The sequence below is a fragment of the Tenrec ecaudatus genome, chromosome 17 (genome assembly GCF_050624435.1).
Source record: "Tenrec ecaudatus isolate mTenEca1 chromosome 17, mTenEca1.hap1, whole genome shotgun sequence".
NCBI lineage: Eukaryota > Metazoa > Chordata > Mammalia > Afrosoricida > Tenrecidae > Tenrec > Tenrec ecaudatus.
The window spans coordinates 28,931,603-29,075,781 of record NC_134546.1 but is presented as its reverse complement, the minus strand read 5'-3'; the positions used below and the strand labels follow the sequence as shown (position 1 = coordinate 29,075,781).

The window sequence follows — 144,179 nt, the reverse complement described above, 5'->3', positions numbered from 1 at the left end:
TCAATAAACTCCATCTCTGGTTGCTCATACTTGAATTCTTGTGCTAACAGAGCATTGACCACCACGTTAGAGTAAATTGAATTGTTTATATCTGTCTCTCCAGTCAGGCTGTACAATTCTTGTGGCCAAGAGCCAAGTTTCATTCATCTTTGTATGCCCAGTGTCTAAGCACACAGTCACTGCCCAAGAAAGCATTATGCAACAACCTCCAAGAGGCATGGGACAGTCTTTCTCTGGGCCCCATCATACCTCTGTGCATACCTCCATCACATAGCATCCCGAAATAAACGTATGAATTCATGAGGTTTGCTTCCCACTGAAGTATAAGACAGTAGATTCTACCTCCGCGTATGTTGTCATTCTGCAGAGACTATGTATTGTCAACATTATATCCCTCCTGACTAGTGCAGTGCCTGGTAGGTAACTTTGAGGACCTCAGCAGATGTTCATGGAAAGATCATCTGTTGAGAAATTTCCACCCTTCATTTTCAGTGTAGATTGGAGCCCTACAGTCATCCCCTAGGTCACAAGTGCCCTTCATCCTACGGACACTTTTTCTCCAAAGGGCTCCCAACAGGTCCCAGCTCCTGCAGCTCCTTCATCTGACAGTAACTAAAAAGGATCCGAATGCACTGCTGGGACACACAAATCAATACCATTACCCAGAGAGCCAAGACCGGTTATTTACAATAGCAGCAGTTGCTACGCAACTATCCTGGAAGGCTCACGTTGAAAGACTCAGTGTTAAGGCAGTGATTTTTCCCACCTGGAAAGGATTATAATTTCCCAGGGGGAAAATATATATATTATTAAGCAGTTGTTCAGTCTTCTTATAAATGGGAATTTAGCCACATCAGAAAAATATACCTTTTCAGGTTTCCTGGCTATACATGTAAGCATCTTTATCAATAACAAACAACAAAACTTCACTGCCATCTAGTCAATTCTGACTCATAGAGACCCTATAGGACAGATGTATATATTTGGCTACTGAAACCCAAACATTTCAAATATATTTAACTATATAACATGAAGGCCAAAAAAATTCCAGAAATACAAAATGCCTGCATTCCTTCTTCAGAAGGAGCTTTAAAAAAAACAAATGTCCATCTTTTCATGGGAAAATCCATTTTTTTAAATTGAACCGTTCAAGAAAGAAAAGGTGAAAGAAGGAAAGAACATCCATGTCCAGCCGGACAGGAGCTATGGCGGCCCTTCAGACATTTCCACATAGAAACATGCGTGCATGGGCTGAACAAGAAGCTTTGTGGTTTCATATATACGTATATGGACCGTGGTGACATGGTGAGTTAGTAGCGGCTTTGAACTGCTAACCTGAAGGTCAGTGGTCTGAACCCTCATGTACTCCTCTGGAGAAAGAGGAGGCTGTCTGCTCCTGTAAAGATGTAAGCTCTTAGCAACCCAAAAGGGCACTTCGACTGTCCTCCAGGGCCAATATGAATCAGAGTTGACTCAATGGTGGTGAGTGGCTGGGGAAACGTAGTCAGTTACTCATGGGAAATATATTCAACTTGGATATGTTGTGGGAAAACCTCCACCGCACCATGGATGTCTTTCCAAGTCACTGCAGAGAGAGCGACAGCACCATTTCGCAAGATATCATAATATACCGTGGTTTAAATGCGTCATCATGTCTTTCATTGTCTTCCTGTTGTATTCATGTTCACGCTTATAAGCATTCTTTGAAAACCCATCTAGTTATCTCAGTAAGATTCATTTATGCGTTGGTTCAGAGATTAGCCACTAAAATTGAAAGTCCTTAGGTTTCAGATCATTTCAACCGAACATAAAGCGTGCAACTCAAAAAAAGCTGTCTTTTGAATCAACACGCAGATAGCCAAAGCTGAAAAGCATTTTAAACACTTGTGAGTTATAATCCAAGATTCTGATAGACACATTATGGGAGCGTAATTTTTAACAGTGCCTCCCACTTTCTGATATTTAACAATCCACGGGGTCCCACGTTGTCCTTTGCCAGACAGTCGGCGCTTCCTGAATGGGTGCTTCCTGCGTCTCGTAGCTGTGGCGGATCCTCCGCTCTTGCCTGTTGTCTGCCTGGTGTCAAAAGCTGCCTTGACAGCCCTCAGCTACTGTTTGCTCTGAGGACTACCTGAGACCTGAAACTGAATTCGTGAACATGAAAGGTGGATGTCAAAACAAAACAGAATTCAATGTGGAATCTATGGATAAGTTACTTAATAACAGACAGGATTATTTAGATTTCAATTTCTCCATTGTTGAAAAATCACTGAAAGATAGTTTCCCTGCTTTCAACCTGATGGTGTTCTTCAAAGCCAACTTACCACTCTCCTGCCAGAGTAATCTTCCTAAATATTCAACATTGATTATCTCAGATTCTGTTCAGAACATTAAGGGTTTTCACAGTAATAAAATCTCAGTTCCTACGAATGACATTCAAAAGCCTCCAATCTACCCCCGGCCCTCCTCTAACCACCATCTCAACGCCCCCTCTCTCAGCCTCTCCTCAACTGCTTGCAGTTCTGTCCGCACAGCACATTTCTCTTCCAGGCCTTTGCCCACACGGCCCCCACTGCCCTGTTCTTTCCACCTTCAAGTTCATTTTAACTCACCCAAATATCTACCCAATCCTCAATGTTTCTTTACTGCGTGTTCTCTTTAAATACTTTCCCCATTCCCATTGGTCAAAAGAGAATCTCTTCGGGGAACTAGAAATACCCAAAGTAAACAAAATTGGGTAGCAGGAATCCAGGTCTATACTTGCTATCGACACCTAAAAGTTCACTCTATTAGAGATAATAGTCAGCACTTTGTTGTATTTAAAGAGATACAACAGAAATGCCGAAATGAAAAAGTCCTTTAAGACTAAGAGGTTTGCATCCTCTTCGTTCCTGTCTCATGGAAACACCCAAGGGTGCCTGGATGAGGGACTGAAAGAGAAGGGCAGAACTTTTTTTCATCACCTTCCCGGGAAGACCAAGAATTTCCTGGGCCCTTCCCTCCTGTTCTCTGTCTCTCTCGGTGTCTCTCTGTCTCTCACTCTCACATGCTCTCTTACTCTCTCTCTATCTCTATCCTCAATCTCTCTGTCCCTCTCTGTCTCTGTCTGCCAGTCTCTCTCTCACACACACACACAAACACACACACACACACACACACACACACACACATGCCTCAATCCAAGCTCAAATTCTGGTAACGAGATACAACTTTTACATTTTTTCTAAGGAGCAGTCACCAGGTTCTTAATTTAACTTTCAGAACCTTCAGTCGGTTGGTGGACTATCTTAAAACGTGTCGGTTGCTGCCGAGTCTGCTATGGACACGTGGTGATTTCCGATCACTAGGCCTCTCTTCCTAGATGACATTAGTCTGGAAGCTCCACAGAAAGCCATGAGGCATCATAGCAACATGCAAGCCTCCACTGACAGCCAAGTGGTGGCTACACATTGGCGGAGAATCAAACCCTGGACTCGAGTGAAAAGCAAAAATTCTACCCTGATCCCTCAAGGTGAATCCATTACCATTTGAAATGCCAAAGCCCAGTGTAATAACCCAAAAGGTCAGAAAGGAGAAAAACTAATACTCCCAGGTCGAAAACCCAAGTCCTCTCCTGGCTCTGCCACAAACTTGCTTTATGATAAGCATACTTTCTTCGTGTTCCGTTCCTCCTCTGTTCCATGGGGGTGAACGATATGCTGGGCCACGGGGCGGGTGTAGGACTCAGCTGGGCTGTACTATCTGACTGTCCTTTTCCTAATTATGAGAATGTAAGATGTTATCTTGGACACAAGCAGATCTTCTCTCTTAACACCCCCTGGTGCCTCAGACACGGGAGAGATCAAGCAGGGATAACGCAGAGAGAAAGTGGGGGGGATTGGCTCAAGGCACATAGCTGGATGGAGCAAGGAAGCATGAGCTGCCCGGCCGCTAGAATTGGTTCCCGGTCATGTTATTCTATGCCTTTAAACTCCCACACACACCCCATCCTCCGCCAAGATACATAAACCTCTTTGAATTACACTCCTTCTCTTACAGGAGCAATTGACTACAGTTGGATGTGATTTTCTTTTGTTTGTTTTAATTTATGGATGACCAGGAATGCTGCCTCCCTTTTTTTATTTTTTATTTTTTTAAAACACCCCCCACTCTTCCATCAAGAGGTCCTCTTCTGGGGTGTTAGTTTTCTGGTAAGTTTTTTGATAGGAATAGTTGTGGTTAGAGGCTGCTCCAGAGCACAACCCCAGGCCCTCGGGCTCACTAGGGACATTCCCCATGTCTCAGACTAATGCAGTAAATCACGGGCTTAGAGACGGGTGGGTAGGGGTGCGAGGGGGGAGGAGACTGGGGAGCCACTCAGCTGGCTTTAGGAAGGAGAGCTTCATGGGTCTCGTTCCAGGAGCACAGCCCCATAAAGAGAAGAGCTTGAGGAACACAAGAGGGAAGAAACCGAGACCCATAAACACTCTTATCTCCAAGCCAGCACCTGTTATTTTGCAAGCACTGGAGCAGGGTCAGGAGAAAACCAAGGTCACTCAAAGAATACTCAGGAAACTATCTGGGTTTACCGATTCACCCGTAACGTCCCCAGAAATGACTTCTTCCACATCCTATCTCCCAAGCAGCTCACTTTTGTTGAACGTGAGCCCCTGCTGTTTGGTTCCTCACCATCCAATCAGCCCTCAACTCATGGCCACTCCAGGCACCCTGTTCTCATGGGCTGATCTCTTGGGGGGATTGAGACCTTTTGTCCAAGTCTGTCTTGGTCCGAATACTTCACTGAGACCTGTTCAGTATCCAAGCAACACACAAGCCCCCCCAGACAGGTAGGTAGTGGTTTCACATGAGATGGATGCATTGACTGGAAATCGAAGCCGGGTCTCCCCCATGAGAGATAAGGATTCCATCGCAGAATCAACATACTTGAAGTGCAAAGAGAGCATCTCGATTCTAAAGCACACAATGGTCACGCATTTGCTTTTTCTTAACTTCAGTATCCGTCAAGGACTTCTAGGGCTAGCGGTTTTAAGAGTCGTTGCTAGGTGGTGTACTCTAGAATCGAAAGAAAGGAAGCCCTAGAATTACAGAAAAGCAGGAAGCCCCTTTCAGAAAGTCGCATATTGAGCGTGCTAAAGGCTCTGAGAATTCCTGAACTGTAGAAAGGCATTTTATCTAAAAACACAGCATTTCCCTAAGATAGTTACAAAATCCTTTTTTGGACCCTGCTTAAAACCAATTAGTATTCTGCTGAACCCCTGGACCCCGCAAAGACAAAAGGCTATCGTTGGCCCTTGAGCTTCAACTTGGTCCAAAGAGAAAGGGCGTTTTACCTCCAAAGTCACTCTTCTCAAGCTTTCCTTCCTCACGAGAGCAAAACCAATATTGATGTGAACCCCGGGCGCTGGTTCAGGAACAAGGGTTAGTTACTCTGAGTTCTTCTCTCTGCCTCCCCACAACTCCCACCCTCCACCACCTCTTGGCTCCCCTCAGCTGCAGAACCACAGCAAAGGCAAGCCTGCGGAGCCCACGTGGCAGAGAGCAAAGCAATTAAAATGGAGACCAGCCAAAGCAATCTGTGAAGCAGATGATAATGTCGAGTATACATGCAACGCATTTTTATGCGGTTCTTAAATGGAAAGTAAGATTTCTGTTCATAATTTTTAACAAATGGACTTCGTGGAATAAGCAAGTTTCAAGATGAGGAGGCAGGCGCTGTATACATGGAACTGCAGTTGTAATGAGAGCGGGTATCCCAAGGAAACTGTGCCAGGCAATTTGAAGACCCAAGCTGAGGGCGACTTTCAGTCCACCCGTGGAAAATTGCCCACAATATATTGTTGAGTGCAAAAGCAAGTTGCAAACCAGTATAGACAGAGTGATTCATTTTTGCAAATGCCGTAGGCTCCACGCTTAGTAAAAGAATAAGTATGCATCAAAAAGAGACCGAGGGAGTTTATTTATCCTACATAGAGGACTGAGAGAGCTGGCGCGGAATGGACGAACTAAACGTGGCTCCTCGCTCTCTTGTGCTTCTCTTCTTGGTCGCACTATTCTCTAAGACAAAGTGTACTTTGGCAATAAAAATTAGATCTTATAAATATTCTAATCTACAACCCATTGGATCTGTGAGGATCCGCCCAAACATGAAGCACTTAGCTTCTCTCCTGGAGAAGAAGGGCCATGGTGCCACATGGTGTGAACAAGGAGTAACCAAGGGAGAGAGAGCACTCTCCAAGGCACTTAGCTGAGGCACACGGTAGGCAAAAGCAGACAAGATGACAGCAGGAAGTCGTGACACGAAATATTCGGGAACATGCCGTACATCCCAAGCTAGACCAGCCAGTTAAAGTACAAAAGGGATACAAATGTGGTTCTAAATCTCGGGTCTTCAGCAACCCCCACTGCACCATCACCCACAACGCACAATCCGCTTCTTTTTAAAACTCCTTTCCCTAACTAGCCGAGAGTATTTTTTCCTGGGCTGTGACCCAAATGTTCACCAATTGATGGGTCCTTAGATTGAGTCTTCTGGGATTCATAAAGACAGCGATGAGCGTGCCTCCCAGACGACCCTGCCCCTCCCTGTATTCCGCTTCCCAGACCTGTTGGCCAGGATGGATCCACCGCCCTCCAGCCATTTTCTCCTCAAGAGTGACTAAATCAAACCAAACCCATTGGCACTGAGTGATTCTGACTCCTAACAATCATCCAGAGTAGAATCACTGCCATACCTTTCTCCCATGAAGCGGTTGGCAAGGGTGGGGGGATTCAAACCACTGGCCTTTTGGTTAGCAGCTTAGAGATCAATGACAGCAGCACCAGGATTGCTCCAAGAGCAATCAGTCTACTTGACGCCACCAAGCTCAGCTACTCATCCCCCCTCCATGCACTTGGGAAACAATTTGTCCCACAGACTCATAGAGAAAGGGTTCTGCAGGAGGCTATTGGGTCTCTGATTCTCCCTGTCCCACAGCCCACTTGAGAACCAGAGAAGGCAGAGTGGATAGACCCCCCTATATCATAACAAAGTGCTGATTTATCAAATGAATTTACAGAGTGGTCCAGAATCATCACATTAAAAACCACTTCCTGGTAAAGCAATGTCTTGTTTCTCTAATCTCTCCATTGTTTGCATGGAAGTATGACAGAGAAGAACTACTGGAAGAAATAATGGTGTTATCATTCGAAGCCAGTCCCTGTGGGGAAAACATAGTACAATGCCAAGAGCATGGCAAACAGCAAAAAGCAATGCCTATAGAAAGACAAATATAGTGCTTTTATAATCAATGGATAATTGACTCCTGATCATTTAATTCCTTAAAAAAAACTAGAATGTGATGAAGTAGCAATCAATTAAAGTGGTATCAATTGAGCCCAAGGAAAGATCATCATGTATTTGCAAAATTCTCCTGGAGCACACATATTTTTCACACTGCCAGATGTAGACCAAAAAGACAAATGAAGGAACACTTGTTGGCTGGAAGATTACATGAATAGACTCGTGTGTGTGTGTGTGTGTGTGTGTGTTTGTCAGTGTTTTTACATGAATATGTAAAGTTCTTACATGAATATGTAAAGAGTTTGTCTTTACCAAATGAGTTGGTTGAGATAAATGTGATTTGAGTGGGCATCTGTCAATGTTACTGTAAGTAAAATCAAAACAAAAATTTTTAAACTAAAAAACAGCAGGCCCACCTTCTGTTCCAGAAAGCCAGAGACTCTTCTTCCATCTAGACTTTCTCTCCAGGCCAGTCTAAAGATTCAGCTGATTCTGTTCCCTGGAGAGAAGGTAGAGGAGATTATATCCGGGAGTGTGCTCCTTGTTGTCGTGTCTCTTACAGATTTTAGACCACTTTTAAGTAAATTAGTAGCAAATTTTCACTAGAAAAATCTTTCAGGAATCCAAAAGGAAGCACCAACATCATTGGGAGATGATGACAGTGACCATTAGTTGTAGCTTAAATGTAAGCACAGGTTTTAATACAGACATCACTTAATCGATCATATGTATTTCCCCACACTTAGATACATTCTTAGAAAATATGCTTTTTAATAATAACATATGGTTTTTGGATGTCTAACAATGAATGGATACTTCTCTGTTGTTGAATATTTAGGATGTGTACAGTGCTCCTTCCATTTATCTGTCAGTTTGTCAGACTGTTTTTTCTACTATGCATATAAAAATGTGTTAAATATAATGCATATAGAGTTTTCTCTGGATCTGGGATGATTCTCTTAGAAATGATTATATCAACTTTAACTTTACTAAAATGATCTCATTTAATTGCCAAAAGTAAAATTATTGAGTCAAATTAAATTTTTTAATTTTCTTTCCTTTGCCTATAGTATTTTTAAGTCAAACAACATAGAATAAGTAGAAAAATGTTCCTTTCTTTTAGCCTAACCTTATTCACAGCCCTTGATCACTAATCAATCATATTTGGGAACCCATTCTATTACTTTCCCTTTTCTTTGATTTGTTAAAATTTATTTTTGTTTCCCCCATTTATCTGATCTTACTGAGTTTCCCACTCATCTCTGTAAAGGAATGTCCACAGAAAAGACTTGGATACAAGCAGATGTGAACACATGGACCCAACTTGCCTGGAAAAGTAAAAGAAATGCATGGGCTCATAAAACGGAAACATTCAGAGGTCAGATGAGCTTCAGGTATAGCATGACCTAGCAGCTCAATAGTGATACCAAAGACTGTCTCCTGTGGTGTCAGTTTCCTCCTAAGGTGGGAATGGGGAAGTGTTTTTTCTGCCACGGGCCATTTGGATATGTAGAACATTATTCAAGGGCCATACAGAGTTACCAACTTAAAACTTAGCCTACTGTATTTGGTCCAACATTTCATTAACTCACCCCTAATGGGATAGCTAAGGAGACTTGGTGGCATCGTGGTAACTCATTGAGCTGCTAATCACAAGGTCCCCGGCTCAAGACTACCCAGCCCCTCTTGAAGAGAAAGGCGAGGCAGGACTTTCTGCCCCTGTAAAGAGGTACAGTCTTGAAAACCCACAGCAGCCGCTCTCCCCTGTCGTGTAGCGTCACTGTGAGTAAGAATCAACTCCAGGACAGTGGATTTTTCTTTGTTTTTAATGTGATGGCTGGAACTACTTCCAGCAGGAAAGGAGTATCTTTTCAAAAAGTCTTTTAAAGTTTTTTAATGAAGATTTTATTGTGAATTCGGTGGGGGTGGTTACATTTCACACCATCAACTTTGCACTGAATAGTTCAAGCCACTCATCAACCCTACCCCCACATTCTATTCCAAACCCTTCCCTTGTTTTCCCTTCTCCCTGCTATGGAACACCACCCTCCCTTTCACCTAAGGCAATATCTGTCAGCCTTCCCGTCCCTGCTTCTTCTTCCCTCTCCCTCACTTGGGGACCTCCAATGTCTGTTCCCATGGGTATGCAAGTCTTTGTCCTGTCAATCTTTTTGAAAATTTCAGGAATGTTTCTTTCCCGAAGGCCCCAAATGAATGTCTCTTCACAGTTCATTAAAAATAAATTGGGTCATATGAGTCAATCACTGTGGTAAAATGGATGGAATCGGCTCATTTGGTTTAAACCAAAAAGGGCACACTCCTGGAACTGAGGCTGGTTGGGGGCATAGGTGTGCATGCTGTGGAGGACGGGCCACTGGTGAAGATGGATTTGAACAGAAATCAAGGTTTCTTACCAAAAAAGGAGCCCATCCTGAGCCTTGCTCACTTTTACTATTTCTCTTAAAACCTTGATACACAATGAGAACAACTTTAGATTAATTAGCCTGGTGGAGACGGCAAAAGGGCATATGGAGAAAAGAAAAAGTCATTCCCACTGAAGTCACCCTTGATCAGCTAACCTCCAATCGACCTTCTAACTAATAAACGTTGTCCAAATAAACCCAGCTAAGATAAACCTAAATGAAAACAACTGCCCAGCTCGGCTTAACCTAAATTCAATGCACAATAATGAGCTAAGTAAGTGGTTCTTTTAAGCCACATCAAAAAAAAAAAAAAAGAAAGAAAGAGAAGAAGGAGGAAAAAGCTAAAATAGCAAATATCTACCACAGTCATAATAGTACTAAGACCTGTCCTAAACAGACCCTCCAGAGGAATTAGCACATTTGAATTACACAGCTAAGAATCTAGTCTACCATGTTAGTCCAGGTATACTAGAGAAACAAATCCATAGAAACTCATGTGTATAAGAGAGAGTTATATATAACGGGTAATTGTACATTAAGAAAGCATCCCAACCCAGCCAAGTCCAAGCCCATAAGTCCGATACTAGCCCATATGTCCTATACCAATCTATAAAGTCCTCTTCAGACTCATGAAAAACTTGCAATGATGCCGAATGCAGCACAATCACAGACTGGTGGGTAGAAAGTCTTTGGATCCAGTGGTGTTGTAAGCATCTCAGCACTGGCAGGGGTCTCTACATGGTTTCTCGAGCTTCAGAGGTGTGGTTGCATCAGGGTAGGTCCATGTGGCTTCTCCATCTCAGGGCACTAGTGCAGTTCCATGTGTCTTGTCAGCTGCAATGTCTCCCTTGTCAAAGCATCTCCAACTAAGGGAGTCTAGACTGAGGATTGTCTCCAGGAACCAAGAAGGAAATCCCAGAGTTTTCCCAGAATCCTCAGGGGAAGGCCATGCCCACACAGAGGCCTCATTGGTTATATCTTGATTGACAGGCCAGACTCTACCCCTTCACCCATAATCCTCTCAAATTGACACCAGATTATGCAACTACCACGGTAGTGATAACTTGTCTATTGCAAAACATTTTTCACTTTCAAACCCTTTTTACAGTATATTGTCCATTATCTCAAAGTCTCCCTCCTCCACCCTCCACCCCCACTTAGAAATTTTCACAAATTTATTTTCTGATTCTCATAATTTATATAATATTTTAAGGTGATATATTTCATTGAGATCAATATGCTATGAAAGTTATACTAATTATATATCCATCTTTAATCATTATAGTAAATCAAGGAGAGTAACCAGTTTTCATTATTTTATAAGGGACATAAGAGGCCTAATTTCTTTTTACACATTAGTATATAACATAAACATGACTTCTCAATAAGGAAATGATGAAGGACTTACATTGTGTTTGTATCAGGACCCAAGTAGTTACAAACTACAGACTACATTTAAATATGTGTTCTGATTTTAAAAACAAACAAAATTGCTATTGTTACCCAATGTGTAACTTCTTATATGTTGCTATTTTAGGAAAATTAAATACCCTACTGTTATGATTTTTGTGTCACCTTTTCAACAGAAAAGAGAAGGTTTTAAAATGTTGTTTGGAACATTTCTCTGCAAGGAGTCCATTGTAGGGTCCCTAACACTCATTCCCAGTGGATGAAAAGCTACTTGGTTACAATCATCAACCTACTTTCTCTCTTTTAACATTCGAGTGTTAAAGTCATGTTTAAGTTTTGGGGTTTTTTTTATCACAATAATAGAAGGAAAGATGGTGGTGTGTGAGTGTAACAAACTGCCTGTTAGTTCTAAATAGAACTTCATAATCTCATTGCAGAATACAGAACTGAAGCTCAGAAGCAAAAAAGCCCACATGGAAGAAGCACACCAGCCTGTGTGATCATGAGGTGCCCATGGGATCAGGTTTCAGGAATCTAAGACCCAGAACAAAATCATACCCAATGTGAATGGGGCGGGTGGGGGGGGGTGGTCAATGGAGTGGAGGCCCAATGCCCATCTGTAGCCAACTGGTTATCCCCTCACAGAAGGGTCACAGGGAAGAGATGAGACAGTCAGGGTGCAGTATAGCACCGATGAAACACACAACTGTCCTCTAGTTCTTTGGTGCTTCTTTCTCCCCCACGATCATGATCTCAATTCTACCTTACAAATTGGATTAGAGCAGGACATGCACACTGCTACAGATAAGAACCTGCAACACAGAGAATCCAGGATAGATAAACCCCTCACGGCCAACAAGGAGAGTAGAAATGCCAGGAGGATTAGAGGAGGGTGGGGAGAAAGATTTGATCACAAGGACCAACCTAGAACCCCCTCCCTGGGGGACAAATAACAGAAAAGTGGGTGAGGGGTGGCAGAGGAAGATGTTAGATATGGAAATAATAATCTATAAATTATCAAGAGTTCATGAGGGAAGGATGGGAGGGAAGAGAGGAGGAAGAAATGGGGAGTTGATATCAGGGGCTCAAGTGGGAAGAGAATGCTTTGAAAATGATGATGGCAGCATCTATGCAAATGTGCTTGACACACTTGATGAATGTATGGATTGTGATAAGAGATGTAAGAGCCCCTAATAAAAGTATTAAAACAAAAATGGCACCGAATTGTTAAAGGACTCGCATATAAGCATAAGCTTTCACTATGCTTTAGGGTTGGGAATTAGGTTTCTCTCAAAAACCGAGAAGGGCAGTGTTTCTCTTTTATTCTATGGAAGTGTTTGGGTTACTATTCCCATGAATGCTCAATAGAAATCATCAGTGAAACCATCTGGACTTTGAGTTTTTGTTTGTTTTTTGACATAAAGGTTTTAAAAATAATCAATCAATTGTGATGATTAGATTGAGAGCTGGTCAGATTTCCAGTTTCATCTTACATCAATTTTAGTAAGTTTTGGGTTTTTTTTAGAAACTTGTGTATTCATCAACATTTTCTAATTTGGGGTATGATTTTCTTCACAATATTCTCCTTTCCTTTAAGAATCTGGATGATCTATAATAATAATAATCTCTCTTTCCACCCAATATTGAGGATTTAGGTTCTTTTCCTTATCAGTTTAATTCAGGACTTATACTTTCCAAAGAATATGCTTTGCACATTGTTAATTTTCTCTTTCATGTGTTTCCGTTTCATCAATAGTTGCTCTTGTTTTGATTTCTTGTTTTGATTTTCTTCCTTCCACTTACTTGGGGTTTACTTTGTTCTTCATTTTTAGTGTCTTGAGGTGAAACGTAGGGTCACTCCTTTTTCTTTTTCTATATAAAATTTTTTAATGAAAATAATAATAATTTATAGTTTTTCAAGGGTTCATGAAAATGGAAGGTGGGGGAGGGAAAAAAGAGAAGCAAAAATGTTTTGAAAATGTTGATGGCAACATATGTTCAAATGTGCTTGATACAATTGATGTATGGATTGTTATAAGAGCTGTAAGAGACCCCACTAAAATGATTTTTTTTAAAGAATTTAAAGCTACAAATTTTCCTAAAAGCCTATAGGGTTCTTTTGATTCTTTATATTTTGATTATCATTCATTTAAAAAGATACTCTGTTTCCTCTGTAACTCTTGTTTCTTGTGTTACATGTGGCCATGTTTTAAAATGTGTTCCTTAAGTCCCAAATATTTGGCAGCCAATAAATATCATAATGTTACTGGTTAATATGTATCTTAATGTTATTGGCTTCTAATTAATTTCATATGGACAGAGGATGTATTCTGTACTATTTCTGTACTGTAAATTAATGAAGGCTTGTTCTATGGCTGAACATAAATCTATATTGGAGAATGTGCCATATGCACTAAACTGAATGTATTTTGCAATTGCCTCTTAAGGAATCCCATAATTATTAATTAGCTCAAGGCACTAGATATTATGTCTTGACTCATTTTTTAATCTAGCTGTCCTATCAATTCCTGAGAGACTTAATAAAATCATCTACTATGATTATGAAATTACTTCTCCCTATAATTATGTCAATTTTTACTTCATACATATTGAGGCTCTGTCTTTTAAGTACATATATGAAGGGGTACCTAAAAGAAACAGAATTTTATTTCCAAGCTAAATTTTAGAAAAAAAAAAATTTTTTACAAAACAGCCTCATCACCTTCAAAGTATTCCCCATTACACTTACTACTTTTGTCAAATCTGCAATTCTATTCTTGGAAACATTTTTCAAACTCATCTGTTGGGATGGTTGACAGCACCTCCCTCATTGTTTTTCTTCACCTCTTCTACATCATCAAATCACTGTCCTTTCATGTCCTTCTGCATTTGAAGAATCAAAAAGAAGGTGCATGGAGCAAGGTCAGGTGAGTCAGGTGCATGCAGCAAGAGAGGCGTGCTGTTTTCAGACCAAAACTGGCACACTGAGATGGCTGCATGAACAGGTGCATTATCATAGTGCCAAAACCAGTCCCCCATCTGCCACAAATCAGGCCTTTTTTACCCACATTATTATGCAATCTTTTAAGAACCTCTAAATAGAATGCTTGATTAACAGTCTGGCCTGGTTCGTTGGGGGTACCCCCTCATATACTTATGTGTATATCTTCCTGATAACATTCCATTTCTTTCTTTCCTTCTTCCTCTCTTTATTGGCTTCTTTATTTTCACTTCTGATAGTGCTCATTTTGATGAGTCATTTGACTGATATTAAAAGCCATCAGGGGCAGATTACTCAGTAAGCAAGGTCTTGTACTGATTTACTACTCTGTAAACTGTTCACTATATATTAACAAATAAGGACAAGTATGTCATGCTTGCTCACCTTCCTTACTGGGCACTTAGTCCCTGTCAGAGGCTGTACTTTATTCTGTAGGAAGGTGCTGTGGGGCTGGTGAGAGGTCTTGTGTTAGTTCGGGTAGACTAGAGGAACAAATCCAGAGACACTCAGGTATGTTAGAGAGAACTTTATATCAAAGAGCAATTGTACATTAAGAAACCCTCTCAGCCCAGTCCAGATCAAGTCCATAAGTCCGATATTGCCCCATATGTTGTAAATACTAGACCATAGATTCCTCTTTAGACTCACACAGCCATGAAAACATGCTGAATGCAGAAAGATCACAGATTAGTAGGTTAAAAGTCTTGCGGATCCAGTGGTGGTGGAAGCATCTCAGCACTGGCATGGGTGACTCCGCCAGTTCCAGGGCTCTGGCTGTATCAGTGTAGCTCCATGTGGCTTGTCTGCAGGAAGATGAGTCTCCCGCCTCCAGGGAGAAATACAGGAGTTGCCAGAATCCTCAGGAGAAGGCCATGCCCACACAGAGGTCTCACTGGCTATCGCCTGATTGACAGGCTAGGCTCCACCCCTTCACAAGTTGACAAGAGATTATATAACTGCCACAGACAGACACCAGCCAGAATCTGTGATGTGGTAAAAAGCAGAATCTTTGATGAGATATAAAAAAAAAAAGAATAGTGAAGTTGCTCACTACATAGTAGTAAGTAACCAAAGCAACCCCGTGTTTACCTTCCATATTGGGTAATCTGACACTGATAGCTATTCTGATTTTTATAAACTTACTGTTTTTATGACAAATCTCACATCTGCTTACTTTCAAGAGACCTGTTTCTTTGTTGTTTAAACATAACTCTCATAGACTTAACTAGTAACCCATCTGAAAATCTCTGGCTCTTAATTGGACTGTTTAGTCCATTACTAAAGGGCCCTAGTTGCCCAATGGTATCTAGCAATTCAAGCCCATCCAGCAGACCCTCAGACTTGGCTACCTGCTTCCATGAAGGTCACAGCCCAGAAACCCCTATGGAGCAGTTCTACCCTGTCACATGGGGTCACTCAGACAAAAATCCACTTGACAGCACCCAACAACCCATCACCACGACCAGAAATGCAAACTCAGCTATGGCGATTACCTCAAAGACACAAAGCTGGGTGCTCAGAGATGCTGGCAACGATGCCAACTGTAAATCTCCACACTGACAGCCACCACAAAGACAAACATGTGAAAGTGGACAGTGAGGAAACTGAATAAGGGTGATTTAAAAGGACTTAAAACAGAACGTTCGAAACCTCAAGTGAACTTGACACAAACCAGCTGTGAGCTCTCTGTTGTCATGGCTCTATCAGGCTGATGGGTTTATGAGGTTCAGGACCCTTTCACTATTTAAATATTTTTGCTTTACAACTGATTGGTAAAAGTGAGGAATAAATTCCTCATGAAAATTCTATGAGCTAGAAATCCTACAGAGACCAATAAAATTATCAAAAGCCCACTTTTAGTTCTGAACCTCAGCTATATAAAACAATAAATCAAGCACAATTCTTCTTTTCCTGATAACACTCTGTCAGAGAAGTCAGAACTTAATTAATGGCTCACACGTTTAGGGCTTCTGTTAACAATGTGATCCAATTATTTTTCTGTTGAAAAGTTCTTCAAAATGGATGGCTAATCCCATAAAAACAAAAATGTCCAATTCACTTTCTGGGTAATATGCAGATTTTTTAAAATAAATTGTTCCCTAAGAAATGAATGAGTTAAACAAGAACGTTGGTAGATTTCTTATTCTCAGTCGGGGAAAAGGTTTCTATTCGGGTTGGAAAGCCCCAGTTCAAGACCTATGTCTTTGCTGGACTCTCCTTGAGAGCCTCTATCTCCTCCTTCATTGGACTTTTCCAACACTGTGTGTTACTCCACTTCTTTTGATGCTTCCTACACATTTGTCTATGGATCCCAGCTGCTTGCATGTCGCTTTAAGATACAATTGGCAAATGAACTGATCAAACTAAGGGAAACTATGACACCCCCAAAAGGCAAGGCCAATTTGATCTCAGATTTCACCATGAAATCTACATACACGGGTGAATGCAAAGTGTTGTTACAAAATATTATTGCGTTTTGAAACCTTTTTAAAACAAATCTATCAAGATATGAGGTTATTGTTTCTTGACTTTCCCCCATGTAGGTCTATACACTTCTGAAGGCAGTGCTTCCTAAAGAATTCTACAACCTTCTATTTTGCACCACGTCGATTTAGGCCTCCTTGGGGCACTCAAATTATGTGACCTGAAATGTTCTTTGGCCTGGGAGCACAAAAAAGGCATCTGAACGTGCAAAATCAAGGCTGAAAAGTAAGTTTTCCCAAAGAGTTCCTCCTAGGACCTTTGCTACCATCAAAGACTAGCGAATGGGCAAAAAGCCCTTGTTGCAAGTATATGGGCCTTTTTCTCCCTAAAGCAAATTTCAAGGCTCTTAAAACTTCCTATGATTTTCCTGGGTCCTTCAAGAAAATCTATGAAGATTACCTGTTGCTGTTGTTGTTGTTGATTTGGGGTACTTCCAGCTGGTTCCAATTCATAGGCCCTGTACACACAGAATGAAACACTGCCTGGTCCTGCACCCCCATCCCCACAATCTTTCCTGGGTTTCAGTACATCAGTGCACCACTATCAGTCCATCTTGTTGAGGGTTTTCCTCTTGTTCTCTGACACTCTACTTTGCCAACCGTCTACAGAGCATTCATTCTGACTTTACTTTCTTGAATACAAATGTGTTCCTTATTCTGGCAGTCCATAGTATATTCAGTACCACAATTCACCAACACTGTAACTCAAATGCACGGACTCCATGGCCTTGAGTAGTCATGATCCACCGTGCACATACATATGAGATGACTGGAAATGCCATGGCTTGGGTCAGGCCCACCTTTGTCCTCAAGTGGCATTTTTGCTTGTTAACATGTTAATGAGGTCTTTTGCAGTAGATTTGATCAACGCAATACGTCACTTGATTTCTTAACTGCTATTTCCATGAGTTTTGATTGTGGATCCAAGCCAAATGAAATTCTTGAAAACTTCAGACTTTTCTCTGTTTATGATGATTTTCTTTATTGTGAGGATTTTTGTTTTTTTATGTTGAGGTATAATCCATTTTGAAGACGGGTAGTCTTTTACCTCCATCAGTCATGTTTCAACTCCTATTCACTTTCAGTAAGCAAGGTTGTGTCACGGGCATATCTTATGCACGTTGTAAGTGAGTCTCTCTCTGATCTTGATGCTGTGTTCTTCGTCATGTAGCCCAGTTCTTGGATTGATTGTTCAGCTTGCAAATTGAATAAGTATGGTGAAAAGATATAACATCTTCCCTGCTTGTAAATCACATGGCGTCTACTTGCTTGTTCTCCTTGAGTGTCTACCACCTGAGCTACAGACAGGCTCCACTTAAGCACAATTAAGTGTTCCAGAATTTTTCTTGGAACCCTGGTGCTGTAGCTGTTTAAAGCTGGGCTGTGGGCTGCATGGTTGGCAGTTAGAAACCACCAGCAGCTCCTTAGGGGAAAGACAGGGCTTTCTACTCCTGAAAACAGTTACAGGCTCAGAAACCCCCAAGAGATCGCTATGAATCAGCAATGACTTGATGGCAGGGAGTTTGATTTCGGTTTGGGGTTGTTTTAAATCATTTTTATTAGTTACAACGCTATGCATAATGTGTTACGATCCACATAGTTGAATAATGCCTTTGCATAATCAGTAAGACCCAAGTAAATACCTTTCTCATTGTCTCTGCTTCCAGCCAAGAGCCAGCTGATGTCAGTAATGATATTCCTCATTCTGTGTTCTCTTCAGAATCCAGCTTATTTAATTGCTGGGAGGTCACTCTCAATGTACTTCTGCTACCATTTTTTTAATTATCTTCAGCAAAATTTGCTTATATGTAATATTACTGATATTACAGTTTGAAATTCCCCAAAACAGTCATTCTACCCTTCTGAGCTGACCTGTCTGCCTTGAATTTAACTGGCCCAGTAGGGCCCTCAGAAGCCACTATTTTGATTTACCTTTTTCATTTTTCAAGGCACCCAAACAAAACTAAGGCAAATCTGAGAAAACGTATCTTCAGTTGATCACACAGACATGTGTAAACATTTTTTTGTTTCAAATGCATGTATGAATATTTTTTAGTTACTCTCATAGCTAAAAATGCTTATTGCAATTTGCCTAGCATAACACTTGGTAATAGCTGAAGTTGTCTGCATAAAGCAAGGTGAATTTCTCAGCAGGTCTTCGGCCCAAGAGAAATAGAGCTCTAGTTTTAATGGCCAGTGCCAGTTACCGAGAGAGACTATCTCCAATGAGCAAATGTCAAGGTAAGATACCCAGAAAGATATGCCTCTCCGCAATTCAACTACCTTTCCTCGAAGTCCATGCCACCAAACAGCTTTCATTTGTGTTCTTTGTGTTCTTGTGTTCCTGAATGAACCCAACCACACTTATTGCTGACTGGGAGGAGGGGAGAGGGCACAAGACAACAGTTAAAATCAGGCATGGGTCACCCAATGAGCAAAGGAAGCACACGCTTCGGACAGGAACAACGTAGCAGCACAAGATGACCAAACCAGCAACCCATAGACCCAGGCAAGCAGACAGGAGAAGGGAATGCTGCATCGGGAGAGAGCTGACAGGACACTGAGGAAAATTTATTCCAGCCCAAGGGCCCGCGAACGAGCCCGCCAGAAATAAAGTTCACTCAGGGCCACCATGTTCTCTGCAGGCCAGATTCTTAAAGTGATGAGGGAGTCCCCTCTGTCCACATCTATCTCCTGCAGCTCTCCCCTTTACAACTGAAACTCCCGATATGGCCGGTCTTGGGAGCAGACTATTTCTTTCTATTAAACGAGAAGTGGGGTGGACCATCGGGTCTAACGCTGTCTAAAATGAAATAGTTTGTTAAAAATACCTGTTTTCTGATCATTACAGTTTTATGACATATTTTATTCATTTCTGGTTCTATTACTCATTTGTATTATACTCATACTTACAAATATCTTTATAATTACTATAAATGTATTTAAAAACCAGCATAAAATTAAAATGAGAGGTACTTAAAGCAAAATTAGTACAAGTCATTTTTTTGTTGTGGGAAATCAATGGGATTCTCCATTAGTTGTTGAAACAACTAAGTTCACTGACTTATTTTCTTTATTGTAGAATGTATGGAATACTATTTTTGTAAAAATAAAATGTGGTGGTGGTGGTGGTTCGTGTTAGCTGCTATCAAGTCAGGTCTGAGTCAGTGACTCTGTACCACAGAATAAAACATTCCGTGGCAGTACCAGCTTCACACTTTGCTGTGATCGAACCCATTGCTGAGCCAGTCTGTCAGCCCATCTTATTGAGGATCTTCTTCTGTCACCGACACTCCTCTTTACCAGACAGAATGTCCTTCCTTATGCCCACAGTAAGTGAGGCAAAGTCTTACCATCTTTGCATCTAAAGAGCATGTTGACTCTTTCTTCCAAGAGAGATCCTATTTCTGGCAATTCATGGTTCACTTAATATAATGTGGGACATAGTCACAATCTTATACCCCACATCCACTAACAATTATATAATTCAATTCATCACATTGTGTTAAAAGGGCATCTGCCATTTTTGCATTCAGTCACTAATGTTTTCAATCAATCACTAATATCATAGTCACATTCTCAAGGAAACATCATGGATAGCTAATGCACATACATCTGCATATATTTACCTCACATAGCCCATTACCTCAATCTCATGGCCATCGAGTCTGTTTTTGACTCATAGCAACCCTATAGAAAAGACTAGAATGGCCCCTGTGAATGTCCAAGACTGTGGCTCTGTATGGAAGTAGAGAGCCTCATCTTTCTCCCAAGGAACAACTCCTGTGTTTGATGCACTGACCTTGTGGTTAGCAGCCCAACACATAACCACAAGGGCTTCTTTCGTATCCCATCAGAACAGGTGAATAACCAGGGGAGGAGGCACCACATACCTTAACCTAGGGCTTTCTCTTGCCTGACTCTGGCCTTTATCGGGATATTTCATCAGTGGTTCGGCATGAGAATCTACCAGTCCAAATGGATACCCATCCGCAGAAACTAGTCAATGCCAGCTAAAGACCAGAGTACAGCTGAAACTTTACTGATTTCCACTGAGTTCATCATGCATCATGTACCCAATACTATGCTGTCTTTTATAGAAATTTTCAAAAGCCAGCCTATTTAGAGCTCCATGTCACAGACCTTATGGCTCACATCACATGGAAAACACCTGTATCACTATCATAATTATTCTTTCTCCACCCTGCCCTGGGCCCTCACACACTACAACTCACACATAAGTACTATGTGTACATACCACATAACATCACACATACTACAACTCACACGTATCACACACACCGTATACATACCAGACATCACATGTGCCACGTGTACCTATAACCACGTCCATACCACAGATGCACACACACCCTTCCACTCCTACGGCCAGGTAAAAGGATCTTATCTTCAGGAGCAGCTCACTCTCCTCTCACGTAATGTGGTTCGACTTGAAATCGCCCCTAAGGCCCTAACTCTGGCATCCTGTGCCGAAGTCGCTTCTTTCAAGCTGATGGTAAATCAAGACATGCTCTTATTCCTGTGAAAAGAGTAGAAGGAGCCCTCTCTTTTGCGTGGAGGCAAAAGAAAGTCCCAGAACTCTGCTCTGGCCTCTTCTCTCAATGTACTCTCACCTGTCAGTGAGCTCATTCAGGCTCTTGAATGTCCATACCATCCACCACTGGGAAAGGGCAATTTAGCTCTAGCTCAGACATCTCCCCTACTTTATAGGTCTTAAGTTGAACTTAAAAGCCTGCCCCTACCCATTCTTTCCCCATCTCAGCTAAGAGCGATTCTTTCCCTTCCTGTAGCTCAGATGCAAGATTCTTCTCTTTCTCTAAAACCTTGCCTTCTTCCTCTCATGACATCCTGTTGGCTCTACTTTCAAAATATACCCAACATCCAACTACTTGTCCACCTCCACTGCTAGCTAGCTGGTCCAAACCACCATCTTCTGTCACCTGGGTCGGAGGATATATGGAGACATAATAGCCTCGCATTTTAATACTTTGTTTAATAAAGGTTCCTATTATTTTATAGATTACTTTTAAAAACAAAATCTTAGAAACATGTTGAAATCCCCTCTGTCTAAAATAAACCCGTGTGTTCATGAACTTGGACCCTCGCAGCTCTGCTTTGTTTACTTGCTGTTTCTGCTATTTATCTGTGTACTTGTTATTGCTTGCTCGCTTTCCGTTCAGGCACACACTAGAATCGGGCTCCATTATCGCTGACATTTTTGTTCCTCGTTACATCTCCAGGACTTAGAACTGTGCCCATCACATAGTAGGTCCATAGCATTGTTGTTGGCAGCTGTCATCAACCTGAGGTTGACTCATGACAATCTTATGTACAAACAGAACAAAATGTTGCCCCAGTCCGGTGTCATCCACGCCATGACCAAAACGTTCAAGTCCCTCCCGGTGGCTACTGTGCCGATCCCTCTCCCCAGGGTCTCCTCTGTCCTCGTTGGCCCTCCTCCTAACCAGACATGATGGCTTCCTCTAGCAAGCGATCACTTCCAGTGATTTGTCCACAGCAAGTGACTGCAACCATGTTCTCAAGGACCCCTTGGCGTTTTAGCGGTCCCTTTGCTGAAATGGACTGCCAAGCCTTTCCTCCTAAAACGGTCTTCATTGAGAAGCTCTGCCCAAACTGGTCGGCCTTGGGAAACCCCGCTAGCATTTGAGATTTCCGTATCAGAGTTTCTAGCATCTTTGCAATCATCACAATAAGATCAAATAACCAATGGGTAGGACATTCTAATATTTTGCTAAATGCTTGAATGAATGAATGAATTCCTTGACCCAAGCAGTGTGCTTTCTTCCAATGTAGATGAGGAAAGGGTTGAGTCGGGAACCATGTAGTTACCCTGCCTGATCTATGCAAAGGCATACTTTTGCTTGAATGTCCATATGATCTCCAGCTGGGTGCATTGTTAGTGCCTGTACCGAGCTGGCCTGCCCAATTGGTGGTCCCTGCCATCTCTCAATGAAAGGTTACATGTGCACACCAAATCTCTGAAGTGCAGTGCTCCTTAAAGCTCTATGGGTGGATGGGAATTCATTCAGATCTCAGTTAAAAGGCACCAGGAAGGAGTCAAGCCCAGCTCTTTGGGAATTCTCTGGCTGAGTGAGCCACGTCGGGCTGGCTTCCTGAAGGCTCAGCCTGTTGTCATTACATCTGGCACAGAGCAGGGACTCTGGAGCTAGTTACTTGAAGTTGAATCCATCAGTGATTGAGTAGCTTCCTTCTCAATGTCTCTCAGAAGCCAGAGGCAGCCAAGAATGTGGTGTGAGCTCCGCATGATGCTGGGCACGTGAGTGGTTTGGTTGCACGCAGCTTTGATTCCCTCATCTGGACCATCTTCACATGGTGGGTACAAACCTCGGGGGATAAGCTGGAGGGGATGACTTAGCCACTGAGGTCCAAAGTGCCTCCAGGTTGTGAGTTCTCTAGAATCAGAGGTGGTGCGATCTGGATGTGATTTGTGGACTAAACAGACCACTTCAAGTTAATGTATTCACATAAGGCAGCCTTTGCGCAGGGACTCTATCTGGTCTCCCATCTCTTCGCCAGCACTAGTCTGGTGCCTTCTATGTCATGTTGCTCAGTAAATGCGTTGCACTACCCTACCCTACTCTGCCAGCCCCACATGTATGTCCGTTGGTTATGCTGTGGTAGCTGATGTGACACCGGTATTTCAAATAGCAGCAGGGTCACCTAAAGTGAGCAGGTTCCAAGTGAGCTTCCAGAGTTCGAGCGGACAAAGAAGCAGGAATAGGCTGTCCACCTCCGAGGGATCAGCCATCACAAACCCTCCGGACAGCACGCGAATTGTGTCAGGTCCTGAAAACCGACCTCGCCTTGGGAAAGCCGGTTGCACAAGACCTCTTTAAAGTGTTAACAAGTAAGGGCGTGACTTTGAGGGTTAGGTGTGCCTGAACTAAGGCACAGTGTTTTCAATGGCCTCGTGTGCATGGGGAAGTTGGATGTTGAATGAATAAGATCGAAGACAAATTGCTGCCTTTGAACTATGGTGTTGGCGAAGAATACGTAAAGTACAGTGGGCTGCCAACAGCATAAACAACTCTGTCTTGGGAAAAATGCAACCCCCATGCTCCTTCGGGGCAAGAATGAGACAAGAATGAGGGGCAGCGAGAAAAGGGGAAAGCCCTGGACAAGATGGATTGACACGGTGGCTGCAACAATGGGCTCAGACATAGGAGCCATGGGGAGGATGGCGCAGGACCGGGTGGTATTTTGTTCTGTGGTCCACTAGGTTGCCAAGACTAGGAGCCAACTCAACAGCGTCTAGTCACCATGACAACAACATTCTGCTGCCCATCGTCTCTCAGCAGGATTCCTGCTCTCACTTTGGAAGGAGGAAAGGCGCACATCTACATTTTCTTGGCCCTTATCATTCCAAAATTCTCAGCAAGCATCCATTACTTTTGTGTTGGGGACACTGAAACTTCAGGAATAAACTGATGGCCTTCTATGCAGGAGAGCTGGGGTTAATTCCTTATTAAGATCTCTCATCTGCAGTCACCACCCCCTATGTCAGTCGAGGCTTGAGCGTTGCCATGATGGGCAACAGGTTTCAGGAAAACTTCTAGACGAAGGCAAACCGAGAATAAAGGTCTGATCATCTACATCTGAAAACGGGTCAATGAACACCCTGTGGGTCCCAGTGATCCAATCTCTGACTGGTCGTGGGGATGGTGCAGGACCAAGGGGGATTCATTCCGTCATGCCTTGGGGCCGTCAGAGGCAGGGACGGTTTCCAGGATAGCTTACGACAATCATTTTGTGGGAAGAACAATCTGAAATCATACCACTCTCTTTTCCTCATAAAGGTCCTTCTCTGACAGTATAGCTCACCTTCTGGGTTTCTCTCCCTTATAGCAAGCAAATGTCAACAGACAACTGACATTATCGGTGCAGTCAGGCCACATGTTGTGTCACAAAAACTAATTGGGTGTATTGCCACTGAGCTGACACTGACTCTTGACACCCCCCACATGTGCAAATTAGAACTCCGCTCCATAGAGTTTTCAAGGCTCTGAGCTTTCAGAAGCAGATTGCCAGGCCTATATTCTGAGGTGCAAGGATGAGTTTGAACTACCAATCTGTCAGCTAGTGGTCAACCTGAACTATTGCACCACTCTGAAACTAACTAGAGAATCAAGATATTAAAAGTGACTTCCATACAGTTTGTCCTTCTCGTGAGAGTTTTGAAATACTACTTCTAAAACAAGAAATGATTCAGAGAGTTATTCTTGGGGGAGCAAAGTACAATGTTTAAGATCCACTCTGAGCATGAACCATCTTGTTTTCAAACACGGACGCTTCAGAAGTTGTGTCATCCGAGACAAGCTACCTTGCCTCCCTAAGCCTCAGCATCTTCAGTCCAGAAATGGAAATAAGAAGTGTCCATCAAATGGGTTTCTATAAAGAATAAATGCCTGTAAAAGGGATACTTAGCACAATGAGTCAGTGCTGAATAATGATGGCCATTAGTGCCATTACTGTTATTCATCAGAGTTTCTCACAACTGCCTATTAATCTTCCCCTGCTGTCCAAAGTCCACGGAAGGTCACCCAAGTTCCCTTCTTGGGACCATGCCCCTTCCCGACTTTGCCCCCACTTTCCTTTTTACTGAGGACATTCTTACTTGCAAATTGTAAATAAGTAACTTTTCACTCTTGCCATAAAAGGCAGATTCTGTTCGCTCTCTCTTCAGTGTATTCTGAAATTTCCCTCCTTCTTCGTTTTATTCTCGAGGGGCCCCTGGTCAGCACTAGCACTAGGGCTATTTTCTCAGCTCCCCAACATTCTCTCACCTCTTTTTTTTTTGCGGGGAGCCCATTTTTTCCCATGGAACACCCTACTTACCCTCTTAGCTGTCCTTTGATTTAAGGATCCTGCCCTGCTCCATGATTAATGCCTTTGCTTCACCCCTTTCCTCCCTGCACAGGGCCGTCTCCACTCTCAGAGCGATCTCCTCCCACCTTCTAAATGGGTTGGGTCCTCACGTGCACCTTATACACAGGACTTCCATGGTCTAACTGACAAGAGTACCATTACCCTTCTCAGCACCTGCGTTCTAGTTCAGCCTGGTTCCTGGGCACTGTGTGTGTGTGTGCATGTGTGTGTGCGTGTGTGTGTGATTCACCAAATTTCCAAGGCTGAATTCTCAGAAGTAGATCACTAGGCCTTTGGGTTATCAGACAAGCGCATTAACCATTGGTGCCACCCAAGGACTCTACCTCTCCCAGCTCGCAGGACGATTCTTTTCCCTACCCTTTGGTAGCGGGAGTCAACCTGCCTAGGCTTGCTTTTGCACACACCTTACACGGGGCAGAATCCTCATGGGAGGGCAGTAGGCGCTACTGCACTCGCCTTGCCCTGAGCCAGGTTCACCCTGACCGCTTACCATCTTCCCAGTCTTCCTCAAGCCAGAAGGAAATGCATGTCCAAAGCCTTTGGCCCCTGCCTTCCTTTTCGTCCCTGACACGCTCCCCTACTAATTAGCTTAACTAATTAGTTAGTGAGGGAACATCTGCAGAACACTCTAGGCATGAAGGCAGGGCCCATCAGTATGAGGCAGCAGAGGTGTGGTTGGCATCAGAAGGTGGCATTCTGATCTTCCCCCATTTCCCTGTCATTCATGCCTATTAACACCTCAGAGCCTGTCCTGGAGCACAGCTGTAACCCTGGCAACAGCCTCTCCCCTTGGCAGCACTGCCATTCAGTTTTGTGCCCAACTCCAAGGAAAGGGGAACCCCAGGACGTGTGGGAGTCACAGTGCAAGGAAGCTGGTATTTGGGGCATGCGCATGGCTTTATTAAAGACGGTCACATCCAATTTGCTGACTCTGCATCTCAGGACAACAGCCCATTCAGCCACATCAATATGAATCCGTTTGACTGGATGCAATCAAATATGTATATGGATTATTCAACCCAATAGCTGCATTTTCTTTATTGACGTGACACCAGGGATGAATTTTTCACTCTTCAAGCTGTTGTTTTGAACAAATGGAGTCAGAAACTAAGCTGCCATTTTGCGTTTCCACTTTATAGAAGCTGGGGTATGGAAAAAAAAATCTTTGGGCACAATTTTTAAGTGGTATTTCCAAATCACTCAAGGGATTTTCCATTTCCTGGCACGTTGTACGGCCTTTCAGATTTGTGTTTAACTGAATTCTCACCCTATCTTGCACAGCACAGAATTTATAAGCCTCAGTGGAGAGTTTGGTACCAATTTGATCATTTAGTGCACTCTGGAATGCCCCAGGCAAGGTCGTTAATGTGTCTCCACTACAAGCGACATCTCTAAATAGCCACCTCCGTTTTGTGGGCTCCCACCGGGCTCGGGGCGTGCCCCACAGCCTGCCCCTGGCATAAGAAGACAATTAGCCCATTATATTTGCACCCAGAGCAAGCAAGCAGCCAGCTCTGTGCTCAAAAAGAATGAGGCCCATATTGAAACCACTGGGACAATTTATTTGTACCTTAAGAGGTTTTAAGCCAAACAAACAAGCCCCAGCGAGTTATAAATGGTCAGCGTCGTGCAATTAAACCCAAGTCTGAAAGCGGTGGGTTGTTTCTGTTTAGAAGCTCCATGGGTCATACCACGTCGGTGGCCTGGTGAAGAATGCCTCTCTGTGCAAGGACGGCAGCCCAGGAGAGGGGAGGACCCACTTCCCAACACCCTTCTCTAAATTGTGCGTTCAAAGATCTGTGGCATTGTCGTGTTCGAAACGTCAGTTTGAAACATCCACATCTTTACAAAAATAAAATGATATAATCAATGAGATTTTTAGAACTTCTGAACTCTCTTCATTACAGTTGCTAATCTTCAGGAGAGGACCCTGTTGCTCAGAGTATTCATGCACCAATTTAGCTGGCTCTATTTGAATCCCTGGCATGCTGGTCGTATTGGGCTGCTAACCACTAGGTCAACAGTTCGAATCCAACAGCCATTCCACAGGAGAACAGTGAGGCTTTCTACTCCCAGAAAGGGTTTCTGTTGCAAACTCACGGGAACAGTTCTACTTTGCCCTATAGGGTTGTTCTGAGTTGGAATTGACTCAATGGCAGTGAGTTTGGTGTTGTGGTTAGTATTAGAATCCAGCTTAGCTATCAGTTCCCAGTCCTAGATAGAGTTGTCAATAAGGATACATATTAAAACTTAATTTAATTTGAAAACTGCTGCTGTGGTAGCCTGGATACATTCAGAGGAACAAATCCACAGAAACTCATGTATAAGAGAGAGTTTTATATAAAGGTTAAGTGTGCCTCAAGAAAACAACCCAATCCAGTGCTACCCAAGCCCACAAGTCCAACATTAACCCATGTCTGATACCAATCCACAAAGTCCTCCTCCATCTCACAAAACACACACTATGATGCCGACTGCAGGAGGAAAGCCAAGTCAGTGAATGTGTAAGCATCTCAGCGCTGGCAGGGGTCTCCACACGGCTGCTCCAGCACCCAGGGCTGCATCAGAGTAGGTCCGTGTGGCTTCTTCTCAGGGGTGTCTTGCAGGAAGTGAGCCTTGCCAGCTGAAGCAGGGAACTGGCGAAGACAGCAGCATCCTGGTCCGACTATCAGAAAGCAAGAGACCTGAGAACTAGTAAGGCGAGGTTCACCGAGCCATTTATCCCTCTGCCCTTCAATTAACCCCACATGTGTTTATTGACCAGGTTGGCACAATAAACTAACTACTTTAGTATTGGAATCCAGCTTAGCTATACGTTCCCAGTCCTAGATAGAGTTGTCAATAAGGATACAGATTAAAATTTAATTTAATTTTTAAACTACTGCCTTCAAGCCAACTCTAGCACATAGCAATCCTACGTAAGGTCTCCAAGACTGTAAATCTGTATGGAGGCAGATAGCCTCGTCTTCTTCCTGAAGAGCAGCAGGTGGATTTGAATTGAGCTACAGCTCATGGGTAGCAGCCCAATGCCTAATCTCTAGTACCATCAGGGATTCCTATAGATAGAGACAGAAATACAGAGAGAAGTATACACATATGAATAGAGATGTATTGGGCCTAGATCCCAAGGAGATATCACAGCTTTTGGCTGTGACTAGAGCATACAATCTATTAGAGGGGAAAATAAAGGGAAGAAGGTTAGAGCCTGTGTTTCCATTCAGACTGTTTGTAGCTTTCTTTGGGGGAGAAGTCCTGGGAAAGCACCACTAGACACACACACACACACACACACACACATCTTCTCCTCTACATCTTAGTGCCCTTATTTCATCCTCACTGCATTAAAGACATGGGATCCCTGGGTAATGCAAACAGTTAAACTCTGTGCTACCAACCAAAAGGTTGGCTGTTCAAGTCCACACAGAGGCACCTTGAAAGAAAGACTTGGCAACCTGCTTCCAAGAAACCAATAATTAAAGCCCAATGGGGCGCAGTTCTGCTCTGACACACATGGGCTTCCCATGAGTCAGGGTCAGCTGGGCGGCATTTGGGTTGATATTTAGGTTAGTGGTGAAGGAAGGGGGAGCCTAGAGGTAGTGTCTTATGCACCCTAGAGGAGGCTGTCATGGCCAGGCACACTTTGAAGTCTGTGAGGTCCAGCCTCATGACCGAAAGGGTCTGGGAGAGAGGCTATGCTATTGAGGGAAAATAAATAGACAAAGCATCCAAGAGTCCACTCCCCAGGAGTCAGGAAGGAGAAAGAGAGAGAGCGTGTCCTCCAACAGCCTTATACAGTCTTAGTGCATGCAGGCCCTGTCAATCACACACGTGACAAGTTAGGCAGTGTTTAACCCTAGATGTCCCTGAGCTCGCTGCAGGAGTAACCCAGGACCAGTACTGGGGGCAGGCAGTGGGGAGTCGACTGCTCTTTGAGCAGGAAGAACAATAGGTAGTCTTCGGCATAGTGAGCAGGCCTGTGCTGGTGACCGGCATCTTTAAGTAGCACCGTTATGGGGGGGGGGCCGGGGGGGATAGTGTGGGGCTGGTTTTTAGAATGGAGACTGTGACTAGGAGTCATCTCTAACTCACACATGTGAAGGCCTTCCTCCGCCAGAGTCAGCCTTCCAGACTCAATGATACGTAGAGAGAATTTGGCTGCATACACGCTTTTCCCGGTCCTCAGTTTCCCACAGAAGTCCTGGGTCACTGTGAGAGCGAGTTGTTCAAACAAAGGTGGTTCTCTGTCACGACAGCAATACAGGAATGGTGAAAATAAACACAAAGGTTGCCTGAGTGACAGCCATGAGACGCTCCCTTGAAGACAGGCAGCGAGGGTATAGAAGCCTAAATAGAAAGAAAACGCATCCCCATCCCGAGAGAAGATGGTAAGGTGGTTCAGTTTATATGGCAACACTGCCACGGATTCAGCTAAGCACGAGTGACAGAAAGGACCCACAGTTCCCTCGAAGCCCTGCCCCTCTCGGAAGGAACTGCTGGTGCCCATGGTTGGCAGAGCGCTGTAGCCAGTTCCAAGCCAGAACACCGCAGAGACTGCCAGAGAGCTCTTATTCCAGCTGCCCAGCCACCTTCAGCTTGTCTTACCCAGCACCCCAAACATGGGCAATTTCCATTGGTCTCATGACCCAACCCAACCGGGAAACAAAGTGGCCCCAGCCACAGGTCCTAGTTTTAGTTTTCCGTGACATGCAGGAGATTCTGCAATCCTTGGCACTCGGTGCCCCCAATGAATCCTCTTTCTCCTCTATGGCCCTTCTGCAGATACTGAGCCTGTAGCATCAGGAAGGAATGTTCGGGTCCAGGCGAAGGAACACCACATCCTGGGTTCTTCTCTAACCAGCTGGGACCTAGGGCGAGTCCTTTAATCTACCAGATACAGCATGACAATAATAACCAGAAGGCAGAATCGTAAACAGATTAAGCTCTGAGGTCCGAGATCTTGAATTTAAATACCTCAGACTAGGTAATGAAGCTTGGTATTTCCATGGTGTAATTTTAACTTTCCATGCAGTTCTATGTCTGGCCAAACTGTCACCAGTCAATGGACTTCGAGAAAGCAAGCCCTGCCCATCTGTTTCCGAAATGCTGCCAATCAAAACTCTATGGGACTCAACGGTCCAATCTGCAATGGAGCATGGGCATGGCACCAGGACCAGATGAATGTTTTGTTCTGTTGTGCCTGAATCAGGGGCTCACTATAGCAATGAACAAAAAAAAATAGGAAAGTCACCTGACTTACTTAGGTTCCTGCTCCTTCTGTACTTCCACGTCTGCATCTATATGTTCCCTTTTGCAAATAAGGAAGCAGAAGTGTGTCCATGAATGGAGACAGTCTGCATAGAAGTCAACTGTGAGTGTAAGCGAGTAGCACGGGGCTTGCTACAAAGTAAGACGCCAGTCAATGTGAACCCATCAAATCGTCCACCATCATCACCCTCAACAGGGCAGTGAAGCCACATCCATGAAACCTCCTGAAAGAAAACCTGCACCTGCTCCTCCCTTACCAGATGAGGTTTCCAATGACCAGGTTGTTCTGTGCAAATCACTGTGAAAATCACTTCCCAACATGGGAAATGACCGCGTCAGATCACAAAACGCAAGATGACGACATCATTACACAGATGCCAAAATTGCATCATTGTCTAACTGCCAAATCACCAAGAATCATGGCCCAAGCAATCTGACATATAAGATTCCCGCTCAGCGCCAGCATCACTCCTACTTCTCTCACCTCTCCGCATTTGGTACTGCCTGATAGACGGTGGGATTGTACGAAGTAGTTGGATAGTGGATTCTCATGCTGCTTGTCCATGTACGATGTCAGATAATGCGATGATGCATGCGGGGTAGATGTATGTTGTCCTTATCCCAGGCAGCAGTCTGCTCTGACATTTCCTTTACTCCACTCCAGTAGAGAGCACTAAGGGTAAGCCATCTTTTCCCACTTATGGGCGCTAATGGAATCTGAGAGACTCCCACTCTGCCCTGGAGCCTCTAATGGATTTCGAACAAAAGCAACTCCCGCTATGCTCAGATAAGTAGGGAACAAAAATCACTAGCCCCTCTTTCTAGCTTCCTTGAATCTTGGGCATCTCCTAGTGGTGATCGCTAAAAACAACTCTGAAAGTTCATCCTTCAGACACAGAGTAAGGGAGAAACTGGGACCATCATTCAGATTTCAAGGACCAGGTCTGGGTCCAACACACCATGATGCTTAGCTGTTAGTTAACAGCCCTTTTATCCCTAAAAGGGCAGCAGTGGAATTCAAGAGTACCTTCTGAATACAAAACCTTCTGAATACAACAGCCCAGCATCACATTGTTTGTGAAGCCCACGTATGTGAGACTAAGGATGTTCCTTAGCAAACTCGTGCCCCTTGGCGGTCCACATCTAGCCCATCCCTTGCTCTGGCAATCACTGACAGAACAATATCTTCCCCATCTCCAGAAGATTCTCTTACCTTTTAAATGTGTGTCCTATGAGAAACAATGAGGAAATTGGTGATAGAATGGTTACCTTCTGTTCAGGAGATCCTGGTTTCAGGGAACCCAAGTTTTGCCCTCTCTTCAGGCTTGGCCTTCCCAGAAGGTGTAAGGACCCTTCCCTCTTAGCTTCTCTAAACATTTCTAGGAGTCCTGCTTTCCCTTTCTCCAGGCCTCACCGCTTCTGATAGCCTCAGTCTTTCAAGTCTCATCTTCCCCCAATTTGTAACGATCTAGTCGATAAAATAGGAGGAGGATTCTTCAGTGAAATGCTGTTGGAGGACAAATACCCCCAAATCTCTTTCTTAACGCCAAAATTCTGAGCTTTTAAAAGTGAAAGCCAATAGTTGAACCTTACTTCTTCAATGTTGCTCTTTCCCTGAAGCAATAGATGTCTCCCACTAAATCAGTGGTTCTCAACCTTCCCAATGCCATGATTCTTTATAATACAGTTCCTCGTGTGGTGGTGACCCCCCAACCATAAAATTGTTTTCGTTACTACTTCATCACTGTAATTTTGCTACTGTGATGAATCGGTGACCCTGTGAAAGGGTTGTTCGACCCACAAAGGGGTGGAAACCCACAGGTGAGAACCGCTGCACTAAATGGATAAAAAAAAACACACGTATATCAAATCAAGTATCAATATACATAAAAAAAACCTAAGAGAGAGGATGAATGCTCAGGCATAGAATAGATGAAAGAAACTATGTAATTATAGAATATAATTGTCATCTTCCAGTTTCTTCCAATTGCCAGCTGAGGGCTCTTTTTAGGTCCCCTAAGTTAAAGTCTGTAAGATAATATTTAAACAGATAAGATCAGTTGATATATTGATTGTTATGAGTGCCCCCAACAAAATGATTTATTAATAAATAAACAGATAATATCTCACCATGACTTCACCACCTCTTGGTTCAGCTTCGTCTTCTGAGGGTTTTTAAAATCATTTTATTAGGGGCTCATGCAACTCTTATCATAATCCATACATACATCACTTGTGTAAAGTACATTTGTACATTCACTGTCCTCATCATTCTCAAAACATTTCCTCTCCACCTAAGCCCCTGGCATTAGCTCCTCATTTTTCCCCACCCTCCCTGCTCCTCCCTCCCTCATGAGCACTTGATAATATATAAATTATTATTTTGTCATCTCTTGCACCGTCTGACATCTCCCCTTACCCACTTTTCTGTTGTCCATCCCCCAGGGAGGAGGTCACATGTAGATCCTTGCAATCGATTCCCACTTTCCAACCACCCTCTCTCTACCCGCCCAGTATCGCCACTGACACTACTGGTCCTGAAGGGATCATCTGCCCTGGACTCCTTGTGTTTCTGGTTCCTATCTGTAGCAGTGTACACCCTCTGGTCTAGCCAGATTTGTAAGGTAGAATTGGGATCATGATAGTGGGGGAGGAGGAAACATTTAGGCACTAGAGGGAAGTTGTATGTTTCATTGTTGCTACATCAAACCCTGACTGGCTCATCTCCTCCCTAAGACCCTTTAGTAAGGGGATGTCCAGTGGCCTACAAGTGGGCTTTGGGTCTCCACTCCGTATTCCCCCCTCATTCTCAATGATATGACTTTTTTATTCTGATGATGCCTGATACCTGACCCCTTCGACACCTCGTGATCACACAGGCTGGTGTGCTTCTTCCATGTGGGCTTTGTTGCTTCTTGGCTAGATGGCCACTTGTTTACCTTCAAGCCTTTAAGACCCAGATGCTATATCTTTTGATAGCTGGGCACCATCAGCTTTCTTCGCTACATTTACTTATTCACCCACTCTGTCTTCAGCGATTGTGTTCTGACAGTCTTTTATCACTCCCAGCCTCACCCCCCACCATAACATCCACAACCACTCCATGGGTGGGAAAATGATAGAGCTATCTGCTCCCATAAACATTTACAGCTCAGTGACCCTGTGTACAGGTCGATGAGTTGGAATCAACTCAATGGCAGTGGGTTGGATTTCTGGCTTATGACCTTAACCCTGAAAAGTCAACTACACAGAATCGGCCAGTCATTCCACTCTTCACTGTGAACTTCCACCTTTTTGTGTGGTTGAAGATGCTGCTCCATTGCCCTGAAATGGTCTACTGTCTCTATCTCCATGTTAGTTCTGCCACCACTTGGAAAGCTACACTTTGCTCCCTTCTTGAATCTTGCACAAATGTATTTTCTTATGCCTTGCTGGGCTCTGTAGGCAGAATAAGGCCCCACCGCCCACATACACCACCATCTGACTGTGAGAGTACTGCAAGAATAAAGGCTATGTCTGGGTCCCTTTTTCTCCAGTGTCTACAACACTAAGATAAGAATAGCCATTGCATAAGCTTTATTCTATTGGGAAGTATCTGGGAAGGGCAGGTGGTTAGTGTGCTGGGCTACTAAACAAAAGGTAGAAGGTTCAAATCCTTCTAAAGGTGCCTGGGAAGAAAGGGCTGGAGCTCTACATCCAAAATGTTCTTTCATTTAAAAGCCTATTGAACACAGCTCCTCACATACAGTCGCCATGAGTCAAGGTCACCTTGACTGAGGGGCCACTGGTTTCACTCAGAGAAAGCAGGCTGCAGCACCGCACGTCTCAGGAGCCTCCTTCGCCCATGATGAGCAGGAGCATGCACTCTGTGCTGCAGTGAACACCAGTGAAGTCCAATAGCATTCTATCCTGAGCAGAGCTCTTTAAACTGGGTCATGACATGGGCTTTTAAGATGCCTGTAAGGCACAAGAACCTGATTAAAACCCCTAACACCGCTGACTCTCACGTACACATTTGCTCCACTCATTACACTTTTATAGATGCCATTGGAAAAATATATCAACAGAGACTCATGAGGATCTCAGTTGAAATGATACTGATAAAAAATAGGACTGAAGCAAGTCGGTGGGTGTTTAGTCCCCTTGGAAACTAGGTCAGTTAGTCGCTAAAGGATATGGAGGGGAAAGAAACCAAGAACGAGTCTGGCTTGGTTGAGACGCTTGCCTCTCGCAGTGCCATGTGTGTGCAAGCCAATAGCATGGTCCCCATAAGGACAAAACAGCCATATCCTTGCCTGCCAGATGGCCAGGAAGGATTCCAAACAAAGAAAGCACCAGGCGGAAGGGCGCTCAGCCCAGCTACCCTGACTAAGAGCCTGGAGGACACTTCTGAGAAAGTCGGGACTGGACAAAGCAATTTCTCCGGTAGAAACACTTAGCTTCCTTCCAAAATTTACCTAGCTTCAAGGCACCTGATGCCAATCACCCTTCCTCAAGTCCATCTGCTGGGTGGCAAACATAATCAAATCCCATTTACATTAAAAACAAAGCGAAGCAATATGCCTTAACCATGCTCTGTCATCAAGCCGCTGTGTTATTATTGTTATGTGATTGTTGCATAATAAGTTGGCTCCAACTCACAATGACCTTATATTGAATGGGATGAGACAGCACCCTATCCTGTCCCATCTACATGGTTATTGTTATGTTTGCGTCCATTGTTTCAACTATGAAGTCACTCGAGATCGTTGAGAGTGTCTCTTGCTTTTGCTGGCCCTTTCCGGCATCAAACCTAATGCCCCTGTCTAGCAACTGGTCTTTCTCTGCGCCATGCCCAAAGTACCCAGCCTACGTGTCCCCGTCCTCTCTTCTGAGGAGTAGTTTGGTCACATTTCTTATAGGACTAATTTGTTTCTGCTTTGGGCAGTCCATGATATTTTCAATATTCTTGATCTACACCACAATTCAATGGCTTCAATCATTTTTTGTCTATCATTTTCCCTTGTCTACCCTTTTTTGCATGTGCTGCCTGACTCTACTTCCTCACTACTACTCGGGCCTGAGATCTATGTAAATATTTTTTCTCAAGAGTGGCATTCTAAATATTTAGGAACTGAAATGGCACTTGGCAGAAGAAAGAATATACCCAAAACACTAGGCTTCAAGCAACCTCACGGCCCCGATGTGGGTATGTGAGGTGGCTCCAGTAGCCCCAACACACCCATTCACCTCCCACCCCCTACAAATGAAACTGTCTTGGTAGTATATGATTAATCAGCAACATACACCCAATTTCTTATTCTTGTGAGGAATAGTATAAGATGCTGGCAAATTCTCATTTCCCTAATTTCATACAATGTTTGTATAGATCTTGCAAGTTTAAGTTCGCACTCAGAATGTCAAAGAACCCATTCTCATTGTCCTCCGGTTCACTTCTGTTAAAGATTGGCTTGTGCCATCCCAAAATGTATGTTGAAATCCTAACATGACCTTTTTGGAAATAGGGTCTTAGTAGATGTGACCAGTGGGTAGGTCCATTAGGTAGGTCCTAATCAATCAGAGTGGCATATTATAAAATTGGCGCAGAGGAAAGCAGAAGAGAGACAGCTATGTGGCTGTTGATCCTTCAGGGAGAACAATCCTCTGCTAACATTCTGAATGCAGAATTCTAGCTTCCAGAACTTTGGGGTGATAAAAGTCTGCTCTTATAAGTCATCCAATTTGTACTTTTTAAAAAAATAAGAAATGATAACTGTTGTGTTAAAATATCCCCCTTTCACAACCCTGAGATCCAGGGCCTGTACTTGCTTGCTCATCTCTCACCTCCTAAGGAACTTCAGGCCACTCGGCAGCCATCTTGAATTTTCACATACCTTAGACCACACAGGAGCCTTGGTGGTGTCGTGATTACAACTTGAGCTGAGATCCACATGGTCAGCAGTTTGAAACCACCAGCAGTTCCTCGGGAGAAAGATGGGGCTTTCTAACTCCCTTAAACAGTCTTGGAAACGCACAGCGGAGTCCCCAGAAATCAGCATTGACTCCACGGCAGTGAGGTGGTTGTTGTTGTTTAGAACACATGCCCTGCTGATGTACTCTTAAGCACTGAGTTGTTGCTTTCTGCAGCAGAAAGATGTAGCAGAGTGCTCTCACAAAGATCACAATCTTGGAAACCAGAATCGACCATTCCACTCTGTCCTGGTTGGTCCCTATGAGGTGAGATAATCAAGTTTCGTTTAAGTCTCACATTTTTTTCTCCCCAATTTTGGTTCTTCTTCCTTTTGTGATGGCTTCTTCTTCCTAATATTTTATTGTGTGACCTCCTCTATCCCTGTACAAACCTCTCCAGTCTCCCCTGGACCCTCTCTTCCCCACCTAGAACTCGATGACAGCATCCCTCCTTTTTATTTTGATAACAAAGATAAAAGACCATTTTCTTAATTCAAGTATGAATTGTCAACATTTCTCTGTTAACCTCTTAGGAATATGTTTCACCCCACACTTGGATATGTGATTGAGAGAGCAAGTCTGAACAAGTCAAGATGCTGTGATTCTGCAAGAGATGGCCTGGCTAAGATCTATACATGATTTTGTTCCATTTTGTTTTTTTTCCAACATTCCCACCACATTAACCCTCCAAACCAAAACCAAACTCACTGCCACAGTGTCAATTCCCACTCGAAGCGACCCTATAGGACAGGATAGAACTGCCCCCTGTGGGTTTGTAAGACAGTAATTCTTTATGGGATTAGGAAGCCGCATCACACTCCCATGGAGTGACTGGTGGTTTCAAACTATTGATCTTATGGGTAGTAGCCCAACTGCTAACCGACTATGCTGTCAAGGAACCTATACTATATCTGCTCCTCACTAATTGACTCCCTTATTATTCCACATTTTGCCATTGCAACAATGGTGAAATAAATCAACTATCTGGCTATGTTACATGTTAATAATATACAGCTGGCCAGAATGAACCCAGAGGTGTAAGCTGAGAGTAACACTGAAGATGAAGGGTAAGATGATACGTCAACTTGGCTGCCCCTTGAGTGGTACAGCAGTCAGGTAATGGTGTGGCTCCCCTCCCTTTCGTGATCTAATGTGGTCATCCTCCATTTTTGCATCACAACCTGATCTTTAGAGCATACTCATGTTGATAAGAAATGCATTTACACATATTCTGGATTAGACACATTTTTTTAAAACTTTGAAAATGTTAAGTAGTAAAAGTTTGCCTATTACTGGATATAAATGCTTGGGAGTTAGACAAACTGTGTCCAGAGAAGAAGGGTTAGTGATGCGCGTTGAGAGTACTTAGGAATGTACATATGTATACACAAGTAGGTTCACAAGACTTTCGTATGCCACACAAATCCTAAGCAACAGTGTTTCTGTACATGCTTCTGGGTTGAAAATCAGTCTCCCCCAAGGCCTTAGGTTACCAACTTGCTTAATGAGAGATCACATGCTGCAGTGAAGTCTGTACTTCAGCTCCCATTTAGTGGGTGCTTGCTAAATACTTTACAGACATTATCTCATTCAACTTCTCAGGATCATGGTTTCCTCATCTATGATCTGTGATTCTCGGAACTCTCTCACAGTGTAGTCATCAAGATCAAGTAACCCATCTGTAGTCAAATAACTTTGGTTCCAATGAGTCATAAATAACAAAACAACAAGCAATAATGTTTGTGTCCTGAATAAGGTGAGACATCCTGAACTTCCAAGAGATGATATCCTCAAAGAAAGGACAATAGACAAGTCACAAAGAGGAAACTGTCAAGGTTTACATCATGAGAAAATAATTATCTCCTCTGAGAATGTATAGGCACAAGCTGATCTTCAGGTGGGTCAGAAACAGGAATTTACAGCATAGATTCAGCCAAAACACCACCTCAGTGTTAGTCTGGGTAGACTAGAGAAACAAATTCATAGACACTCATATGTATATAAGAAAGAACTTTATACAAAGAGTAATTGTATATTAAGAACACACCCAGCTCAGTCCAGATCAAGTCCATAAGTCTGATCATAGCCCATATGTCTGATACCAATCAATAAAGTCCTCTTCAGACTCATGAAACACATGCAATGATGCTGTATGCAGGAAGATCACAGGCCAGTGGGTGGGAAGTCTTGTGGACCCAGTGGCATTGTAAGCATCTCAACACTGCCAAGGGTCTCCATGTGGGTCCTCCAGCTCACGGCTCTAGTGTGGTTCCATGTGTCTTGTCAGCTGCAATGTCTCCCAGGGAGTGAGTCTGTGTCCCATCTTCAGTGAGCTATTTATCTCCTTAGTGCCTCCAAATGAGGTCATCAAGCTGCAACCTGATTGGCAGACTAAACTCTATTGCTTCACTCTTAAGTCTCAAATTAACAAGAGATTCTGTAATTACCACAACCTCCAAGTTGAAAAGTTCATTTCAAGCAGTCCCAGACTGGTAGTCTCACTAGTCATCTTAATAAAACTGGATGCAAATCCTCCCTGAAGGAAGGCAGCATGGCCTAACTCAAGAAACTCTCACAGGAAACATTCCCAGAAATATGTGCTCCTGCTTGAGATTTCAATTTCAAATTTCAATTGTTTGATTTTCTAAGCTTCATTGTCCTTTCAAATTTATTCATTCCCTTATACATATTTAACAAAATATATACTCTATACCAAATCATTGTAATATTTATTCCATTGACTCAATTACACTGGCTTATTCCCTTGGTTTCCTTTTTCACTATGTTTTTGCTAAAAATATCACACACAAAATTAATAGCAAACAGGAAAACAAGCCAAGAAGATCGAGAATCAATAGAATAGTAGACTGCCGAATCATGCACAGAATAAATGTAAATACTGAAATGATCTAATATAGAATATAAGCCTTATTACATATGTTTAAACCAAACTCAGGGCCATTGAGTCAGTTTTGACCCTACAGGGCAGGGTAGAACTGATTTGTGGATTATCCAGAGTAAAACTCTTTAGAGAAGCAGAAAGCCTCATCTTTCTCCCCCAGAGCAGTTGGTAGTTTTGAACTGCTGACATCACTGTTAGCAGCCCAGCGCATAACCCTTTCTCCACCAGGGCTTCCAAATATGTTCAAGGAAATTATCAAACGTGAAAGCATGATGAAAGCTGTAGTTTTTATGTGCCATTGAGTCAGTTTCAACTCATAACGACCCACAATGCACAACACAACCAAGCACTGCCCAGTGCTGTGCCGGTCTCACAATTGTCCAGTGCTTGAGCCCATCGTTGAGCCTCTGTGTCAATGCGTCTCATTAAGAGTTTCCATCCTTTTCACGGTCCCTCTACTTTACAAAACATGATTTCCCTCTCCACGGATTGGTCTCTCCTGATAACATGTCCAAAGTATGTGAGGTCACGTCTCCCTCTTTTTGCTTCTAAGGAGAATGTATTCATGTGGCCGTACTTCTCCCAAGACAGGTTTGTTTGCTCTTTTGACAGTCCATGACAGTCTCAATATTCTTCACCATGTCTCAAATACATCTATTTTTCTCCAGTCTCCCTTATTCAATGTCCAACTTCACAAGCCTAAGAGGCGATTGAAAACAGGATGGCTTGGGTCAGGCATACCTTAGTCCTCAACATAACATCCTTGCTTCTCAAAACCTTACAGAGGTCTTGTGTAGCAGATGTACTTAATACAATGCATCATTTTACTTCTTGAATGAAGCTTCCATAAGCATTTATTGTGGATCCAAGCAAGATGAAAATCTTAAAAACATCAATCATTTCTCCATCTATCATGATGTTGCTTTGTGTTTTCTTTACAATGAGTTGTAATCCATACTGAAGGCTGCAATCCTTGATATTTGAGGTGTTTTAAATTCTCCTCCCTTTCATGATGAAGGCTAGGAAATAAAGATATGTGTAATTAAAAATAGAATGATCCTGGTTAGAAATTTACATACATTTAAATATAAGTACACCAAGTTAAAGGTAAACTAAAGATCTGTCATAAGAGCTTACCCACAGTTGATCATAAGGAGACAAAGACATATAAAATGTCAGAAAATAAGAGATAGAGCTCATACTTCCCAATTTCAAAATTTACTATAAAACTGCAATAGTCAAGATTACTGGCATAAACCAGACAAGGATGCCCTTTATCACCACCTGTCTTCAATATTGTGCTGAAAGTCTTAATCAGAGCTATTAAACAGCAAAAGGAATCAAATGTTAAAATAGTGAAAGAAAATTAAAACACTCCCCATTTTCAGATGATATGATTCTCCTAAAGACTTGACAAGAAAATTTGGGTTATAATTCAAAAATTCAACAATGTGGCAGAGTACAAGATTAACATAATAAAAATCAATCCAATTCCTGTACACTAACAAAGAAAGCTCTGAAAAGGAAATAAAAATAATACCATTTAAAAGAGCCATCCAAAATATGAAGTATTTAGGGATAACTCTAACCAGAAAAACAAAAAGACTTATATAATGAAATCTACAAAATGCAACAACGATAAGCCAAAAAAGAGATACATATGCATATACCATGTTCATGGATAGAAAGGTGTAACATTGTAAAAGTATCAATGCTATCCGAAGCAATCTGTAAACATAATACAGTACCAATCCAGATCCCAGCATAATTCTTTAAAGAGACTGAAAAATTAATTGCCAAGTTTATATGGAAGAGAAAGGGACCTAAGCAATGAACTACATAAAAAGAAAAAGAATATAGGAGACCTCTCACTTCTTGACCTCAAAACCCATTATAACAACCACAGTTAAAACAGCCTGGTACTGGCACAGCAATAGATAAGTAGGTCAATGGAACAGAACAGAGAACCTAGAAATAAATCCATCCACCTACAAACAGCTGATTTGGGAGGGAAGGGCTAAAATACATTAAATGGGGGGAAAATAGTCTCTTCAACAAAAAGTGTTGACAAAATTGAATTCCCATTAGCAGAAGAATAAAACAAGACGCAAAGTCACTCTGTATATAAAATGAACTCAAAACAGATTAAAAACCTAAATAACTAGAATACTAGTAAATACTAGAACTATAAAGACAATCAATGAAAATATGGAAACAAACTTAAGGGTGTAATAGAAGGTGTAACAGTATCAAATGTAATGAAGAACATATGTGCAGACAAAATAAATGACTAGATCTCTGAAAAATAAGACACTATGTACATCAAAAGACTTTACCAAAAGAGTAAACAGAGACCCACAAACCAGGGTAAATTTTTTTGACAATCATATACCAAACAAGGACTGATCTCTAAAATCTGTAACAAATTTCAGTCCACCAACAAGAAAAGTATTAATAATACAGATTTTAAAATGGGCACAAGACATGAACAGACAGTTCAACAAAGAAAACATTCAGGCAGTCAACAAACATGAAAAAATGCTTCTGATCAGCAGCTATTCGAGAGATGGAAGGCAAAACAATGAAATCTCATCTCACATTAGCATTGATGGCAAAGTTTTAAAATTATAATAACAGAAAATAACATGTGCTGGAGGTGGTGCAGAGAGATTAGAACACTCCTTCACTGCTAATGGGTCTACAAAAATGTACAACCACTGTGGAAAGTGGTATGGTACTTCCTCAAGCAATTGTTAATAGAAATATCATATGACCTAGCAATCCTTCTACTGGATACCAACCCTAAGTAAATAAAACAAATAAAAATCATAACATGTGTTAGACAGGGTTCTCTAGAGAAACAAAACCAGGACACTAATAATTTTGTATATATTTATATAGATAGATAAATAGATAACATAAGAAATAAACAGTTAACTAATTTATAAAGCAGTACAAATGGCTCAGTGCAACTCACTTCCATGAGACAGCTATGAGACATGGGCAGTCCTTCAAATCTTGAGGGCCACCAGGTAGTCCTCTGTGGAGAAATTCAGGCTATCTGGCCACAGGCAGCAAACAGCAAGTCAGGTCACCAACAGTCAGCCAGATGGCAGGGTCCAACGGTCCTCAGCTCAAGAGATGTACCTTCCAGTAACGTGGCGAAGCAGGTGTTGAAGGAACCTCAAGTTACAGCGACACAGGCCACAGGTAGGTGTCCCACAGATAGTGTAGCTTGCAAATGGAGGCACAGAACGAGCAAGGCAGCCGCACACTCGTCCGATGATCAAAGAGTGAGAGAGAGAGGCGAGGCTCACCAAGTTATTTATCTCTCCACCCTTCAACCAATCTCACACGTGTTCATTGGTCGTGTTGGCACAACAAACATACCTATCACACAGCAGGGGTACATATAGGCACACTCATGTTCATTACAGCACTATTCACAAAAGCAAAACTATGGAAAGAATCTAAATGTCTATTGGTGGAAGAATGGATAAATAAACTTTATTACGTACACCCAATGAGCTGAAATACATGAAATAGAGAAATGATAGTCTCCTGAAAAAGTGGTGTTGGCAAAATTGAATTAAATAAAAGGTGTTTCATGGTGATAATAAGAAAGGGGTTGTTTTCATTAATTGGGATAAGACAGGGACTTGGCCTAGAAGAAAGCAATGAGATTATTGTAAATGGCTGAAATGGAGGATGAAATTAAAGTTACAAAAAGGATTCAGGTGTCAGCCATGTTAGCGGTTTCAATAATTAGGTCTTTTGAGTAAAATCCAGTGAGGAAAGTTATACATTATAAGTGCTGATGTTGTGAATGGAAGTACTTTGTACAGGCCCCCATTATACAAATATCTGCTCGTAGTTACTCCTTTGGATGAGTGAGTCAGAGCTTATAAATAGCTTTAAAGAATGCATGAGTAACATGGGGAGGACAGAGAAATGTAATTGATTAATTCTAGGTGTTACTATCATGAAGCCCAGCTGATAGAGGTTGAGAATGCTGCAATGTTGTAGACACCCTTTTGTGTAAGAGCATAGATGGCAATTAATAGCATGGTGGTAGTACCCAAGCATTGCTAAAGGTTTCAATTATTGCGTTGTTTTCATAGGGAAGCACCCGCTATTACTCTAGTGCTTGAGCAAAGTAAAACTGATACCGGAGTAGGGCCTTCTGCAGTTGATAACAATCCAGGGTGCTGGACAAATTGGGTAGATTTACCTGTGGTGGCCAATATAAAGCCTAGGCGAGGTAGTGTGTTATTGTGTAAATTTGTTTTTGGAGTTCTCAAGAGGTAGGATATATAAGGAATCATGCAATAGTGACTACAAAACCAATGTTGCCCATATGGAGGCAGAGGACAGCTTGTTCCACTGCTGTATTGGCATCTGTGGGATCATATCAGCAACCACTAAGTAAGAAAGAGATCATTGTTATAGCTTCTCATCTGATACTTAGAATGAATTAATTATTATCCTGAATAGGAATAAAGGAAGACAATTAAAGAGTCCATTAATTTGAGGTCTGAGTGCATATCCCATAGGGAGGACTCAATAATAGACCATGTGACACATAATGTTTCTGGGATGAAACTTAATGAGACGTAATCTTGCTTGGTGCTAGAAGAGAGCTTTAGGATTTGAATGGTAAACCAATATCAACCTGAATTTTTGTAGTTGTCAGGTGCCATCAATTTGGTTCTGACTCATAGCCACCCCATGCACAACAGATCGAAACACCACCTGGTCCTGCACCATCCTCACAATGATGTTCAAATCCATTGTTGAAACCACTGTGTCTTCCTTTTTGCACTGCCATTGTACTTTACCAAGCATGATGTCCTTTTCCAGAGACTGGTCTCTGCTGATAACATGTTCCAAGTATGTGAAGCACAGTCTCACCTTCCTTGCTCCTAAGGAGCATTCTGGCTGTACTGCTTCCAAGATAGATCTGTTTGTTCCCTTGGAAGTCCCTGGAAAAGGACATCATGCTTGCTAAAGTAGAGGGGCAGTGAAAAAGAGGAAGACCCTCACGGGGATGAATTGACCCATGGGCTACAACAATGGACTCAGAATAGGAGCAATTGTGCAGATGGCAGAGGACCAGGCAGTGTTTCATACTGTTGCTATGCATCAGGACCAACTTGAATACGTCAAACAAACACTCCAAAAGATGAAAAAAGAAATAACAGCTTCAACAATCATAGTGGTGACTTCAATACGCCCCTCTCTGAAAAACATAGATCACAGGGAAAGAAACTCAACAAGAACGCTAGAGATCTAAACAGTACAATTTGAAAATTTGCCCTGATAGATATTTACAGAGCTTTTCATCCAAATACAAAAAATTCACATTCCTATCAACTCCACATGGCACATATTCGAAGATAGACCACAAGCTCAGGGATAAGGCAAATGGACATAAATTTAAGCACATTGATATCATACAGACCTCTCTCTCTGACCACTGTGCCATAAAGGCTGGAAATCAAGAAAAGGAAGATGAAGAAAACAAGAGCAAACAATTGGAGGATGAATAACTCTCTGCTGCAAAAGGTGTGCGTACTGGACAGATCAGAGATGAAGTGAGGAAATTTCTATAAACCAACAAGAATGAGCAAACAATGTACCAAAACTTAAGGGATGCAGCAAAGGCAGTTATCAGAGGAAGTTTCATAGCAATATATGCACACCAGAGAAAGGAAGAGAGACTCATGATTGATACGCTGGCACAAATTTTACAACAATTAGAGCAGAGTCAGCAGGACAATCCTACTAATAGCAAAAGGAAAGAAATAATAAGAATCAGGGCTGAGATTCAGGAGAGGGAAAATAAAACTATGGAAAAAGTAATGCTGCTAAAAGTTGGTTCTTTGAAAGGATAAACAGAATCGACAGACCCCGGGCAAACCTAACCAAAGAAAAGAGGGGACACATTTCAATAGCAAGAAAAAGGGATGAAAGAGGGGACATTGCAACAGACCCTAATGAAGTCAAAAGGCTAATTACAGAGTACTATAAAAGATTGTACTCCAATGACTTCAACCATTTGGAAAACATGGATAAATTCTTGGAAAAACAATCCCTCCTTAGACTATCCTCAATGGATGTCAAGAATCTCAACAGACCCATAGCAATAGAAGGAATAGACAAGGTTATCAAGGGATTACCAACAAAAATCACCTGGACCAGATGGCTTCATTGGAGAATTTTACCAAGCATTTAGGGAAGAATTAACACCAATCCTGCACAAACTCTTCCAGAACATAGAAAAAGACAGCAAACTCCCGAGCTACTTCTATGAAGCTAGTATAACTCTGATACCAAAACCGGGCAAGGATCCCACAAGAATCGAGAACTACAGACCAATATTCCTAATGAACAGCGATGCAAAAAACCTTAACAAAATACTAGCCAACAGAATACAAAAGTATATAAAACAAATAATTCACCATGACCAAATGGAATTCATACCAGGGATGCAGGGATGGTTCAACATACAAAAAACCATGAGTATTATTCATCACATTAACATGAAAAACTATAAGAACCACATGATAATATCAATAGATGCAGAAAAAGCATTCGACAACATCCAACACCAATTCCTGTTTAAGACACTTGAGAAGATAGGAATGGAAGGAAAATTCTTCAAGACAATACAAGCTATATATAAAAAACCAACAGCCAATGTGGTAGTCCATGGAGAAAAGACTAACACAATCCCACTGAAAAAGGGGACCAGACAAGGATGCCCCTTGGCCCCACTCTTATTTAATATTGTGCTGGAGGTTTTAGCGAGCAGCATAAGGCCAAGAAGAGACATCAAAAGTATTTGTCTGGGGAAGGAAGAGGTGAAACTATCATATTTGCAGATGATATATATGGAAAATCCCAAAAGTTCCACAAGGAGAGAACTAGAAACAATAGAGGAGTTTGGCAGAGTGACAGGATACAAGATCAACAAACAGGAGTCCACCAGACTGTTATACACATTGGCTAAGACCACAGAAAAGGAGCTCAAAAAGGTGGTACCCTTCACAATAGCCAAATACAAATGGAAATATCTAGGGATATACCTGACTAAAAGCACAAAAGATCTATATGGGGAAAACTACAGAACACTGTTACAAGAAACCAAGAGCGACCTCAACAAATGGAGGAATATCCCATGCTCATAAATTGGAAGACTCAATATAATCAAGATGTGAGTTCTGCCAAAGGTACTACTATATAAGTTTAATGCAATCCTGATACAATTACCCTCATCTTTCTTCAAAAAAATGGAAAAACTGATTACCAACTTCATATGGAGAGGGAAGAAGCCCAGAATTAGCTGAGAACTCCTCAAGAAGAAGGACACCGTGGGAGGGCTTGCTTTACCTGACTTTGGCACATACTATACAGCCATAGATCTCAAAACTGCATGGTATTGGTACAATGACAGATACTCAGACCAATGGAAAAGAACTGAAAACCCAGAAATAAAGGCATCAGCATACAGATAGCTGATCTTTGATACGGGTCCCAAAAATATCAAATGGGAAGCAGATGCCATCTTTAACAAGTAGTGCTGGAAAAAATGTATATTAACATGCAGAAAAATGAAGCAAGACCCTTATTTCACTCCATGCACAAGAATAAACTCAAGGTGGATCACAGACCTTGAAGTTAACCCCCAAACTATTAGGGCCATCAATGAGGGCATTGGGACCAACTTGAGAACTTTGGCACAGGGAATACATAGGCTATCAGAAATAGGGAAGGACACAAACCCAGAGGAGGCACAAATCGACAAATGGGATATACTGATGATAAAACACCTGTGTACACTGAAAGAATTCACCAAGAGAGTAATAAGAGTCTACGGACTGGGACAACATCTTTAGCAATGACACAGCAGACAAAGGCCTTATTACTAAAATCTACAACACTTTGCTGGCTTCCAAAAAGAAAAAAACGAATTGCCCACTTGAGAGGTGCAAAGGGCCTGAACAGAAGTTTCACAGGGGCAGAAATCTGAATGGCCAACAAACATATGAGAAAATGTTCCCGATCTTTAGCCATAAGAGAAATGCAAGTTAAATCAACAAGAGGTACCACCTGACACCCTCAAAGGTAGCCCAGTTCAAAAAATCAGAAAGCAACAAGTGTTGGAGGGGCTGTTGGGGGACAAGAACTCTCAACCACTGCTGGTGGACCTGTAAGTATGTACAGTCACTATGGAAATCGATCTGGAGATATCTAAAACAAATGGAAATAGAGTTACCATACGACCCAGCAATCCCCCTACCGGGCATATAGCCAGAAGAGGCAAGAACCAAACCAAGGCCAGACATCTGTGCTCCAATGTTCGTTGCAGCACAGTTCACAATTGCAAGGAGTTGAAAACAACCTAAATTTCCATCAACTGACGATTGGATTAAAAAGCTGTGGTATATACATACAATTGAGTACTATGCATCGCTAAAAAGCAGCGATTCATGTATGAACCACATCACTGCATGAGACAAACTGGAGGAAATCATGCTAAACAAAGTAAGTCAGACACAAAAGGATAAGTACTACATGAGTCCGCTGAGGGAAAGAGGGACCAGACTTCAACCCATTGCTTCAAGATGTGAATGCAACATGTCAGCGTGGACTAGGGAACCAGTGAAGAGGTCAGAGGGGCCGGCCCCAATCCCAACTACTATGTGGACACCTGCCCCTCCCCTCAGAAGAATTTATTTCAAAGGATGGCATTGAATCTGCAGCTCTGGGAGAGGGGACATATCTGATTGGAGCACACAGGAGAAGATGAAGTGGGAGGAGGAGAGAGTGGAGCACATCCTGGCCCACCAGGCCTTGAGGATGATGTTCCCAATTAGAGAAGCCAATCCACAGAGAGGATCACATGACCGGCCCCACTATGAGACACAATGTCCCTCACTGACCCATAGCCCTACAGAGGACCATATCAGAGACACAGTGTGGGAATTGTGCCCAATCAGATCCCGCCATACTGAGGCAAAACACTAAGGGGGTGTAAAAGAACAGCAAGGGAACAGAGTGGAGAGGTCTCCAGGGAATGCTTAAGGTAGACTTTGGGGCCAGGGCATGGTGCCCTAACAGACTGGACTGGAAAACACTCATAAAGGCCAACAAACAAACAGTCCTTGAGATAACTACAAGCTTTTCTCTTTTGTGTTGTTTTTTTGCTTTTTGTCATTGGTTTGTTGTTTTGTTGTATATTGTTGCTTGGATTTGCTCTGTCTTGTTTTTGTGCATGTTATTATCTCTGCAGGTCTGTCTAAATAAGATAGGCTGGATGAACAATCTGGAGGAGAAAGCAACGGAACCGACAGTTCCGGAGGAAAATGGGAGAGGAGAAGGTGGCGGGAAAGGTAGTGGTATTAACCAATCCAGGGACACGGGAACAACAAGTGATCCAAATCAGTGGTGAGGAGGGTGTAGGAGGCCTGGTAGGGCATGATCAAGGGTAATATAACCAAGAGGAATTACTGAATCTAAAATGAAAACTGAGCATGATAGTGGGACAAGAGGAAAGTCAAAGGAAATAGAGGACAGAGCTAGGAGGCAAAAGGCATTTATACAGGTCTAAATAAAGATATGTATATAGGCAAATATATTTATACATGAGGATGGGGAAAGAGATCTATGTGCATATATTTATAGGCTTAGTAGTAAGGTAGCAGAAGGGCATTGGGCTTCCCCTTAAGTACTCCCTCAATGCAAGAATACTTTCTTCTATTAAATTGGCATTCTATGATGCTCACCTTCCCGACACAACTGCTGAAGACAAAGTGGGTGAATAAGCAAATATGGTGAAGAAAGCTGATGGTGCCCAGCTATCAAAAGATATAGCATCTGGGGTATTAAAGGCTTGAAGGTTAACAAGCATCCATCTAGCTCAGAAGCAACAAAACCCACATGGAAGAAGCACACCAGCCTGTGTGATCATGAGGTGTCAAAGGGATCAGGTATCAGGCATCATCAGAACAAAAAATCTTATCATAGTGAATGAAGTAGGGAGTGTGGTGTGGAGACCCAAAGCCCATTTGTAGGCCACTGGACATCCCCTTACAGAAGGGTCTCAGGGAGGAGAGGAGCCAGTCAGGGTGCACTGTAGCAACGATGCAACATACAACTTTCCTCTTGTTACTAAATCCTTCCTCCTCCCCCACTATCATGATCCCAAATCTCCCTTGTAAGTCTGGCTAGACCAGAGAATGTACACTGGTACAGATAGAAACTGGAGATGCAGGGAATCCAGTGCAGAAGATCCCTTCAGGATCAGTGGTGTGAGTGACAATACTGGGAGGATAGAGAGACAGTGGATTAAAAAGGGGGAACCCCGATTACAAAAATCTACATGTGACCTCCTCCCTGGGGGACGAACAACAGAAAAGTGGGTGAAGGGAGATGTTGGACAGGGCAAGATTGACAAAATAATAATTTATAAATTATCAAGCGCTCATGAGGGAGGGGGGAAATGAGGAGCTAATGCCAGGGCCTTAGGTGGAGAGCAAACGTTTTGAGAATGATGAGGGCAATGAATGTACAGATGTGTTTTACACAATTGATGTATGTATGGATTGTGATGAGTTGTATGAGGCCCTAAAATTGATTTTTTTTAAACCAAAAACATACAACTCTCTAGTTCTTTAATGCTTCCTCCCCACCCCCACTATCATGACCCCAATTCTACCTTACAAATATGGCTAGACGAGAGCATGTAAACTGGTACATATCAGAGCTCGCAACACAAGGAATTCAGGACAGATAAACCCCCTCAGAGCCAATAATGAGAGCAGCGATACCAGGAGGGAAAGAGGAAGGTGGGGGAGAAAGGAAGAGCCAATCACAATGATCAACATACACCACCACCACCACCACGGGAACGTACAACAGAAAAGAGGGTGAAGGAAGACAGCAGTCAATATAAGACATGAAAATAATAATAATAATTTGTAAATTATCAAGCGTTCATGAGGGAGGGAGAGTGGGAAAGGTAAGAGAAAAAAATAGGAGCTGATACCAAGAGCTCAAGTAGAAAGCAAATGTTCTGAAAATGATGGTGGCAACAAATGTACAAATGTGCTTGACACTATGGATGGATGGATGGATTGTGATAAGAGCGTTCAGAGCCCCCAATAAAATGATTTTTCTAAAGAAACAAAAATGGATATTCTAAAATATTTTTCAAATCATAAAATATAAGAGCCACGTGACTATTTAGTTATGACGTATCGTTGGTTGCTAAAAAGCTAATATAAATCTGTAAAATATGTAATTCTGCTTAATAATATGGCTCTTCTTTTGTTATGTTAATGATATCTACATGGTGGATCCTAAACTTTTCTGACATATAAAAAGACTAGAATAGACATATAAGACATATCCAGGAAAGATAGACAGCATGTGAGGACTCATAATCTGCCATTGAAGAATCACCAGCAGACACCAAAAACTAAGATAGGGAGCCACAGACCTTAATTTGGAATTTTAGCCTCCAAAACTGTGCAAACAAAAGTTTCTGTACTTTCAAGCCATTCGCTTGTGGAATTTTGTTATGTCCGCCCTAGGTAACTAAGACATCTCTTTTATGTTACATCTCTATTCCTCCTTAGACTGAACTCTGCCTTTTGTATCAACTACAAATCTGAGTCAGTCAGGCATGTAGATTACTGAACCTCCCTAACCCAGAAAATCATAAGCTTCTCCCCATTTCCTAATCTCATTGGAGGACCAAAAAATTTACAATTTTTTTGTCCATGTAAACTGCTTTCTATAACAATTTCTTATTTCTCTCCCCTTTGGATTATATAAAGCATATTTATAAAGAACACAAAATATATAGCCGGCAGTACCATGGTATCCTAGCAACAGAAAGTGAGTTGCGGTTCGTATAATTCAGGAAGCTGTCAGTAAAACCTTGGTGGGGCTTATCTATGTTACCATGGCCACAAGAGCCACAGAAAAAGACAACCATACAAGGAGCAGTCAACGTGAGAGGACAGTCCCCTCTCTTAACCTTATGTCCCCTGTACGAGGCACTAGTTAGAGCTTGGTTAAGCAGAAATGTTCAATGTGGCTCAGTAATTAAACTCCTGGGTATCTACCCAAGAGAAATGAAAATGTGTCTACACAAAGACTTGTAGATTCATAAAAGTAAAAAATTAGACTCAATGCAAGCACCCAACAGCTGATAAATGGATAAAAGCGATGTGTCTCGTATGGCAGCCAACTAAAAAGGAGAGGGAAGGGGCAAAAGAGAGAGAGCGAGGGAGGCGGGGGGAGCGGGAAAACAGGGCACTAACACCCCACCCCCCCGCCCAAGGGGAGAGTGTTGCTTATATCTCCATAGGAGAGTGAGAAAGGGACCAGACGTCAACCCGGTGCACCAAGGCATGAATGTAACATAGAGGCACGAAGCAGGGAACCAATAGAGAGGCCTGTGGGGCGACCCCCAATTCCATCTACGTGGACAACCCACCCCAGAGGAATGTACTTCAGCAGACAACACTGAAGCTGCAGCTCAGGAAGAGCCAAACTTCTGATCAGGAGCAAATGAAAAGAAAAGGAGAGAGAGTGGAACACATCTGGCCCACTAAGCCCTGAGGACAATATTCCAGCTCAGAGCAGCCAATGCACAGAGAGCACCACAGGGCTGGCCCCACCCGGAGACACGATAGTCTCGCTGACCCACGAGACAGCACTGGGGACACAGTGCAGGAGATGTGACCAAAGTCCCTGAGGAATGCCAAAGATGGACTCTGGGGCCAGGGTGTGGCACCCCAGCAGACTCGACTGGAAAACACTCATAAAGGTCAACGGACAGACCTAGAATTATTTGAGGACTTTTCTTTTTTTGCTGTTGGATTTTAATTGTTTTTTTGTTTGCTTGTTTTGTTTTAGTTATTGTTGTTTTTCCTGTTATGTTTTGCTTTGCTTTGTTTTTGCACATATTATTGTCTCTGTGTGTCTATCTGGACAAGATAGGGGGATGAACAATACGAAGAGAAAAACAGTGGGACTGACTGTTCCAGGGGTACAAGGAGAGAAGGAGGTGGGGGAAGGGAAGGGGAATGCCAACAAACCCAGGGACAAGGGAAGAACAAGTGATCTAAAATCGATGGGGAGGAGGGCACAGGATGCTTGGGCGTGCTTGATCAAGGGCAATGTAACCGAAAGGAATTACTGAAACCCGAATGAAGGCTGAACATGATAGTGGGACAAGAGAAAATTAAAAGAAAATAGAGGAAATAACTGGGAGTCAAAGGACATATATACAGGTGTAAATACAGGCATGTATTTATGTCAATACATTTGTATATAATGATAGGGGAATAGATCTATTTGCATATTATTTATTTATAAAGTATTACAGCAGCAGATGGGCATTGGGCCTCCACTCAAGCACTCCCTCAATGCAAGAACACTTTGTTCTAATAACCGAGCACTCCGTGATGCTTACCTTCCCTGACACAATTGCTGAAGGCAAAATGGATGCATAAGCAAATGTAGTGAAGAAAGCTGATGGTGCCCGGCTATCAAACGAGATAGCATCGGCTCTCTGCTCCTCCTCGTGTGACAGACAGCCACCTCTCCCGTTCCCGTGCAGTCCCAGCCTCATCCCCGAGACACGATGGTGAAGGTCGGAGTGAACGTATTAGGCCGCATTGGGCGCCTGGTCACCAGGGCTTCTTTCACTTCTGGCAAAGTGGAGATTGTTGCCATCAATGACCCCTTCATTGATCTGAACGACATGGTCTCCATGTTCCAGTATGATTCCACCCACGGCAAGTTCAACGGCGCCGTCAAGGCTGAGAATGGGAAGCTTGTCGTCAATGGGAAGGCCATCTCCATCTTCCAGGAGCGAGATCCCGCCAACATCAAGTGGGGCGAGGCCGGTGCCGAGTATGTCGTGGAGTCCACTGGTGTCTTCACCACCATGGAGAAGGCCGGTGCTCACCTGAAGGGTGGTGCCAAAAGGGTGATCATCTCTGCCCCTTCTGCCGATGCCCCCATGTTTGTGATGGGCGTGAACCATGAGAAGTACGACAACTCCCTCAAGATGGTCAGCAATGCCTCCTGCACCACCAACTGCTTAGCCCCCCTGGCCAAGGTCATCCATGACAATTTTGGCATCGTGGAAGGACTCATGACCACAGTCCACGCCATCACTGCCACCCAAAAGACCGTGGATGGCCCCTCTGGGAAACTCTGGCGTGATGGCCGTGGGGCTGCCCAGAACATCATCCCTGCATCTACTGGCGCAGCCAAGGCTGTGGGCAAGGTTATCCTGGAGCTGAATGGGAAACTGACTGGCATGGCCTTCCGTGTCCCCACCCCCAATGTGTCCGTCGTGGATCTCACCTGCCGTCTGGAGAAAGCTGCCAAGTACGATGACATCAAGAAGGCGGTGAAGCAGGCGGACGATGGTCCCCTAAAGGGCATCCTGGGCTACACCGAGGACCAGGTTGTCTCCAGTGACTTCAACAGTGACTCCCACTCTTCCACCTTTGATGCTGGGGCTGGCATTGCCCTCAACGACCACTTTGTCAAGCTCATTTCCTGGTATGACGATGAATTTGGCTACAGCAACAGGGTGGTGGACCTCATGGTCCACATGGCCTCCAAGGAGTAAGAGCCTCCTGGACCAGCAGCCCAGCAACAGCACTGGACGAAGAGAGACCCTCAGCTGCTGGGGAGTCTTTGCCCCCAATTCAATCCCCCAACATACTGAGAATATAACATCGGAACCCCCTGAAGGAAGGGGAGGGGCTTAGAGAGCCCGACCTTGTTATGCACCATCAATAAAGTACACTGTACCTAAAAAAAAAAAAAAAAGAAAGAGATAGCATCTGGGGTCTTAAAGGCTTGAAGATAAACAAGTGGCCATGTAGCTCAGAAGCAAAAAAGCTCACATGGAAGAAACACACCAGCCTGTGTGATCATGAGGTGTCAGTAGGATCAGGTTTCAGGCATCAAAGACCCAGAACAACAACAACAAAATCATATCAATGTGAATAAGGAGAAGGGCAGAATGGAGACCCAAAGCCCATCAGTAGACAATTGAACCTCAAGAACATATACTGAGAGGAGAAACTAGCCATTAAAGGCAACATATTTTATGCTTATATTTCTATAAAACATCTCCCTCCCCCCCCAAAAAAAACAACCTTGGGAGAGAGAAAACATAAGTTGTCTCAGTTTGGGGGATAAATAATGATTGAAAACAAACAGGCACAAGTGATTCCTTCAGGATAAGCGTATTCTAAAACTAGTGAAACCACGGCACATTTAATTTTTTTATTTAATCATTTTATTGGGGGATCATATAATTCTTATCACAATCCATACATCCATCCATTGTTAGCTGCCACCTAGCCAATGCCAGCTGCTGGCGACTCCACATGTGCGGGCTAGGAGCAAGTGCTCCATGGGGCTTCCAATGCCCTGACCCTGCAGAAGCAGGTCTCCAGGCTGGTCTGATGTGAAGTGAGGGGTTTGACATGTGACATGAAGATTCAGACCTCCCAAAGTCAACCCAGCTTTCCAGTCATGACTTCTGATCAACTCATGAAAGCACACAAATGATGTGTCCCTTAAGGGCAATCTCCTGCGGGGGTTGGGGGTTGGAGGGTGAGGGGGGGAAGCTAGTTTAAATGCAAATTCCAAAGTCCCAGGTTCAGATATTCAGGTCCAATTGGAAAGGGCAAAACACCAACAAATCTCACTGCCACGGAGTAGATTCCAACTCAAAGCAACCCTAGGACAGGGTAGAGGTGTGCCTGTGGGTTTCTGTGGGTTTCTCATCTTCCTCCTGCGGAGAGGTGGTTTCAAAACACTGACCTTGTGATCAGCATCCAACACGTAACCCGCTACGCCACCAGGTCTCTGAGCAGGCCGAGGGCGCATAGGAAATGGTTATGCAGTCAGAAACACACTCGGGTTTGAATGCCACCTTTGCCCAGTAACTAGTCATGGCACCTCAGGCAAGTGAGCATCTGAGAGACTCGTTTTCCTTATCTAGAAAATAGTGCTCGTGATAATCCACAGTGGTGAATTTTGAGTTACTAAATGCAAAAAGAATGCATACACAAGAAAACTAGCTATTTTACGTATTTTCAAGGATGATTATCTGAGTTTCCGAAAAACCATAAATATCAAACTCACAGCCATCAAGTTGCTTGTGGCTCCTAGTGACCATGTAGGACCATGTGGAACTGCTCCTGTGGGTTCTGAAACTGCAAATATTTGCAGAAATAGAAAGCCTCTTCTTTCTCCCTCAGAGTAACCAGTGGTTTTGAACTGCTGACTCTGATTGACAGCCCAATTCACAACCCACTAATTTACCACCAGGCTCCTCTTGTGTTTCCTAGAGAGTCTGAAAGGATGGAGTTTTGCCAACAGTCCAAATTGGGTATTTTTTCCCCCCTCAAAATCAGGTCAGCAGCAAGTATGTTACTGCGTTGGATGAAATCAAAGCTGGCTGAGTAGGCAAAATAGCCAGACTGCAGCCCTCTGGCCATTGTGACTTGAGTTCCATAGGAGACATTTTAATATTTGGACAGCAAATGCATTCTATCCCTGCTGATGCTGTTGGTATCCCAAGCTTGCCAGACACAACCTCAGAGAAAACCTTGAGGCAAACGTGACACCTACTGGCGACCGGCGGCCTCTGCAAAGGCATTGTTCACCGGTTGCTTAGCAACCACCAAATGGGATTAACCCTTACATTTGCGACTTCAGCCCCAAGGAAATCAGAGATACCAACAAAGGGTCATGTGCAAAAGTTTGAATGAAGTTTTATTTCTAAAAGTGGAAAATTAGAAAGACTTACCCCACTGTGGGAAATGAGCTCAGTACATTTTGATAGCGCCATATTATAATGGACTATCAAAACTCCCAAACAAGCCCACCTCCATCTAACAGATTCCAATGCATAGGAGAATAGTGACCAGGCAGCCATGAAAATCTTTGTTTCACATCATTCCAATAACAGGGAGAAATGTATAGGAATAAATCTGGAATCAAATGTGCAAAGCAGTGGTCATGTCAGGTTAGCAGTGTTATGAAATGAATGGTGGATCCTAAAAATATATGTTGTCAACCCTAACTTCACTGCCTGCCGTTACAACTCCATTGGGGAATGGGTTGCCTTTATTGGGTTAAAGAAACAGGATGACTGGAGGGTGTGTTATCAGTAAATCTCTTACAAAATTTCGAAGGAGCTGAGTAAGTAAACCTAAATGAGAGAAGATGGTGCCAAGCCACACAGATCTTCCAGGAACCAGGAAGCAGAGGCTAAGGAGACAAGGACCTTCCTTCCCTCAGAGCCCAGAGAGAGAAAGCCTTCCCCCAGAGCAGACGGTCTCAACCTTCCTCATGCCGCGACCCTTTCATACAGTTCCTCATGTTGTGGTGACCCCCAACCACAACAGTATTTTTGTTGATACTTCATAACTGTCATTTTGCTACTGTAAAGGAATTGGACACCCCCTGTGAAAGGGTTGTTTGACACCCCCCAAAAGGGGTCGCGACCCACAGGTTGAGAACCGCTGAGAGTGAATGCCCTGAATTCTGTTTTTTAGTCACCTAAACTGTGAGAAAACAAATCTCTGTTCAGCAAAGGCACCCACTAGTGATATTTTTGGTCAGCAGCAAATAACTAAATAACTGAAACAGGGGCTATCGTGTTTTCTTCTTCATATTTTTCTCTATTTTCCAAATTATCAGGTGGGGGGCATGTGTTACCTTAATGATTAGAAAGCAGAGGAAACTTTGTAAAAGATTTTCTTAAAGAGATTTTCAGTGACCCTTTAAGAAAGAAGAGGCGATCCCAAACAGATGCAGCTGGCTTAGTGGCTGTGCTCATGCTCCGGGTGAGCCTGAGAATCGGCTCTCAGGAACTGTGATTAGAGGCTAATGGGAAACAATGCGGGGAACATCCTGATGACGTCAGTGGCTTAGACATTGGGATGTTCAGGACAGAGGAACAAAGGACTGACGAGGCTATGTCATTGTCTGCGAAGCAGAAAGGTTTGTGTGCTGGTTTTCCTTTCCCATTATCTTCAGACTCTCTTTGTCATTATCTCTAAAGCATTTTCTTTTGTAAACAAACATGATTCAAAGGTCTGATCTCACTGGGTAAGACGGTACAACTACGTCTCCCCAATGCATCTGACTGATGCACCTCTTGTTTCTCCCACATAAGACAAGGCCCTGGCTTTCTCACATGCCAAGAGAAACCACCTGGCTTCTCTAGTCCTGTCTCTTCTCATTGGTAAAACAAAAAGAGCCACCCAGGGTTGTCAGCTTCCAAGAGAGAAGATGCTCTGTAAACGAACAGCATGCGCAGGCGGAGTTGCCAGTGTGGTTTACTGACTGACTGACTACTATGTGATCAACATTTCACCAGGCGTGAGTATGGCCCCATTTTCCACATGAGAAAACACCCGGGTGTACAGCTGCCCAAAGCCAGGATTTGAACTCAGATCTATCTGGCCCATGTTATACTACCGCATCGAATGCTAGAGCTCCTGGGGTCAGTTACCACAACCTGTGTGACTTAGAGCTGCGGAGGTGTATCCTTTCATAGTCTGGAGGCTGGAGTCCGGATTCACGATGGAAATGGAGCTGTGCTCTCTCTGAAGGTGCAGCATCTGGCAGACTGTTGGCTTGTGATGGCAAACACCACTCTCTGCCTCCTCATGACTGTCTCCCCTCTGTGTCTGTGTCTGTGTTTGAGTCTCTTGTCCTCTTCATACAAGGCCACCAGTCATACCGAATTGGTCATAATGGATTGGCTTGTCCTATTCCAAGATTGCCACATACAAATTAGTTATTGCTTCAATAGCCCAATAATGTCCAAATAATGTCACATTCACAGGTACCAAATGTTAGAATTTCAACCTAGGTTTTGGGGGAGGGACACAAATCAACCCATAACAAGACACATGAGATCTTTAGGTTGAATACCTGTAGTTTGCAAAGGAAGATGCCAATCAAGAGCCAGAGAGAGGAAAGACTTGCAGTTGCAACCAACAAGAAAGACTTCTCTTCACAAAACACTAACATCTTCTACACCACCTGCTGCCAGCCACTGTGGTTCCCTAACACCCAAACTGCGGAGTGGACTAGGCTTTTGGTTCTCATTTACCACCACTTCCCTATTGTTGTTAAGCAGAAAATTTGGAGCCCATCCTGTTACTCAGTGATGACATGACGCTTTCTACACTGGGCAAACCCTTGACCTGAGGGAGAAAGTAAGCTTCCACTTACACACTCAAGTTTTCACCCCCCACCCAGCCAAGGTGAAGGGATGGACGAGAGGAGAGAAGCCAGGGGTAGGAGGATCGAGAGTCACTGAGTTACTTTATTATGCCAACCTGGCCAATAAACACATGTGGGGTTAATTTAAGGGTGGAGGGATAAAGCCCTAGGTGAGCCTCACCTTTCTAGTTCTCAGATCTCTTGCTTTGGGATGGCCGGACCAGGGTGCAGCTGTCTTAGCCAGTTCTCTGCTTCAGCTGGCAAGGCTCACTTCTTGTGCAACATCCTCAAAGAGAAGCTACATGGACCTACCCCGATGCAGCCCTGGGTGCTGGAGCAGTCATGTAGAGACCCCTGCCAGTGCTGAGATGCTTACACGTTCACTGGTTTGGCTTTTCTCCTGCAGTCAGCATCACAGTGTGTGTTTTATAAGATGGAGGAGGCCTTTTTGGATTGGTGTCGGACATATGGGTTAATGTTGAACTTGTGGGCTTGAGCAGCACTGGGTTGGGATGTTTTCTTGTGCACTTAACCTTTATTAAAACTCTCTCTTACACATGAGCTTCTGTGGATTTGTTTCTCTAACGTGCCTAGACTAACAAGTCACCAACCCAACTGAAACTTAGATGTAGGATTCTCCTACAGTATACCATCCAAACTAGGGCTGGTGAGAATAAAACGAAATTCTACTCATAAGTCAAGCAGTCCTGTATTGAAGTGGAAGCAGAAACTAGCAAGGGACGAAGGTACAAACACTAAAGACAAAGAAATCTTAGACGTTTTAGAGGGGAAAGGTTGAACAATAAGTGATTAAATAAATGTTTCTCAAAATAGTCAGTTTAAAAAAAACTGAAGTCAGAAGGTCTGAGACTAGATAGAAGATGAAAGTGGGTCGGGGCATCTGTGGGGTTGTAGCCCTGGAATAGCCGGACAATGCTGCCTGCGCCCACACGGCGGGCATCGAAGCAGCTGTGGTGCATGAGATGACTAAGAACAGTCTGAAAGTCCGTGAGCACAGCGAGCACACGTGGGCACAGACTTCACCTTCTCGTTGACTCTCGCGACGCTTCTCATGCAACTCCGACTCTAGGCACCTGAACCTTTCCCCTGAAACTTTTCACTTTCCTTCCATTGTTCACATGTGAGAGAGAGAGAAAAGCAAGGAAAACATAATTATCCATATTTTAATACTAGGCTCTTTGGATGTAACCTCCCAATAACCAAGGCTGGGGGTCTCTTCATTGCGTAGTGTTGTTAGAACAGAGATGGTGGGTGCTTTAACAAACAGAAATGTATTCTCTCACCACTTAAGGAAGCTCTAAGTTCAAATGCAGGGGCCAGCTCTGGGGGAAGGCTTTTTTCTCTCTGTTGGCTTTGGAAGAAGGTCCTTGCTTGGCATTATGCGTCCTCATGTCTTCTTGCGAGCTTCTTTTTAATCTCTTTTATATCTCAAAAGTGAATGACTAAAAAGACACCCTACACGCATTGCCTTATTAACATTAACAAAGACAATCCAATCCCAAAAAGAATTATAATGACCAGCATAGTAGCTGGCATTTAAGACCCACAGTTTGGGGAGACTGGGATGTAAGGTCTAGATGGTACACCTCTACATAGGTATCTAGGTACTAGAATAACAGTTTTCTTCCAGTCTACTTGGTTTATTACCAGTGGCCATCCAAAAGGCAACTAACATGACCATTCTGGCCTACTATTTTAGTTTAATTTCCAACTCAGATCTCTCTAGTATTTCCCCATCAAACAAATGGCCACAACTGAAGCTCTGTTCTCTGGAGACACAGCTGCCTCCCTTTCCTTTCACTGCCTTGTAAACTCTCCCTGATGCTATTGTTCCTCGTTCAAACTTTCATTCAACACGCCTACCAACAGAGTGAAACAAAGACCCCTACTTTCATGTTTTAAAAGGGAAAGGCGGACAATAAAGAAGAAAACATTAAATAAGTAAATGGCAGAGTATGCTTAGAACCTGCAAAAAAAAATCAAAAGTAGAACGGAGAAGAAGAGAAAAGCAGCATTAACATTTTTAACAAGAGGGGCCTGGAGACTTCATGTGAAAGTTATGTTTCAGGCAGAATTGGGGGATGGTGAGAACATAAGCCATGAAGATGTCTGGGGGATGAGTAGTCCCGGGTGTCCTGCAGCTGTGGGAGCACAGTACCATGGGGAAGATGCTCTATTTAGCCTGGGAAACAGGCTCAGGGATCCACAGCATCCTATAACTTTGAGACGCTGATCAGACCGTCTCATATCCTTGTGGACCACATGCAGAAGTTGGCCCAAGAAATAAACAAGGTCTAGGAATCAAATTCTAAGGCTCTGAAGACACAGAAATAATTTCAAAGCTTCAACTCTACACATTAGCTTATACACTGACTCGTAGTTGAAATTCCACCATTTTGAGAGTTTAATCTCCCTGTTATTTTTTTTAATCTCCTGATTAAAAATATTTTTTGATAAACGGTGCTATTCATCACCCACAGCTGAAACTGACAGCGAGGAATGGAAAAAGACAGAGAAATAAGACATGAGGCTAAGGTGGAGAAAGCCCCTTTACCCCATTTCACCTCCCAGTAGAAAAAAAAAGTGGTCTAGACAGAGAGGCAGGAAATAAAACTCACCTGGAGTTTCCCCTGCTGACAGATGTGGGGGACATCAGAGGGATGAGTTAGAAACTGGAAGAACCTATGCAAATTTTCTTGGCCCTCGCTTTGCTGCCATAGAGGAAGCAGCCTAAACCAAAAGGCGCTGTGGTGCAAAGAAGTCAAAAGCCAAGCTGAGGGTCTGATGGCAAGTTTGTAACTCAAAGCCTAAAGGAGCCTCAACCCTCCTCCTGCATCCTCTTGTCTCCTCAGCCCACTTCTTCTGGCCTTTGGCTACCCACTCAAGTCACTCAGTCACGGACGTGTTTGCCATCAAGCCAATTCCAACTCAGAACAGAACAGACCTGCTCCTGTGCATTTCTGAGGCTGTACATTCTCATCTTTCTCTCTCAGAGCAGTTGGTGGGTTCAAACCTCTGACCTTGTGGCGAGCGGTCCAACTCGTAAGCCACTCCGCTACCCAGGCTCCCTCCCAAGTTTGCAGTTTACTTTTCTCCCACAATTTGCCTGGGCACGAAAAATAATCAGTACTATAAGTCGTTCTTAGACTTTATTTAATTTCACCTATGTTTCCTCTATTTTCTGGGCTTTCTTACAAGACCTCCTTTGGAAGAGAACAGGGGACGGCAGCAAGAGGCAGAACTATGGAGTTCTCTGGTCCACTGAACCTTGTTGCTGTTCTGTTTTTATGTCAGCCACTTCTGTGAAGGTCATACTCTCAGAACTTGCTGGAAACAGAAGCCCAGATCAATCACCAGCCAATACCCCTGAGCCTCCCTTCGGCAGCTCTTGGGAAAGAACTCACTTCTAATGAGTAGCTGACAACTCATCATAGCCCAGTAGGACAGGGTAGAAATGACCCTGTGAGTTTCTGAGACAGTAACTTTTTACATGAGTAGAAAGCCCCATCTTTCTCCCATGGACAAACCGGTGGTTTTAAACAGCTGGCCTGTGGATGCCAGCCCAAGGTGGAACCAAAACGCCACCAGGGCAGACACAAATGGCTCTTGGTCCTGGGTCTTGAGCCTTGATCAATTGCTGCGTCTCCTTCCCAGGTTCCTAACTTCAGCCCTGTGGGTAGATTGGATCTCAGAGTCTGCCTAACCTTGCCAGCTTTGTCTGACTAACCAGAGCTTGAATTCAGAATCCCTTTCTTTTATTCCGCGTTCTACAGCCCTTGTAGAGGTCCTTCGCCCTTGCAGTGCTCGTCTGAGACCTCCGAACCTGGATTTGAAATGGAGACCTAGGCACTGAGCTGAGAATCCCAAAAGCCTGACTTGAAGTCCCAAACCAGGAGCCGGGGTGACGTAGTGGGTTACATGTTGGCCTGCTAACCACAAGGTCAGTAGTTCACACTCACCAGGTCCTCCATGGATTAAAAAAAAAAAATGAGGTTTCTGCTCCCATAAAAATGTAAAAAAAGAAAAGAGGAAAAAAAATGATTAGGGCAAAGACTGTACGGATGTGCTTTATACAAATGATGTATGTATATGTATGAACTGTGATAAGAATTGTATGAGCCCCAATAAATTGTTTAAAAAAATAAAAAAAATTTTTTTTAATGCACAGCCTTGGAAACCCAGCAGGGTAGTTCTGCTCCGTCCATGAAGGTTGTAAGGAGAAATATAGTCAATGGCAATGAGGATTGTTGTTTGTTTGTTGTATCAATTTTTTAAAATAAACTTTAAAACTCTCACTGCCATAGAAGGTCTAACTGCCCCTGTCAGTTTCCAAGATTACAACTCTTCACAGAAGTAAGAAGCCTTATCTTTTCCCAAGTATGAGACCAGTCACTGGAAATACAGCAGTAAAAGAAACAAAGGCCCGACTTGTCTGAAAGGGCTCCTATTGGAGGGAACAGGCGGGGAGCAAAAACAGCAGCAGCAACGAAAACCTATTTAAAAAGAGACAGAGGACCGATTGGCTAAGATGCTTGGGTTCCCCAGAAAACAAAACAAAAGGCCAGGTTTCACGAATGCTTTGTGATCTAAAGAATACTTTCAGGGAACCAAAGTGAGTGGGAAGTGAGTTGAGGAGGGCGGAAACCAAATACAAGGGCTGAGTGGCCCCCTTGGCCACAAATACAGATGGTTTCTCGTCTCCTCCAGAGACATCATATGGAATTAGGGCACATCTGCAAAAAGGGGACAATCTATCTTTGGGCTCTTCTTATCTCCTAGATTTCTTCATTGAAGTTCACGCCATGGGGCAAAAACACGCATGTATTTCTGGGTTGTGTCATATGTCTGTCCCCTCCAGGCAGCTTCTAGGGGATGCAGAACCTTGATGAGTCCAGCCTGGTCAGATCTGAGTGTCGGGGCTGCTGCAACCTCCACCAACGTCAATGCTGTGAAAGGTGCGACTCTCATCCCGGAGGGAAAATAGACCATTCATGGGTCTTAGAGGAGGAGGCAGAATAAGCTGTTGCTAGGGCCCATGTTGGTGGGAAGCAAGCCAAATGGCCAAGATACAGGAAACAGCATAAATGGATGCCGAGAATGCCTTTTCAATAAGGTATTACTTGAGCCAAGATCCAGAGGAAATTGGAGTACTAACAATACAAAGAACTGGGATAAAGTCACCCCAGGCAGGGACAACAGCAACTAGAAAGGCTTTATGTCAAGAACATACTTGACATGTGTGTGAAAAGCTAAAGGTTTGTGTGACCTGGGTGAAATGAGTGACGTAGAGAGGAGTGGGAGAGGGCATCCAAGAGATGAAGGGGCCACATCCTTGCCCCTCTGGTGATTCTGCTGCTTTCTGTTCTGAGGGAAATCAGAGGTCATGGGAGAGTGGAGCAGAGCAGTAATGTGACCAGACTTTGAGTGCCTGTGTGTAGGACACACTGACATGAGCCAGAATGGCATCCCCTGGGACACCAGGGGAAGCTGATGGCAGCTAGATGGTGGCAGCAGTCCTTTAAGTGGACCTAGTTCAGGATAAATTCAGGACAAATATAATGTTCTAGTATCTTGAATGGAGAAGAGTCGGCAATTCATTGTTTATTAAGAATCGTTTCATTTCAAAAATCGTTCGCTTGTTTCTTGTTTTATTGAGACAGGGAGATGATTACAAGAGTGCATGAAAGTATGAGCTGAATTTTGCATGCCTGAATTTGTGATGCTTTTGCAATGTCTTACTAGAATGGCCTGGAGTTAGAATCCAGATTGGGATTGAAAGTAGAGATTCAGAAGTTGCCTGCATTTACTCTTAGAGTCGTGGGACTGAATGAGTAAATACGCTGACTCCTGGGGGGGAAGGATTGTAAGGATACTTACGTGTAGCTGAATAAGTGGTCCAAGAATTAAGTTCTAAAATATTCCACGCTGAGGAAGTCAGAAAGACAAATAGAAACAACAAAAGAAGCGGGAGGAGATATTGCCACCGAGAAAAGGTGGCAATCCAGAAGCCAAGGAATGATCAATCACCGGAGTCACTGAATCACAGGGTCTGAGTAAGAGACGCCCTGAGAATTAAATCAGGGTTCCAAGCCCTGCTCTGCAGAGCCCTGGGTTTCAGGAAAGTGCAGAGGGATCCCTGCGCAGTGGTGGACAGCGAGTTTATTGAAGGTTTGCATAAGGTTTAGCCAACAAGGTGTGGGCTTCTCTCCCAGCTTCAACAAGATTTGCTTCCCTTTTGTCTTTGGGGTTCGGTGTGAGATTTCCTTTGAAGCAGTGGTGGTCTGAGAACTGCTGGCAGACATTCTGCAGATGGGAAGGGTTCCAGGGAATGCATGGGGTAACTCCGTAGTCTAAAGCTTGGGGGTGAGTTAAAGGAATAGATGATTTCTAAGGTCTTTTTCATCTTTAAAGCACTTGAATTCTTGTCTTTTGGTTACAGTCTTAGAAAAACAAACTCCATTCAGATTCCACTACTGCTCGGTTCTGCTAATGGCCATCTTCGAGACATGTCGTGGCTAGTGTGATGTTGTCAGGTGCTATTGATAGTGCTATTCCAACTGAGAGTGCTATTACGGACAACAGAACAAACAATAGCCAGACCTGCACCATCCTTACAATTGTTATATCAATCCATCTTGTTGACAGATTTCCTCTTTTTCCTTGACCAGTCCTTTTCCAGGAACTGGTCTCTCCTGATCACATGTCCAAAGCACACGAGGCAACTCTCGGCATCTCGATTAAATGGAGCATTCTGGTCGAAATTCTTCTAAGACAGATTTATTTGTTCTTCTAGGTATCCTGGTACTATCAATATTCTTCACCAACACCATAATTCAAGTGCATTCCTTCTTCCTTGGTCCTTGTTATTCATTTTTAAATTTTCACATGTGTACGAACTATGGACAAAGTCATGGCTTGGGTCTGGAGTACCTTAGTCTTCAAAATGACATCATTGTTTTGGAACACTTGAAGGAGCTCTTGCGCAGCAGATTTGCCCAAAGTAATACATGGCTTGATTTCTTCATTGCTGCATTAATTGTAGATCCAAGCAGAATTAAATCCTTGACCACATCAATGTGTCTCCATTTATTGGGATGTGGTCTACTGGTCGGAATTGTGAGGATGTTTATTTCTTTACATGGAGCTGCAGTCCACCCTGAAGGCTGCAGTCTCTAATTTTCATCACCAAGTACTCAAGTCTTGTCCCTTTCAGCAGGCAAGATTTTGCTGTCTGCACATCATCGATTGTTGATTGACATTCCTTAGACGCTCATGCTGTGTTCTTCGTGCAGTCCGGCATCTTGGATTATTTGTGTCACGTGCAGATTGAATGAGTATGGTGAAATGACAGAACTCGGACACACAGTGTTCTGGGACTCTCATTGTTAGCCAGAATTCCTACAGTCAAATGCCTCTATGTAGTCAGTAAAATGCAAACATTTGTACATTCGTTCTGGTATGACTTCCTTGCAGCCAAGATCCATCTGACATCAGCAATGTTGTCTCTCATTCCATGTCTGCTTATGTATCTGGCTTGCGCTTCTGGCCATTCCCCATCCATGCACTGCTTCAGTGCTTCTGAATTATCTTCAGTAAAGGTTTACTTCGATGTGATATTAGTAATGTTGCTCTATAATTTCCACATTCTATTGGAGCACCTTTCTTTGGAATGGACCCAAACATGGACTTCTTCCATTCCGTTTCAATTTTCATGATTTGCAGTTTTCCTAGATTCATAATTTGTTCACTTTACATTCGGGTTATTAATGGATGTTTGCAGCTGTTTCTTATCTTGAATCACAACCCATCAGCAAATGAAGGTTCGGAAAGCTGTACCCCAGCAAGGTCATTCAGGTAAACTCTGCTTTGAGGAGGCCACTTCCCCACACATATTTTTAGTGCCTTCCAACCTGAGGGACTCATCTTCCTGCAGTGTATCCGACAATATTTCCTGGTGTTCATTAGTTTTTCTGTGACTAATCCCCCAGAGGTGGACAGCCTATCCCTTAATCCTACTCTGTTCTTAGTCTGGAAGCTCCGCTGAAACCTGTTAATCAAGGGCAATCCTGATGGTATAAGAAATACTGGTGACATGACTTCCATCATCACAACACCAAGCAAGCCAATCCAATAGAGAAACTGACAAATGAGTGGTGGACGTCTTGGCAAGCCTTCATAAAATGGCTTGATAGCATTCTGAGAAACTCATGAAGCAAACATTACCAAAGAGCTGTCTTAGCAGGAGTGGATTCATAGAGGCAATAACTGGTGCAATCCTTTATCAGGAAGATGGGGGTGGGGTGGGAGTTGAGAGCGATCCGTGGAAACAGGGGGCGGTACTTAGAGCTGATTGTGATGATGTATATACAACCCTTTTAGAAGCTACTAGAATCCATCCTAACACAAGAAGGGAGAAGTTAGCCAATGTCAGAGCTGAACCAGAGACGAGAAGAGCAAAGGGAGAAAAAGAAAAAGGTTCTGTGTTAACTGAGACTGAAGTCATTGACATAAAGTTAAAAGAAAATTTATTTTTGGTTAAGTACATTTGGATTAGGTTTCCTGTCACTTGCAACAACAAGAACAAATCTCAGTGCTCCGACCTCTTTAGAGCTTAATATTTTGACCTTTAAAATGAGGATGTTGAAAATGTCAGTGTTTCTCAGTGGGCACACCATTGGTATCGGGGACAATACTTTATTATTGTGAAAACTGTCCTGAATATTCAGGTTGGTCTTTACCCATTAAATACCAGAAGCACCCCTCAGACATTTTGACAAACAAACACCTGCTACCATGCCAACACACACTCAATGTGTCCTAGGTGGGTGAGAACAGTAAGAGAGAAATCCTGTAAGGCCCCATCTAATCAAGCTGAGAGCAACCATGTGGTATACCAGAAACTAAGTTCCCTAGAGTCATTTTAGCATCAACCGAGACTAATTTAATCTCTATGTTCAGTTACTTTTAAATGTTGTTGTTGGGTGCAGTCAAGATGGTTCTGACTCATAGCAACCCACGCCCGGTCCGGCACCAGCCTTATAGTTGTTCTTAGGCTTTTGCCCCTGTTGCAGCCACTGTATCAGTCCATCTTGTCAAGAGTCTTCCTCTTTTTCATTGGTCTTCTGCTTTACCAAGCATGGTGTCCTATTCCAGGGACTGGTCTCTCCTGATAGCCTGTCCAAACATGAGAGATTACGTATTTCCATTCTCGATGCTAAGCAGCATTCTAGCTCCACGTCTTCCAGATTTATTTGTTCTTTTGGTAGACTATGGTACTTTCAATATTCTTCAGCACGAACATAATTCAGATGCACTGGCTCTCCTTCAGTCTCTTTACTCAATGTCCAATTTTCAGATACATAAGGGGTGATTGAAAATACCAGGGCTTGGGTCAGGTGCAGCTCTGTCCTTAAAATGATATCTCTGCTCTTCAATACTTTAAAGAGATCTTGTGCAGCAGATTTAGCCAATGCAACGTGTTGTTTGATTTCTTAACTGCTGCTTCCATGAGCATTGATTGTTGATCCATGAAGAGGAGATCCTTGACCACTGTCAATCTCTTCTCCCTTCATTCTGATGTCACCCAGTGGTCTGTTGTGAGAATGTAGGTTTTCTTCACATTAAGTTGTAATCCACGTGGAAAGCTGTGGTCCTTTAGCTTCAAGTCCTCACTTTCATCAAGCAAGGTTGTGTCATCTACCTATTACAGGTTTCTAATGATCCTTCCTCCCATTTTTAAAATGAGACAGTTATTGAGCATATTTATGAAAGGGTTATTGTGAAAAATTACTTGACATAAGCTACTTCTATCATTACCTAAAATAAATCCCTAACGTCCCCAAGAGAAACATCCTTAACCCTGCTTAATACATAAAAGTATATCATTTGCTCCCCAAAGAGATTAAACTTGAACTTGTGGGTGACCTTTCATACTCTGAACCAATCTAGCAATAAGGATGAAAATAATTGATAAAGCCTTCTCTAGTCATCATTTTTCTAGAACTTGTTAGTTGATCATCTCCAGCAAGAGCAGTTAGCTTTGGTGGGGATGGAGGGGATACCTTTTTTCAAAGAAGCAAATTTTATTAGTACCCCACGTTACAACAGGACTGACTAGCGAACAAGTCTAGTTGCTGGCTGGAAGTCAGCTGGCTTATTCAAGCCCTTCAGTCAAATCATTGACTACACAGCCTTCTTTGTCTGCCACAACCACAAAAATTAAATCTGTGAGTGCCAGGGACCTACTGGGTCCCATCTATACAGATGTAATAAAATAAAGGGTTTGGTGTTGCTTATCAATTTGTCAGTTTTTAAATTGGCTTCTCTTTCTGTTAGACGTTGGTAATCTTTATGAATCTGTTCTGTTTTCCTTGAAGCTATTTTATGTTCTCTTTCTTGGACATTTTGAGCTCCTAAATATTCATTCTCACAAATGGTCTAAAGGCTCCACTGGCATGTTAGAACATCAAGAGAGCAGGCTCTGTTCCATGTGTTGCCTTTGAAATCTGAGCACAACCGAATGACTTCACATTGCGTGAGCATGCCAACCAACTTCACACGGAGGGACACGGCCACAACACAGATCCTTCTTTCAAACCCAGTTCTTCAAAACCACTGTGAATGCTGCTGCTGGGTGCATCACCAGGAGCCTGAGGCCAATGTCCACATTTAGGAACACTTGAGAGGCAATCGTGACCACGCGACAGGCTCGGTTAGCTAGCAAGTTATCCTCTCGGCCTCTCCCCTTCTGTGAAACGTTCCACAATCATAGCTGCCCCTCGTGTGGCTGTTTGAAAAGTGGGCCTCATAAAAATGTGCCACAGGAACCAGAAAAATGAGACAGAAAGGGGAAGTCAGGGGAGACTGTTAACTCAAACCACTTCAAAATGCCTTTGAGAAGTTCAGACTACGTAGGTAGTGGCCCTGAAACTAAGCGAAACCTCAAACTTTCATAGACATTCATCTTGGAAGCCGAGAGTTGGTGGAGAGGCCCACATGAAAACACAGGGCCACGCCTTCATAAACACCCAACCCCAAACCAAACTCATTGCCATCCAATCAGTGCCACTCACAGCGGCGCTATAGGGCAGGGTAGAACTGCCCCTGTGAGTTTCCCAGATTGTGGGGTGGAAAGACCCGTGGTTCCTCTGCAGTCACCAGGGGTCCACCCTCCATGACTAGAAATGTAAATCCCCCAGCCCCTCCATTCCCTATGGTAGCATAGTTTTCAAAGACTTCATCTTTCCATGGTGTTCTTCCTTACCTTTGATTTCATTTAGTCCTCACGCCTTCACTGCTCAGAATCATGTCTTGTAAAACACAACACAAACTGGGGTTGGATTGACAGCAGAATACACTGTCACACACACACACACACCCCATCACGTGTCCATTTGCATAGCAGCAGAGGGCAACCATCCCCAGTCTTGGTCTGTCCTTCCCGTGAAGCAGTCACCTGCACAGGGGCCCAGTGGATGGACTGAGTGAATGCTCCCTCTTCACATGGTTCTCTGACAGAAGTGCCATGGAGGACACCATGTAAAGCTGGCCCCTGGGCTGCTTGTTCATAGGACCACTGCTTCACCATTGAAAACCTATCTCGGTGTGGGAGGGACCTGCCCTCTCCCTTCCCACCACAACCCTCTAGCTACAGAAACAAACCCATGATTTTTTTTCGATGCCAAGGTTATGAATATCTTTTATGAAGATTTTCATTTGAACTTCTTTCTCTTGAGGCAGAAGGATAGCCGCATGGATTGTGCGGTTGACAGAAACAGACCAAACACACAAATGGTTCTCGTTGGGACCGTGAAGTGCTCCGCACGGCACACGGAACAGCTCTAAATGCACTGGAAGGCTCGTGAAGGACTGCCTGGGCAGCTATAATTCTTAAAAGGTAATGTTTCTGACTGGCATGGATTATACATGTTTCTGAGATTCATATCACGGTTAGTAACTTATAATGTCTCCCTTCAATACTTTGAAATGCCCACGATTGCTTTCCCCATATGAGCACACACGCTTACTGAAGAGAATTTCAGGATGAGCTACTTAGGGGGAAGGAAACCTTCATTGACTTGAGCTGCGCTTGTTTTATTTCTCCTTTTTATCCTTTTTCAACGTATCCTCCAACCTCCTCCTCTAAAAATAGTTCAACGAAAACCAACTCAAAAGATTATAGGCAATGTCCTATTAATTTCACTCTGTCTCAAAAAGGAAATTATTATTTAGCCTTATAATTATCCATGCACTGCTGCTGCCAACTTATGTTTAGGCTCCCAATTAAAATGGATTGTTTTAACATCATCACTTAAACCATTTCTCTTTTGGTGCTAAAATGAAATAAAATAAATGTTTCCCTAAATCCCTTTCCAATGTTTCTTCTCTTCCAAAAAATTAATCAGGAAAGTCCAGCAGTCCCTCTTAATCCTGCTTTAGGGCTTAGATCTTTTAGCACTTGGTACCACTTGTGAATTATTATGCTCATGCTAATGCGAGAAAATAGCCTTTACTCTTCTTGTGAACTATTATGCATGCAAATGAGTGCATCTAACGATGTCACGTGAAGGAGGTCAAAGATGATTGAAGAATGCTCACCCAGGAGCTGGGTCTTAAAAGCTTGCAAACGGCTGTCTGAGATGCACTGATTGCCCTGTGCCCATATGAAACAAAGACTCAGGGGAAAAATCAATGACTCAGGAGACAACTAGTCCAAGAGTCTCATGGACGACACAGCCTCTATCTGCTACCTGGAGGCCAGAAGGGCTAGACGGTGCTGCCTGCCTGCCTACCCTACAGACTGCTTGGATTAGGGTCACAGTAATAGGTCTTGGATGGAGTGGGAGAAACACAATGGGTTACAACCAAAAAAAAAAAAAAACAATTTTTTTGAAAGCTGTGTATTTAAATTTTTTTTCCAAAATAACCTTATCACTTTCAAAGTACTCTCCATTACACTTAATACATTTGTCAAATCTGTGATTCGATTCTTGGAAACCTGTTTCAAACTCATCTGTTTGGATGGCTGACAGCACCTACCTCATTTTTTCCTTCACCTCTTCTACCTCTCCAATCACTATCCTTTCATGTCCCTCTTCATTCATGGAAACAAAAAGAAGTCACACAGAGTGAGGTCAGGCAAGTGAAGTACATGGGGCAAGAGAGTTTTTGTTTGTTTGTTTTTTTGCCAAATACTGGCACACTGAGATGGCTGTATGAGTAGGTGCATTGTCATGGTGGCAGAACCAGTCCCCTCTCTGTCATCACAAATCAGGCCTTTTTTGTCACACACTATTACACAATCTTTTCAGAACCTCTAAATAGAAAGCTTGATTAACAGTCTGATCTGGTAGAACAAACTCCAAATGCACTAGTAGTCAACATTTTCATCCATTAGGGAAGTTGATGGACATCCAGAACAAGGTTTGTCATGAATTGACATGTCACCTTTTTTTCCAAATAAGAAACCCACCTGTGCACTTGGATTTTTCCCATTGCTCTGTCCTTGTAAGCTGTGTTCAACATCACAACAGTGTCTGTGACATTTTTCCCAGCAGGAAACAAAATTTCACAGTCACGTGGTGTTCTCTTAAATTGGCCATCACAAAAATAGAGGATCAAGCCAAACTGCTTTTATGAAAAAATTCACTGTGACCCAAGAGAACCTTCCCAGATGGCTCCACTGGGTGCACTAAGATCAAGTTGCTTGACGCTCACCCAGCAGGGTAAAAAAATGCATACTATGAAAGCTTGGCACCACCAAGCCCAATTCCACTTTTTGGGGGGTTGGGGGTACCCCTCAGATATAGAACAATGGTCACAATCACAAAAATGACCCTATTACTGGACTGGTAGAGATTGAGGGAACCCCCAACACTATGACCCATGGATACCATTCAAACCTGGATTTGAACCCACTTCTGGGGATGACCTTGCAGTCAAACAATAAGCAGATTTGTGAGTAAAAAAGACCACCCATGAAAAAGTGCCCCTTGAAACAATAAAACCAGAGGACACTAAAAGGGCAGCATTGGCCCAAATCCGAAGTTCAGAAGGCCAGACAGGAGAGAAAAGAAGGGTGAGTGGAAGTGGAGGACCCAAGAGGAAAACAGGGAAACTGCTGCTATATGGAGGGGATTGAAATTAATGGCACAAAACAAGATGTGCACAAACTGCTGAATGGAAATAAATTTGCTCTGTAAACTTTCACCCACCCAACCCACAAGAAATTTTAAAATATTTATATTTAAATGTAAATTCTAAATATAAAATAATTTTAAAAGAATATTTTGTTATTAAGGAATGACCTTAGTTATAATGAATGACCTATAAAAAATGTCAAGATCCAACCCTGCTTTGCATTTGACCTTCGGAAGAAGCTCCAGCATTGTTTCCATGTAAACAGCCAGGGTTAGTCTGGTGGGTAAAGCATGGCTTCCAGAGCCAAACTGCTTAGTTAAAATCCCATCTTTGTCACTGACTAGCTGTCTGATTTCAACCACACTGAGAGTTAGTAATAAAACCCACCACAGGGATTACTGTGCACATTAAAAGGATGAAACATGGAAAGCACTTTTGATCCAGAATTCGAGTACTTCTTCTCTTCCAAAAGATAGATGCAATCCTGTCTGGCCCAGAATTAGCACTCGGCAGAAAGGTCAGTTTTTAGTAATATTTAATTCACAAACTGGTGGCAGAGTGGTTGCATGTTTGGGCTGCTAACCACAAGGTTGGCAGTTAGAAGCCACCAGCCTCTCCTCGGGAGAAATATGTGGCTTTCTACTCTCACAAAGAGTTGCAACCTCAGAAACCCACAGCAACCTGTCCCATAGGGTCACCATGAGTCAGCATCAATTCAATGGCAGCGAGTTTGGTTTGATTTGGAATTCACAAAGGCTGACACCTTTACATAACTTTAGAACTAAATTTGTAAAATGTTTTAAAATCTTAGAAAATATAATTCTGTAACACTCACCAGTGTGTGTGTGTGTGTGTGTGTGTGTGTGTGTGTGTGTTACAGACCAGTGCAGCATCATGTTGGGCTTCTAATCAGAAGGTCAGCCATTCAAACTTACCAACTGCTCCACAAGGGAAAGAAGAGGCTCTCTGCTCCCAGAAAGATTACAGCCTCAGGAACCCAAAAGTGCCCTATAGGGTCACTATGAGTCAGAATTGACTTGGTGATGGTGAGTTTATAGACCTTTTTGTCTAATAGATAAAATCGATTGTTTTTTGTTATTTTGGTTGTGGGCTATCAAGTCAATTTTTGACTCACTGTGATCCTATGTGACAGAGTTGAGCTGCTCCAGAAAATTTTCTGGACCATAACCTTTACAGAGGAGCCCCGGTGGCATAGTGGTTACACATTGGGCTACTAATTGCAAGGACAGCAGTTTCAAACCACCTTGGGGAGAAAGATGAGGCTTTCTACTCCGGTAAAGAATTACAGTCTCCACAGCTCATAGGGCTAGTTCTACCTTATCCCATAGGATTTCTATGAGTCACAATTGACTCGATGGCAGTGAGTTTTTAAAAAACAGAACCAGCTCACCAGAACTTTCCCCCACAAAGCCACTGGGCGGATTTGAACCACCAGCCAAGTGCTTGATTTTTGCCCCACCAGACTTCCCTTTTCATATAAGAATTTTACATATATATTATAGATATTTTTTAACCTGAAATGTATGTTAAATAAAAAGATCCCTTTTCCTGCTGGCTTGCATGGTCATGAACCTGAAGCTACCATTGCTTCCCACTCAGCTTGTGGGTCAGCCTGACTTGTCTTCACCACAACCACCCCCCAGGACCAAATCAGCAAATCAATGTCTGACAATGATATGCTTGAACAGGAAAATATCCCAAATATACCCGTATTGGTTGCCATCAATCGATTCTGACTCATGGTGACCCCTGTGCTACGGAGTGGAACTGTTCCATACAAGTTACCAATCAAGCACAAACCATCTGTGCAACCAGAGATGTCAGGAGGAAAATACATTCCCTCCTCTCAAACTCTATATACAATTTTATTATAACTGTAGGGGTGGGGGAGGACTGTCACTCAACAAAATGAGAGGAAAAACCAAAGAGCTAGTGGTGATTCTGTGAACATCCTATGATATTTTTCTTCTTTTTTACAATTTCAATTTTAGCATTGTTTACAATAAAAATGTTAAATTTGTAAAACTTTGCCTATCATTTAAACTATGTAATACTTCATTTATACATAACAAAGTAATACGCCAAATGGCATCTAAGTTTCATTTGCTTTTCCCTGAGATAAGCTCTACCAAGATTTCTCAAAGAAACAAGAAGCTTGAGGGTCTTCAAACTATGTGTCTGCTTTGTTTTGTAGGCAATAGATCCCCAAATATTCAAACTCATAAAACTAGGGCTACCCATTGAGCATCGCCATCATATTTCATGAGTGTTTACAAGACCATGACACCAACTACATAAATCTGATTTTGTCACAGTTTCCTATCTATCAAAGTTCTAAAGTACGCTTATTTGTTTTCCCTTTAACTCTAGATGAAAATTAATGAAGGATTTATGGCACGATATAATTCTAAGATTTATTGAACAAATATTCAAAGTTACCTAAAGATTGAGTGTATAGGACAGAATTTCCCACACAGCATTTAACTGGGACCAGACAATTGTAAGTAGTACTTGATTTTCAACCACAGGGTTAGAAGTAATTACCATAAACAAAATAAGATTGTTACAAATGAAGATATTCCAACACAAAGACTTGTAGGATTCTGTTGAGATTGTCGATCGTTGGCAGATCCAAATTTTCTTCATTGTCATCCATGGTGTGCCAGACTTCAGGGAAAGGAGACGGTATCAGGTGCAGAACCGGAACACCTAATGAGAAAGAACTGATTGTCATTAAGTGTATATTGCCAGGGACTGAGCTATAAAGTAACATGCTTTAAGGAAACGTCTGAGCGGGAGTTTTGCACCATATGAAGACAGTGAATAACTCATCTTCTAGCTACTGCCTTGTAGATGGAAATGCCTCCAAAGACTTTCATTTCCATAAAAAGTGGTTAATCCAATAGATGATGATAAGACACCTATGTACCAGGAGCTGTTCTGGAAGCTGGGGTTCATCAGGGAAAATGAAAAGTCTTTCCCCAGCAAACCTTACATTTCAGTGGAGGAAGCAGCAACTAAACAAATACAAAGCCTCATTTTAAGGCGAGAGCAAGCACATCAAGAGTAAGGAAACCAGGTAAGGAATACAGAATGAGGCAGCAGACAGTAAGATCAAAGAAGGGATATTTAAAGTCAGGGAGGATCTCTTGAGGAAGTTGACAGTGAACAGAAATAGACATTAAATGAGAAAGTAAGCCACATAAATACTGGGAATGAGCAAGCCAGGCGGCAGTAGTCGCAAGCGCCAAGGGGCCGAGGTAGGAGTGTGCTTGTCTTGCTTGAGAAAGGCCAAGCAAGGAAGACAATGTGGTTGGATGAGAGTAATTGTAGGAGAATGGTGGGAGGTCAAATTGGAGAGAGAGAGAGAGAGAGAGAGAGAGAGAGAGAGAGAGAGAGAGAGAGAGAGAGAGAGAGAGAGAGAGAGAGAGAAAGAGAGAGTGCGCACAATCAGAAAATGGAGGCCTTTGTGAGTCATAGGAAGACTTGGGATCTTACTCTATGCAGTGGCAAGTGGCCAACCGTGCTAACAGGTTTAAAGAGAGCTCTAGCAGGTATGCAGGGAATATAGGAGTGAAAACTAGAGAGCAATTGGGAGGCCACTGTTAGAGTCCTGGGATTGATTTAGACTCACACCATCTCAATAACAAGGGTATGGCATTGTGACAGACCAGAAAATGCCAGAGCACCACAAAGTATAAGAGTACAATCTAACGTGGCAGGCTCTCAGGAGGATGTGAGCATGCATAAATATTCTAGATGTAGCAAAAAAAAAAAAACCGTAAAGGTCTCCGTAATGACCTGGGATCTCTTGCATGAGAACATAAAACTCATGAGATGACATAATGGATGATTTCATTAATCAGTTATATTTGATAATTTCTCACACGTTTAGTTTGTTAAGGTACTCAGTGAACCTAGAAGCCCTGAATCTGAACTGTGGGAGTAGCAAAGTGGGGCATGGAGGAGATGTTACAGAATGAAGAACAATTCCCAGGCATCTGAGCTGAACAAATGAGTAAGTGTAACTCTTTACTAAGAAGAAGAAAACTGAGAGAGAAGCACTTCCTTCCAGATGGATCCTTCCTTCCTGTGAATGAACAATGGCAGACTTGGTCATAGCAGCTGATAGCCTAGAGTGGTCTGGTAAGGGGAGGTTAAGGCATAAAATGTGTGTCTACACCTGAGTTAGAGACAATAGAGTCAGGTGAAGGAGACTATGGCTGCTTATTCCCTCATGGTCTATTTGGCTTAAATACCTGGCTCCTTGATGACAAGGACACACATGGAAAAGCCCCATTGATGAAAGCTTGTGTGATAGCAGGAGCTGTGGAGTTTCTGTTAGAGATAGGTGCTCATTAAAGTCAACCTTGCTATCTGCTTGTGGAACTTTTAAAACACCTCTGGATTGGTCTGCATTGATAACTTCAGTGTTGTCGGGCTTCAAAAAAGAATTATCTTAGTGTTTTAAAATGCACTTTTAATTTTATTGTTTAATTGATTCCTTAACTGGAAGTTGAAAGTAGAGACCTGAATAGTTTCTCTACTGAAGAGAACTACCAGATGGCACCAGAAGCCAACCAGCATTTAGGAATCAGTCAAGATCTTGGTCTAGTGTGTGTGTGTGTGTGTGTGTGTGTGTGTGTGTGTGTGTGTGTGTGTGTGTGTGTGTGTGTGTGTGTGTGTGAGAGAGAGAGAGAGAGAGAGAGAGAGAGAGAGAGAGAGAGAGAGAGAGAGAATATACACAGCAGCAATGAAGCAACTGTTTCAACAATTCGTCCATGTGCATTTCAGTGATGTTAAGTTCCTCAAGTTCTGCTATTATTCTTGCCATCCTTTCCCGTTACCCCACCACCATTAGTGGAAAGTTACTCTTCCCAAAGTTCTCATCTAACCTTTTGAGTTGCTGTTGTCAATGGGACCCCACAAGGATAAATATGTGAAGAAGCGCAATGCGCAAGGCAGATATAATTTACTAATAAACTGTTGCTTGGTTTAAAGCAGACTTCTGGGGAAAGTTTTGGTTTGAGAGTTAAGGCTTAAAGATTCAAGGCTTCAGGATTCAAAATTTTGGCATACTCTTAAAAATGGGTAATTGACATTAGTGCCATGGTCTTCAAATTTCAAAATGCAGATATATAATATATATAACCAGCAAAATAAATATGCACACATGCTGTATACATGTTCATGTACACACGCACACACAAACACACACACATTCATTACCTTTTCTTAAAAATGGAATGTGGTCATCTTGAACTTCAGCAGGGCAATCTAAATTACTCTGAAAATACTGCCTCTCCCAAGAGTGATCCCTGAGCAAATTCAATTCATGGAGTTCGTGTTCTGTAGGTGACAATCGGACAGCAGACAAACATTTGTTTTTATCTAAATAAGACTCAGAAATCCATGCATATGTAGCAATCATTTTAAAAACCTTGTGCAGCAGTCCACATGGTTACACCCATGACAACACCTGGGCTGACTCTGGGCGTGTACATTTGAAGTAGCCTCAAGAAAAGAGGGGTCATACAAGGCTCCTAACACTTGAGAATATTCTTGGAGGTATAAATAGCACAATGACAGTGAGCTTGAAAATGAGAAATCAAGAAGAAAATGGATAAAACACAGGTTAGATGTAAAAAAAGAAAAGAAAATGATTAGGGCAAAGAATGTACAGATGTGCTTTATACAATTGATGTATGTATATGCATGGATTATGATAAGAGTTGTATGAGCCCCTAATAAAATGTTTTTTTTTTAAAAACACAGGTTAGATAATTACAGATCAGTGGTCATTGTGTTAGGCCAGCTTGACTAGAAAAACAAATTCAGAGACACTTATGTATGTGTAAGAGAGTTTTATATCAAGAAGTAATTATATATCAAGAAAACATCCAGCTCTGTCCAGATCAGGTCCATACGTCCAATACTAGTCCATAAGTCTGATACTAATCCACAAATCCTTCTTCCCACTCATGCAGCCACATGCAATGATGCAGAATGCAGGAAGATCACAGGCTGGTGGGTGCAGGCAGAGTCTGTGGATCCAACAGCTGTGGAAGCATCTCCAGGTCTCTCGCAGGTCTCAGTGTGGCTAAGGCAGCTGTCCGGGTGGCTTGTCAACAGGAAGATGAAGGCAGACAGAGACAGTGGCCCACCTCCAGCAGGTCATTTATCTATGTCACCCGCTAATCAAGCTGCAACCTGATTGACAGGCTAAGCTCCGCCCACATGTTCCTACGGGAGCCATGATGGCACAAAACACCTAGCTTTCACAGTGATAAAAGAAGGATGCCTGAAATTGTGATTAACAGGAGTCTACTCAACAGAATGGAAATAAAGTATACCAAGGAGCCACTCCATGAAAATGGAATATCTACTTTGACCTGCATCAGTGGTTATCAAAGTGTGATCCCAAGACTACGGAAACCAAAATAGCAACCCTAGGGGACAGGGTAAAACGGCTATGACCAACTCTTTACAAGAATAGAAAGATGCAGCAGCATTACTCGGAAACTTGTAGAACTGCAATTACCAAGCCCCAACGCAAACCTACCGAATCAGAAGTTCAGAAAGTTGGACCCAGCAATGCGGGATACAACAAGCACTCCAGGCAATGTAGCACGTACTCTGGGTTACAAAGAATCCCTGAGTGTTACAAAGGGTTAGCATCCTTTTTTTTGCTAAGTGAAAGGTTGGGAGTTTGAGTACACCCAGAAGCCCCTTGGAAGAAAACCCTGGTGATCTAATTCTTTCTTAAAAAATCAATCATTGAAAACTGTAAGAAGCACAGTTCTACTTTGACACATATCAGAGTCAACTCAATGGCAACCAGCAACTAACCGGCTGGTTACAGGATGACAAGAGCCATTAAAAATGTTACAAGACAACTAAATAGAGATTCCCAGGGTATCTGGGAAGCAATTAATTCAAATTATGGAATAAAAATTTCCAAAGAAAAGCACAATCGTTTCTATGCCAATATGCTATATCTGGACATTGGCATCTCTTATTATTGTCAAATGTCCCTCAGTTAGTTCTGATTCAGAGCAATCCTATGTACAACAGAATGAAATACTGCCCATCCGTTTGTTGAAACATCTCACAACTGTGGATGTTGGTGCGGCCAACTGTATCAGCCCACTTTATTGCAGGTCTTCAACAATCTAATTGTTGCAGCCAATGTATCTATCTATCTTATTGAAAGTCTTCCTGCTTTTCACATACCTTCTACTTTGGCAAGCATAATGTTCTTCTCATGATGTTCTTTGTCAGGGACTGATAAAATGTCTAAACTACACCTGGCAAATTCTTACCATCCTCGTCTCTAAGAATAATTCTGGCTTTAGTCCTTCCAAGACAGAGCTGTCCATTATTCTGCCAGAATATATTCCATTTTTTTTCACCAACACCATAATTCAAAGGTTAGGCAGGAAGTCTTCCTTAAGTGTTGCCCAAATTTCACATGCATTATGGGGTGCTTGAAAATACCAAGGCTTGGTTCGGGCACGCCCTGATCCTCAAAGTAACATCTTTGCTAGCACTTCAATGGGTCTTTTGCATCAGGTATGCCCAATGCAACATATCATCTGCTTTCTGATTGCTGCTTCCATGAGTGTTAATGACAAATACAAGTAGAACGAAATCCTTGACAACTGCAATCTTCTGTTCATTGGTTGTGTTGTTGCTTCTTGGTCTGGTTACAAGGACTTTTGTTTGGTTTTGTTGAGGAGTAATCCATATCGAAGGTTTCCGTCATCAATCTTCCTCAGGAAGTGCCTCCAGTCTTCTTCACTTTCAGCAAGCCAGGTTGTGTCATCTGCATATCGAAAGTTGTTAAAAAGTCTGCCTCCAATCCTGATCCAGCATTCTTCTTCAGCTAGTCTAGCTTGGCAGATTATTTTTTCAGCAAACAGATTGAACAAGCATGATATAAGGCTACAACCCTAATGACCACCTGTGCTGATTTTAAACCACATATCATCCCCTTGTTATCTTTCAACAACTATCTCTTGGTCTATGTGCAGCCTCTGCATGAGGACAACGAAGTGTCCTGCGATTCCTGTCCTCTGCGATGTTATCCATTTTGTGTCAGGATCCACACAGCTGACTGTCTTTGCATAATCAATAAAACACAAATAAACATCTTTCTTGCATGCTCTACTTTCAGCCAGTCTGTTGGACACTCTTTTCTGAGCCCAGCTTGGAGATCGGTCGTCTCTCCTCAGTGTACTGCTGCAGCCAGTGTGGAAGGACCTCAAGCAAAAGCTTGCTTCCAACGAGTATGAAAGGCATCGCTTGACAACTTCCACGTTCCTTTGGGTCCCCTTTCTCTGGAATAGTCACAAACATGGATCTCTTCCATTTGCTTGGCCGTGTCTTCCAAATTTCTTAGCATAAATGAGGGAGCACTTCCATTATTGCATTAATTTGTTGAAGCATCTCAATTGGCAGTCTCTTCACTTGTGGCAAAAGCATGAGCTGAGATGGCTAGGCTTTTCCTGCTGCTTAGAAGAAGCACAATTCTATCGTGCTCAAAGAAGTTCGTGTGGGTAGGAAAGCATGCCTAGGATGGAGTTCTTGCCTCAAGAGCAGGTCTTTAGGCCTGGATTCTATGATAAAGGTGGATCGCATTTTCTTCTTCTTTTTTTTAATCATTTTATTAGGGGCTCTTACAACTCTTATCACAATCCATACATACATCAATTGTGTAAAGCACATTTGTACATTCATTGCCCTCATCATTCTCAAAACATTTGCTCTCCGCCTAAGTCCCTGGCATCAGGTCCTCATTTTTCCCCTCCCTCCCTGTTCCCCCCTCCCTCATGATCCCTTGATAATTTATAAATTATTATTTTGTCATATCTTACACTGCCCGACGACTTCCTCCACCCACTTTTCTGTTGTCCGTCCCCCAGTAAGGAGGTCACATGTAGATCCTTGTAATCTGTTCCCCCCTTCCAACTCACCCTCCCTCTACCCTCCTAGTATCGCCATTCACACCACTGGTCCTGAAGGGATCATCTGCCCTGAATTCCCCGTGTTTCCAGTTCCTATCTGTACTAGTGTACATCCTCTAGTCCAGCCAGATTTGTAAGGTAGAATTGGGATCATGATAGTGGGTGGGGAGGAAGCATTTAGAAACCAGAGGAAAGTTGTATGTTTCATTGTTGCTACATCGCACCCTGACTGGCTCATCTCCTCCCTGAGACCCCTCTGCAAGGAGATGTCCACTGGCCTACAAATGGGCTTTGGGTCTCCACACTCCCCCCATTTCACTATTGTATGACTTTTTGTTCTGATGATGCTTGACACCCGATCCCCTTGACACCTCGCAATCAGGCTGGCACGCTTCCTCCATGTGGGCCCTGCTACCCCTGAGTCAGATGGCTGCCTGTTCAACCCCAAGCCTTCAAGACCCCAGATGATGTATATTTTGATAGCCGGCACCATCAGCTTTCCTCGGCACACCTGCCCATGCACCCATTTGTCTTCAGCAATCATATCATTGAGGCGAGCACACAATGATATGATTTTTTTGTTCTTTGATGCATGATAATTAATCCCATCTGCACCTCGCGATCTCACTGGCTGGTGTGCCTCTCCCATGTGGGCCTCGTTGCTTCTGAGCCAGATGGCCGCCTGTTTACCTTCAAGCCTTTAAGACTCCAGATGCTATATCTTTTGATAGCCAGGCACCATCAGCTTTCTTCACCACATTTGCTTATTTACCCGCTTTGTCTTCAGCAGTTGCATCGGGATGAGCACCACAGAATGTCAATTTAATAGAAGAAAGTATTCTTGCATTGAGGGAGTACTTGAGTGGAGACCCAATGTCCTTCTGCTACCTTAGTACTAAACCTATAAATATATGCACATAGATCTATTTCCCCATCTTCATATAAAAATATATTTGAATATGTACATGCCTTTATTTAGACCCCTATAAATGCCCTTTGCCTCCAAGCTCTTTCCTCTATTTCCTTTGACTTTCTTCTTGTCCCACTATCATGCTCAGTCTTCATTTGGGTTTCAGTAATTCCTCTTGGTTACATTACCCTTGATCACACCCTTCCAGGCCTCCTACACCCTCCTCACCACATATTTGGATCACTTATTTTTTCCTTGTCCATGGGTTTGTTAACACCACTACCTTACCCCCCCCTCTTTCCCCTCTCCCATGTCCCCGCTGTAACAGTCAGTCTCGTTGTTTTCTCCTCCAGATTATTCATCCAGCCTATCTTATTTAGACAGACCTGCGGAGACAATAACATGCACAAAAAAACATGACAGAGCAAAACCAAGCAACAATATACGACAAAAACAAAACACAACAAGAAAGAAAAGTTTGTAGTTCATTCAAGGACTGTTTGTTGGCCTTTAGGAATGTTTTCCAGTCCAGTCTGTTGGGGCACCACGCCCTGACCTCAAAGTAGGTGGATCGCATTTTCATCTCCTCCTGTGGCCAAGTGCTTTTTTTCCAAGGAGAGAAGTGGTGGTATGAAAGGAGAAAGTTATTTTTCTTCTCCTTCTCCAAGTCCCAAGCCTCTTTCTTGAATCATAGTTATCTGTGCTTCTAGACTGGGTGTGGCCTATTCTGGCCTAGACCATGCCCCTTTATTTGATACTAAGCCTGCACTAAGAGGAAGGATCTGCCTTCCTCTCACATCCTGATCTCACTCATCCTCCACACGAAAACAAAGAGCTTTAAAATATAGACAGAAATGGTACCAGATTGAAAGGGAAATTATGTCAGATGATGGAAGATTGAAAACCAGAAATGGAAAACAAGGAAAAGTTAAAGAAGCTTGTTCGGGATTTTATAAGGCTGTAACATATATCACGAACCAACATGCTTTGGTGAACAACATGTTTCCTAGATATGCTTCAAACAAGTCACTGAAAAATATTTTCAGACCATTTCCAAAGATAAGCAAATATGAAATGTAGTATTTCATGTTTTCATTTTCAAAGTGGGACTCCAGGCAAGGAAATAAAGTGAGCATACTAAAAGAAAGGAACAAGAATAATAAGCTAATCAATAAGGGAAAATGCCAACCATGCATATTACATGTTTAAATCATCAGTTTTGAATATTTAAATATAGTGTTTGCTAGTAGGAAGAAACCACACTTTATCCTTTAATATCAGTGGTGCTTACCAATGGCTTCAAGTCTATTAAACCATCTGGCAGTATGTTGGAAATAATTGGGAAATGTTGGGTTTGCAGTTCCAATTAAGTCCAATAGCATCAGCAAATCCTAAGAAAAAATAATAATTATTTATCACTTTTCATATTCAAATGGAGGGAGAGGAGATAGTGAAAACTAACTGTCTTTTAATCATTGAGCCCATCAAGGGTAAAGACATATACATGAACTTAGGCTTTAATAAGATTGCAAGATAACTATTTAGAAAATATATTTAGTCTTGCTTATGCAATGGGGACAAATAGTAAAGTGGAGATTCTGAAAAATAGCTATCACTACAGAGAAATTGGACAGGGGATATTTAGATGAATATTCCATAGATAAACCTATTTCATTCTAACTAGACAACAGTCTCTATGAGAATATTTAGATAGTAACCATTTAATTCTTTTTTAAGTTTTTTAAATTTTTTATTATTAATTGGGATTTAATACATATATCATACATATCATTCTGTAGTTAAATCACATCAAGCAGTATTGTACAATTGCTACCACAATCAGTTTCCAGACTGGACTCCTTGACATTGTCTTTGGTTTTATATACCAAAACAAACCCAAAAAACATACAGCACAACTTCAAGAAGGTGACCCCAATGACATAACACATCTGAGATAAACTCTAATATGAACAAACAAAAACACAAAAGAAACATACAAAAAATATTGAAAACTGAATCAGGCCCAGCGTGCATCAGAAGGGGAATCAACTGACAAAGTATTAATGGCTCAAGCCAGGTTATCCCTTTTATTGTCTATATTTAACTCTCTAATGCACTTATCTTGGGCTCCCACTGTCATCCACAGCCTTCTGCAAACCAGATTCTCACAAGTTAGGCTCTGATACTAAGCCCTCCTTTGACTTCAAATTATATGATTTACAATCCCTTGGTGACTGATGATGGTGTGCTTCTTTCATGAGAACTTATTTGACATCTCACTCATATGGCTGTTTGTTTGGAAAAGAGTCTTCAAGATGCTGTTTTATCTGGTAGCCGGGCACCATGTAATTTCTTCACCACTCTGTGCTATAGCACCCATATCTTCTGTGTCTCCTTCCTGAGGGTGAGTATCCAGCAGAGGCATGATAGAAGAACTAATTTTTCTTAAGTTGGAACTTGAACTTAGTGAGATCCCAAAACTCATTCCTGGACCTATGCTTTTTTTTTGTTTCTTTGTTTTATATCTGCCTTTGTTTTTGAAAATGTTCTGGGATCTTTAGGTATACATACCTGAGTTTGGGCCGTATCTTTCTAAGCACCTTCCCCTTCAATTGCTAAATAACACAACCTAACAAACCTAAAGTTAGGAAAGGCACCAAGATTACACAGAACACTAAGAAACTGGATAATCAAATATCAGAAAGAAATACTCCTTCAAATGCTCGCAGTGGTCTCCTGGGAAGTAAATGGGTGAAGCTCTGACCCTGGAGGTTTGTCCAGTGCTTGGAGAGCTGAGTTCTAGAAGAAGGAGCAGGTGAGGAGAATCTCCTCATGAGGTCTGCCTGGGTGTGGGTGGCTGGAATCCCTCCCCCACTGACAGCGTCAGGGCATATTTAATTCTTTAGAGGCATGGTTGCGAAAAATCCCCTGACTTGGTAGGAGATATGGCTTCAGTTTTCTTGTCTATAAAATTAGATGATCAAACCAACTAATCTTTAAAGGTCTTTTCTGTTATAATTCACAACTTGCAATGTCTCATAGGAGTGTTGGTAGAGTAGTGAGTTACAAGTAGGGCTGCTAACTGCAAGGGTTTGTAGTTCAAAGCCACCAGCCTCTGCAGGAGAAAGATGAAGCTTCCCACTCCGATAAGAAGTTACAGTCTCAGAAACCGCTAGGGCCAGTTCCACTTGTCCTACGGGTTACTAGGAGTGGGATACTACTCAAGGGCAATGAGTTTGGGTTGTCTGGCTTCAGAATTATGTCTCATAATTAGATCCATGTTCCCTAAATTCTTTGAGCCATTGATTGTACTTGGAATTTCTCAAGGAAGAAAAAGGGGTGTGTGTGTGTGTGTGTGTGTGTGTGTGTGTGTGTGTGTGTGTGTGTGTGAGATATTTCTCCATTATACATCAGCAGGTTTGAAGAGACTCTAAACTAACCCTAGATTGTGTAAATGAGATCATGAATGGGTAAAAATCAGGCATAGCTCCTGATACTTAGTAAATAAAGATCTACAATGTCTGATTCTACAGATATAGTACTGTGAACTCATCAATGAGGTTTAAATATCTTCATTACTTTCAAAACTAGACTTTTTTGAAACAGCAGCCTATTCACAAGATTGAGTAAGTTAAGTTTGTTCTAGAAAACTTGGTCTTAACCATCACTGTGCATTTCTGTATTTGAACTGATAGTAACTTAGTTTCTCCTATTTATCAGCCAACTCTCTTCTTCTCAGAATCATTTTAAACCACAAGTGAATGAGGTGATAACCACATCCCCCTGACCTAGGAGCTCTTATGAATGGTTAGGATAGAATAAATGCCAATAAGAGTTATACTAGAGTCAGAGCAAACCACTTAAGATGGCTGTTGGAACACACAGATAGAACTAAGAATGTGTGAGTGTCGATAGTGGGGCAAGGATTGGGATGAGTGGAGTGGTTAGAAATAGACTTTCACAAGGGGTGAGGCAGGCTGGATGAGGATACAGCATAGAGTGAAGTTTCAAAGGTGGTATAAGATTCCAAGATGGGTTGGTGAGGGCTCAGGGAAAAACTGAAGGTCAAATCTGGGGGAAGTGTCAGTGCGGGGAGAGGATTCGGGGATCAAGTGAAGTATGAGGAATGAGGGAGGGGATGTGTCCCAGGAATAGGAAAGAAAGTAATTGTAAATGAAGCTTTTTCACCCATTACATGACAATCAGAATAGGGTTTTGAGGCAGCATCAGAATGTCCCCACACCCATGCAAAAATGCCACATCAAAATATAAGTATAAGTCTTTGAATATATCCAGGACATTTTCATGGCCATCCCACTTGGTGACCCACACCTACTCCATTCCCTAGAGTCTCAGCTAGCATCACCTCTAAATGCCTGGCCGAATGACCCTTTCACAGGAGTCACCCAATTCATAACAGTAGCAAAATGTCAGTGATGAAGTAGCAACAAAAATAATTTTATGGTTGGGGGTTCATCACAACATGAGGAACTGTATGAAAGGGTCACGGCATGAGGAAGGTTGAGAACCCCTGCCTTAGAGGAAGGCTGAGCTCTCTCTACCTCTACACAGCACTGGGGAACCAGGCTCCCATTCAACTAACCAGAATCTGATGTGCCATTAATAGAATTTTTTTTAGCATCATTAACATTAAGCTCAGTTAAACATAACTTCCAGCCCAGAGTCATTCTTTTTGACTCTGGATTTCCTCAAAATCGCAACAACTGCCAAGAAATATTCTAGTATAAACACTCTGCTCCAATACTGCGGCACTTGCAGGTCTTCACATGGCGGAAGCAGACTCTCCCTGGGAGGAAGAGCCTACCGCCGCCGTGCCATGGAAATGAGCCAGACTAACCATGCCTTGCAGTTGGTTCGTGCCCGTTGCTCCAGGTGGGTGTGGGGTCAAGGCCATCTTGGAAGCTAAGTGCCGAGACCCATACAGGGAATCCCAAGGAGACCAGTGAAGAAAAGCTTCTTCTCCATCAAAGAAAATCAGCTGAAGTGAGAGATCAGACTTAGCATCTGAAACATTCTGACAAAAAAAAAAAAGAATAAAAAGTTAGCAAGCACACCCTGATGATTTAAGCATTATGAGATCCCCCATGAACTGGACAGAAATTATAGGCGTATCATGAAAGAAGATACCACAGCAAGTAAAAATATGCTCAAATTTATTTCTCACCACTTCCTCTCCACATCATCACACCTCCCACAATCACCACCCATATGGATCTTCCCTTTTCCCACTCCTTCTGAAAATAGAAGTCTCATTGTTATCTTCCGTGACTATTTGGAAGCTATATCAGCACCGAGCTGGACGCTGGGGTGCACCGCTGAGTTCCCCTCAGAAGGACTGTCTGCCCCTGGAGCTGCCCTTTCTCGCTGTGTCCTACCTGCAGTGCGCCATGTCCACAGGGAGTTTGGGTTATTCCAAGAAAGCCATTCTACCTTCTGAGCTTCCTGGGGTTAGCTCAAGCTGTTGTTAAGTCTACAATGAGGCTCCACTTCTCCCCACTCCATCTCTCTCCTTTCTCTGGGAACACAAACGTAGACCCCCCTCATCACTGGCCTGCTGATAACCTCCATCTCAGAGTGCGCTTCTGCGGGAACCCATTCTGAAACACCAGTGACTCTCGTCTGCAGCTTATTGTTATTGTTCTGTTTATTCAGAGTCTAGGTCAAGAATCTGCCTTAGGAATGATACAGGAAAACAAATAGTAATAAACTACAGTCCCTGTCCTAAAGGAGCCTGCACTTTAGAGATAAGACAAGTGAATGCGCATAACAAAGTAAGCCAGCGACCAGAGCAACACACAAGTCCTGTGGGAATCAATGAAGTGAAAAGTCAGCTCCTTGGATGCCAAGGCAGATGTCTTTCGGAAAGAAAGGGACTTAGAAGAGTGAGAGGATTCTGACTGATTATGCAGCCCACTCTCTGACAATACCGCTCAGACTTTCCGGCACCCTAACACCCACACACCTCCTCTCGTCCTGAAATCCCTACTCCTTTGACTCTCATCTTTGCCCGCCCCTCGCCTCCCTGTCGTCTTCCCATCTTTCCGCACTCATGTTTAGTTCCGGATTCAATCATTCTCATCATTCCTTTGCCTCTGTCGTAGTCCAACTCCCATGGGAAAAATACATACTGGTCTCAATCCAAGTCTCTGCCCAGTTTGTGCCTGCAATCAACCATCTGAATCTGGCTGGAAAACACAATAGCCAAGGACAACCACACTAACTGGTCTCCATAAAGGTCATGAGTAAAAACCTCAGGATGGCAGTTGTACGGTATGTTCTTAATCCATTCACTCCTTCTTCTACATGCTTCCTATCCATAACTTGCAACACTTCACCCTTCCTTACTCCCAGTTGATGAAGTTGCTTTCTTCTGAGTTAAAATTTTCAAGCATTACACCTTCCACCACCACTCTACTCATCAATCACCAGCAGCACCCCTTCCTCTGTGCTGGTGCCTCTGAGCATGTTGACTAGCCATGCTGTCATTGAAGATGCCAGCTGTTCTGGAGTGCACCAGATCCTATCCCCGCTCATCTCCTCAAGACCACCAATTTGGCATTTCCACCTACACCCATTTTCTTTCTCTACTGGCTAATTCCCATCAACCTCCTATTATTTCTCTCATCGTAAAAATTTTAATCCGAGTAAAATACGGAGAAGCAGCCCTGAGGGCAGAGTGGTGGTTAAAGAGCTCTCTTGCCATCCCAAAGTTAGTGGCTCAAAATGACCAGCCTCCGGAGAAAGATGCGGTAGACTGCTCGCCTCCCAACGCACAACCTTGGCAATCCTATTGGCAGCCCCACACTGCCCTGTGTGACCACTCATTACAGCATAAAAGAAAAATGGCTCATAATACCATTAGCCATAAGTAAAGGAGACCTGGTGGTGCAATGATTAAGCACTGGGCTGTTCATTGAAAGGTTGTCGGTTCAACTCTACCCAGAGTCACCACAGACAGATGTAGCCTGGGAAAACTTAGGGGCAAGTCGACCCTGTGATGTGTGTGCTAGAGAAGTTAGAAACGCTGAGAAAGGAATTATATGGGATTGCACAGGATTGCACAGAAATGCCAAGTTCGACATTGACCCATTTCAAGAATGCAGTGAGAGGATCGGAATGCCTGCTCTCCATGGTCGGTGAGGGAAATCCTCCTCATTATTTTGTGGCAACACAGGATTGGAATTTGTCAGTGAAAATCAAGAAAAGGCCTGAGATTCCTCTCCTGTTAATTACACAGAACACAACAGTTCTGGACAAACCTTCCCCCAAACCACTGCCTTTGTTACAGCGGTTGAGGCAGGTCAGCTTGTGTCCGGGCATGAGAAACAAAGCATCCAGCAACTCAAAAAACAGGGCTTAGCAAGGAAGCCTGAGTAGAGGAGGAGAAAGCGCCAAAAATGTCAGTGGCCCCAATCCTCCTAGCTGTCTGAAGAAAAAGAAAGAAAAACACAAGAAACAAGACCATCTTCTGCTCCTGAAAAGAAAAGAAAAAAAATCTGAAAGAGAAGTCCCTCCAAAAAGTGCTTTCAGAAAAACAGAATGCAGAAGGGTAACACCTGTTGATTCTTAAAAAGACTTTCAAATGTAAAAAAAATAATAATTTAAAGTTGTGGAAGTGGACTTGTCATAAAAGATGAGCCTTACTTTTATAAAGGAGCATGGGCCCATAAGCTTCTGCCTACAATTATTTGTAAAATAAAGAGTGAACGGCTTCAGGTGTGACATTATTCACTTTTCTTACTGAGTGATTTTGGGAGTTGGTTTTGAAGCCAAAACTATTATCTGTACCTCCCCACCCCCACTAAGCTAGAAATAAAATTATTAAGAAAAAAAATTTAATCCACTTTCCCTGACAATTATTGGCGCATTTTTATCGTCTTTATAGCAAAACTTCCTTACATGGTTGCCTATTTTTATAGCACTGTCTTCAGTATCTTTTCTTGAAATCTACTTCCTCCCCATTATGCTGCATCTCTACCACTCCCTTGAAACTGCCCTTGCCAAGAGAGCACATTGCTGAGTCATATGGTCAATTCTCTGTCTTCATATTCCTGACTTCCAGCAACATTTCCAGCAATTTCCTTCTTGATTCACTTTCTTAATTTGGTTCTTGGGATACTACATTCCACTGTTCTCCCCCTACATCCATCAACTCTGAGAGCTCCCTTCAACCCCCTTACCTCCTGATGCTAGAGAGCCCCCAAGGTATTCTACCAAATATTCAAAGATTTAACTTCAATACTACACAAATTCTTCCAGAATATAGAAAAGACAACAAATTCCCAAACTCATCCTACGAAGCCAACATAACACTGATACCCAAACCAGGCAAAGGCCCCACAAAGATAGAAAGTTATAGAACAATATCCCTCATGAAATAGATGCTAAAATCATCAACAAAATCCTGACCAATAGAACACATCGGCATATCAAATAATCAATTCACATGACCAAGTGGGATTCAGTCCAGATTTGCAGGGATGGTTCAATTTTCAAAAAACAATCAATGTAATCCACCACATAAACAAGGCAAGAAATAGAAACCACGTGATTATATCAATAGATGCAGAAAAGGCATTTGACAATATTCAATATCCATTTCTGTTCAAAACACTCAACAAGATAGGAGTAAAAGAAAAATTGCTCAACATAATAAAAGCCATATATGAGAAACCAAGAGTCACTTGCTAGAAATATTCCCACTGAAAACAGGGGCCATGAGAGGATGGCCCCTGTCACCACACTTATCCAACATCGTGCTGGAGGTTTAAGCTAGAGCCATCAGACAACAAAAAGAAATCAAGGGACTACAAACAGGCAAATAAATTAAATTCTCACTATTTGCAGATGATATGATCCTGTATAGAGAAAATCCAAAAGTCTCCACAAAAAGCTTGCTGGAAACAATTAAGGAATTTGGCAAGGTAACAAGATACAAAGTTAATAACTAGAAATCAATCAGATTCCTGTACACCAGTGAAGAGAGTTGCAAAAAAGACATAAAGAAATCAATACCATTTGCAATAACCATACAAAAGATGAAATATTTAGGTATAAATTTAGCTAAAGGAACAAAATAATTATACAGAGAAAACTACAGAACATTACTACAAGAAACTAAAAAGGACCTACATAAATGGAAGAATATCCCATGCTTCTGTGACAGGCAGACTTAATATTGTGAAAATGGCAATGTTACCTAAAACAACCTACAGATACAATGAAAGACCTATACCAATCCCAAATAAATTCTTTTTAAAAAATGGGGGAAATAATTACAAATTTCATATGGGCAGGCAAAAGACCCATGATAAGCAAAGAACTTCTTTTTAAAAAGAACCAAGTAGGAGGCCTATCCCTGCCCGATCTACAAACCTACGACAGAGCCATTGTAGTCAAAACAGCTTGGTCCTGGTCCAACAAGAGAAACATAGACCAGTGGATCAGAACAGAAAACCCAGGCATAAATGCATCAGCCTACAGGCAACTAATCTTTGACAAAGGACCTAGAAATATCCAGCGGGGGAAACATGGCCTCTTCAACAAATGGTGTTAGACAAACTGGATTTCCATATGCAGAAGAAAGGAACAAGAACCATATCTTTCCCCATGCACAAAAATGAACTCAGGTGAATTAAAGACCTAAATGGAAACCCCAAAGCTCTCAGGATCATCAATGAGAAGGCTAGAACAAGTTTAAGGTCCCTATTGCAGGGCATGCATAGACTACAAAGTATAATGGAGAGGCACATACAGCAGAGGACAAGATAGATGACTGGGACATGCTGAAATTATATCACTATGCACATCAAAATACTTCATCAGCAGATTGAAACGAGAGCCCACAGACTGGGAAAGCATTGTTCCCAATGACACATCTGACAAAGGCTCATTACCAAAATCAACCAAAACACAGCAGCTCAGTAAGAGAGCACCAAGGATTTGACCTTGGTTCTCTGTCTGCACCAATTCTCTCGGTGATCTCATCACTCTTAAGGCTTGATGTAACGATGCAATATATGTGTATGAAGGTAAATCAAAACCTGTTGCTATAAAATCATAGGAAGTTTTATTAGACATAAATATCAAAATGCGAGGCTATTGTTTTTTTGACATATTCTCTATATAGGTCTTCAATGCGATGGATTGACACCATGGCTGCAACAATGGGCTCAGGCATAGGAACCATTGCAAGGATGGTGCAGGACTCTGCAGGGTTTCCTTCTGTTGTGCATATGTTGTTATGGATAGGAACAAACTTAAGGGCACCTAACAACAACAGCAAATATGTTCTAATTTTTTGTTTTTTCTGCTCCGTTTTTAACTGAAGCTTTTCTTGATTTACTTTGTTATTGTTATTGATTATATGGCTGGGATTTGGGGTTTGGGTTATTTGTTTGTATATAAAACATTTTAGTATGACTGAACTATTGAATTGTATGATATGTGAATTATATGCCAATAAAACTGCTTATCAAAAAGAAGATGAAGAGGAAAAGAGAGAGAGAGAGAGAGAGGCCTGCCTGTGAAGCAGACCATTTAGCTGAGCTCAACAGGTGAAAAGAAAGCAACAATGTGAATCTGGGTGAGAACATTCTAGGCAGGAATGACAGAAAGCAGACCCAAGCTATGGTTTCCCTACTCTTGTTAGACTCACACATCACACAGACACACCTGGCCACGCCTGATCAATGAAGGCCATTGTGTGACACAAGGAGCCCTGGTGTTGTAGTGGCTAAGTTTGGGCTGAGATCTGCAAGATCAGCAGTTTGAAACCACCAGATGCTTCAAGGGAGAAAGAAGGGACTTTCTACTCCCATAAAGAGTTACAGTCTCAGAAACCCACAGAGGAAGTTCTACCCTGTCCCTACGATCACTATGACTCGGCATCAATTTGATGGCAGTTGAGTTTTTTGTTTTGTGTGACATATAATTTGGACATCACTTTTCACATTGCATACTGATGCCATTTTCTTTTTTTTTTTTTTAAGCTTTTTGTATTTGGAATTGGGTGAAGGTTTACAGAGCATATCAGTTTTCCATTCTATAATTCATACACATATTGTTTCATGTCATTGATTGCAGTCCATACAATGTAACATCACGTCTCCCACTTCCTCCCTGTGTCTCCCTCTTGCATTCCTCCTTCTTTTGAACTTTGAACTTTGTCTTCTGAACTTTGTCCTTGGATAATGCTGTCCTTTTGATCTCAAATGGTTGAATATCCTAAAGTGTGCATACCCCTAGTGATAGTGTTCCTCTTACAGACCTGTGTATTGTTTGGTTGAAAACTGAGCCATGGGGATGAATTCATTTCCAGATCTGAGGGGTGACTAAGGGTCACAATCAAGGGGGTTCCACCAGCCTCTATCTTACCAGTAAGCCTGATCTTTTCTATGATTTTGAGCTTTGCTCTACATCTTCTTACCAATCTACCAAAGACCTTCTAATGCTATTGATTTCAGGGCAGTTGGTAGTGGTGATCAGGCATCACATAGTGCTTCTGGGCTCAGGGGCATAGAGACTGGAAAAGACCAGCAGTTGCACCTGCGACTACCTTGGTTCTATTCACCAAAGTAAGATGTAGAACATCGTTTTTTGTGGTTTATGTTAATGTACCCCAGTGTCCCCTGAGACCATCGTACTGAGTCATCAGGTCCTGTGACTCATCCCCTCAATGTGTTTCATGAGACTGAAGAGGAATTTATACACTGGTATCAGACATGTGGACTAATATTGGACTTATGGACTTGAGATGTGGACTTAGGCTGAGATGTCTTCATAATACACAATTGCTCTTTCATAAAAAGCTCTCTCTTACATACATAGGAGAGTCTATGAATTTGTTTCTCTAGTCAACCAGAACTAACACACCATGACACCCTCTTCCTTCACTAAATCTCGTGTATCTTCAAACAGCCTCTGAGAAAGAAACAGTACATGAGAGTACTTTTTTTTTTTTTGAAACTTTGCATGTCGGGAAATTTCTTTATTCTATTCTCATATTCATTTGGCCACGTAGGAGAATTCCAGGTTGCTTTTTTTTTTTTTCATACACAGTGATTAAGGGACCAGTTCCTTGTTTCCTATGAGAAGTCCAATGACATTCTCAATCCCAGTACTTCCTATGTAATTCCTGGGATGATCCTCCAGAAGTAATGATCTTGACCATTGTTTCTTCCAAATGTATTTCTACTTTAGTGTCTGTGCCAAACCACTGAGACCCACTGCTACTGAGTCAAGCCCAACTCACAGCTACCTTTTAGGACGGGGTATAAGCAAATATGGTGAAGAAAGCTGGTGAAGCCCAACTATCAAAAGATATAACATTTAGGGTCTTAAAGTCTTGAAGGTAAACAAGCGGCTATCTAGTTGAGAAGCAACAAAGCCCACAAGGAAGAAGCACACCAGCCTGTGTGATCACGAGGTATGGAAGGGATCAGGTATCAGGCATCAAAGAACAAAAAAAATCATATCATTGTGAATGAGGGGGAGTGCGGAGTGGAGACCCAAAGCCCATCTGTAGGCAATTAGACATCCCCTTATGGAAGGATCACGGGGAGGAGATGAGCCAGTCAGGGTGCAGGGTAGCAACGATGAAACATACAACTTTCTAGTTCCTAAATGCTTCCTCTTCCCTTCTCCCCCCTCTCACCCCCATTATCATGATCCCAATTCTACCTTACAAATCTGGCTAGACCAGAGGATGTACACTGGTACAAATAGAACTGGAAACACAGGGAATCCAGAACAGATGTTCCCTTCAGGACCAGTACTGAGAGTGGCGGTGATACCAGGAGGGTGGGGTAGAAAGGGGGAACCAATTACAAGGATCTACATACAACCTCCTCCCTGGGGGATAGACAACAGGAAAGTGGGTGAAGGGAGACAGGGCAAGATATGACAAAATAATAATTTATAAATCATCAAGGGTTCATGAAAGAGTGGGGAGCAAGGAGAGAGGGGGGAAAATGAAGCACTGATGCCAGGGGCTTAGGTGGAGAGCAAATGTTTTGAGGATGATGAGGGCAATGAATGTACAAATGTGCTTTACACAATTGATGTATGTATGGATTGTGATAAGAGTTTTATGTGCCCCTAATAAAATTATTTTTTAAAATATTTCACAATATAGAAAGAAAAAAAACCTGCTTCCCCTGGCCTCGCTGTTAGGAGGCCCACCTATAACCAATATGCCCTGGAACTGCATCTGCACTGAAGGAGGGGTGAAATGGGCAAATCCCTCTTGTGTTGCCAAGAATGGGATGAAGAACAGCATAAATCCAGTTCGTTGTGGGGATATTTCCTGTCCGCACTTTCCTGTTTTTCCATTCTCACCTCCAGCCAGGACACAGCACCATCTCTCTATGCCCTAACCACCGGGGCTGGGTCAGCACTCACAAGGTAGAAGGACACCTTCCTCCAGACTGGCTCTCACAGCCCCCGTGCGGGTTTTCGCTGGAACAAGCCACAGGATCTCACAGGGAGGACACTAAAATGATAACAATGGCTGTATTGCAACCAAATGCACCCAAAGGCAGAGATGCAGTAAGGTGAGCTCTAGGGAGATTCAGAGGGCAGAGTTCCCATGTCCCAAAGGGGACACACAACCTTCACCTGTGCACAGTCACAAACCAGGAGGCACACCTGAGCCTCCACTCAACTCGCATTGCCATCAAGTCAATTCCGGCTCAGAGCACCCCCATAAGGCAGAGCAGAATTGCCTGCTTGGTGTTTCCTATGCGGTGAATCTTTTAGGAAGCAAAAAGCCTCATCTTCCTCCAGTGAGCCGGCCAGTGGGTTCAAACTGCTGTCTCTGTGGTTAGCAGCCCAATGCGGCATCCACTACACCACCAGGGATCCCCATCTGAGGTGTGGGTCTCAAGGATTTCAAAGGTCTCGCCAAGTGGCCATGATAGACAGCATCATGGCCCCTGAGGTTTAAGCAGCATCAAGTGCCCAGGTGCTCCCTCTTGTCTGGTCTGCTCACCATTCCCACGTCTCGGATGTTAATCTGGAAGAAAGAACTATTTTGATTCTTTTTTATTGCATTTTTCATTTCCAAAGCTCTTTTTTATTCTGATTGTTCTGTTGTAGCATTCCTGTGGGTAGATAAAACTTCCCTCAGATTAAAAAATAAGTAGTGTTTTTGAAGTTCTCTTCTTTGGTTTCTCTTTTTCATTTGGATGGTGTGTGTGGGGTTCTTTCTTTGCTGGGAGGGATTGTCCTCAAATGTCTGGTCACCCTTGTGTTCATTCATATTAAAGGTTGGCTGGAGCCACAAACTGGCTGGTGTTCTGGCAGGCATCCAAGTGCCCAGTCAGAGTAATCACAGAGGTGTCCCAAATGCCTATGGGTCTTCTCCCTGAGGTGCTGCAGGTCCCCAGAGAAAGAGCCTCGGCTTCCTGCCCGATGAACAAGACCTGTGGCTGGCTTTCTGGTGTTAACATAGAAGAACGAGGGGGCTGGGAGTCTCGCTAGTGGCACAGTGGCTAAAGCATTCAGCTGTTTTTAAAGCCATTCAAACCCACCAGCCAGTCTGCAGAAGGAAAATGTGGCAGGCTGCTCGCACAAGATGCCAGCCATGACCCATAGCTGACTGGGCAGCAGTGGGTTGTGGTTTCATCTCGTTGGTTCTCAGGAGGCAGACCCTCATAACTGCCCTCCTCGAGGACTGATGTCCCCAAGCCCAGAACCTCCCTAGTTCAATCTCTCTAGGAAAATAGTCTCTCATCCGCAAGGACATAGTGTGAGAGTGTTCATCTACCTGCTTGGTGTGGCGTTCAAGCCACAGCAGTTGCCACTGAACTAATACCAATCCATGGTAACCGTGAGTCTCAAGAGAAGAACTATGCTGGGTTTTTGTTTTTGTTTTTCAGAAATAAATCACCAGGTCTTTCTTCTGCGGCACCTCTGGGTGGATTTGAACATCAACCTTTGGGGTTAGCGGCCCACTGTGTTAACCATTTGCACCACTACCACCAGGAACTGGGATCTATTTAGTTAGCTAAGTGCTCCTTTAACTCCCCACCCCCCTGCCTCCCCTCTGCCTTTATCAGACTCTGGTATCTCGAGTCACTGAGCCTTCCCCAGATTTTGTCAGGGGATCAGCTTGTCAACTGTCAGGTTTCATCTCCCATTTATTCACCTGCTTTGATATGCCCTCTTCCAGTTTCCTAACCTCCTCTGTCTTCAGAGTGTGGTTCCTATTAACAAATGTCTCCTAGTTTCATCAAAAATTGAGTGGTCTGGATTATTTTAGAGTGATTTTGTAATAAAGATAAAAATACTCTACAGATCAAAAACTGAAAGTTACTGCTATGTACCAATCATTCCATCGGTCTTATTATTGCTCCTTAATGAGAGCACAGAAAAAGAACAATACAGTGAGTCTCCCACACTCCTGACAGTATCAAGCACAGGGTGTGTTGGCCTGTGAAACAGCCCATGCGCTCAGGCTTTAATAAGCATGAAGCAATTAGACAGGTTTTCTCATTAACAAAATCGTTTCTAAGATGTAAGGTGCATACTTCAACGCACCTTACAATATCTTAAAGATGCTCTAAACTTCCCGTGGTTGGAAGGGCCTTGGCTGGTCTCAAGGTCCTAGCTCCTATCACACAGCATAATCACAGAACACAAGGGCAGGAGAGACTGCTGGGGACCAGGCAGCATGAGCATTCTGTTCACAACCAGAAAAGAAGCAAACGGGGCATGTGCCTCTCCTGCTGGCTTGGCAGTATGGGTGTCTCCAGGAAAAGTCAACAGCCCATGACTCCAATGATGAATGCAATAACTTACTTTCACTCCGCTCCCTTAACCTCAGCCTGAGCTGTGGTGCTCATGGATACTGCATCCCACAAGGTAGCCTGTTTGGTTGGCTTCATTTCAGAATTGTCAGGAATGTGGTCATAGCCTTCCATTTCCAATAACTCAGCCAAATACCTTGGGCCTAGGAGGCTCTGGTTGGCCAGATTTGGGAAGGTCTTCCAATCCTAGTAACCAGTGCTGCCATCATCAGGGAACTAACTCCAGCCAACTCTGTACCTGTTGGCTAAAAAAGCCTAACCTTCTGCTATCCTGACTCTAAGGGACCCTCCAGGACAGCACAACTCCTGATGGTTTCTGAGACTGAATCTGTAAGGGAGCAGCCTGCCCAGCCTTTCTCTGATGGAGGAGCCAGTGGGTCTGAAACATCCACCTGTGGTCAGCAGTCCTGGGCTCTACCCACTGGGCCACCGGGGTTCTAACTCTGTTGGTAGTGCTACCAAAATGAGATACAGAAAACTGCCCAGAATGATACCAGGTCTGTGGGCCACCTGGACACCGCCAGGCTGAGGTCGGCTGGGGCAGACACCTCTTCTTTCTGCACTCTGCAGTCAATGAGGGAGGGTTCTGCACCGCATGTCTCTCCAGCTCCTGAGACTGGCGTGCCAGCCAGAGCATGGAGTTCTTAGAGAGATCAAGAAAGCAAGCTACTGATACAAGCACATTGCCAGCCTCGCCTTGGACTGCATCTACTCACATGCCATCAGCCACCAAACCAACCAACCTTGCTGCCATTGAGTCGCTGCCTGCTCCTGGGCCCGATAGGACAGGGGAAACCTACTCCTGTGTGCTTCCAAGACTGACACTCTTTACAGGAGTAGAAAGCTTCCTCTTTCGCCCTCAGGGCGGCTGCTGGTTTTGAACTGCTGATCTTACAGTTAGCAAGAAATGGCAGCCAAGGAATTCCTGGTCACCATAAATTCCACCTCTACAGACCAAGACAAAGGAACTCGCCAAGAGAAACCCTACAGTGCAAAGAGAAAACAACACACCAAAGGACAGGGATGTACAATTACAATCCTGCTCCTGAAGTAGGCAGTGGGCAGCAGGGAGTTGGCACAATCATCCAGTGTGTACCCAGCCCTCGGCTAGGGCACTTTACCCCCAATGCATGACAGCTGAAGAAACTTAAAACACTAAGTACCACCAGAAGAACAAATCTGATATTTGCCAATTTGTGTTCCAAACCAGTTGGTGTGGTGGCTGTTTTAATTCTCCACATCACGGTTCCTTTTATTTAAAAGAGCCATGGAGAAAATCCATATGGTGACTCGAGTTCTCTGCTTGCGATCACCACCCGACAGCTCATGCAGTCCTTTCTGTATCTGGTCACCAAAGGCTCCACCATATGGAACAAGGGGAAGGAGCTCACCACACAAAGCAATGCGGTTCAGACAGACTTCAGTCATTCCGTTGCACTAGAACTGTTATTGTTGCTAGCTGCTGGCTGGTAAGCTCCAGCGGATGGCAGCCCCTTGCACAACATGAGCCACCTTCACCATCAAGCCCCCATTGGAGCCATGCTCGATTCTGAGTGCCTTCCAGGGCACACAGGTCATCCTCCAGCACTATGCCGAATACTATTCTGATGCGATCCCAGGGCTTTCGCTGGCTGGTTTCCAGAAGTAGATCTCCAGGTCTTTCCTCCTAGCCTGCCTTAGTCCACTCTGGATGACCCAGCTGGTATTTCAAATGCTGGTGGAGTAGCTTGCATCATCAGAGCACCATGAGGTCACCACATTACAGCAAACCCAACAGATGATGTCAGATACTTGTAATACACATATGTAAAATTAAACGTTTACATCAGCTCTGGACTCCTTCTTTCAACAGCTGGTGGGAGAGTATTCATGAAAAGCAACGGCAGCACGTGGGACAAAGACGTTATAGAAGGTGTAGAAAACAAAACAAAAGCAAAAAAAAAAAGAAACAGTGAAAATGATACTGGGAGGTTATAAAACAATTCTTGCTTTCTTCCAGTTCTGCATATCCCACAAAAAATAGAACCCAATATCTCTATGACTCCCATTACAAGATAAACCTTTCACTTCTTTACCCCATTGTATCAAAGGCGAGAGTCTTCATAAAGGGCTAAGAAAGAACATATTGCCCCGTGAACAAAGTGTTTTGGTTTTGCTTTGCTGTTTACTTGATTATGAGGGATATCAGAACAGAATGTCTTCATCTAGTGTAACACTTTCCCCCATATACCCTTAAGGACACGGAGACTGAAATAGCATCCAGGAGTCCCAGAAGTAGTTGGGGCTGAGCGCACAACAAAAGCTCTGCTATGCTACAGAAAATGAGGCGAGATTCGCAGATAGGAGCCATAATGCGTTTCTGCGCACCCTGCTTCTCATCCTGTTATGTCTGAGTTACCCACTCTCCGTTTAGGAACCACTTGGTAACAACCCACTCCCCCGCCCGCTCCAGAGCTAGCCTCTCTCCAATCAGAAGGTGTGCAGTGTTTTGTGCCTGAAGAAGCAAGAGGAAATCAACACCGTTCTCATATGCACGTCATACCAACTTTCCACCTTCTTTCGTTGCCCTGAAGGCTGCACTGAACTTAACACATAGTCAAAACTGGGATGTCAGGTCCCATTGAAGGCATGCCCGGGCATACATCCTCAGTTTATCACCCGTGGTGGAAATTTCAAATAATGTAACGTTCCATGGATATTCATTCAACCTCCTATCATTTTATAACAAACTAGTACAAAATACACTTTAAGGCTCCATTTCTAAATGGCCTACTCACTCCGCCCCACCCCATGTGCCCCCACCCCGAATTTTCGAGTTCACTGAATTAATGCTAAAATATCTTATCCCGAGTTATCACCCAGTGGAAAAAAGATACCTTCAGGGAAAGGAGTTGTTTGTCCAGGGCTCGAGCAAGCTCCAGTAGCATCGCGCATGGCACAGCTGAATCGGTGGCCCCCACAAACACCCTGTTGTTCCAGTGAGCAAAATATTTGGAGTCATAGTGGCAGGCGAGAACCAAGTGTCGTTTAGCAGAGGGGTTGAGGGTGCTGATGATATTTGAGAACGACCGGTACCCATAGGGCGTCTGACTTAAAAAGGTGTCTATTTCCAAGACCCAGTCAGCTTGAAGTCTCTGGATTCGATTCATGATGTGCTGATGAAACACAAAACAAAAGTTACGATCCAGACAGACATTTTTCAGTTTGGTACATGTGGTTTTGTGTTGTATCTGATACCTTTAAAATTAAAAATGCAATACATGCTTATCATATTAAGAACAAAGCTGTTTAATGGGAAAGCAAATCCTCTTCCTCCCTTAGCCTTTCTCCTACCAGTCTCAGCCCTGGGTTCCCTATGGTGATGGTCAGGGTCTCCTTGCACACCCTCTTCAACGTATTCTGGCACACAAACACACAGTTGGCAGATGGGTGATGTGGCCACAGGAATGCAGTTGTGGCTCAGACGCTTGCGCTCAACGACTAACGGTCGGCAGTGGGAACCCACGCAGCAGCAGCACGGAGGAAAGGCCTGGCGATCTGCTTCCGTAAAGACTGAGCAAAGAAAACGGAAGGAACACTTCTACTCTCGCACCTGGGGCGCTCAGGAATCAGAACCAGATCCACGTTTGGGGCCAGGCACTTCATAGGCTTCAAGGTGGCATCTTTGCTTGGTAACAGGTTGCAGCAGTCATTTGCAGCAGATTCGCCCAATGCGACGCACCATTTGATGTCTTGATTGCTGCTTCCGTGAGGGTTGGTTGTGGGTTCAAGTAAAATGGAAACCTGATTTGGGTGGTGGGTGTTAGCTCCTGTAGAACTGGACCCAGGTTCATAGCAACCCCATGTACCATCAGATTGGAACATTGTGCTCCACCGAATGTGTAATGGCCAAAATTTGGAAGTAGCTAGCCCGACCTTTCTTCCTGGTGCAGCATGGTGTGGAAGCTCCTCAGAAGCCTGTTCTGCATCATAGCAACACCCAAGGCCCTGGTGATAGTGGTACAAGTGAGGTGTGCTGGTCAAGCCTACCTGTGTTCCAGGTTACTCTGCCCTGGGCTTTCCCCCCTCGACAATGTCTCATGCACATATCCACAAGTCAGGATAGAGAGACACAGTTCGGCGTGTGGGAGAGTCCACTTTCCACACTTTTAGAAGGTGAACTAAGAAGGAGCATTTGAGACATCAGCTAGATCAGGGGATCAGGGTCCTATCGATCTCAACTCCCATTAAACTCTTTGGAGGACCGGGCTTTTCTGTCATCAACACAAAGCATGGCCGCCAGTCCAGCAAATACTTCTAATGTAATGAACGCCTGACCTTTGCCTGTCAAGAATAAGAGAGAGCAAGCCCCGTATGAAGGAGGTGGCTAGAGGTACTTGAGGGCCTGGCTCACTAGGAGTGTCAATGAGTAACAAACTCTGGACCTGAATGACCGCAGCAAGTTGTGTTCCTCTGTACCCAGGGTTGGTCCAGATCCCCCGCACAGGGGGCACAAATAACAAGGAGTCCTTTTCCCCATCTCATTAGCTCATGCAACTGATGGGAGGAAGAAGTACCACCCAAGCATCGGAAGGGTGCTCCCTGAGAACCTACAATGTGTGGGATGAGAAGTTACAAGTGAGTTCATTGTTCTATCTTGCCTCATTTTTCTCACCACATTCCATTTAGTTTATTTTAAATTATTATATGCAGCTTTGTAATTAAAGCTTGATTTTTTAAGATAAAGGAGAATAAGAAAGTAGCCATCAAGATAACAGGCAATTTGTTCCTAAGTTAATCTGATGGAGATGAATCTTGAGATGATTAAATGAATAATTTACAGTGCTAAACAAGGACAAGTTTTTTTTTTCTCTCCCCAGGGAAATTCAGGATTTTCTATCCTAACTACCGCTTGATAATCAGACAGGACACATGCAGAGGCCCTGGGAAAACCAGCAGGAAGCTTCCAAGGATCAGCTTACATAGGGGTGGGTACCAAGTCCACACTCAGTCCTGCAAACACTGGGATAAACAACAATTCCCCAGGTATTCGCTGCCTGGTCTCTGTAATAAAGAGGACTTTGGCTTAAACATGCCTTAATGAGACAATTCTGAAAACTGTCAAGGATTTCATTTGACTTGAATCCACAATCAGCCCTCATGGAAGCAGCAATCAAGAAATCAAACTTTAAAAAAAAGAAAGAAATCAATCTGTGCGTTGCGTTGGCTAAATCTGCCGCAAATGACTTCCTCAAAGGGTTACAAAGCAAAGACGTCGCCTTGATGGGCCCGGCCCAAAACATGGTGTTTTCTATCTCCTCCTCTGCATGTGTAAGGGGGACAATAAATACAGAAGGCCAAAGAAGCCTGAATGCCTTCGAGTTCGAGTGTTCGTGAAGAATATTGAATAGGCCGGGGACTGCCAGAGGAATGAACCAATCTCTATAAGAAGTATAACCAGAAAGCTTCTTAGCAGTAAGGATGCTTCATCGCACAGACTGATCGCATGGATTATGTTACCGAGAGGAATCCATTCCTGGAGAAGGGACCTGGCAAAGCAGCGGGTCAGGGAAAAAGAGGAAGACCCTAAGTCGAGGAGACAGATGGACACAACGGCCTCAACAAGGAGCCGAAACAGTGATGAGCGTGAGGATGGAGGAGCCGCTAGTGTGTCCCTGCTGCTGTACCCAGGGGTTGCTGTGAGTCAGCACTGACTCAACGGCTCCCAACAACACCACCATGCCGGGCTTTATACAGTCCACTGCTCGCCTTTCCTACCCTTTTCATGACAAAGGTGTGCGACCTTCCTGACATCAGTCTTTATACCTCATTTGCTTTGTTATTCTCCACAATCCCTAGTTCCCTAGTGCTATGTATTGCTCTCGATGGAGGATCAGTAAACAAGGGTTGTCCTAAACTAATAAAATGTTCAATTAGAACATATAAAGTGACGTATGTCCAGAACATAACATAGCTTGAGTAGAAAGACATAACTGTGCATCTGAGATGAGCTTTTTTGTTGAATATTAAAATGAGTTATCCCCAAACTGAAAAAAAATAGGTCATCTTAAAAAAAAAAGAAGAAGAAGAAGCTTATGATTCAGAACATCTGGTATCCAGATGATAAACATCTCCATAAAACGACTTCTTCAACCCCAATAGCAGCCTGCAAGTTTCCAGTGAAGTGGGATTTAAGAGCCAAAGCTGTTAGTTTTGCTCAGCTGCAGTCACATTCTCCGCACAAATTCACTTTTCAAATCACGGACTGTCCCTAATAGCTGATGTTTACATTGACACGAAAGTCCCCAAAGAATCAACAATTGACTCTAGAAATAGTCCCTCTGGCACAGCAGCAGGGTGTCCGATCTTCAACTCAGAGGAGGTGACGAGGGACCAGACTCACCCCTTTCCTTCCTATGCTGCCCCTGGAGATCGGGCTGGTTTGAAAAACCCAGACATTTGGGGAAGAGGTCTCAAATTGCTTAGGAAGACTCACCCTAACAAGACAAAGAGAGTTTCAGGACTCAAGATTATTCATGGCAGTGTCTTCCAAGCCACAGGGGTAAAATCCGGTGAGTCTGGAAACCACTTGAGTGGGTCATGACTGGCTGTTTTATTTTTTAAAACTGGTTGAATGTGTAGTGATATCAGTGAATTACAGGCGATAAGGGTGAATATTTTTCATGAAACCTTTGTGTCAGTTAATTAGGTCAGCAAGTTTATGCGTGTGAAATGAAAGATATGTGTATTTATTGTGGGTCAGGATCAGAAACTGGAGAAGCACTGCTCTGGAGACAGCAGCTTGTGCCTGACCTTAACTCTGTAGAGAGAAAGAACAGAGCCCTAGTGGCTCAGTGGTTCAAACAGTCAGCGGCTAGCCAAAAGGTCCCTGGTTCAAATCCACCAGCTGCTCTGTGGGAAAACGATGTGGCACTCTGTTCCCATGAGGAATGTAGTCTAGGAAGCCTTAGGGGACAATATTTCTCTGTCCCAACGCAGAGCTATGGATGTGAATCCACTCAGCCTTAGTGAGGTTGGGTCAGTTCTGATAGAACTTCAAGGCCAGAAATGGTCCAGCAAAGACTGCTAAGGATTGTTGCTGTTGTGTGCCTAAGTGGAGTGACCTTGAAATGGTTAGGGGCTAAGAACTTAAGATGCTTCTGCTGCTATTCCTCAGACCTAAGCACACACTCACACACGCACGTAGATTTAGACATGCACGTATCACTCACTTCTAGGCAGACACCTAGTGCCTGCCAGTTGCTTGGATTTCTCAACTGTTCGTTTTGGTGAATAATAAAATTAAATAACCACATCTGACTATTAAGCCACTCAGAGCTTACATCATAGCATTGGCCCTCAGGTGAAACAAGGTATCTGACCACCTCGCGGTCCGTGTGCTGTGTGCTCACCTGGCGGGCAGCATAGCTTCCCGGGGATCCTGGGTACCGCTCTATCAGCAGGGGTCGAAGGTCATTTTGCCACATTCCATTTATATCAGTGCCGTCTGCAACTTGCTGGAGAACTGATGAATTCAAAATGGCTGGTTGGTGATAATTCTGAGGATTGAATAAAATTGTTTTAAGGCGATCAAATCCTGATAGGTTTAACTCTGAAACATTCTTAATTGGCAGGGGGAGGGAGGGCAAGTAAACAACTTTGCCATGGGTCTAAAAAATTAAAGAATAGCTTTTATGTCAAAGCACATCAATTTAGCTAACCATACTCTAAATTGACTCCCTTCTAATGAGACCATTAAACTGATCATTTTACAATCAAATAAAACATAATGGATTAAGATCAATAAATCTGAGGGTCAATCGTGAGTATTTATTAACAATGTAGCTGTTTGTGATCTGTTTGTATGATGGCTTTGTAGAGCCAAGGTTTAAATATATCCATGTTGCTCTCCTGTTCATAAGAAAAACCACCTATTGCCATCGAGTTAGTTCCGACCCATAGCAAAGCCTAGAGAACCGCCCCCAAAGCAGTCCAATGCATAACCACGATGCCACCAAGTCTAAACTCACTGCCGTCATGTCCATGTCGACTCACAGTAAACTGCTACAACAGAATAGAACTCTCCCTGTGGGCTTCCGAGACTGTAACTTTCCAGGAGTAGAAAGGCCCGCGTTTTCCTCCAGTGTGCCAGTGATTTTGAACTGCTGACTTTGCAGTTAGCAGCCCAACTCATAACTACTATGCCACCAGGGCTCCTACCACGGCACCAGTGCTCCAATGTTTTAAAAACTGCAGCCAGCAAAGCAATATAGCTGATCAGCAAAACTGCCTCACTAAAGGCCGTGTGATGCTGCAGAATCAGCACTGTGTTGGGTTTGTAGGTGAATCTCCATGTAGTACAAAAGATTCATGGGATCAGCTCCTAGCCAAGTGGCCAGAAGTCAAAGTCCACCTAGAGATACTTTGGAAGAAAGGCCTGGTGATTTACTTGCCCCAAACCAGCCACACTGACAAGTCTAGAAACACAGTTACACTCTGACACACATGGGCTCGTGTGAGTTGGAACAGACTGGTTTCATACTGGTGTCAGTCTGGGTTGACTAGAGAAACAAAATCACAGACACACATGTGAATAAAAAAGAACTTTATATAAAGGAGCAATTGTATATTGAAAAAAAATATGCCAGCCCGGTCCAGATCAAGTCCATAAGTCTGATATTAGCCCGTATGTCTGATACCAGTCTATAAATTCGTCTTCAGACTCATACAACACATGCAATGACACTAGAAGGAAGATCACAGGTCAGTAGGTGGAAAGTCTTGTGGATTGAGCGGCGGTGGAAGTATCTCAGCGCTGGTGTGGGTCTCCATGTGGCTCCTCCAGCTCCAGGGTTCTGATTGCCATCAACATAGCTCCATGTGCCTTGTCAGCAGGAAGAGGAAGCAGGGAGTGTGCCTCCCACCTCCAGGGAGGAAGATAGGAGTTCCCAGAATCCTCAGGAGAAGGCCGTGCCCACACAGAGGCCTCATCCTCATTGACTATGGTCTGATTGACAGGCTAGACTCCACCCCTTCACAAATTGAGGGAGATTATGTAACTCCCATAACAGGTTAGGGTCTGAAACACTGAATTCAACGTTCAGGACTTACAGATAACCCCTAACTTATGCAAGGGTTCCATTTCAATGAAGGTTCATTAGTCAGTCCTGACCTAAACTTAATATCTGGATTTTTGTTGTTGTTGTTATTTTTAGCTTCCCTTATCATTGCCTTTTATTATCAGTATCTTTGTCTTTGGGGATTGGGAACATTAACACTATCATAAACTTACCGATGTGTTTTAATACATATATATTTTTTAATCATGAAAATTTACTGACAAGGAAAACGAGTTGGACAACATTGGGATTGTGTCCGTTGTCGCAATAACAGAGCATGGAGAAGGATCTGGATTATCAAAGAGAAGGGGATGGCGTTTCTAGTCAGAACGGAGAGCCATCTGTATGGCTCTTGTCTCTTTCCTTATATCTTTCATGCGAACACCCCACCGCTTTCTCAACCTGCCTAACATCCTCTGCAAATCCGTCAGCATCCGGGCCCGTGTTTCTAAGGTCACTGTGAAACAAACTCACTGCCACAGACGCCATTTGACTCATAGGGACTCTACGGGACAGAGGAGCACTTCCCCTTGTGGGTTTGTGAGGCTGTACATTTTTATGGGAGGTGAAAGTGGCTGGTGGGTTAGAACTGCTGACCTTGAGGTTAGCAGCAGAGAGCTCTTTGTTTTTGATGTTTGTTTGAAACTAGCTTGTGTGTCACAAAAGAATTTCAGTTTCCATTTTACTTTTCCTCCTTTTGTAAAACTCTCAGAATAGTGTTTACATCTCATGGGTAAGGAATCTGGAAGGTCTTTTAAGGCTTGACCCTTCTCTCTGTTTTTTGTTTATTTTTCATTCGTTTTTATTCCCCCCCCCTTTACTTGTGGAATATAGCACATATAAAGAAAAGCGTGCTATATGCAGTTGCGCAACCCATCACATCAACACAGTGACAGTATCCCAGTAACTCCCCCCACACACCAATGTGCTTCCTTTTTGGTTTTTGCTCTTCCCAGCCACCCTCCCTCCTTACTTCCTCATCCATCCCCATCTCCATCCTTTACCACTCAACCCTCAGCCTTGTCATCGTTTTTAAAGTCTTTTCCTTTCATGTGAAAACCATTTCCCCCTTTATATTAACCATGTCATGATATACTTATCTTTATGAGATTGACTAACTTGGCTGAGCACAATGTCCTACAATTTAGTCCAAGGCATGAGGTGTTTGACAGACTCATCATTGTTTTATAAGGATATGCAGTATGCCACAGAGCAGCAGTTCTCAACCTGTGGGTCGCGACCCCCGGGGGGGGTAGTTGAATGACCTTTTCACAGGGGTCGCCTAAGACCATTGGAAAACACATATGTCTTAGGAACCTAGACACCCACCGCTCCTCTACTTGTCTCCAGGCGGGTCCACCCACGTGCAGATCTGCTGATCTGGTAAGAAAGAAGCTATCTCAACCTTCCCACTGATGCTGGCTTTTTGCACATACTGTCTCAAAATGTAACAATGTAGTTTACTGTTGTGATACTAAGTTTACTGTTACCCATGCTACACCATGCTTCAAGACAAAATTTCATTTATTTGTCATTAGACATAAATGTTTCACAATATATAATTATATATTGTTTTTGTGATTCATCACTATGCTTTCATTATGTTCAATTTATAACAATGAAAATACATCCTGTATATCAGATATTTACATTATGAATCATAACAGTAGCAATATTACAGTGATGCAGTAGCAATGAAAATAATTTTATGGTGTGGGGGTGGCGGGGGGTCACCACAACATGAGGAACTGTATGAAAGGGTCGCAACATTAGGAAGGTTGAGAATCACTGCCATGGGATATAAATAACAGAGTTTGGGAGCTTTGATTGTTTCCATCTTTTGCTATTATAGAAATTGCTGCGATAACCAGAGGTGTGCAGGCTCAGTTTGAAGGCGATGTGACCATGGTGGGGTGGGGAGGCTGTAATATAGATGTGGTGGTTACTGATCTCTTTCGCTGTATTATCCTGATCAAATGTTCGGAGCCAGTTCACATAACTCAGCAATGCTTTCCATATCTGTTGCAAACATTTCCCCATAACTTCCGCCCAGGAAGTTGCAATGTTCCAGATTCACTCAAGAATATTATTCTCACCACTGGTCCTGAAGGGGTCATCTATCCTGGATTCCCTGTGCTTCCAGTTCCTATCTGTACCAGTGTCCATCCTCTGGTCTAGCTAGATTTGTAAGGTAGAATAGGGATCATGATAGTGATGTGGGGGTGGAGGGGAGGAAGCATTTGAAAACTAGAGGAAAGTTGTATGTTTCATCCTTGCAGCCCTGCACCCTGACTGGCTCATCTCCTCCCCGTGACCCTTTTGTTAGGGGGTGTCCAGTTGCCTACAGATGGGCTTTGGGTCTCCACTCTGCACTCACCCTCATTTACAATGATATGATTTTTTTGTTCTTTGATGTCTGATCCCTTCGATACCTCGTGATCACACCAGCTGGTGTGCTTTTTCCATGTGGGCTTTGTTGCTTCTGAGATAGATGGCTGCTTGTTTACCTGGAAGGTGGAGGGAAGGTGGGGTAGAAAGGGTGAACCGATTACAGGGATCTACATATAACCTCCTCCCTGAGGGATGGACAACAGAAAAGTGAGTGAAGGGAGACGTCGGACAGTATAAGATAGGGCAAAATAATAACGATTTATAAATTATCAAGGGTTCATGAGGGAAGGGGAGTGGGAGGGAGGGGGGCATTGAGGAGCTGATGCCAAGGGCTCAAGTAGAAAGCAAATGTTTTGAGAATGATGAGGGCAACAAATGTACAAATGTGCTTGACACAATGGATGGATGGATTGTGATAAGAATTGTATAACCCCAATTAAATGATTAAAATATATTATTATTATTATTATTTGCAAGCTACATAATGTTACCATCCCTCCATCTGTTGCGGCTATTACCTAAGCAAAGTCCACAGGTAGTATGCCTTAAAAGTGGTGCTTGTACCTTGACCCATAGGCTGAATCACAGCTGTTGCATTGAGAGGTGGACACACAGCTTTTGCATCTTGATTTAGATCATCGGTGTGAGGTGGATGCTCTGGGGTGTTGTCAAGCAGCAGCAGAATCTTGAAAGAACACTCTTAGCCAAGCAGGAAACCCACACTTCGAGGATGAAACAACTTTAAAACTCATCTCCATATCACACAATCGACATCCAGGCCAGGGAGCTGCTTCTTTAGTAGACCAGCCATTGTTTTGCCCATGTTTTTAACTGCATGGCCGTTTTCAGTACCGTCAACAAGAAAAGATGTTCATTTGATCCGGCAGCATTTCCTCCAAGCAGTGGAGTGACTTTGTGTTCAAATGCCTTGAGAGTAGACCTTGACTTCCTCCCTGTACAGATGGTCATGAGTGCAATCCGTGTAACCTTGAACAAAGGCACAGCTTGGAGATATTGTCGGGTCAATTCCATACACGTCATGAAGTGAATATTGCAATAAGGTAAGTCACCTAATATTTTTTTGGTTCCCCAGTCCACATAAATTTTATGTTTTTTTTAAAAAGTTATGTTTACACTATTACTGTAGTCGATTAAGGAGCCCTGGGGGCATAGTGGGCTGTGCCCTGAGCTGCTAATGACAAGGTCCACAGTTCAAACCCACCAGCTTCTCCAGGGGAGAAAAAGGAGGTTGTCTATCCCCATAAGGATTTAACATCCTGAAAAAGCAGCTCTGCCCTGTCCTAGACAGTCACCATGTATCAGAATCAACTCGATGAATTTGGAGTTTTTAAGGTAGTCCGTTTAACATGACATTATGGAAATGTTTGAAATATTGTGAGAACTCCCAAAATGTGACCTAGAGACACAAGGTAAGTGCGTGCTGTCGGAAGAATGGTGCCTTACGATAGATTTGCTCAATGGCAGGAAGCCATCGCCTTTGACTAGTTTTGTTTTAAATGATGCAGTATCCGTGAGATGCAATCAAGCAGAAGGCTATAAAACAAGCCGTGCCTCTAGTTTACGTCATGTGGGTAACTCGCCGGCCTGCTCACCTGAAGGTCAGCAATCCAAATGCCCCTGTCCCTCAAGGGAGAAAGATAAGGCTTTCTGCTCCCAGAAAGATTTAAATGAACAGAAACCACCGGAGCAGCTGGGCCTCGTCGATAGGGTCGCCGTGAGTCAGAAGTGACTCAGTGGCAGTAAGTTTTTGAGTCACCACATGACTGCTGAGCACTTGAGATACTTGGAATTGAAATGTGCCTCAAGTGCAACGTACACACTGGATTTCAAAGGTGCCGTAGGGGAAAAAGAACATCAAGTACGAGTTTTATACTGATTCTACACTGATATGATATCTTTATATATTGGATGAAATAAAACATACAACGTAATTTCCCTTAGACTTGCTGGTGCATCATTTTCAGCGCGCAGAGACACCAGCAGAGGGGTTACAGAGGAAAACCGCTCGTAGAATTTCCCTGAACGCTGGCACAGTAGGTTATGCGATGTGCTGAACCACAAAGGCGGGCCCGTCGGCGGCTCCTTAGGAGAAAGACGAAGCTTTCTGCTCCCGTAGAGTGATCGCCTCAGACCCCACTGGGCAGGCAGGTGCACTGGGAGTGGGAACTGACTCCAAGCAGTGAGTTTGGGTGCTTGAGTTTTAACCTTAACAGAAGATCAGCCCGCCTCTCTTCGACGCCACTGTTCCAACCCCTAACCTTCAGATAACTAAACATGCGAAACCCCCAAGCTGTCCATTCCGGCCTGATTCGCAGCAACTCAAAGGGACAGAGTGGACATGCCCCATAGGGATTCTAGAGCTGCAATGTTCAAGGTGGCTACGGCAGCACATTCAACCCACAGATCTTGTGATTAGCAGTCAAGTGCTGAGCCGCTGGGCCACCAGGGCTCCTATGTGGTTCTCATGAAGTCTTTCCATTGGACGGCACCGAGCTAGATGATAGCTGCAGCTCTTTTCGGTCCAAGTGCATGATGACAATCTGCTAACTAGCAAAGTTTCTATCGTGAGTGAACATGGTTTTAATATCCTATAAATGCTCATGTGTGCCCTGGTGACGTAGTGATTACATGTTGGGCTGCTAGCCACAAAGTCAGCAGTTAGAAACCACCAGCCGCCCCTCGGGCGAAAGACAGGGCTTTCTACTACCTTAAAGAGTCAGTCTCAGAAACTCACCATGGCAGTTCTACCCTGTCCTCCAGGGTCGCTATGAGTCAGCATGGACTCAACGGCCATGAGATTAGTGTTCACACTCTTAGGTGCACATTTATTAAAATAAACTTCACTTAACAAGCAAAAGAAATCTTGCCTTCAGACTTGAGTCTTGGATTTTACTTTAGTCAAGCTATCTTCGCTGTCTTCTTAAAGAGGTTCTCAACCTGGGGGTCGATTGACCCTTTCACAGGGGTAGCCTGATTCATAACAGTAACAAAATTACAGTTATGAAGTAGCAACAAAATAATGTTATGTTTGGGGGGACATCACAACATGAGGAACTGTATTAGAGGGTTGTGGCATTAGGAAGGTTGAGAACCACTGTGTTAAAGGAACGTCATTGGACTGCTAACTGCGAGGTCTGTAGTTCCAATCAACAGGGAGAAAGATTTGGCTGGCTGCTCTCGTAAAGATTTACAAAGTCTCCAAAACCCTACATGGGGTTGATAAGGATTGGATTTGATTTGATGGCAGTGGGTGGGTGGTCTTCTGTTAAGAATCAGTGAAGATGACCAATCACTGTATTCACTACATGTTTATCCAGCACTCAGGAAGGAAAGGTTCTACTCTTCCCCCAAAGGAAGTGAGTAAGCCAGTGGCTGATCAAATTATTTCTTTCCTGAGAGAGTGATAAGGGTAATATAAGGACATCAAGTTATTTAAAATGCAAAACAAAAATTGGGAAAACACTTATTTATCAATACAAGTGTTAGCTGAATATGTGTAAGTTACCACATTGGCTATTTTTGCTCCATGTGGCTAGCGAGAAACTATGGAGTTAGAAAGTGCTTACTGCCTAATTACTTAGATGCAGCTACATTTTGATATGGAATTGCAATTTTGAAAGACTCTATAGGCAAAACAATGAGTGATACAGGAAGTATCAAGAGAAGATGGAAAGAAGACACAGAATCACTGTACCAGAAAGAACTAGTTGATGGTCTACCATTTCAGGAGGTAGCCTGTGGCCAAAAACCAATGGTGCTGAAGGAAGAAGTTCAAGCTGATAAATGGAGAAAAGTTTGAGGTTGCCATGGATTTGGTCTTCCTAGGATCCACAATCAGTGCTCTTGAAAACAGCAGTCAAGAGATCAAAAGACTGATTGCATTAGGTCAATCTGCTGCACAAGACCTCTTTAAAGAGCAGGATGTTTCTTTGAGGACTTAGGTGCACCTGATCCAAGCCATTATTCTCCATTGCATCCTATGCATGTGAAAGTTGGATATTGAATAAGGAAGACCATAGATGAATTGTGGTGCTGGAGAAGAATATTGAAAGGACCATGGACTGCTAAAAGGACAAACAGAGCTGTCTTGGAAGAAGTAAGGCCAGAGTGCTTCATAGAGGCAAGGATGGCAAGACTCCCTCTTACATACTTTGCACATATTGTCAGGAGAGACTAGTCCCTGGAGAAGGACATCAGGTTTGGTGAAATGGAGGGGCAGTGAAAAAGAGGAAGGCCTTCAAAAAGATGGATTGACACAGTGGCTGCATCAATGGACTCAGGCATGGGAGCAATTGGGAGGATGGCGCAGGACCATGCAATGTTCCATTCTGTTGTGCATAGGATCACTGTGGGTCAGCGCCAACTGATGGCACCCAACAACAACAGCACTTTGAGATGGCTCCATTACTCTCTGGTCTCGAGTGCCTCTCTGGTCACCACCTCATACTACCTCACCCTGGCCAACTTACTTAACCTCATTTCGGCTCAATATTCTCATCTGTAAAATGGAGGTAATCATGACCAAATGAACTAATACGTGTAAGATGCCATAATAAACACTCAGTAAGTGTGAGTTCCATTCTCTTCTATCAAGTACCTGAAAAGCAAAACAAGACCCACTGTATCAAAACAATGCAGGCGCATGGTGACCCAATGGGCATCAGAAGTGGAACTGTACTTTGCAAGGTTGTCAATGGCTAATTTTTCAAAAGTAGATCAACAAGCCTTTCATCCTAGACACCTCTGGGTGGTCTTGAACCTTCCAACTGACCTTTCAGCTAGCAGCCAAGGGTGTTAACTATTTGTATCACTCAAGGGTTCCATTAAACACAAACCCACTGCCAGTCAGCAGAGTCCGGTGCAGAGCGACTGTGTGTGCTTACAGAGCAGAACTGCCCCATCGAGCTGGCTGTCGTTCTGATGGCAGCAGAGCAGTGGGTCTTTCTTCCTCAAAGCCTCTGCCTGTGCTCACGCCATCAACCTCTGTTTTTATTTTGTTTTGGTGTGCCACCCTCTGATAGAAGAATGATCTGGACAAATTCCAGGACAAATCACATAGAACCATTTTCTTAAAGGCACCCACAGGACCACATGAGAAGAAATATACCCACACCTCTGAGATAGCAGACAAATAAGTTACATCTCAAGTCCAGGGCTGGGTGGAGGAAGGAAAGAATAGGAACTTGTGAATAAAAACTTGAACAGCAATAGCCTAGGATGGAAGAGGGCATCTCAGATGGTTCAGACTATGGACAGCCATGAGGGGCATGCAGGGTCTGGGTGGATAAGCAACAACAATCTACAGGTGGTCAGGGGTGGGACAGGACGCCCTCCCTCCCACACTCATAAACAAGGGGTTGTAGAAGCACAAGACCCACTCAGCTCCATACCCAGAAATGTAAATGTGCCCCTCCCCCACCTCACACCAGGAGTGAGTCAGCCAGCACTGGCCACTGCTCTTGGCACCTGCTGAGCAAATTCACACGTGGTCTAGGTGGAACAGCCTGCCACTGACCCTTTGGCTTAAAGAGTCCAGAAGATTCGGCTGTCTCAGCGGGACAATACCCTCCCAGCTCACGGTCTTGAGAAAAGGGATCTGCTCCTGGAACCGCTCCCTTCCTCACCCACCCTTATGCCTGGCCTGGCTCCAGGACTCAGGAAGTGTCCAGGGCCACAGAGCTTGCCAGCCTCATTGCAAACCATCAACCTTTCAGTGAGGAGTTCAGGGGGAATGTGTTGTGCCATCCAGAGACCTCATCATACTGCACGGAAACAAGAGCCCTGACAGTCAAGTCAACTCTGACTCCCAGTGACCCTTTACTGGGTTTCCAAGGCTGTAAACCACTATTTACGGAAGCAGATCGCTTCCTCTTTCTCCCAAGGAGTAGACGAGGGGTTTGAACTGCTGACCGTGTGGTGAACAGTCCAACACTTAACCAGCAGCAACTCCAGGGATCTACCTATCTTAAAACCCCATGCCCATTGCCATCAATTCAATTCTGGCACACAGCGATGATTACAGTCTCTGCGGTTGTAAATCTTTACAGGAGCAAATAGTCTCGTTTAAGTACTTCCAGTGTACTTTGTATATTTTATTTATCTTGTTGTTGCTAAGTATAGATACAGCCAAACATACCCCAATGCAACCATTTCTACGTGGGCAATTCAGTAACGTTGGTTAGATGCTTCCTGTTGTCTAACCATTCTCACCCTTCCTTTTCTGAGTTGTTCCTCCGCTGTTAACATAAACTCACTGCCCCTTAAAGCTTCTGCCTCATATGTAGGTCGCTATCATGCATTTGGTCCTACACAGACAGTCCTGAGAAGAGCATAATGTTCAAGGCGGACTTTTTTATTAGTAAACCAAATTATTGCTTAGTTTTAAAAAGGCATCAGGGAATATTTTTGGCTTAAGATTTACAGATTGTTCCAAGACAATAGTTTCAGGGATTCATCCAGCCTACATGGCCTCAGAAAAATCTGGCTGGATTCAATGAGAAGTTGGCCTTCCCTTCTTGTTTCCCCTTCTGATCGGAGCCCTCTAACAAATCATCGCTAAACATATTCAGGAATGGTGGCTAGGCATCGTGCAGTTCGTCTGGTCTCCCGGCCAAGGAGAGAGCTGTTCCTGGAGGCCATGGGCCACATCTTCCATGTCCTCTTCCTCTTCCTGACTCTCCTGCTTCCTCTATGGCTCCAAGGAAATAGAAAGCAGTACATGTGCCAGACCAGGCTGCACTACCCAATGAACTAAGAGCTACATCAGCGGCACCTAACAAGTGACTAGGCCACTTCACTGGGGTGCCGGTGCTGTGCTGCAACATGGTAATGCATATTGAACTGTGTTGTTTTTAATAAACCATTTTATTGGGGGCTCTTACAGCTCTTATTGCAATCCACGAAAATAGGCTTTCTTCATAAATATGTCACTGTAGCCTTTAATCGATTTTTTAAAAATACTTTTAGTGGGGCTCTGACAATCCATGCATTCAGCCAGTGTGTCATGCACCTTTGCACATAGGCTGCCGTCATCATTTTCAAAGCATTCTCTTCCCATTTCAGCCCCTGATATCAGCTCCTCATTTCTTCCCCCTCCCTCCTCTATCTGCCCTCCCTCACAAACCCTTGGTAAGTTATAGATTATTTTCATATCTCACATCACCCCTCACCCACTTTTCTGTTAATTCCCCTGGGAATGGGGTATAGGTTGATCCTTGTGATCGATTCCCCCTTACTCCCCCCACCCTCCCCACCTTTAAATGATTATTAAAACTAGAACTAGGATCTAAGTCCTCATACTAGCTCTCAGTGTTTTGAGAAGACGGCTGAAGCCAAAAGACAAATCGGTAGAAATATGAGAAGAGGAAAGATGCGGACCGAGAAAATAGTTCAAAAGATGCCCAAGGTTAATTATTACTTAACCTGGCCTCCAAGAGCCTGTCATATTTCGCCAGAGCCCGTGCAAGTCCCAGGCAATGCCATTTGTTCCAGCTCACCAAGCTCCAGGTACCGTGGCATCCTTCCAGGCCCCCAAGGGCTCTGCAATTGTTCACTGGAGCCTGCGGGACCCTCTGTCCTGACGGAGGTGGCCCTTTCCTCTTCACCTAGCCAAGTCCTACTCATGTCGCGTTACAGATGGGAGGCCCCGTGCTCAGGAAACCTGCCCTGCATGTTTAGGCGAGGTTCCTGCTGGAAGGTTCAAGTTCACCCAGACAAGCCTCAGGAGAAAGGCTTGGAAGTCTAATTTTTCAAAACCAGTCAATGAAAACCCTGGGAGCATAGTTCTGCCCTGACACACATGGAGTGGCCAGGCATAGAGCTGGCTTGACGGCAACCGCTTGTTTGGGGGTTTGGTTGTCTGTAAACTGATGCACAGCAGCAATTGTGTTTTTGTTCAAGGTCCATGTGTCCTACACAATGGAAACGCCACAAGGACAAGGGCCACCTGCCCTGCTTCCCACTCACACTCTCCCCAGCATGACACAGGGTCAGGCTCCTCTTGAGCACTCCGTGATGATTGGGTGAATTCACCAACTAAGGAACCAAAAGGTTAAATGCCCTTTCTAAAATTAGCTTGGCAAGTCTGGTCTATGTTGAGTGACATAATGAGTGAGGTGAGAATGGGCATTGTGGCCATTAATAAATGCTAAATCTATTGGATGCACACGCCACCTGCAAAGAGACTGTGCTATGCTTGAGGTCCAAGGGCCTTGCTCTCTTTCTGTAGCCAGTGGCGGTGATGACTCAGTGCTGGGTTCCACAACTACAGAGGCTTGTGTTGAAGGCGGCTCGGCCACTGGCCCTTTCCTACTTACTGACCATGACTCGCTCCCAGGACCCACCTGGTCACTGTGACCAGGGTCCTTCATTCAAGTTCACAGTGAAAGTCAAGCTCAAGTTGAAATAGGTGCTTTAAATGGAGGCTTGAAAGAATTCTAAAGAGATTTAAGAGAGAGAAAAAATGGGAACAAAATAAATAAACCTCCAGCATTTCAAGCTGCAAACAGATATTGTGGTTGCAACATGGTCAACAATTAACAGCACTAGTGATTTGTCCCCGTCAGCCAAATGTCACCGAGTCCAGAGTGAATCAAAGGACCCTATAGAGACACTAGCTCTTTACAGGAGATTGCTTCATCCTCCCAAGGAGCGGCTGATGGGTTTGAACTTCTAATCTTGAGGTGAGTCAAATGTTGCTTACCCAACATTTTTGATCTTAAACTTCCTGGGCTCAACCCCTGTGTCCACACACTTCAGCGAAGAGCACTCTTCCCTTGCCTGTCAGGGAGCAAAGAGGAACTATAGATAAAGCTGCAGTGGGGGCTGGAGGAGACTATGAGAAACGAGCAAACTCAGTGCTCTCCCGGAGCCGGCCCACTAGTGAGAGCCCAGGATGGAAATGCATTAGACTTTTCCAACCTAACGGAGCACACATCCGATGCTGATGGCCCTCAACTGCAAGAACCCACTACATCTCAGGGGGGAAACAACTTGGCAGGAGATGAAAGAAAGAAGAAAGAGGAGAAAACTAGAAAGAAAGTGTGGCCTGAGGATGAAGAAATTAACGGCGGCACAAACTGGGTTGAGCCCAAGGAGAAATGTAAGCCACAAAGGATTGCAGACTGCTTTCAGGATTTTGTGGGTTTGGTTTGGCCGCTTGTTTGTTTTAAGTCATATTAAATTCAATCGTCAGCTTTTCCAAAGCGCTCAAATTTCAACATGAAAAGGCAGAGGAAACCAAACGCAGTGCATGATAGCACTTTCATCTTCAGGTGAAATCACGTAGACCCTTGCCACATTTCATCGACCGTATGCTACTGGCGAGGTGCGTTTTAGATAAAAGGCATATAGACTAATTTTTTTATGGGTTCAAGTGTGCACAGGGTCCCTAAGTGGCACAAACAGCTGAGTTACTTGACTACTAGCTAAAAGGCTAGAAGTATGAAGCCACCCAGAGGTGTCTCCGAAGACAAGCTTGGAAATCTGTTTGCTAAAGGTCGCAGCTTTGAAACCCTCTAAAGCAGTTCTACTCTGCAGACATGGGGTCATCAGGAGTCAGAATCCACACATCAGCAACAAACAATGGAACATGCATGTGCTCAGAGAAATGACACACGGCCTTGTCTTTCCATCAAGGCAGAAAGGACAAGGCTATTGAACGTGACAAGAATTTCTCAGCTGAAAAAATGTGAACCAGATATCCTGAGCCCTGTCTCTCTGAGCTAATCACACGATTCCAGGCCAAAGGTTTTATAACATAATGTGTATCATTGGCTCAGCTCACAGAGGGATTCCAGTTCCCAAGCCACTACATCAAAAAGAGCTCATCCCAGAAGTGCAACCACTTCACTTTCAGTTTCCACCCCACAGACTGCGCTCAGACAACACCTCTGTCTACCTATCAATTCAGCTCCCCCAGTGTTTACTGAACTCCTGTGTGTCAGATGTCACTGACATTGCAAATGCAGCTGCAGCGAGTCAGGAACTAGAGAAGGTAAAGCTCCGTGTTTTAAAAATACAAGCAGCCCTCTACTTAAAGGTGCAGCACGATGAGCTTGGAAGCCAATTTAGGGCCAAATTCAGCTCCCTCGCTGACCAGCCATGACTAAGAAAAGATTTCCTATTTGAAAAATGGATGTCCTCCTACTACTAATGGATAGAGGGTGTCTTCTTCCCCTTCCCAACACCCTGCCTACCAGTGACCTCTGAGCCCCCGTCTTAGGTCATGATGATTGCTTCCATAATGATCTTCTTAGTGGAGGTGGGGAGGGTACGGATTTCTCCAATTTCTAACTATGGACGAAGGATCCCCTGAAGACATATGGAACGCATATGGGTCTCAATGCATGTGGGGAATTCTGGGAGAAGCAGAGCTGACTTTGAAGTAGACTTCTTCTATACCAGAGGTCTTCAAAAATTTCATGAAAATTACCCATTATCTTTGTTAGTTTGTTAGTTTGAGATGAACTTGTTTGTCATTAAAGACCCCAAGTTCATCTCAATTTTACTTTTTCTCTTTTTTTTTTTTTTTTTTATTAAACCACTATTTTTGGTTTGAGGGATAAGGAATCTGGAGGACTTTGGGTTTTTTATTTTGGGTTTTTTTGGGGGGGGGTGGATTTTAAAGAAACATACTATATACGTGTTACACAGCCCAACTCAAGAAATGAAATCAAGAATATCCTCTTAAACCCTCTATTTTTTCTTTTAATTCTATTTGTCCCTGAACTTTTTGAAGCCCCTTCATATGTGGCTACTTTCATTAAAACGTCTGCCCTCACCACCAATATGACTTGAATTTTTTTCTGTTTCACTTTTGTTGTCATAAAGGAAAATTCTACCAATGTCCCTTTCTTACATCTCCACATTAAGGATGAGTATACCCTGCCTGGTACCAGATGCTTCTAAATACATCGATGGACCCACATGGGAATCATATCATTTATAATATTGCTTCAGTGGAAACATTGCTTCCACAATCCAAGTCATCAAGTCACAGTCTTTAAAATACAATCTCAACCTAGGGTTGACCTGTCTGTACATATCAGATACCACTGAAAGAGGCATACCTTTATGTAAAAAAAAAGGAAATAAATTTCAAAATCAATGCACCGCCACACCTTATTTTCTAAATGGTCAGGTGAGTGTGCTATAGAGACAGGTCCTATGAGTACGCAGGGTGCGTGTTTTACTGTGGCTGATTCATCTCCAGGCCACAAGCTACAGCTGGTTGCCTGGGAGACTTTATAAAGGTCCACAGAATTAGAGGGGAGAGTGGGCTAGAAAACGGGAGATGTGGGCATGGCTGATGTTGCCGTTAGCTTCATTTCCTGATGCTGCTTGGCAGCGTGTGTGGGCAGCACAGGGCTTCAGCGCTTCCAAAATAAACAGATAAGGACTCCAAGGTGCAGAAGGCATTTCCAAGAAAGGAAATTGATTCATTTAAAACACTTTTTAAGAATCACAACAGCTTTTCGCACTCACCAGCTCGCCCTCTCGATGATCTCCGCAGAACATTTTCCATCTCCATCCATTTAGCTGTGTCATAGGGCATTCTCGCTGTGATTCTACGTTCTGGTAAAGGTCCCTGCCTGACCCAAAAGGTTTGTGTTCAACTGTTGTTGCTGTGGTCGAGCTGGGTGGAGTGGGAAGGATTTCCATTCATAGCACCTGCATGTGACAGAGTAGAACTGCCTCACGGGGCTTTCTTAGCCGGCACCTTTTGAGAAAGGGCCTGGTGGTACAGTGGTTAAGCACTGGGTTGTGAACCAAACATGAAAAGAAGAGTCAGTGTTTCCAGCCCACCAGTGCTCCGCGGGAGGAAGGAAGATGTGGCTGCATCTTCAATAGGTTACAGGCTTAGGAACCTTATCCTACAAGGTCTTTGTGAATCAGAGACTCCACGGCAATGGGTTTAGCTTGGGTTGCAGGGGGGGGGGGGGGAGGAAGGGTATCGTCTTTACAGAAGATCACCAGGCCTTTCCCCCATGGGGCCACTGGGTGAGTCCAGACCATGAATTTTCACTTAGCAGACCAACACTGCACCACTGGGCAACCCAACGACTGTCACCTTAGAAAACAGCTGGCAGTTGGAGCCTACCCAATGCTGCTTCAGAAGAGAGGTCTGGCGATCTAGTTCCCGAAAGATTTTAGTCACGAAAACCCTGTGGATCAGTTCCACTCTGTGGACGTGGCTCACCAGGAGTCGGAGTGTGCTCAGCAGGCCAGGGCTTGGTTTGGGTTCTAGTTTGGTCTCAGTTTCTGACCAGAGAGTTGCTTTGCGGCAAAGTCAAGGGAAGGACCTGAGTGATGGAACCCTTATCAGTGTTACTTCGACTGAATCCTCATGGGAGTGTTTCTTGTAATGAAGTGCTCCTTGCGCTGATTTCCCTCTCACACACCCACACCCCAGGTTTGCTCAGGCAGTGGCTTACAGGTGACATTTAAGGGGTTGCGGCTGGGGGCATATTGTGGCCCCTGACTGGCAAAGTGAAGGACGCCAAGAACTAAACTGAAGACCCAGAACTGCAGCATCTCTTCATATATGCATGCAAGTAGCTGGGTGGAGAGGTGGGACTGCACCACGGCATGTGCATTCACCAGTGGGATCCACATGTCTGAGTAAGCGCAAGTACTTAAAAGGGACGTTCAATAATCCTGTCAAAGTTAATGCCCTTGCTGAGCAACTTTACTCAGGCTCCTTAGAGACATACCACTCCACCACATAACATTCAGATTGACATAGCTTCCAGCAATTTCATCAAAACCTCAAAACTCTTACACCACAGGGGAAAGAATCGTGAGCCTGTCCTCTTCACAGGGCGCCCTGGGGTTGTAGTGCTTAGGAGTTGAAAGTCATCAGTTTGAGACCAGCTCATCTGGAGATACACTCTTGGACACTCACAGGGGTAGTTCGACCCTGTCCTACAGGGTCCCTGTGAGTCAGCAATGGCAGTGAGGACAGCAGGAACTTGCAAATCATTTTTCTAAGTTCCTTATATTAAACTAGCTCTCTAAAAATTAAATTTTTTCTCTCTCCCCCTTTTCTCTCTCGACTTGGTGTTCAAGAAAAGCAGGTCTCCAGTGCAGATCCTTTGTTCCGAGTTTAAAAATCTAAACCAATAACCCACGTCCGTCCTGGACAGCATAGAAACGTCAACACCCTAGCAGCATGATCGGATGTAGCATCGGGCGTCCCTGAACGCGGGGACCGCTGTCATGGCGGGGACGGGGTGCGGGTGGTTAGGGGGTCCCGGGTGGGCTGCGATGCGCCCTCGCCTCCGCAATGGGCCGCCGCCCGCCAGACACAGTTCCTGTGCGGATCAGTGCCCCCAACAGACCGCACGCAGCCCAGGGGAAGCCGATGACGTCACTCAGGCCCCGGCGTCGTCGAAGCACTCCCGAGCGAAGCCAGCCGGGGCTCCCTCCTCCCGGCGGGGTGGGCGCCGGCGCCCGGGGTCCCGCCTCGGCCGGTTGGTTGCGCGCCCTGCCCGGGAGGAACGAGCCCCGGCCCGCGGTCCCCGCGCACGGCCGGAGCCTCGGGGGCAATCCCGTAGAAGCAGCCTCTCACCTTTTCCTGCGTCCAGGCTCTGGCGTCCACAGCGGTCCCCCGAGACGCGAGGGGCAGGGCGGCCACCAGCAGCAGTAGGTGGACGGTGTCCATGGCGCGCTGGTCCCCGCCGCCTGCCTCCTCTCGGATGCTGCCTGGGCGCCGTTTCCCTGAGCCGCCAGCGGTCACGCGCCCGGGAACGCGCGTCCTTCGCCGTCTCCCCTTTTCCACCCTTGGGTCTACTGCGCCCGCCTCCTGATCGCCAGGCCGGAGCCCTCTTCCTCCCCGCCCCGCCCCCCTCCCCCCAACCGACCTCAGCAAACCGGGAGCTGGGCTTCCCGGGAGGCACGAGCTTTGGAATCCCGGGAAACAAAGAAGTCCACTTTCCTAATCTTAGAGAGGAAGAGACTGGGAATAGTTTCAAGTGTTCTTCCATGCCAGAACTGGGAACAGAGCGGGGGGCAGGCGAGGGGGCTCATCAGACCCCTTTGGGGTATGGTGTGTTTCCCCACAATCCTTTAAGAAGGGTAGGTAGAGAATCAACTTTTTACTGCATGCTTAAGTACCAGACGCGGTGCTAGGTGTTTCTCTCAGGTTCCTTTATTGAATCTTCACAAGCATGTGAAGGAAGTACAAATCCCACTTTACAGATGAGGAACTGAGACACCGCCCTCGGCCCACAGTAGCCAGGATTGGAACTTTCAAGGACAAGTATTTCATTTACAGGAAGATGTTTCCAAGACCGCGAATTTTTACCCTGTTCTCTTTTTTCTCCAACCATCATACTCCCAATTTAAGAGGTATGGCTGGTTAATTATCTGAAACATAAAGGAAATAGAATCGATGCGTGTAGAGAGGCAGGGAAAGAGCAGGGCTGGGCAGAGGCAGACTCTGAGCAGCATGGGCACAGACAGCCTCGCCCAGCTGTGGAGTTGAAAGAGCCTGGCAAGCTATCCCACTGGTACATTAGAATTGGGGGGGGGGGGCTTTCTGGGGTAAAGGGCTCCTTGCAGCTCAAGAAGCTGACAGCTAAAGGTTGTCTATTAAGGACACAGCATGTCAACGGCTTAGAGCAGTCTTTCCCTGAATGGGGGTGTGGTGGGGTGTCTCAACAGTGAATGAATCTGTTTCCACCACACATGCATCCTATCAAGTACCTCAAGTATAGGACATTTTAACAAAGTAAGTTAAGACCGATCTTAATGAAATCTTCTTACATACGTACAGGCATTTCTGACAACTTTCCAGAACTTGGCAAATATGACACAACTCTGTTAGGCATTCTACCTTACCTGCAAAAGACCTCGTTAGCATGTTAAAAAGCAAAGCGGTCACTTACATCTAATGTGCACCTGACTAAAGCCATGAATGGTTTTAAGTGATCCTCCCTGAGACCTCCTATGCCTTCCAATCATCACCTCTTATTCATATGAAAGCCGGGCAAAATAAAAAGAAGATGAACAAATGGACACACCTGGAATGTGACCTTAGCAAAGAATATTGATTATATTGTGGCCTACCATAAGAAGAGAAAAATCCGTCTTGTAGGAAGTACAAACAGGATGCTCCTTAGAAGTGAGGGCAGCAAGACACTCACTGTCTTGCTTACTTTGGACATTGACTTAGACTGGGTTCACTATACAAACAAAACCAGTCAAGCTTACATATGGATATATAGAAAGAAAAGTATTTCAAGAAAATGGCTCACACAGTTGTAGACGCTGTCTAGTGTAATTTTGGGCTGATACCAAATCTGTAAGTCAGGTGTTAGGCTGGGGGCTTCTCTTGACTCACATAGCTGTGGAGGCTGATGAACTCAAGATCAGCAGAAAGACCATAGGCTAGTGGCTGCAGAGGCAATGAACCCAAGGTCAGCAGGTCAGGCTTGTGGCTATGGAAGCAAATTAATATCAGCAGATCAGAGGGCAGGCAGGTGACAACTGCCAGGATCAGCAGGCAATATGGCAAGCTGTTAACTTAAGTCCAAAGAACCAGAAATTGATGAGCCAAATGCAGGACCTAGACCCAGTAAAAAGCAAGATTTTCCACAGCATCCACTTATATGAGAAGCAGGACACAACCCCCGAGGAAACTTCCTTTCAATTGCATCAGAGCTGTAATCTACATAAGGTGTTGCATCCCACCCTAAGCTTCTTACAACCAATTGATTGCTCACAGTAAATCCTCTATTGTTTTAGGACATATCATGGAAGATTAATAGGCTGTCACTGCCAAACCACTGAGAATTCTGGCTCAGCCAAGGTGACCAAAAAACCTAACTATCGCAAACAAGTCTTAAAGAAGGATCAGTTTCTCAAAAGGGACGTTATGTTTGGTAGAGAGTCAACAAAAATGTGGAAAACTCTCTGTAAGATGAATGACGTGGTAGCTGTGACAATGAGCTCAAACATACCAACAATTGTGAAACCTGTGAAATTATGAGTTCTGCTATCCATAAAGTCTGCTAGACACGCGTCGAAGCCAGCTCCACAGCACCTAACTGTAGGCTTCCTTCTTCCCATTCCTTATGCCTTGTTTTTCTTTTACCCATTTCTTCTTTTCTCCCTAAAAACATTCACTCCCAAACTTTCAGAAACCCCTTAAATCTACATTTTTTTCTTCCTGTCATACTTATACTTTCCTCAAACTCTTCCTATGGAAGATAGCTAGTGAATTTAATATTTTAATCAATCATAAATTATTTATGTGTGGAGCAGAAACACAGTTCACAAATAAAGCAGTTCACATCTTCATATGTGTGCTAGATTTTAATTGCCAAAAAAAAAAATGTTCCCCACATAGTTGCTACAGCAGATTTTCATGTATCCATTCTCCCCTTTGAAGTGTACTGTGAGGAAATATGGGGCCCTGGTGGTGTAGTGGGTTATGAGTTGCACTGTTAACCATGAGGTCAGTAATTCAAACTCACTCACCATCTGCTCTGTGGGAGAAAGATGAGGCTTTCTGCTCCCGTAAAGATTTACAGCTTCAGAAACACAAAGGGGGCAGTTCTACTCTCTCATACAGGGTCCTAGTAATCAAAATCCACTTGTGGCATTGAGTGAAATGAAAGCAGTGAATGACCCGAAGGTTCTGTTAAAAGAGCAGTTCTGAATGTATTGACTCACAGGTCCAGGGGCTCCCCAAGGAGGCTTTGGATACCCAAAAGGTCAATTTATTTATTTCCCTCTTTTATTGTGCTGACTTTGCATTGACGTTGTTAAAGCAATGGTAGGTAAAACTTTCTGGCACTTTAGCACATGGTGTGGTAAAAACACCGGACTATGAAAAAGGGGGAAAGCCCCAAGGACACAGAACTGACAGACATTGGACTGTGGTTCTGATCTCTTGCCTTCAGGATGCACAATGAATGGTGGCCCCGACCTGCCAAACACTTACTATGTTAATGCCATCCTTGCTTTATGGTGACATGTTTTCATCTGGTAGGTGTGACTCTGCCAATGTGAATGGATATTATGGAAAGATTTTCCCTATCACCAGCCCCCATTGTTTGTAGAAGTAGTGCCCAGTCATTTAAGAGTTTAATCTGTACATGTCACATCATGTATTGAGGTTCCTAGCAGGCCTATACTCTTATAATTTCCTTTTTCAACAGTGTTTTAAATTCCATATCATTGGATAAATTAATGACACTCAATAGAATTACCTATGCCCCTGGGAGATGATTTATAGTGCTCTCTAACATAAAATAGCAATGATGTCCTTAGAGTGAACCAGAAACACATATGAATAATAATTATTTGAAGACTGGCATCACACTTAATTCTAGCCCCAATCTAAGAACAACTAATTCTTTTTGTATTGTTTTGTTTAAATCATTTTATTGGGGGCTCATACAACTCATCGCAATCCATACATACATCAATTGCATAAAGCACATTTGTACATTCGTTACCCTCATCATTCTCAAAACATTTGCTCTCCACGTAAATCCCTGGCATCAACTCATTTTCCCCCTCCCTCATGCACACTTAATAATTTATCAATTATTATTTTGTCATATCATACATTGTCTGACGTCTCCCTTCACCCACTTTTCTGTTGTCCGTGCCTCAGGGAGGAGGTTATATGTAGATCCTTATAATATGTTCACCCTTTTTATCCCACCCTCCCTCCACCCTCCCGATATCGCCCCTCTCACCACTTGTCTTGAAGGGAGGGGGTTATAGGTAGATTATTGTGATCGGTACCCCCTTTCTATCCCCACCTTCCCATTCCCCTCCTGGTATCGCTACTCTCGATATTGGTCCTGAGGGGTTTATCTGTCCTGGATTCCCTGTGTTTCTAGTTCCTATCTGTACCAGTGTACATCTTCTGGTCTAGCCAGATTTGCAAGGGAGAATTGGGATCATGATAATGTGGTGGGGGAGGGGGGGAGAGGAAGCATTTAGGAACTAGAGGAAAGTTGTATGTTTCATCGTTGCTACACTGCACTCCAACTGGCTCATCTCTTTCCTGTGACCCTTCTATAAGGGGAGAACAACTAATTCTTATGCCATGGCCCTGCTTGATGTTCACCTGCATGAAGAGATCACTGAAGTATGGGTACTATAGCAAAATGTGGTGAAGAAGCTATGGTACCCAGCTATCAGAAACAATAGTGTTTGGGGTCTTAAAGGCTTGTCTTCAAACAAGCAGCCATCTAAGTGAGACATCGACTAAGTCCACATGGAAGAAGCACACTAGCCTGTGTGATCCAAGGACTGTAAGTAATAAAATCCAATTCCAAAAGGAGAGAATGGTATCATAGCTTAACTTGTGAACACCTGGTTTGCAGAAAGCTATGGAAAGCCCCAAATCAATGTTCAAGGTCCACACATGGGTTAAGCCTCCAGTTGATTCCTTCTGACAACAGCTGAGGGATGTGAATAACCTTGTAATCAGACCGCACTGTAAAGTTGATTATGGCAAAAGCAGTGAGGTTAAAATGTAATAACTTATCATTTGATCTCCCTTTTGATACATTTAAAAGTAGTTTCAATTTTTAAAAATAGGAAAGTGAAGGGAAAATACATGTGTATTAAGCCTCCAATGAATCCCTTCTGACCATAGATGAGAGATATAAATATTCTTGTTATAATGCAGAATGCTTTCAAAAGTAGATCACTACAGAGGAAGTCAGGTTAAAATCTAACACTTTATCTTTTGACCTCACCTTGACCCATTTTGAATTCGTTCTAGTTTTTAATATTATCTGCTTTCTTTTTTATTGCTGTTTATTTTGGTGTTAAGTTTTTTTCTGTTTGTTTTCTTAATGTTTTCTGTATATGAAATCCGGAATGGGTAAATCTATAAAGACAGTAATTGGATTAATGATTCCTTTGGAGTATGGCAGGGGTGGTTGGGGGGAAATGAGGAGCTAATAATAATGAGTACAAAAATGAAGAAAATTTTCTCAAATTGATTGTGGTGATATTTGTGAAACTCTTCTATTGAATTGTATGGTTTTATAAATTATATGCCAATAAAACTGTTAGAGAAAAAAAAGCTATAACGACAGTCATTATAATTCTTTAATGCTATGCACAGAGATAGAGGAAAAAGAGGAGAAGGAAAAGAAAGGGGAAAAAGAATGAAAAAGGAAACAACCTAGTCTCACTTAAGAATGTACATAAAGCCTATGTACATAGATCTCTTTCCCCATCATCATATATAATTTCCGCAGCATCATATATAAATATATTCACATATGTGCATGCCTGTATTTAGTCCTCTATAAATGCCCTTTGCCTCCTAGTTTCTTCCTCTATTTCCTTTTACTTTCCTCTTGTTCCACTATCATATTCAGCCTTCATTTGGGTTTCAGTAATTCCTCTCAGTTACATTGCCCTTGAGTAAGCCCTACCAAGCTCCTACACCCTTCTCGCTATCGATTTTAGATCAGTTGTTGTTCCCTTGCCCCTGGGTTTGTTAATTAAGGTAGCAGGTGGACATTGGGCCTCTACTCAAGTATTCCCTCAATGAAAGAACACTTTGTTTTATTAACCTGGCATTCCATGATGCTCACCTTCCCGACATGATCGCTGAAGACATAGCAGGTATATAAGCAAATGTGGTGAAGAAAGCTGATAGTACCCGGCTATCAAAAGATATAGTGTCTGGGGTCTTAAAGGCTTGAAGATAAACAAGCAGCCATCTAACTGAGAAGCAATAAAGCCCACATGGAAGAAGCACATCAGCCTGTGTGATCATGAGGTGTCAATGGGATCAGGTATCAAGCATCAAAGACCCAGGGCAAAAAATCACATCATTGTGAATAAGAGGGAGAGCAGAAAGGAGACCCAAAGCCCATTTGTAGGCAATTGGAAAACCCCTTGCAGAAGGGGCACGAGAGGAGAAGAGCCAGTAAGGGTGCAGTATATCACTGATGAAACATACTACTTTCCTCTAGTTCTTTAAGGCTTCCCCTGCTCCCCCATCATGAACTCAACTCTACCTTACAAATCTGGCTAGACCACAGCATGCACACTAGTACAGATAAGAGCTTGCAACACAGGGAATCCAGGAAAGATAAACCCCTAAGGACCAATATTGAGAGTAGCGATACCTGGAGGGGAAGGGGAAGGTGTGGGAAGAAAGGGGAAACTAATCACAATAATCAACCTATAACCCAGGAGGATGGACAACAGAAAAGTGAGTGAAGGGAGACATCAGACAGGGTAAGACATGAAAAGATAACAATAATTTATAAATTATCAAGGGTTCATGAGGGAGGGACGGGGGAAAATGAGAAGCTGATACCAAGGGCTCAAGTAGAAAGAAAATATTTTGAAAGTGATGATGGCAACAGATGTACAACTGTGCTTGACCCAATGGATGGATGGATGGATTGATGGATGGACAGATGGATGAAAGGATGGATTGTGATGAGTTGTATGAGCCCCCAATAAAATGATTTTTAAAATAAGAATGTTATTGACCAGTAAAAATTACTAATGTTATTAAATAGCAACCTTTGATATATGTCTTTTTAATGGCTTCATTAAAATATAAGTGACATACATTCAACTGCACATAATTAAAGTGTAAAATTTGATTAATTTCAGCATATTCCCATGAACCCAGCATGTGAAATTACAGTGCCTACTGGTAAGACATTAAATGATTTTCTATTTCTAGAATCAGAAATCAACTTCCTTTTTTATATATTGTTGGACTCAACTTGCTAAAACTTTGAGAATGTGTGTGTCTACACACATGTAGATGTTAGTCTGTAGATTTCTTTTTTGTAGTATCTTCTTCTGAGTTTATTAATAAGGAGTTATTAAGGAAATGGTGACCTTTTAGAATGAGTTGAGTTGAGTCCCTTGCTGGTCAGTGTACTGCAGGAATTTGTGTAGATAACACTTAAGTTCTTCCAGAAATAGCTAATTCATGTCCCTGATGAAGACATCTGGGGTCTGCAGGGGGTGTTTGCATATTATTTTGCTCTTCTCCAGGAAGTTTTTAACAATAAATATATTTCTTTAAAATATGTAAGACTATTAAATTGTTCCTTTATATCTTGAGTGAGCGTCAGTAGTTAGTGTTTTTGAAAGAACTTGCCCAGACCAAATTCTTGTGGTTCAATTATTTTGCAAGAATTTGCTTATACTATTACATTGCTGGTGATTTGTGTTTCTCCTCCCTTCTTTTTCTTCTAATTAGTGTCCTAGTTTGGGTTTTGTTTATTTTCCTTTTTCACTGATTTCTGCTCTGATTTTTTCATCGCCCTATTTACATATAATTTACATACAATTCAATATTTAATTCTATTAAAAAGAGATAGGCAATCATCCCCACAAACACTTTAGGGCATTGTCTTCTTTCTTGTACTCATTGTTGCTGCTTATTGTCCCCCCAACCTCCACCCTGCAACTCCCATGCCACTAGGAAACTATTAATCTAGTTACTGTCCCTGTAGACTTACTTATTCGGCATTTCATATAGAGAGAAGCATACTAAATACACAACAACAACAATGACAAAACAAAGCAGAGAAAAACCTCAATTGAAAAGAAGGCAGAAAATATTTTAAATGGAAGTAAATATACAATGGGTTAAAAGGCAGATCAAATGACAGTGTCTTATTTTAATCTAGCAATATCCGCAGTAATCCAACCCACAATGCACTCTGTCTAACAGCAACGCAATCCACGTCCTTGATCCATAGTCAAGGGGGACTCATCAGCGACTTAATCCACATGGGGGCCCTGCAAATGGGTTTGGGGGTTTCACTATCATCCATTATCACTGTCACTGACTTCATTCCGATGCATAGCTACCCCATAGGGCAGAATAGAACTGCCCTTTTGGGTTTCCAAGATGGTAATGCATTCTGGGAGTAAAAAGCTTCATCTTCCTTCGTCTGCTCTAATTTTTATTTTATTTCTCTGGATTACTCTGGGTTTACTTTGACCTCCCCCATCTCTTTTATTTAAGTTTCAGTAAGACGGATTCTTGGGTTGTTAGTTGAGTTTTGCTGCATTGTTAGGTTAGTCCATTCCAACCCATTGCAACCAATGCACAGCACAAGAACACACTCACTGCTGGGTCCTGTGCCACGCTCACAATTGTTCCTCTGCTTAAGTCCACTGTTGCAGCCGCTGAGTAATCCAGCTTATTGAGGGCTTCCTTCGTTTTCACTGCCCCTCCACCAAACATGATGCCCTTCTCCAGAGATTGGTCTCACCTGACATCATGTCCAGAGTATGTACAAAAAATTCTCGCCTTCTTTGCTTCTAAGGGGCACTCTGGCCGTACTTCCAAAACAGATTGTCCGTCTGACAGTCCATAGTTGTTTCAATATCCTTTGCCAGCACCATAATTCAAACACATCAATTCTTCGGTCTTCCGTAGTCAATGTCAACTTTCATATGCATACCAGACAACTGAAAATACCATGGCATGGTTAGGCATACCTTAGTCCTCCAAGTAACATTCTTACTTTTCAATCCTCTAAAGAGCATGTACAGCAAATTATCTAATACAATGCATCTTTTGATGTCCTGACTGCTGCTTCCATGAGCCCTGATTGTACATCTAAGCAAGATAAAATTTGGGTCTTTACATTGAGTTGTAATTCATACTGAAGGCTGCAATCTTTGATCTTCACCAGCAAGGGCTTCACGTCCTCCTCACTTTCAGAAAACAAGGTTGTGTCACCTGTATATCTCAGGTTGTTAATAAGAATTCCTTCAATTGTGATATACTGCATTCTTCTTCATATAAATCAGCTTCATATAAGATGATTTGCTTAGCAAACAGGTTCGATAAGTATGGTGAAATGATGCAGTCCTAACACACACAATTTTAAACCTTGCTGTATTCCCTTGTCCTAGTCTCACAACAGACTCTTGATGCACGCATAATGAAGTGTTCTGGAATTCCCATTCATCTCAAGGCTATCTAGGGTTTGTTATGACCCACATAGTCCAATGCCTTAGCATAGTCTATAAAACACAAGTAACCATCTTTCTGCTATTCTGCTTTGAGACAAATCCATCTGACATCAGCAATTATATTCCTGGTTCCATGTCTGCTTCTGAATCCAGCATGAAGCTCTGGCAGCTCCCTGTCAATGTACTGCTATAGCCATTTTTGGATGTTCTTCAGCAAAACGTAACTTGCATATGGTATTGATGATATTGTTCTATAATTTCAGTTTTCTGTTGAGTCACCTTTCTTTGTAATGGATACAAATATTGGTCTCTTCTTGTCCATTGGCTAAGTAGCTGACTTCCAAATGTCCTGGTATAGTCAAGTGGGTAATTCCGTGCTTCATCAGCTTATTGAAACATTTCCACTGGTGTTTCATCAATTTCTGTAGGTTTTTGGTTTTGTTTTGTTTTGGCTAATGCTTTCAGTGCAGCTTGAAGTTCTTCCTTCAGCACCATTGGCTCTCATTCATATGCTACTTCCTGAAATGCTCTGGATTATTGACTGGTTCTTCTTGGTCCAGTGACTGTGGATTCTGTCCATCTTCTTTGGATGCGTTCTGCATCATTCAATATTTTGCCCACAGAATCTTTCATATTGTAATTCCAGGCTTGAGTTTTTTTTCTTGAGTTCTTTCAGTTTAAAAAAAAATGCTAAGCATGTTTTTCCTTTTTGATTTTCTACCTTTGGGCCTTTACACATTTCATGATAACATTTTATGTTGTTTCAAGATGCTCTTTGAAATTTTCTTCTCAGTTCTTTGACAACCTCATCTATTCCATTTGCCTTAGCTACCCCGTGGGTTTGGGTTTTTTTAATTTTTATTTTATTAACACTTGATCCTAATGTCATACAATTCAATGATTTAATAGTTGTATTGACTGGATTTCCTTGAAGGTGGCTAGATATAATCTCATCTCAGACAGCATTGTATTTCAAGCTAGCTCCTATATGTCCTTGCTGACAATGAGTGCAGTGCCATTCCTCTTGATTGTGTCATTTTGGGTATAGAAAACTATATGATTTTCTGATTCAAAATGTCCAATACTAGTCCATTTCAGCTCACTAACACTTAGGACATTGATCCTTATGCATTCCATTTCATTTTTGATGACTTCCAATTTTCCTAGTTCCATACTGTGTACAAGTTCTGATTATTAGTAGATTTTTGCTTTTATTTCTTCTTTTCATGAGTTGTACCCCATCAGCAAATGTAGATTCTGAAGACTCCACTCTTACAGGCCTTACACCACTCATGTCACCATGGTGGACTCTACTATGAAAAAGCCACTCACCTTCAGTCGCATTTCCAACCAGTGTCCGTCTGGGTAGACTAGAGAAACAAATTCGAGGAGACATTCATATGTATATAAGGGAGAGGCTTATATACAAGAGCAATTTCACATTAAGAAAACATTCCCACACAGTCCAGTCCAAGACCATAGTCTGATATTAGCCTTTATGTCCAATACCAATCTATAAAGTCCTCTTCAGACTCACGAAACACATGCAATGAAGCCAAATGCAGGATGATCACAAGCCAGTGGGTAGAAAGTCTTTGGGTCCAGTGGCGTTGTAAGCATCTCAGCACTGGCAGAGGTCTCTCTGTGGCTTCTCCGGCTTCAGAGGTCTGGTTGCATCCATGTGGTTTGTCCGGCTCAGGGTACTAGGGTGGTTCCATGTGTCTTGTTAGCTGCAATGTCTCCCATGGAGTGGCAGACAGAGAGAAGTGTCCCCCACCTCCCAGGAGGAAGTACCGGATTTCCCAGAAATCTCAGGAGAAGGCCATGCCCACACAGAGGGCTCATTGGCTATGATCTGATTGACAAGCTAGACTCCACTCCTACACTCTTAATCCACAAATTGACAAGTGATTATATATCTACCACACAACCCAGAGGCCCCATCTTCTGACACACTCTCTGATGATGTACTGCCATTCATTAGACCTTCAGTATCTGACGATGTTTCCATGGTATGCATTAGGTTTTCAGCAGCTACTTCCTCCAAAGTGGGTAGCTTTGCAGTCTGTTCTTATTCTGGAAGCTCCGCTGGAACCTGTTCATTTGAGTGACCCTGCTGGCATGTGAAAAACCAGGGACACAGCTTCCAGCATCACAGTTGCACACAAGCCACCATAATACGAAACACTGACAGACAAGTGGTGATTTAGATTTAGACCTTTCCATTTTCCTGGCAATATTAATATTAATAATAGTAATAATAACATTAGTGATATTAATTCCCCTCCCAGCAGTGTTTTCCCTGCAGCCAACTAACTTTAATATGCTGTTTTTATTTTGATCCACGTCGACTTTCCACTCTTTCTTTTGATTTCTTCTTTCACCCGTTTATTATTAAGAATGTTAGTTTCCAAGTAGCATAGCATTTCCCTGAATCATTGTTGTTCATTTCACATTGAACTCTATCCTTATAAAACACAGACTTCATATGGTTAAATCCCTTTAAATCTATTGAGAATTGCCTTATAGTCCAGAGTATGACCATCTGGGCTACGTGATGTCCATTTGTGAATGTGTATTCTTTCCACATCCACAGGGTGTTCTATAAATGTAAATTAGGTGAAATATGTTGATAAGCTTATCCAAATATTCCATATACTTAATAATTTTCTATTTGTCCTATTACTTACTGAAAGCAATGTTGAATTCTGACTATAATTATGAATTTGTGTACTTCTATTTTATCAAATTATATATATTTTATCAAATTATATATATTTTATCAAATTTTATCAAATTATATATATTTTGAAGCTCTTCTAGTAAGTTCATGTTTATGTCTGTGATAGCCTCTTGACAAATTGAACCTCTTATCATGAAATGACCTTTTTTATCCTTGGTAATAGCACTTACTGACAAAAATAAAAAACTAGAGCCTTCAATACAGACTACATACACCTCAACATCACAAAACAAATATCCTCGTAATTGGACCATAAGCAACATCATGAAAAATGCCGAAGAGATTGAAATTATGGTAGTTACATAATCTGGTGTCAATTTGTGACTTGAGAGGATTAAGAGTTGAAGGGTGGAGTCTAGTCTGTCAATCGGGTCATAGCTGATGAGACCTCTGTGTGGGCATGGCCTTCTCCTGAGAATTCTGGGAACTGCTGTATTTCCTCCTTGGAGGCAGGAGACACTCTCTCTCTAGGCTCACTCCCTGAGAGACGCTCTACTGACAAGACGCATGGCACTATGCTGATAGACCCCATGCTCTGGGAACTGGAGGAGCTATGTGGAGACCCCTGCCGGCGCTTCTACCACCACTGGATCCACAAGACTTTACACCCAATGGCCTGTGATCTTCCTGCATTTAGTGTCATTGCATTTGTTTCGTGAGTCTAAAGAGGACTTTATAGATTAGTATTGGACATATGGGCTAATATAGGATTTATGGACTTAATCTGGACTGCACTGGAATGTTTTGTCAATATTCAATTGCTCTTATATATAAAGCTCTTTCTTATACATATAGGCATGTTTATAAATTTGTTTCTCTAGTTTGCCCAGACTAACACAGAAATCATCAAGGATTTCATTTTACTTTGATCCATAATCAGTGCCCATTGAGGTAGTTAGTTTATTGTGCCAACCTAGCAGATGTGGGGTTAACTGAAGGGTGGAGGGATAAATGGCTCAGTAAGCCTCGCCTTTCTAGTTCTCAGGTCTCTTGCTTTGTGATGGTTGAACCAGGGTGCAGCCGCCTTAGCCAGTTCCCTGCTTCAGCTGGCAAGGCTCACTTCCTGCAAGACATCCCCAAGGAGAAGTGACATGGAACTACCCCGATGCAGCCCTAGGTGCTGGAGCAGCCACGTGGAGACCCCTGCCAGCGATGAGATGCTTACACATTCACTGATTCAGCTTTCCTCTTGCAGTCAGCAACATAGTGTATGTTTTGTGAAATGGAGGAGGACTTTGTGGATTGGTGTTGGACATATGGGTTAATGTTGGACTCGTGGGCTTTGGCAGCACTGGGTTGGGATGTTTTCTTAATGGGCACTAAAGCTTTATATAAAATTCTCTCTTATACATGAGTTTCTGTGGATTTGTTTCTCTAAAGTACCCAGGTTAACACACCTGTGGAAGCAGCAGTTAAAAAAATCAATCAATGTATTGCATTGGGTATATTTGCTGCAACATACCACTTTAAAGTGTTAAAAATGTATACATGTATGCAAAAATTGAAGTTTATTTTTCAAAGCTGTGTATTTAAGTTTTTTAATGAAACAACTTTATAACCTTCAAAGTACTCTCCATTATACTTAATACATTCGTCAAATCTGTGATTCCATTCTTGAAAGATTTTCCAAACTCATCTGTTTGGATGGCTGACTGCACCTCCCTCATTTTTCTTCACCACTTCTACATTATTAAATTGCTGTCTTTTCATGTCCCGCTTCATTCACAACAACAAAAAAAGTCACTTGGAGCGAGGTCAGGTGAGTCAGGTACATAGGGCAAGAGAGGAATGCTTTTACTCCTTTAAAGTTTCAGTGTCAGAAACTCACAGAGGCAGTTCTAACTCAGTCTTGCAGGGTCGCATGAGTCAGAATTGACTCGATGGCAGTGAGTCAATACTCACTAATACTCTGACCTGTACATCCTAGCCATCATGGCCTCCTTGTGTTTTCAACTCTGTCTTTTCAACCCAGACAGATGACCAGACTCTGTTTGGACCTCCCCCACTGCACTGAGGCCTGAAACCTCTCCCAAGGTAGTAAGCTAGACCAATCATTGGGCTCATCTTATTTATTTCTCTTCACAAGAATCCCTTTTGTCTGATACCTACTTTCCAGTATCTTAAAAGCACTATTTCATTGTTTGTTTGTTTCTGAGATCAGTGGGTAAATGTAATCCTTGATACTTTATTTCAGCTGATGCAGAAGTACAGAGTCCGCATCTTTTGAGTATACTGCATGACAAAATGAGAAGCCCACACAAAGGCACTTCTGCTGTAGACTTGTCCAGAAAACTACCTGCTTTCTTTCATACAACCTCACTTTTATTGGGAAAAAGAGCCAATTTGATAAACCGTGGTCATTCCACATTAGGTGGTCAGAAGACATTTGTATGAAAATAAATAAATGGTCTTCAACTAGTGGCAACCCCCTGTACTACAGCGTGAACTGCTCACTGGGTTTTCTAGGCAATCATCTCCATGGAGGTGGTTTGCCCTGACTTTCTTCCGTGATAACAGGATAGGTTCTAATCACCAACCTCTCTATGAGTAATTGACCACAAGTCACAACCTGGGTACATCAGGCAGGTTGTCTTGCATCAGAATTGACTCAAGAGCAACGGGTTTGGTTTTTAATCTCAACAACATTATTTGTTGCCAGTGATAAAATTGTAGCTTTTGTGAAAATTGGAAGTTTGGAAAACTTTCACTGCTACTTGACAGTTTCCAGTGTAGAATTTTTGTTTTCAGGTAATATCAATGGTGAATTTTAACAAATGAGTTTTTCCCAGCATATAATAAGATATGTCAACATCTAGAATATTTATATAATGGGTAAACCAATATTTTCTAAAATGGTAATAAAAAGTATTATGCAGTTGCTCTTGGAGGAAAAAATCCACTCAAAAAGGAAGAGATACCAATGGATTTGAATGTTATGGAGTAAAAATGTCTAAGGACGCTAACTGCCACATTGTCCTTCTTTGGAGTGGCTCGTGGGTTTAAGCCAACCTTACGAGTTAGCAGCCAACTACTTTACCCCATCCAGCACTGAACAATGCATTGCTAACGACCATTTAACCAGACTAGATGGCAGCGTTAGTGACCATTTCATGGGAGAGCTACTTTGTAGACCCCTGGAGACAGCAGTGAGGAGGCTTGGTAAAGTGAATCAGCCCTAGAAAAATTATGAATTAGACTATAGGCCATTTAGACTTAAGCCCCAGCTTCCCCCACCCTCCGCTTTTTGTTCCTTCACAAACCAAAGGCTGAAGCAGAGACTAATAGCTGCAGAGATTAGACAAGGGCCCACACGACGCCCCTTCCCAAATCTGTCCCGTTCCTTCAATAACAAAGTAAAAAATGAAAGTGTCTGCCACAGCGACCAAAATCAGACTTTTGCTGTGCCCTGAAAATAGACACGGGAATCCAGATTTCCTGTAAGTCTCCCCAGCTCCTTTCACCCTAAGGTCCGTCCACTTCCTATGGTCAAGGTGAAAGTCGGACAAAAATTTCCTTCCCTCTTTGAGTTTTCCGACACCTTGCCTTCCCAGATCCTCAGGAGTACTTTCACTCTCCTTTCAGAGAAGGGGAAGAGCACGTTCCGAAACAGCCTGACTCATGTCTCCAGCTGTACGGTGCGGGCTCCAGCAGCACAGCGGTGAGGGCGGCCCAGGGCACCGCACGTTTCCACTCCTCAGACGCTGAGTCGCTGTGACTCAGAGCCGACTCAAAGACACCGAACGAGCACTTGGCCCCAGAGGAAAATTCTTTCACGTTTTTTACTGAACTTGTCATACTTTTGATCAGTCTTTCTATGAAGACTCTGAAAACCAAAAGCTTCATGATCCAGAGGAACTCGTCTCTAGCACGGAATTCCAATCCCCTCAAAGAGATGAGGATACAAAAAATCAAAGGATGAAAATCCAAAGGCAATCTTCACCTTTTTTTATAGCTTCCAGTGGATAACACTGATCTATACAATATCAACGCCGATTATAATGTGAATTTACACTCAAATGATAATTATCTGAATCATATAGTGCACATAAGAGGGGGCTTCAAGAAGTCCATGGAAAATGGAATTGGAAGATAATGGAATTTTTCTACAAATTGTTTGATGTCCCTGTGGATATTTATATTAGACGAAAGACGTTTGGGAGAAAAATGAGTTACAGTCTCAGAAACCCAGAGGGGCAGTTCTACCCTGTCCTCTAGGGTCAGTCTGAGTCAGAACAAGCTTCCATCAGCGAGTGCCAAGTTTAACTTATACCACGTCAAAATGGTAGTTTGGACATCCTTGAGGGGTGAAATCATGCTCCTTTCAAATGTCCTTGGAGTTGCAGAGCAAAAAGAAATATGAGGAGGCAAGACCAGGGCTGTAGGGTGGGAGGGATAAGGTTTCGCAAGGAAATTCTCCTGGGACAGCCCTGGCCACACTTGAAGTGTGAGCAGGTGCAAGATTCCTTGGTGAAACTCTGCTGGCCTTTTTCTCACGAGTGCAGTTTTCACTTTTCTTCAAACTTCTTCATGATAAGTCCTAAGATCACCTGGTTTCCTTTGAGGAAACTCCAACAAGAGGACCCCTTGGGAATCCTAGGATAAAGATCACCATCACCTTCTGCGCTGACCTCTCTGCCTTGAATTGAACTGGCCCAAAAGATCCCCTGGAAAGCCACCGTGTGGATTCGATCTTTTCTTTTTGAAGACACTTGAATGAGGCTAAGACAAGTATTCCTGAAAGAACTTGTCTGCAGACACCACTGCTTGCAGAGACAGATTTAAACAGGTTTTATTTGGAATAAGCCAGTGCGTGTATGCACTACAACCCTAGTTGGCTGGTTCTCCTATAAGCAAACACATGTATAGTTCGAAGTGCCTTGTGCGTACTTATTTCTTCAATGTTCATAACTCTATGAGAGAGATGTTATATTGCTATTATCTCCCAATGTCAATGATAAGAAAACAGAGGCCTATGGAGATTAAGTAACCTGCCTAGGGTTATAGACACAAATTTAACTGCATACCTCTAATGTATCTTGATTTTTTTTCAAACTGGATCACCAGGTCTTTCTTCCAAGGTGCCTCTGGAGAGACTTGAACCTTGTACCTTCCAATTAGCAACCAAGTATGTTAACTGTTTCCATCATTGGAGTACTCCAGTCAGAGAAGTCCTTACTGAATATAAATCAGCCTTCTTGGAAATCACTTTACTTCCAAGAGTGAAGCAGGACACTGTAAGCCCCTTGGTTACAAATGTCCAATTTATGTATAATTCTTACTTGCTCTTTAACATTATTAAAGTTGACCTCTCTTTGAAGTGATTGAACCAACCCCTCTAAAAAACTCACCACCATCGAGTCCACCTCAATTCATAGTGACCCTAAAGGACAGAGTAAAACCACCCCTGTGGGTTTCTGAGACTGTAGCTCTTTACAGGAGTAGAAAGCCCCATCTTTCTTCCCTAGAGTGGCTGCTGGATTTGAATTGCTGACCTTGCGGTTAGCAGCCCAGTGGGTGACCTCTAGGTCAGCCACCAGGACCCTGAACCAAGTAGCATCCAATGCTATATCACAATCTACACTGCTATATGTGTTGCTTTTAAAGCATTGAAAGGGCTCTTGGCCTTTGCAAGAAAAGAACCCAAATAAGTGTTATATGAACCTGTTCCAATCTACCTAATAATTCAGCTTAAAGACACACCTAGGAATATTTGTCATCATTCACTACCATTGAGTAGATGCCTATTCTAGATCTCCTTTTATGGTGACTATCTTTTTTTGCATCAGTCAGATTGTCTAATACCATATCTACTAGAACAAAAAGAAGGTGAATTTAAAGTTTTTGAAATTTCAAATACTAAAGTGTCAAATTAGTACAATTTAAAGTCAAATATTTAGTTGCCTTTTGCATTGGTCTCATTTTAAAAAAAAATTTCCAAGATATTGATATTCTATTTATCCAAGTTTTAATGATATGAAATTCTGAGGCTTTCCTTCTACTGATCAGGGTGCACAGACTGTAATCAGACTTAACAGTATTAATTGTGATTGCTAATTAGCCCCTTTCTGACTTTTCATGAAAGAACAATCATTTCAGGAGTAATTTTCAAGTCAGACAACAAACGCTTGGTTTTTAAAATTCAGGTTAGGCCCAGCAGCCACAATTTAGAGGAAGAAAATCTCTGAAATATCTTTCCACAGAACCCAAAAATAGAACATTAAGAAGCAAATGAAAAAAATCACAAATCCACAGACAACAGCAACAGTCATTTTTAAGAAGCCGACTGTCATGCATAATTAATAACAACAGAAAGTTGCAATGTATCATAACCTAAATTCTGCCTTTAAACCACATATGTCCTTCTATAGATCTCTATTTTTGCTTAAGTTTAGGATGATTATGTGCTGTTTGTTTTATTTATATATCTGAAAACATTACCAAAGTGTTTTGAGTGTTTGAATGATTCTAGAACAGTACAGATTGTGCTCATTAAAAAAATCTTTGTAACACCACAGTTTTTATATTCCCCATTATTCAAACTAAAATCAATTAAAAACCCATCTTTAATTTTAATGTTTGATAAAACATTTAAGTGATTTCAGCAGCAGCAGGTTATGAGCATACCTACATTTTCCTAAAACAGAGACTAAAATTACTCAGCATACAATTTTAGTAAGGCCAGTCCTTTGTCTTTTTCACCTCTTGCCCAGCAAATCACATACCTACTGTGGGAGAACCCTAAAACTTGAACTGTATGCTATACATGATCTGTGAGTACAGCCAGATTGCTTCTTTAGAGAAGAGGATTGTGAGAGTTCATCTCAAGTACTGTGGACATGCTATTAGAAGGGAACTGTCCACTGGAGAAGGACACTATATTCGGCACACCAGAGGGCAAGTAAAAAAGAGGAAGAATCTCAATGAGATGGATTGACAAAGAAGTATCTACAACCACGGGCTCAAACATATCCGCAGTAGTGAGGATGGCAGAGGACCGGGCAGTGTTTCGTTCCGTTGTGCACAGGGCTCCTATGAGTCCGACCAGACTCTGTGGGATCCACAATGACGACAGAAAAGTAGATTGATTCATGGTCTTTCACAATATATTTCTTGACCACAGTAGAAGGTCTTGTTCAGAATGGCTAAAGAAATATAGAACACAATTCAAATTTAAATGGAAAAGCCAGACTTTCTAGTCTGAAAAAGACTGGAGGAAACCCAAGAATATCACCTGGCCTTAGACAATCTTCTAACTTAAAACTGAAGACGATCCTAGAGCCCGCCTGTCAATTACTAGACGGCACTATAAAATACACAATAATATCCGAAAAGAATGTGCTCCTTGGAACAATGAGCTACAAGTGCTCAAAAGGGCCACATTTTCACAAAATGAAAGATGAAAAGGTAGGAAGGGTCCAGGAAACCTGAAGTCAACTGTGAAACCAAGGAAGACAGGGGGTGGGGACACATCATGGGGGGTTACAGGCAATGTTCCAGAACAATTTATATCATAACTAGTGAATGGAAAAATGAATTTCCTATGTAAATGTTCACCTAAAGCACAATAAAATGACTGAATCTGTGTGTGTGTGTGTGTGTGTGTGTGTGTGTGTGTGTAAAGGAAATCCTTCTACATCTTAGCTACATTGTAGGAAGAAGCAGAGTCGTGATTTTAGAAAGGAAGGAGGGAGGAAATTTCATAAGCAAAAGGAAGTTGCTGTAGAATTGTGAATCTTCATTCTACTCAAGGCAAAGGGGTCTCCCTCTCTCCATTCTCTTAAAAAAATGAACATCAATCAGAAATAAGCTAATGACACAGAGAAAAATTCATGATTTTCAGGATGATATTTAGGGTGCAGCAAAGATTATGAGTTGGCTTTTTAGAGACTGAAATTTGTTAGAAACCTGGTAGAGTGGATAGACAATCGTGTAAGTACCCCCATTTCTGTGCCCTAAATTACAAATATCTATCTTTATTCAATAATGCAGCAAGCTGCACAATATTATTATTTTATAGTTTATGTGTATATGCATATACTTTACAGATATAAAAGGCTTTAACAACATAACCCTTACAAGGGCAGAGAGCTGGCTCCATAGTAACTTCTAAATAAAATATTGAATTCCTACGCTTT

At 43.1% G+C, this 144,179-nt stretch overlaps 2 protein-coding genes, 1 long non-coding RNA gene and 1 pseudogene across 3 annotated transcripts; 2 read left to right on the top strand and 2 right to left on the bottom strand.

The window, feature by feature from the left end:
- Positions 1–27,360: 27,360 nt before the first annotated feature.
- Positions 27,361–31,542, bottom strand: LOC142430870 (uncharacterized). Its single transcript, XR_012780669.1, has 3 exons — positions 31,295–31,542; positions 29,635–29,786; positions 27,361–28,210 (listed from the first exon to the last, which is right to left on the bottom strand). It is a non-coding gene; the product is annotated as an uncharacterized LOC142430870 (long non-coding RNA).
- Positions 31,543–53,315: 21,773 nt separating this feature from the next.
- On the top strand, positions 53,316–54,339 carry LOC142430361 (glyceraldehyde-3-phosphate dehydrogenase-like). Its single transcript, XM_075535429.1, has one exon. The coding sequence runs from the start codon at positions 53,322–53,324 to the stop codon at positions 54,321–54,323; it is 1,002 nt and encodes a 333-aa protein (XP_075391544.1). The 5' UTR covers positions 53,316–53,321; the 3' UTR covers positions 54,324–54,339.
- Positions 54,340–75,535: 21,196 nt separating this feature from the next.
- QPCT (glutaminyl-peptide cyclotransferase) lies at positions 75,536–139,887 on the bottom strand. The gene is made up of 8 exons (XM_075536076.1): positions 139,679–139,887; positions 123,922–124,252; positions 106,233–106,379; positions 101,718–101,996; positions 87,870–88,046; positions 84,303–84,402; positions 78,365–78,484; positions 75,536–75,844 (listed from the first exon to the last, which is right to left on the bottom strand). The coding sequence occupies exons 1-8, from the start codon at positions 139,885–139,887 to the stop codon at positions 75,699–75,701; spliced, it is 1,509 nt and encodes a 502-aa protein (XP_075392191.1). The 3' UTR covers positions 75,536–75,698.
- LOC142430971 (rRNA-processing protein UTP23 homolog pseudogene) lies at positions 90,030–90,585 on the top strand (annotated as a pseudogene).
- Positions 139,888–144,179: the final 4,292 nt, after the last annotated feature.

What these genes read in the sequence shown, in the direction of transcription:
- LOC142430361 (XM_075535429.1), top strand. Translation starts at nt 53,322, where the DNA reads ATGGTGAAGGTCGGAGTGAACGTATTAGGCCGCATTGGGCGCCTGGTC.
- QPCT (XM_075536076.1), bottom strand. Translation starts at nt 139,887, where the DNA reads ATGAAGCTTTTGGTTTTCAGAGTCTTCATAGAAAGACTGATCAAAAGT. An exon ending in GAGCCTGGACGCAGGAAAAG is followed by an intron (nt 106,380 to 123,921) that starts GTGAGAGGCTGC and finishes TTCAATCCTCAG; the next exon opens with AATTATCACCAACCAGCCAT. An exon ending in AACAACTCCTTTCCCTGAAG is followed by an intron (nt 88,047 to 101,717) that starts GTATCTTTTTTC and finishes TTTTTTTGTCAG; the next exon opens with AATGTTTCAGATGCTAAGTC.